Source organism: Symphalangus syndactylus, chromosome 19, assembly GCF_028878055.3.
Source record: "Symphalangus syndactylus isolate Jambi chromosome 19, NHGRI_mSymSyn1-v2.1_pri, whole genome shotgun sequence".
In the NCBI taxonomy this organism is placed as follows: domain Eukaryota; kingdom Metazoa; phylum Chordata; class Mammalia; order Primates; family Hylobatidae; genus Symphalangus; species Symphalangus syndactylus.
In genome coordinates this window covers 17,370,113-17,492,092 of record NC_072434.2, presented here as the reverse complement: position 1 = coordinate 17,492,092, position 121,980 = coordinate 17,370,113, and the positions used below count along the sequence as shown (strand labels likewise).

The 121,980-nt window shown below is 46.4% G+C and overlaps 2 protein-coding genes, 1 long non-coding RNA gene, 1 other non-coding gene and 2 pseudogenes across 6 annotated transcripts; 4 read left to right on the top strand and 2 right to left on the bottom strand.

Moving 5' to 3' along the window:
- Positions 1–18,270: 18,270 nt before the first annotated feature.
- Positions 18,271–35,386, bottom strand: LOC134731960 (uncharacterized). Of its 3 annotated transcripts, XR_010114713.1 has the most exons (6): positions 35,291–35,386; positions 33,868–33,977; positions 32,588–32,647; positions 24,759–24,858; positions 24,476–24,610; positions 18,271–19,523 (listed from the first exon to the last, which is right to left on the bottom strand). It is a non-coding gene; the product is annotated as an uncharacterized lncRNA (long non-coding RNA). The 3 variants fall into 3 exon arrangements; XR_010114712.1 differs by lacking the exon at positions 33,868–33,977 and having other exon boundaries at positions 35,291–35,361; XR_010114711.1 differs by lacking the exons at positions 18,271–19,523; positions 33,868–33,977 and adding an exon at positions 20,634–23,816 and having other exon boundaries at positions 35,291–35,361.
- LOC129459001 (uncharacterized) lies at positions 32,888–32,977 on the top strand (annotated as a pseudogene).
- MFSD4A (major facilitator superfamily domain containing 4A) lies at positions 35,001–69,455 on the top strand. Its single transcript, XM_055234768.2, has 10 exons — positions 35,001–35,461; positions 46,109–46,307; positions 47,009–47,269; positions 50,296–50,464; positions 51,207–51,322; positions 52,359–52,532; positions 58,374–58,521; positions 64,330–64,400; positions 65,679–65,799; positions 66,959–69,455. The coding sequence occupies exons 1-10, from the start codon at positions 35,232–35,234 to the stop codon at positions 67,012–67,014; spliced, it is 1,545 nt and encodes a 514-aa protein (XP_055090743.1). The 5' UTR covers positions 35,001–35,231; the 3' UTR covers positions 67,015–69,455.
- On the top strand, positions 61,295–61,401 carry LOC129459041 (U6 spliceosomal RNA). The gene has a single exon (XR_008649857.1). It is a non-coding gene; the product is annotated as a U6 spliceosomal RNA (small nuclear RNA).
- Positions 69,456–74,678: 5,223 nt separating the features above from the next.
- On the bottom strand, positions 74,679–98,507 carry ELK4 (ETS transcription factor ELK4). The gene is made up of 5 exons (XM_055234758.2): positions 98,369–98,507; positions 90,404–90,619; positions 86,649–87,518; positions 85,641–85,757; positions 74,679–83,327 (listed from the first exon to the last, which is right to left on the bottom strand). Exons 2-5 carry the CDS (start codon positions 90,608–90,610, stop codon positions 83,229–83,231), a joined length of 1,293 nt encoding a protein of 430 aa, XP_055090733.1. The 5' UTR covers positions 90,611–90,619; positions 98,369–98,507; the 3' UTR covers positions 74,679–83,228.
- On the top strand, positions 92,228–93,281 carry LOC129458679 (gamma-aminobutyric acid receptor-associated protein-like; annotated as a pseudogene).
- Positions 98,508–121,980: the final 23,473 nt, after the last annotated feature.

Here is a 121,980-nt window from a genome sequence, read left to right as displayed (position 1 = left end):
AAAGTGCTCAGAATCCTGCTGTTGTCCAATTCGGGGTCCAGGTTTGTTCTTCCCGAGACCACTCTGAGAATGCAGGCCCTGGACCCTGCCTCCTGACCTGTCCTCATGCCTGGCCTTAAGCACTTTGCAGTTTGCCGGCATGGTTTGCAGTTACTTAAGAGGGTGGCTGCTTTCCAGAGGAGGAAGCTGATGCTGAGGTTGGTGATGTCTCCTAAGGCTCTGGAAGTAAGGGGCGGGCCAGAGCTCCATTCTCAGCTCAGCACCAGTTCTACCGAATGAGACCTCCTCAGTTTGCTTGTAAGCAGCCAGACAGCAAAGTAGGATCGTAACTCAGACAATTAGTGCTTGAGGGGAGGAGAAGGGCTGGGAAATGCATTGGTAGGAATTGGAAACCAGACATTTATTAAGTTCCCTGTATCGCTTCTCGGCCTTTTGGCTAAGATCAAGTGTATTAAGTTCCCTGCTGGGTGCCGGGCAGCCCTGTGCCCAGGCATTTTCTCACTGAATCCTCATAGAAACCCCCCTTTCTCCCCACTTTGCAGATGAGGACATGAGCCTCCCAGGGGTAGCCTGGGGTCACATACCAAATTAGAATTCCAGGTGTCTGCCCCCCAGCCCTGTGGTCTTCAAGGAGTGGGAGGCATGGGGAGGTGAGGTGGAGACAGTGCAGAGGCCCTGGAGGGAGGAAAACACACAAGGAAGGACATGGGCAGATGCTGCCTTGAGGAGCACTTTGTAAGGCCACCCTTGTGGCAGGCAGAGGTGGCCCGGCGAGGCTCCGCATCTTTAGGAGTCGCTGGGGGCAGCCATTCTTGCTGCTGCAGCTGTGGCCCTGCTGAGGAGGCACACACCTAGGGGCTTCTGACATCAGGCACATTGAGCTTCTGCCCTAGAAAGCTGCCAGGGCTGGGAGCGCGGGCCAGCCTGGGGGTGTGGAACTCACCTGGACAGGCCCACACCAGGCTTTGGATATGATTGGTGCTCAAAAAGTGATGGTTCCAGAGAAGGAAGCTGGGTTCCGGCGTGAAGAGGGGCTGAGTGATTTTGGCCATGAGCTGCCACTGGGCTCCCAGGGACCAGGCTGAGCTACAACGCAACCCAGTGTCCTGGAGCCCTCGGTTTCCTGGGTACCCCTGCAATCATTTCCTTATGCCGGTGACTCTCAAAAACAGGAGCCTGCCCCATTCTGCTGGAATCCCCGGCCCAACGCAGCCTTTTGCAAGTCATTCCCCCTCTGGCCTCACTTTCACCATCTGCCTGCTTCTGGGACAGGTCAGGAATATCCAGGGTGCAGATGCCGTCCTCTCCACCATGGCCACTTGGCAGGGGCATTTGAGGCGTGTAGCAGCCCTGCGGCTTCAGACAAAATGTCCTATTTGCTGAACTCTACAGGGTGGGGGTGATATCAGCTCCTGTGCTTGTCACTGCCCACATCATCTTGCACCCCAGTGGGACCTGGAGCTGGCTCTCCCCTGCCCCACCCTCCTGTGGGCTCCCACTCACCCTGCCCCTACTCTCTGGGTCCAGTGGTCAGGGCTGATGTCTAATAGGCCACCACTCCTCTACCCTGCTAGGCCCCCTGGGCCAGCCAAGTGTCAGGCACTGTTGCAGGCCTGCTCCTTTCCTCCCTCCTTGAAGCATCCCAGCCTCCTTTGGGCCATCTCCCCACCTCTATCTCTGCTCAGACCCTTGCTTTTGGCCGTGACACTCTACAGCACCCCAGTGAGCCCCTCTATCTCCAGAGCAAATCATCAGCACCGTGAATTAGCCACAGCCTCCTCCATGCCTGGCCCTGTGCTAGATGCCAGGACACCAAGATGCATGACATTCCACTCCCACCTTCCAGAAGCTCAGACCTGCCGGCAGAGATGGCCTTGATTACAGTAGGTTTTCTCAAGAACACACTGTGCACCTGGTGCTGTGCTAGGCACTGAGGATACAGCCGTGAACAAGATGGCCAACCCCTATTCTCATAGAACTTATGTTCCAGTGGAGGGTATAAGACGTTATCCAAATCAACAGGCATATCAAGGGGTCATAAGTGTGATGAGACAAAATAAGGCAGGGGCAGGTTTGAGGGGGAAGAATGTGATGGCATAGTGTGGGGAACTGCCTGGTCAGGGAGGGACCTCTCCATCAAAAGTGAGCTATGGGCTGGGCGTGGTGGCTCACACCTGTAATTCTGGCACTTTGGGATGCCAAGGCAGGCAGATCGCTTGAGCCCAAGGGTTTGAGATCAGCCTGGGCAACATAGCGAGATCCCGTCTCTATTTAAAAAAAAAAATTAGCTGGGCGTGATGGCTCATGCCTATAGTCTCAGCTACTCAGGAGGCTGAGGTAGGAGGATCACTTGAACCCAGGTCGAGCCTCAGTGAGCAGTGATCGTGCCACTACCATCCAGCCTGGGCAATGGAGTGAGACCCTGTACCAAAAAAAAGTGAGCTGTGTTGTGTAAGGGGGCCACGTGGACAGCCAGGTACAGAGTATTCCAACAAAGGCCCTGAGGTAAACATGCTTGAGAATGAGTGAGAGGCAGTGAGGCCAGGGCAGAGTGAGCCAGGCAGCATGGCAGGAGGACTGGATCATGTGGGGCAGTGGCTCTGCCCATTAGATCCACCTGGGAAGTGTTTAAGATCCACTGCCATCCGGCCCCAGCTCAGATTGATTCAGATGACCCTAACATGTAGCCAGGGTTGAGAACCGCTCACTCGTGCGGGGTCTTGCGGGCTGTGGTAGGGGTTCTGGATTTTATTCTGAGATGGGAAGCCACTGGCCTCTGTTTTTAAAGGCTCAGAGGGTCAAATAGGAGATGTCAGCCCCTATGAGGAGGGTGCTGGGGCAGGGAGAGGAAGGATCCCCCAGGTGGTGGTAGAGCAGCAGCAGGTGTGGTGGGAAGGGAGAAGGGAAGCACCTGCTCTCCTGTGTTGCTGTGAGAGGGACTATCATCCTAATTCCAGGGAGGGCCACAGAGGCTCTAGGGTTAGGTAACCTGCATGGCCACACAGGGAGTAAGGTGGACTGTCAGTTCCAACCCAGGTCAGCCTACCTGAGCAGCTGCCTCTGGGCAGGTGGGGGTGCTGGCACGGACACTCCACCTCACTTGTTTGCATGGAGGATGGGCATCTGGTTTCCAGGGACTGGGAAATCCTTGCCTTCTGGTCACCTAAAAGCATTGTCTGACAGGCAGCCAGTAGGCACCTGGGGGTTGGGCAAAAGTCACTATCCCCCACCCCACCAAGTGCCCCCTGCCATCACTCAGCCCCTCTTCTGGACCCTCAGAACCTCCCACCATCTGCCAACTAAAGGCATCACTGGGCACCAGGGCCCTGCTCCCGCCCTAGCTGTGGAGGCCCAGTGGCTGGCATCATTGCTGATGGTCAGTGCCCAGACTCCAGGCGAGTGTGTGCCAATTCTCCTAGACAGGACGGGTGGGGCCAAGGGAAGCTCTAATGAGATTGCGGGTGCCACGTGGCCACTCCCACTTCCTCCCTTGTTTTCTCCTCTCCCTTCTTCCTGCTTCTTTTTACTTCTCTCAGTGCCCCTTATGGGCACTAGGTATTACTCAGTGGGCGGCCCTGAGTAACACTGAAACCCAGAGATCAATAATCTGACCCAGCCTCTTCTCTAAGGAAGGAGATTTTGCACCCTCTCCCTTGAATCAACTCAAGCCTCCAGTCCCTGAGATGTGTTCTCAATGCCAAGCATCAACCTTTGCTCCTGCACCCCCAGGCCCTTCCTGGTGATGTGACACAAACATGGAGAGCTGAAGCATGGACAGGGCGTGGCAGGGAGGATCCCCGCTGCCCTCCTGCATGTGGTCAGCACTCCTGCTTGCCCCTTTCTGGGCTAGAAACTTCTAGCCCAGTTCCTCATCTTCCTGTCTCCTCCAGAGCTCCTCTCTCCCTAATTTACTCATTATCCATCAGATAGTTCCAGACTCTGTGCCAGGCTCTGTTTTTAGTACCCAGGATACAAACTTGACCCTGACTTAGACCCCACTCCCAGGAGCTCAGCGTCTCAGAGGCGGCTAGGATGTAATCTTTTCTTCCTCTCAGCTTCTTAAGGTCTCAGCTACCTGGGGGAAAGACAGTTGTCCATTAGTCATTCTATTAAAATTTGCTAAGGTTTTTTTTTTTTTTTTTTTCAAGAACGATAAAATGTTTTAATGTCCTCATGTTTTCCCTGGAGGAGAGATTGGTTAAGTCCTAGGTTCCTAGGGAGAAGGAATCTTGCACAACCAGGGAAATAGCACACAGGCTCCAAAATCACACAGACTTGGATTCAAATCCCAGCTCTACGGCTTGCAAGCTGTGTCACCTTGGGAATGTTCCTTAACTGCTCTGTGCCTCAGTTTCCCTCTCTGTAAAATGGAGACAGTGATAACACCTATTTCACAAGGTTGTGAGGATGTAAGAATGAATATTCAGGCCGGGTGCGGTGGCTCATACCTGTAATCCCAGCCCTTTTGGAGGCCGAGGCGGGTGAAACACTTGAGGCCAGGAGTTTGAGACCAGCCTGGCCAACATGGTAAAGCCCCGTCTCCACTAAAAATACAAAAAGTAGCCAGGCGTGGTGGTGGACACCTGTAATCCCAGCTACTTGGGAGGCTGAGACAGGAGAATTGTTTGAACCCAGGAGGCGGAGGCTGCAGTGAGCCGAGATCGTGTCACTGCACTCCAGTCTGGGTGACAGAGTGAGACCCTGTCTCAAAAAAAAAAAAAAAAAAAAAAAAAAAAGAATGAATATTCAAGAGGGGCCTGACCCAGAGTGCTAGGTGAGTGAGCTTCACATCCTCACTCTGCACACTCGCACCCACTTCTCCACATGCAGGAATTCCAGCTTCCTCCCTCCTGGAAGTAAAGTGGAAGATCATATGCTTTTATTTCTTGCATTCTTCACTCTTGATAAGATCTCAATCAGCAAGAATGCATTAAGAACATCCTACTTAAAAGATTTTGCAAGACTTTTAAAATTACCTCAGCCCAGAGTTTTTTCTCCATGGGAGCTTTAAACGTAGCTGGGGAAGTAAACATGGAAAGAGAATTTATGATAAAAGGCACTGGGTCAGGTGTCACTCAAAGTGGATCCGCTGCCTCTTGAGGCAGTAAGCGCTTTGTCCCCTAGACTGGGAAACCACTTGGGAATTCCAGGGGCACCACTGCCTCCGGTACGTCTTTCCAGGTTCCTGAGGAGCCAGCAGCCAGATCTGCACCTGGCCTGACCCTATTCCTTGGGTCTTTCTTTTTTGCTGTGCGGAGTAGCAAGGTGTAACTGGCAGATGAGACACCTTCCTCAGAGAAGCCAGAGGAATGTAGCAAAGCATGATTCTGGGCTTGCAAACACCCTTCTCCTTGGATTCCAGGATGCCAGGGGTATCCTCTCAGCCCTGTCACTGGCTTTGAGGCCAGACTTGGCTTTTCAGGACCTGGGACTGATTCTGGGGTGTGGGAATGAAATAATCTGGGATTTTTTTTTTTTTTTTTTTTGAGACACAGTCTCACTCTGTTGCCTAGGCTGGAGTGCAGTGGCATGACCTTGGCTCATTACAACCTCTGCCTTCTGGGTTCAAGCGATTCTCATGCCTCAGCCTCCCAAGTAGCTGGGATTACAGGCGTGTGCCACCATGCCCAGTTAATTTTTGTATTTTTAGTGAAGATCGGGTTTCGCCATGTTGACCAGGTTGGTCTTGAACTCTTGGCCTCAAGTGATCCACCCACCTCGGCCTCCCAAAGTGCTGGGATCACAGGCATGAGCCACCGTGCCCAGCCCTCAATCTGGGATTCTTAAAGCTGGAGTTGATGAGAGTAGGAGAACCACCTCGGGAAAGGGGATGGGGCCAGGGGTTAGGGCTGAGTACTGTTTCCTGCCTTGGGCAGATGCCTTGAGTGGGTGCCTACAGCCACCTGTGATTCCACACCTCCAGCCAGTGTTCCACTTGGTAATGGAATTTACTGCCTGGCTTCTCTGTAGAAGAAGATGAGTGGGGGTGGGGTGAGGTTGACATTTACAAGCAATAGAGGCAGTGTTGTGCCGGGCTGCCTCAGCCTGAGTCCTGGCACCACCACATCCTAGTTGTATGACCTTAGCCACACAGCATGGCTTCTCTCTGCCTCAGTTTCCCCACCTGCAAAATGGGGTGATCATAGGATGAGTGTGGATTAAATGAATTAGTACATGAAAAGCACGCAGAGCCCAGGCACCGTGGCTCACGCCTGTAATCCTAGCACCTTGGGAGGCTGAGGCGAGCAGATCACGAGATCAGGAATTCGATACCAGCCTGGCCAACATAGTGAAACCCCGTCTCTACTAAAAATACAAAAAAATTAGCCAGGCATGGTGGTGCATGCCTGCAATCCCAGCTACCCAGGAGGCTGAGGCAGGAGAATTGCTTGAACCCAGGAGGTGGAGGTTGTGGTGAGCCGAGATCGCACCACGGCACCCCAGCTTAGGCAACAGAGCAAGACTCCATCTCAAACGAAAAAAAAAAAAAAAAACAAAAAAAGAAAGAAAAAAGAAGAAGAAGAAGAAAAGCATGTAGAATTTACTGGTCATGTAGAAAGCACTACACAGTGTAAGCTGTTGTTATGTCATCTTTCCCTGAGCGTAGAAGCAGGCATCACCCGCCTTCCCTCTTTCACTGTGAGGGCTGTGAAGGAGGAATGGTTCCGTGGGGCACACAAGTGAATAAAACCCTTTCTGTCTATGGAGAACTACCTGTCCTCCCAAAATGCCATTAGGGTTTGGGAATTCTGGTGTCACTTATTCTAACAGATATAGATGTTAGGCAAAAGGCTATGAACTTAACAAACATTACCTAAATTTTAAACTTTTTAAAAGTTGAGAGACAAATCTTTTTGGGGCCAGGCACAGTGGCTCACACCTGTAATCCCAGCACTTTGACAGGCCGAGGCAGGTGGATCACCTGAGGTCAGGAGTTCAGTCTGGCCAACATGGTAAAATCCTGTTTCTATTAAAAATACAAAAATTAGCTGGGCATGGTGGCACGTGCCTGTAATCCCAGCTACTCACGAGGCTGAGGCACGAGAATCGCTTGAACCTGGGAGGCAGAGGTTGCGGTGAGCTGAGATGGTGCCACTGCCCTCTAGCCTGGGCAACAGAGTGAGACTGTCTCAAAAAACAAAGAAAAAAAACTCCTTAGGTCCAGGTCCGGTACTCACACCTGTAATCCCAGTGCTTTGGAAGGCTAAAGCGGGAGGATTACTTGAGGCAAGGAGTTCGAGACCAGGCTGGGCAATATAGCAAGACCTTGTTTCTACAGAATATTTAAAAAGTAGCCAGGCATGGGGGTGCATGCCTGTAGTCCCAGCTACTCTGGAAGCTGAGGCAGGAAGAGCGCGTGAGCCCAGGAGTTTGGGCTGCAGTTAGCTCTAATTGCACCACTGCACTCGAGCCTGGGTGACAGGGCAAGACCTTGTCTCAAAAAAAAAAAAAAAAAAAAAAGTCTCCTTGGCTTAGACCACTCTGTGAAACACTAGAGATTCAGAAATAAACAAACAGTGTTCTATCCTCAAGGAATTCACAGCCTGGTAAAGGAGAGAGGCATCGGTTGCAGAAATAACAATAATGGCTTTGAAGTGGGCTTTGGTATCTGCATTTCGCAGATGTGGTAGGGATTATCCCAGATATTGTAAACAGCTGCCCAGATGACTTGCTCCTTCCACCTCCCTCCACTCCCCTTCCTCAGCCCCTGCAGTACCTACCTGGTTTGCAAGACTTGTAAACTGAGTTGGGCCTCACTGCTAGGCTCATAGCTGTGAATGACAATATGAATGAATATAAACATGAAATGTCTGCTGCATTAGGAACTTGCTGGAACCCACTCTTGCCTGGCCACCTCTCTCCCTTCCCTTCCATGCAGCAGCAGGCACCTCGGGCTATCCCTGCGGCCTTGAGCTTAGACTTTAGACTCGAGTGCCCATTTACAGTCATGGGGTACAGCCAATCTTGTTTCTAAGGTGTTTCCAAACTCTACTCCCCAACCTCCACTCCTAGGTGTTCCTGGGCTGCAGAGGGGCTCCAGAGAGGCTTCAGGACATTCCACTGACTGTCCCACTGTCACCACTAAGGGTTGAGCCTCCTCGCCAGCAAGGTGCCTAAGCCCCTTGTACCCTGGCTCTGACTTCTTTGCATACTCTGCAATCTTGCTACTAGACCAAGGACCCATTTTCCCCAAGGGCACCTCCTACCTCAAGCCCTTGTGCCTGAGTCTGTCCACGTTCCCTCTGTTTGGACTTCCTTCCTTCCAGCTCCCTGCAGCACCAGTTCCAGTTCAGTCACTGTGCCTTGAGCAAACTCCCTCACCTGGCTGAGACCTTGGTGCTTTTGTCCCTACAATGAAGGTGGGTCCTGGATGCCCTCAGAGTCTCATTCTTGCTCCTGGATTTTACATAAACCTGTCTGCTGTCACTCTCATGTTTTATAATCCCCCCTCTTCTTCTTTCAAACATGCCTCAAACTCCCTTCCTCCAGGAAGCCTTCCTTAATCAGCCCCGTGAATACTCCCATATGTGCTCAGTTCTCTTGGTAGCAAGTGGGCCTATGCCAGTGCTGGTGCCAAGGGGTCCACAGGGGCCTTAGCTCCCTCATAACCTCCATTGCCTGACAGGCCACCCGAATACCTACAACCTAAGTGAAAAACAGAGCTTAGCATAGAAACAGTGACCACTTCTCACTAAATCCCCTAAGCATTCTCCCAACCCCCAACCAGACCTACCCCAAGCCAGACAGTCTAGACATTCTAGTTGTCTATAGTCTACACTCTTTATTTTTTGGAGACGGAGTCTCGCTCTGTCACCCAGGCTGGAGTGCGGCGGCGTTTTCTTGGCTCACTGCAACCTGCACCTCCTGGATTGAAGCAATTCTTCTGCCTCGGCCTCCCAAGTAGCTGGGACTTACAGGCACATGCCACCATGCTTGGCTAATTTTTTGTATTTTAGTAGAGACGGGGTTTCACCATGTTGCCCAGGCTGGTCTTGAACTCCTTAGCTCAGGTAATCTGCCCACCTTGGCCTCCCAAAGTGGAAGGACTACAGGCATGAGCCACTGCGCCCAGCTTAGTCTACTCTCTTGTATCTAGGTTTTCAGTGTCTAAGTCTCTTTCTTGGGTTTAAGTTGTAAGCTGCCTGGGATGAAAAGGGCCATGCCTTCTAATTCCTGGCTATGACCTCCCCCAGTGGCTTTGTCAGAGTAATGACACCACTTGGTGACCAAGTAATTTTTTAAATAATTATTTGGGTTTTTCTTTGTTTTTATTTATTTTTTGAGATGGAGTTTCACTCTTGTTGCCTAGGCTGGAATGCAATGGCACAATCTCGGCTCACTGTAACCTCCGCCTCCCAGGTTCAAGCAATTCTCCTGCCTCAGCCTCCCAAGTAGCTGGGATTACAGGTGCGTGTCACCACGCCTGGCTAATTTTGCATTTTTAGTAGAAACGGGGTTTCACCATGTTGGTCAGCCTGGTCTCGAACTCCTAACCTCAAGTAATCCATCTGCCTCAACCTCCCAAAGTGCTGCGATTACAGGCGTGAGCCACCGCGCCTGGCTAATGTTTTTAATAATTATGAAAATGCTTTCACACCCAGTAGCCCTTGTTGCCTTACCTTCTGTGAGGGAGACAGAGCATGCACGATTTCCCCAATTCAGTGGATGGGGAAACTGAGGCTTTGGGATTTTGAACTCCTTGCACATGGGAGGTTAAGTGGCAACACTTGGCCTCCTACCAGGCACACCCCTGCTCCAACGCTGTGCACCATAGGTCAGTGACTCTGAACTGCTTTGTTTGCCAGCTCAGGTTTTAATCCGTTTCAGCGTCCGGCCGGCCGTGAGCAGTGGCCGCGGGGCTGGCAGGAGAGCCAGAATAAGCAGATTTGGCTTCTAATCTGACTCACCCAACTGGTTCAGACTGCAGCCAAACGGGGGAAATTTGGGTGAGCTCCTCCCCTTCTCCTCCCTCGCTTGCTCTCGCAGTTGTCCTCTAGCACCTCTCTCTACCCCTCCCTACCCCTCCCCCCCGCCCCCCCCACTCCCCCAGCTCTGGGAGCGCATGCGGGGGCGGGGTCCCAGGAGGATGTGAGCCCATGGACACGCTGGCGGGATGTTTTTCTCCTCGGCATTGTTCTCCCATGCCCATTGTGTGCGCTGAGAGCAGCACGTCACCAAGTCGCCTGGCAGGCTCTCAGCAGAGCTGGGGAATGTTTCCGGAGTGGACTAACCCATTATGAATGACTGAAACTTTTTAAAAGCTCTGGCATTTCTTTGGATGGCCAGACTGACTGAGAGAGCCAAAGACAAGGAAGGATTTGGAAACTCCTAGCTTTGAGGCTAAAGGTCCCAAGGACCTTGGCAGACCCGTGGTTTGCCAAGAGGGCCTTTCAGACTGGGCCTGCCACCCAGGGAGGGATCTAGGAATGTCACGTGGAGGGGAAATGGCAGGTGGGGCAGTGGATGGAGGGCTCAGCTGGAGGTATGGAGGGAGTCAAAATTGTATTACATTTTGTTTACAACACCTGACCCCAACTTGGGACTTGGGATGGCTCACACCTGAGTATGGGAAAGGACCTAGTCACCTTTGAAAGCTTCACTGAGCTCCCCCCAGAGGAAATGGAAAGTCAGAATTGTTTTGAAGCAGGTCAGTATTTGCCAGTGGGTGAGTAATGCTCAGCGCTCCCAGCTCTTTCCTCGCAGAGAAAGTATTCCTCTGTGCATCTCTCTCTTTACCACTAGGCTGGGAGTGCCATGTCTCCGAGGTGCCCAGTGCTTTGCGTACATTTCCTCATTGTTTGATTGGTCTTGTGAGGATCAACTCACAGCAAGACCAATAAGCTTGTGTAGTGACCTATTTCTTTGGATGAGGAAACTGAGTTCCACAGAGGCTGAGATTGCTCCAGACCACGCAGCTACTTTGTGGCAGAGCTGGGACTGGAACCCAGGTCTGTGACACTCCAAAGTCCGTGTTCTTGGACAGAATTTCTCAAGCATTCAGGTGCATAAGTGATGGCTGGGGTGCCAGCTGAGAGTGCAGATTTCTGGGCGCTGTCCCCTCTTCCTCATCCTAATTCAACAAATCAGAGTTGGGGGCAGGAATCTGCTTTTTTGACAAAGAACAGGTGATTCAGAAGCGGTTGGGGCACAGGTTGAGAAACACTGCCTTGGGGCTCTGTTGTTGTTGTGGTTGTGGTTGTTGTTGTTGTTGTTTGAGACAGAGTCTTGCTCTGTCGCTCAGGCTGGAGTGTAGTGGCACGATCTTGGCCCACTGCAACCTCCACCTCCCAGGTTCAAGCAGTTCTTCTGCCCCAGCCTCCCAGTTAGCTGGGATTACAGACGTGTGCTACCACACCTGGCTAATTTTTTTTTATTCTCCAATTTAAAGCTTTTAATTAAAAAGTAAACTTCAATGTCAAAAATGCAAACTTGGGGAGGGCAGAAGTATCACACACAAGGCTGTCACTTCACACTTGGAGGGTTGCCCAGCGGCCAGGCAGAGGCGCTCCTCACTTCCCAGACAGGGTGGCGGCCAGAGAGAGGCGCTCCTCACTTCCCAGACGGTGGGCAGCTGGGCAGAGGCACTCCTCACTTCCCAGACAGGGCGGCGGCCAGAAAGAGGCACTCCTCACTTCCCAGACAGTGGGCAGCCAGGCACAGGTGCTCCTCACTTCCCAGATGGTGCGCAGCCGGGCAGAGGCACTCCTCACTTCCCAGACAGGCGGTGGCCAGAGGGAGGTGCTCCTCACTTGACACCTGGCTAATTTTTGTATTTTTAGTAGAGATGGGGTTTCACCATGTTGACCAGGCTGGTCTTGAACTCCTGACCTCAGGTGATCCCGCTGCCTCAGCTTCCAAACTGCTAAGATTACAGGTGTGAGCCGCCACGCCCGCCCAGGGCTCTGTTTTATGACTTCAGCCAAAAGAGCAGCAACCTGGTCTGAAAACAGGCGCAGCCTAGGGCCCTGCTGAGCCCTCAAGGGGCGGCCCTCTCCCCTCACTCCGCCTTCACCTATAGAGTGAAACCCAGAAGTAGCCCCATCTCTCAGAAGGCAAAGGACCCATCTTCTGCCTAGAAAATCTCCCACTGCACTTTGTAACATTTTCAACCCCCAAAGAGAAACCTGAACCACACCGGAACATTTACTCATCCCTCAGAGGTTTATGGGCCCCTTGCCATGAGTAAGGGGTTGGGACAGATACCGCTCAGATGGGTGTAAAGCAGCTTTCTCAGAGATGGGTGCATCAGGACCCTCCTGCTTCAGAATTATCTGAGGATCTGCTAAGAATGCAGAGTCCTGGGCCCTACCCCAGACCTCCAAAGTCAGAATCCCCGGGGGATGGACTCTGGGAATCTGCATTTTGAATACTCTCCTCAAGCAATTCTGTAGCAAGTAGACGTTTGAGAAGTGGTTTCCTGAGAGTCTGGGAAGGAAAGGAACTGGAAACGCTGTAGCTTTGGGTCCTGCGGGTTAAAGACCACAGTAAGACCCCCAAACTACATTTGTCAGCCAGGAATCCCTGGGGTGCAGCTGTGGATTTGTGAAAGGAGAGCTGCACATGGCACGTGGAGGTCTGGGTTTGAATCCTGGCTTGGCTACTCTGTGATTCTGGGCCAGTGACTTAATCTCATGGAGCTCAATTCCTCACATGCCAAGTGGGATACTCTAGTCCACCTCCCAGCATCGCCATGAGGACCTAGTGAGCATGCCACAGCTCTGAATGAACAGGGCGGGCTTGTGCTGGAAGGAGCTCATTCTGCATGATATGGCTCTAGGCAATGCCATCAATGGGCTCCTAATAGCCTCAAGCTGGAGCAGACCCACTTCACTCTGCTGGGGAGCCAAGGGCTGGGGTGGGATGGCTGCTTAGAGTTCAAAATCAGACTCTGGACTCATGGGGTGGCCCAGGGTACCCAAAGAGGGTCAGGGGTCAGGCTGTGCCTCGCAAGACTCTGAAGAGGACAGTATAACCCTGGCAGGATAGCCTCGTGGTTAGGGGCATAGGCTGTAGAGCCAGAGGGCTCAAATCCTGGCTAGAGTACTTGCTAGCTGAGCGACCCTGGGTCACTTACTTCACCTCTCTGTGCCTCAGTTTTCTTACGTGTAATATGGAGATATAAAAAACATACCCACTTCCCTGACACAGGGGAAAAGCCCTCAAAATATGTCACACATATTAAGTACTAGGTAAATATTAGCCATTATTGACTATTAATGGAAGGATTTTATGCATGGGGAGTCTTTTAATAGTTGACTTCATAGTTGTCTGTGTCTGTGCAGGGCTGTGTGCCCTCCACGTCCAAGTTTCTCCCTGGCTGCCCTAATCTGGAGATGATGCTGAAAATGGAGCCAGATGTCCAAGTCTTCCAGCTGGGATTTATCCTCTTGGTAAATCTGCTAGGGTATAAGGATAAGGATGAGAGCAATGGCAGCCAGATTAGGAAGCATCTCTATTAGTATCTCTTAAACCAAGGCTGCTTAAGAGAAAGCACAGATGGACATGAAAGGAATTTGACACCTGCTCTTCTCTCTCTCTCTCTTTTTTTTTTTTTTTTTGGCAAAGCCTCACTCTGTTGCCTAGGTTGAAGTGCAGTAGTGCAATCCCAGCTCACTGCAGCCTTGCATCCCGGATGCAGCCAAGCCATCCTCCCACCCCAGCCTCCTGAGTAGTTACAACTACAGGTGTGCTCCAGCATGCCTGGCTAATTATTTTATTAATTGTAGAGACGGGATCTCGATGTATTGCTCAGGCTACTCTCTAACTCCTGGGCTCAAGGAATCCTCCTGCCTCGGCCTCCCACAGTGCTGGGATTACAGGTGTGAGCCACTGCACATGGCCTGCTCTTCTCTTCCATTTCCTTTAGGTTCAGCGAGGCATGGTGGCTCATGCCTATAATCCCAGCACTTTAGGAGGCCAAGGTGGGTGGATCACTTGAGGTCAGTTCAAGGCCAGCCTGGCCAACATGGCGAAACCCCATCTCTACTAAAAATACAAAAATTAGCCGAGCGTGGTGGTGCACGTTTGTAATCCCAGATACTCGGGAGGCTGAGGCATGGGAATCGCTTGAACCCAGGAGGTGGAGGTTGCAGTGAGCCAAGATCATGCCACTGCACTTCAGCCTGGGTGACAGAGCAAGATTCCATCTCAAAAAAAAAAAAAAAAAAAAACCAGCCAGGCACGGTAACTCACGCCTGTAATCCCAGCGCTTTGGGAAGCCAAGGAAGGCAGATCACCTGAGGTCAGAAGTTCAAGACCATCCTGGCCAATATGGTGAAACCCCGTCTCTATAAAAATACAAAAATTAGCTGGGCGTGGTGGCGCATGCCTGTAATCCCAACTACTCGGGAGGCTGCGGCAGGAGAATCCCTTGAAACAGGGAGTCAGAAGTTGCAGTGAGCCGATATGGCGCCACTGCACTGTCGCCTGGCGACAGAGCGAGACTCTGTCTCAAAAAACAAACAAACAAACAAAAAAACACAATATTTCCTTTAGATTCAATTTCCATGTGGACTGGGGGGCAGGGCTTGGGTAAGAGATGGGTGCAGGCAGTCTGTGAATTATGGGATCTTTGCACGCTGAGAAACTGGGAAGGAATGGGATTCTCTGCCAGCTATGCTCTTCTCCATGAATCTGCTAAAAGGCAAGGAACCATCTCAAATCCTCTGAGAGGAAAGGAGATAGATTGGGGTTGGGCCCTGCTTCAGTCACTCCCCTGCTCCTGTCTCCTCCCCTCCTGCCCAATTTTCTTCTGGATGGGTGCAGGCAAGAAGACTTGGAAGGTTCCCAGGAGGGAGTGGAAGTGTCAGGACAAATGTGTTACTTGGGCTCCCAGCCCCAGTTTCTCCAAGATTACTGACGGGATGTGAGAAAAAGCCCTCCTCTTGCCCCTCTCTTGAGGCCAACCAGCCGTCCCGAGAGCCCCTTCTCCTCCAGCTAGACCTCTGGGGGTTGGTCGGTACCCATCCTTGGTTTGGAAGATGCAGCTCTGTCTGAAGGATGCTGCTAAGTCGAGGGCCCCTCAGTGGGGAACGGAACAAGCACTGCAGCACGTCTGGCAGAACACCCCGGAAACAGTGATGCACAGAAAGGAGACACCACCGTGAAGAGAGGACTGTGGCCAACTCGGACTCTCGTAACCCAGCCGTCTCACAGAAGGAGGAAGCAACAAGGGCTTGTGGTCATTCAGTTTGCATTTGCTAGCACTCGGCCTGCCTCCTGAGTCAAGGCGGGGGCCATCCCGGGCGGCAAAGGGACAAGAAGACAAGGTCCACACCCACCAGGAATCCAGGCCAGTGGGAAACAGTTGGCTACATGGGCACAAAGGAAGGAGCCGCTGATTCTATCTGGAAGGGGGTGACACACGAGCTGCACAGTGGAGGCTGGGTCGCATTTCTGCAAGACAGGGGAGAACAACTAAGGGCCCATGTTCAGAAACCACCGATCTTGCTGTGCTGGGGAAGGTTGGGAAATGGTAGGGGAGGAGGATGGAAATGCATTGAAGACACTGAGCTTGGTCCTGTGCACCATATGGGGGAGGGCAGCATCCATTATTTTTTTGCTGATTATTAGAATTGATATGCTTATCATAAAAAAATTGAGGGAGAAACAGAACTAGGATAAAGATTAAAATCACTCATATGCCAACTACCTATAAATAACCACTGCTACTTAATATTTTAATGCTTTTGTAAACCAAGAATTTTCTGAGGCAGGTGTCAATTAATTTAGAGGTTTATTTTTCCAAGGTTAAGGATGCACGTCCAGAAGACAGGTCTGTGCCTGTCTCCAAGGATGATTCTGAGGGCTTCAATATTTAAAGAAGAAAGGGTGGATATTGGTGAAAGAGGAAGAAATTTTTAAAAGGCATGGGTAGATAAGAGGCAAATGGTTGCATTCTTTTGAGTCTTTGATCAGCCCTTCACATGTGAGAGGTGGGTAGAGGACTAGCACCTACGCATTCATCTAGCTCAGTGAATCTGCATTTTACATAAGATAAAATAAACACAGGGGCCAGCATGGTGGCTCAAGCCTGTAATCCTAGCACTTTGGGAGGCCAAGGCAGGTGGATCACTTGAGCTCAGGAGTTTGAGACCAGCCTGGGCAACATGGCAAAACCTAATTTCTACAAAATATACAAAAATTAGCTGGGCATAATGGCACATGCCTGTGGTCCCAGCTACTTGGGAGGCTGAGGTGGGAGGATCACCTGAGCCCAGGGAGGTAGAAGCTGCAGTGAGCTGTCATCACGCCACCACGCCCTCTCTATACTCTTTTGCTTTATTTATAAACAGTGCTGCAATAAATAACTTGGTACATATGTCATGTTTTACATGTACAACTCTGTATGCAGGATAACTTCCTGGAAGTGAAATTTCAGGTGAAAGGGCAGGTGCAGTTATAATTTTGGTGGATATCGCCAAATAGCTCTCCATAGAAGTGGTGTTAATTGCTTTAAAATGTCGTTCTTTTGCTGTAAATGAGGGACATAAGAAAGTCTGAATTTAGAGCCGGTAAGGCTGGATTAGGGGAGGGTCGGCAGGGACCAGCTAGGAGGCTGCTACAATCGTACAGGAGAAACTGCCTGGAACTGAACTATGGGCCAGAACCACTGGACTGAGGCAGTAGAAGAAGCTGGAGCCCTGAATTCAAGGAACATGCCAGACTTAGAACTGACAGGACACAGACATAATTGGCATTTGGAGGTGAGGAAGCAAAGGTCTCTGACAGGGATGAGTGGGAAGCTGCATCTGAAGTCAGAAACAAAAGCAGCCCAACAAGCTGGGCGTGGTGGCTCATGCCTGTAATCCCAGCACTTTGGGTGGCTAAGGCAGGAGGATCGCTTGGGCCTAGGAGTTCAAGACCAGCCTGGGCAAAAAAGGCGATACTCCGTCTCTATAAAAAATACAAAATTTAGCCAGGTGTGATGGTGCGGTGCCTGTGGTCCCAGCCACACAGGAGACTGAGAGTGGAGGATTGCCTGAGCCAGGGAGGTCGAGGGTGTAGTAAGCAGTGGTCACACCACTGCACCCCAGGCCAGGCAACAAAGCAAAATACTATCTCAAAAAAAAAAAAAAAAAGAGCCCAACAGAGAAGGAAGGAGCCTCTCAGATATCAGGAGCCTCTGTTTCACAGAGGGAGAGATATTCATTATGATGATGAAACTCTCAATTTGTTTCATTCTCCTATGTTAGGAGAATGACTATTCTGAAAAAGATAAAACAATATTAAGAGAGAATTGAAAATTTCCATTCATGGGCCAGGCACAGTGGCTCACGCCTGCAATCCCAGCACTTTGGGAGGCCAACGCAGGTGGATCACTTGAGGTCAGGGGTTCGAGACCAGCTTGGCCAACATGGCAAAACACCGTCTCTACAAAAAAAAAATACAAAAAATTAGCCAGGTGTGGTGGTGCACGCTTGTTAATCCCAGCTACTTGAGAGGCTGAGGCAGGAGAATCGCTTGAACCCAGAAGGCAGAGGTTGCAATGAGCCAAGATCGCACCACTGCATTCCAGCCTGGGCAACAGAGTGAGACTCTCAAAAAAAAAAAAAAATAGAAAGAAAGAAATGAAATGAAATGAAATCTGCCAGCTGACCAGGCTGGCTCACTGATGACAAAGATCATCAGACATTTGAAAAGTGACCTTAGCATAAAAAGAGACAAGGATAAATGGTGGTGGTCAGGGCAGTGCTCCATAAGAAAGAGAAGTAATTTAGGAAACAGAAGACAAAAGAACATTTTAAATATTTTAGGCATTCTCAGATAGATTGGAGGGGTGTTACATTCTAAACAAGGACAGGATGCTATGAAAAGGAGTAATCAGAGAATAAGTGTGAACCACTGGAAATTAAAGATAGGATCACAGAAATAAAGTCATTAGAAGGTGTTGGAAGGTAAGAGAATTAGTTTTATATCTAAATGATAGTATATCTAGATCCTAAAAATTTCCTTAGAGGTAAAAAAAGAAAGAAAGGTTACCTAAAAATTTCCTTAGAGGTAACAAAAGAAAGAAAAAAGAAAGAGTACCTCTAAAAATATAGGCATCAGAGGCTGGGTGTGGCAGCTGACACCTTTAATCCCAGCACTTTGGGAGGCCAAGGCGGGTGTGTCATCTGAGGTCAGGAGTTCGAGACCAGCCTGACCAACATGGAGAAACCCCATCTCTACTAAAAATACAGAATTATCCGAGCATGGTGGCACATGCCTATAGTCCCAGCTACTCAGGAGGCTGAGGCAGGAGAATTGCTTGAACCTGGGAGGCGGACATTGCGGTGAATTGAGATCTCACCATTGCACTCCAGCCTGGGCAACAAGAGCAAAACTCTGTCTCAAAAAAAAAAAAATATTTATATGTATATATTATATGTATATATATTTATATGTGTGTATATATATATTTGCACATATATATATATATATATATATGCGCATCAGACTGGCCTCAAAATTCTCACCAGCAAAGGCTAGAACTAGGCTTTCAATATTCAATGACCAAAGCAATTTTCAACCAAGAATTCTATATCTGTCCAAATTACCATTCAAGTGTAAGGGTGGAGCAATGATACTTTCAGACATGAGGGACTCAGAAAACCTACATACCACACACTCCTTGAGAAATTAAAGATGTGATGCAGCAAAATGAGAGCATAAACAAAGAAGAAACAAGTAGAAGAAAGGAAGAGAAGGAGGGAGGGAGAGAGGGCTGCCAGGCCCAGGGCATCAGTGAAAGGAAGAAGCCTCAGGCCAACACCTATGTGGCAGAAGGGCAGAGGGCTCTGTGTAACAGGTCCTGAGAAATAAGGCACCTCTACTCATTTGCTGGAGAGGCGGGAGCAGACTTGAGGAAATGACAAGGGCATTATTAAAGAATAAGCCTGGCATGGTGGCACATGTCTGTAATCCCAGCTACTTTGATGGCTTTAGTCCAGCCTGGGTGACACGGTGAGACCCTGTCTAAGAAAGAGAGAGACAGAGAGAGAGAAAAAAGAGAAGGGAAACGAGAAGAAAGAAGAAAGACAACTCGAAACTCTTATGAAAAACTAGAAGAAATAAAAGAAAGAAAATTCATCATAGGACATTGTGTCGCTCTGTAATAAACAATATTTACATTGTCACAAAATGTAAACACTATTTATTGGACTTAAACATTTAGAAACCTATAAGCAAAGCACAGAAGATTAGAACATAATCTAATGAGAAAATTAGAACATAAATGTTGTCAACATTGAACATTTAAAGTAAATGTGCCAGGTGCGGTGGCTCATTCCTGTAATCCCAGCACTTTGGGAGGCCTAGATGGGTGGATCGCTTGAGGTTAGGAGTTCGAGACCAGCCTGGCCAACATGGCCAAACCCTATCTCTACTAAAAATACAAAAATTACCTGGGCATGATCGTGCACGCTTGTAATCCCAGCTTGCTGGGAGGCTAAGGCAGAAGGATCACTTGAACCCAGGAGGCGGAGGTTGCAGTGAGCCAAGACCATGCCACAGCACTCCAGCCTGGGTGATAGAGCAAGACTCTGTTTCAAGAAAAAAAAAAAAAAAAGTAAATGTTCAGAAGACAGAAGTTGGGAAGGGCAGTCTAAAGGGAAAGGTAGGAGTGATGATATCTTTATCCTATAAACAGTGAGTCAAAACTACTATCAACAGCTAGTGGGATGAAAAATAAAGATGTAGTCACTTAAAGCAACAGAGGTAATTGACAGATTTATTTTCATTTTATTTAGAGGAATTAAATAAGAACAGTTATATAACTATACTGACAGTTGGGGGGAGAGGGTTGTTTGGATTAGATATGTGAACTAAATCCTCATTTTTGATAAATTATTATTATTATTATTATCATTGTTTTGTGTGTGTGAACAGGGTCTGGCTTTGTCACCCAGGCTGCAATCTCCACCTCCCGGGTCCAAGCGATTCTCCTGTCTCAGCCTCCCAAGTAGCTGGGATTACAGGCACGTGCCATCACACCCAGCTAATTTTTTGTATTTTTAGTAGAGACAGGGTTTCACCATGTTGCTCTGGCTGGTCTCAAACTCCTGAGCTCAAGCAATCTGCCTGCCTCACCCTCCCAAAGTGCTAGGATTACAGGCATGAGCCACCGTGCCCCGCCTCATTTTTGATAGTTATAAATTAATAGATGATGTTTAAACTTGAAAAACCAAGGAACAGTGGCATTAGCATATTATTTAGAGATATGGAAGTTACTCCCAGAATAAAGAGCTAAAAGAGTTAGAAGCAGTTGCCTCTGGGGAGCAAGACTAGAGGTGGGAGGGATGAGGTAGGGGACTGTAAGCTCTTCTGTTCTAGTTTATTTTTAACCATGTACATGAATTACTTTGATACAAAACATTTTAAGTGTGTCACAAGACAGATGAGAAGGTGGAGGGCAGAGCTTTTGTGGCTGTAGATGAGTTCTGGGGGCCCGATTCAGGTGAAACACCAGAGTCATGAAATCCCTTGCAGGTAGGACTGAAAAACAACCTAGATACTTGAGGACACTGGAGATGGGAAAATGTTCTGATTTTTACAAGGAGACAGAAGGTATTTCTGGAAACTATAGACCAAACGGCTCAATATAGAATCCTGGCAACATTCTAGCACAGATTATTAAACAGATGGCTTGGGAGTGCTTTGTGACTTTTTATTTATTTATTTATATGCCACCTCATTCCAAAAAGAGGAATCTGTAGTGACTTACAGAGATACATACTATACTGTAAGATAAAAACATTTCTTTAAATGAGGAAAGGGTCTCAAAAAGTTAAACACAGAGTTACTATCTGACACAGCAAACCACCCCTCTAGTATGTACCCAAGAGAACTAAAGCATATTCACATAAAAACTTGTGCATGAATATTCTCAGCAGCATAATTCATAATAGCCAAAAAGTAGAAACCCAAATGTCCAACAGCTGATGAATGTATAAACAAAATGTGGTATGTCCATACAATAGAATACTATTCAGCCATAAAAAAGGAATAAAGTACCGATACCATGGATGAACCTTGAAAACATTATGCTAAGCACAGGAAACCAGACACAGAAAGCCACATATTGTATGATTCCATTTATATGAACTATCTGGATATGAAATATCTAGAACAGGCAAATCCACAAAAACAGAAAGTAAGTCGAGGGGAAGAGAGAATGAGAATTGACTGCTAATGGGTATGGAGTTTCTTTTTGGGGTGATGGAAATGGTCTAGAATTAGTAGTGATGGTCACACAATCTTGTAAATACACTAAAAACCACTGGATTATACACTTTAAAAGGGTGAATATTATGATATGTGAATTATCTCAATTAAAAAGCTTTATTATAGAAAAAGTTAAGGAAAGAAGGGTGTATTTGTACATTCTCACACTGATATAAGGACATACCTGAGACTGGGTAATTTATAAAGAAAAGAGGTTTAATTGACCCACAGTTCTGTGGGCTATACAGGCTTCTGCTTCTGGGGAGGCCTCAGAAAACTTACAATCATGGTGGAAGGCGAAGGGGAAGCAGGCACATCTTTGTATGGCCAGTAGGAAAAACAGAGCAAAGGAGGAGGTGCTACACACTTTCAAACAACCAGATCTCATAAAAACTCATTATTGAGAGAACAGCAAGGGGGATGTCTGCCCCCATGATCCAATCACCTCCCACCAGGCGCCTCCTCCAACATTGAGAATTATAATTTGACATGAGATTTGGGTAGGGACACAGACCCAAACCATATCAGAGGGTGAAGAGAAAAAGACAAAATATAAAGTGGAACCAAGTCAATATGTAACACATATACCACAAAATTCTTTACAGGTGATAAAGATGGACCATGACTTTGATCTTGAGCTTTGCAGCAGCTACTACAAACCTGGAAAACAGTGTTAATTAAATGATTCCTGGAATCCGTAAGACAAACATGAACTGGTTGCTCAGGAGGATCATGGGCTTTTTTTGGTGCTGATGCCCAATAGGCATCTCTCTGGTGTGTCTTCATAAAGAGGATCCATTGACAACAACATCTCCCCGTATCTCCGGTGACAAGAGTCACACAGTTATATCCTAGAGTCAGTCAGATTGGACACAAAGCCCAAGTATAATTCAATAAAGGCACTTTAGTGCAGGGCCTAAATGGTACAGGATATGCAGGCAGTTCTTCAGTGGTAAAATGTGGATTTTCTGGAGCAAGGGTTTCCAACCCTAGCTGCAAATTAGAAAGCCCTGGGAACTTTTCAAAATACCAACACAGGACTCCACTAACCAGAGATTCTGATTTTTTCTATGTTTCCAGGGGATTTTAATATATAGCCAAATCTGAGAACTGATGAGATCGATACATTGTACATTTTTCATGAAATCCTCTATAAATACTATTTCTTGCCTCAGAGTTTCATCAACTCAAGGTTATAATACTTAAACACATTTTTGTGTAGCTAATATTTTCTGAATGCCAGCTATGTACCAGGCAGGTGCTGTGCTCTAAGATATGAGGATAATTGTGTGACCCAATCTCTATCCTCAAGGAGCTGATCCAGTATTGATTCGGGTTACAGACACCTCAGCTGCTTGTCACAAAGGAAGGTGGTGAGGGGATGCAGAGAACACCAGGCAGGCACTCAGGGCAGCTCTGGGTGGGCAGAGCACTCCCAGCAGAGTCCCAAAGGAAAGATTAATTAGGGAAAAGTGGGGTAGGAGAGTGGTACATTGTGGTCAATATTTTTCTCAATAATTTGGATGACTATTAGTAGCCATTCTATATGAATATGAGGTGCCATGCTAACTCAAGAACAGCTGGAGGAATAGCCCCTTGCTACATGACTGAATGGGGGACCAAAGTGCACTGGTGGGCAAGAGGAACTCAAACCAAGATTAATTGACACTCTGGATCAGGGGAAGGCAACTAAGAAGCATGAGCAGTGCTGCCCTGAGTGTTCTACCAGAGGCTTCGCATGTGTTATCATGTAATCCTACATCGACATTTTACAGTTGAAGAAAATCAGCCTTATAATGTCAAGGTAGCTGCCTTGAGTTGGCACAGCCAAGTGTATAGCCAGAACTCAAGTCTAAGCCTGTCTCACTCCAAGGTCCAGGTTCTTTCTGTTATTCTCCACATGTATCAAGTCCTGTATCAATTATTTAGATGCAAAGAATCAGCTGCTCATAGACAAGATAGGAAGGCTTGATTCAATTGCATTTTCTGTGGGGGAAAATGTTAACAGCTATCAGCTTATGCACTAGTCTTAGATGTGTGTATTGGAGTTGAATGTGAGAGGCAGATATTCTCATGGGAAGGATCCAGACTTTGGAGTCAGGCAACGCAGGCTCAAAACTCAGTTTTGCTACTTATGCTGTGTGACTTTAGGCAAGTTACTCTGCCTTCCTGAGCCTCAGTTTTCTTATCCATAAAATAGGGATAATAATGCCTACCTCACAGGACCATTGTGAAGATTAAAGTTAATGTATATGCATGGAACATTTTCCAAGATAGAGCATATGTTAGGCCACAAAATAAATCCCAACAAATATTAAAAAATCAGGCTGGCTAGGTTGGGCATGGTGGTTCACACCTGTAATTCCAGCACTTTGGGAGGCCAAGGCGGGTGGATCACTTGAGGTCTGGAGTTCAGACCAGCCTGGCCAACATGGTGAAACCCCATCTGTACTAAAAATACAAAAATTAGCCGGGCGTGGTGGTGCACATATGTAATCCCAGCTACTCAGGAGGCTGAGGCAGAAGAATCGCTTGAACCTGGGAGACAGAGGTTGCAGTGAACCAAGATCGTGCCACTGCACCCTAGCCTGGGCAACAGAGAGAGACTCCATCTAAAAAAAAAAAAAAAAATTAGGCTGGCTATGGTGGCTCATGTCTGTAATCCCAACACTTCGAGGGGCAGGAGGATTGCCTAAGCCCAGGGCAACATAGAGTGAGACCCCATCTCTATGAAAAAAAAAAAAAAAAATCAAAACCATACCTAGTATTTTGTCAAACTACAATGGACTAAAACTAGAAATCAATAACAAAAGGAGCCCTGGAAACTATACAAATACATGGAAATTAAATAATACATACCTGAACAACAAGTGGGTCAATGAAGAAATTAAAAAGGAAATTAAAAAATGTCTTGAAACATGAAAATGGAAACACAACATACCAATATCCACAGGATACAGTAAAAGCAATACTAGGAGAGATGTTTATAGCAATAAATACTTATATCTAAAAAGTAGAAAGATTTCAAATAAACAACCTCATGGAACCAGAAAAGCAAAAACAAATCGAACCCAAAATTAGTAGAAGCAAAGAAATCATAAAGATCAGGGGAGAGCTAAACAAAATAGAGACTAAAAATAGTACCAAAAGATGAAAAAAGTGAAAACTTGTTTTTTCTAAAAATAAACAAAATTGACAAATCATCAGCTAGACTAAGAAAAAGAGAACACCCAAATAAATAAAATCAGAAGCTAGGCACGGTGGCACATACCTAGAGTTCCAGCAACTTTGTAGGCTGAGACAGGAAAATCGCTTGAGGCCAGGAGTTCGAGGCTACAGTGTGTGATGATCGTGCCTGTGAATAGCCACTGCACTCCAGCCTGGGCAACAAAACGAGCCTCCATCTCTTAAAAAAAAAATCAGAAATGAAAAGGGAGACATAATTAACACCACAGAAATACAAAGAATCATTAGCAACTATTATGAACATCTATATGCCAACAAATTGGAAAACCTAGAGGAAATAGATAAGTTCCCGAATATATATAACTTACCAAGATTGGGCCAAAAAGAAAACCTGAAGAGACCAATAATAGGTAACAAGATTGCACCAATCATGCCACTGCATTCAAGCCTGGGTTACAGAGCCAGACCCTGTCAAAAGAGGAGAGGAGAGGAGAGGAGAGAAGGGAAGAGGGGAGGGGAGAGGAGGGGAGGGGAGTCTAACACCAATTCTTCTCAAATTATTCCAAAATAATTAAAGGGGAAGAAATTCTTCCAAACTCATTCTACGAGGACAGCATTTGATACCTGATATCAAAAAACAGACAAGGATAAAACAGAAAAAGACAACTACAGGCCAATATTTCTGATGAACATAGATGCAAAAATCCTCAACAAAATATTAGCAAACAGAATCCAACAACACATCATAAAGGTAATAATACACCATGATCATGTGAGATTTATTCCAGGAATGCAAGAATGGTTCAACATTTGCAATTCAATAAACATGATACATCACTTCAACAGAATAAAGGACAAAAACCATATGATCATCTCAATAGGTGCAGAAACAGGATTTAATAAAACTCTACATATTTTCATGATAACTCTCAACAAATTAGGTTTAGAAGAAACATACCTCAATACAATAAAGGCCATATATGACAAACCCACAGCTCACATCATACTGAATGAAGAAAAGCTGACACCCTTTCCTCTAAGAACTAGAACAACATAAAGATGCCTACCCTCATCACTCTTATTCAACTAGTACTGGAAGTCCTAGCCAGAGCAGTTAGGCAAGAGAAAGGAACAAAGGGTATCCAAATTGAAAAACAGGAGTCAAATTGTCCCTTTGCAGACAACAGGATTTTACATATAGAAAAATCTAGAAGATTACACACACACACACACACACACACACACACACAAACCTCTTGGAACTGATAGACAAATTGAGTAAAGTTGCAGATACAAAATCGACATACAAAAATCAGTAGCATTTCTATATGCCAATAATGAACTAGCTGAAAAAGAAATCAAGAAAGCAATCTCACTTATATTAGCTACAATAAAATAAAATACCTAGAAATAAATTTAACCAAGGAGGTGAAAGATCTCTACAATGAAAACTATAAAACTGCTGAAAGAAATTAGAGATACAAAAAAAGAAGCCATCTTATGCTCATGGATTAGAAGAATTAATATTGTAAAATGAACATACTACCCAAAGCAATCTACAAACCCAATACAATCTGTGTCAAAATACCAATGACATTCTTAACTGAAATAGAAAAACAATCCTAAAATTCATATGGAACCACAAAAGACCCTGAATAGCCAAAGCAATCCTGAGCAAAAAAAAAAAAAAAAAAGAAAGCTGGAGGCATCATGCTGACTTCAAAATATACTACAGAGCTATAGTAACCAAAACAGCATGGTATTGGTATAAAAATAGACACATAGACCAATGGAACAGAATAGAAAACCCAGAAATAAATCCATGTATTTTCAGCCAACTGATTTTCAACAAAGTTGCCAAAAACATACCCTGGGAAAGGATGGTCTCTTGAATAAATGGTGCTGGGAAAATTAGATATTCATATGCAGAACAATGAAATTAGACCCTCATCTTGCACCATGTATAAATGTCAACTCAATGGATTACAGACTCAAACATAAGACCCAAAACTACTAGAAGGAAACGTAGGGGAAATGCTTCAGGACATTGGTCTAGGCAATGATTTTATCCATAAGATTTCAAAAGCACAGGGAACAAAGACAAAAATAGATAAATGGGACTACATAAAATGAAAAAGCTTCTGCACAGTGAAAGAAACAATCAACAGAGTGAAGAGACAACCTGTAAAAAGGGGGGAAACATTTGCAAAGTATTCACCAACAAGGGACTAATATCCAGAATGTATAAGAAACTCAACTCGACAGCAAAAAAAAAAAAAAATTAAAAAGTGGGCAAAGGATAAAAAAAATAGACATTTCTCAGAAGGATACATACAAATGGCCAAACAAATATCGAGAAAAATGCTCAGCATCACTAATCATCAAGGAAATGTAAATCAAAACTTCAGTAAGATATAATCTCACCCCAACTAGAATGGCTGTCATTAAAATGATAAAAAAAGCTAGTAAGGATGCAGAAAAAAGGGAACTCTTATGCACTATGGGTGAGAGTGCAAATTAGTAAAACCATTATAGAACACAGTATGAAGGTTCCTTAAAAAACTAAAAATAGATCTAGCTACCATACAATCCAGCAATCTCACTACTATTTATACAAAGAAAAGAAAATCAGTACATCAAAGAGTTATCTGAATCCTCATGTTTATTGAAGCTGTATTCACAACAGCCAAGATATGGATTCAACCTAAATGGACATCAACAGATGAATGGATAAAGAAAATGTGGTTTATATACGAAATGGAATACTATTCAGACATGAAGAATAATGAAATTCTGTCATTCACAGAAACATGATGAGCCTGGAAGGCATTCTATTAAATGAAATAAGTTCAGGCACAGAAACATAAATGTAGCATGATTACATTCATATGTGGGAGCTTAAAAAATTTGAGCTCATAGAAGTAGAGATAGGATTGTGGTTATTAGAGATTTATAAGGGTGGGGGGACAAGGAGGATAGGGTGAGGATGCTTAATAGTTACGAAGTTACAGCTCGATGGGAGGAATAGGTTCTAGTGTTCTGTAGCACTGTAGGGTGAACATGGCTTACAATAATTTGGTGTATATCTTTGAATAGTTAGAAGAGAGGATTTTGAATGTTTATAACACAAAAAAATGATAAATATTTGAGGTGATAGATATGCTAATTGCCCTGATTTGATCATTACATACATTACGTACATTATACCTGTATCACAACATCACTCCCTGTCCTCAGACTGTGCAGATAAAAAAAATTCTGTACACCATAAGTATGTACAATTATTCTGTGTCAACCAAAGATAAAAGGAAAAAATAATGTATGTGCAGACAAGGAAAAGGTATTTACAATACATGTAACTGACAAAGAATTCATATCCAGCATATATCAAGAACTCCTAAATAAATTTCAAAGAGATAGACAACCCAATTTTAAAAGTAAGCTGAAGACTCAAAGGGGTATTTCACAAAAGAGGATATGCAAATTGCCAATAAGCATATGATGAGATACTGAACCGTATTTGTCATGAGGGAAATGCAAATCAAAACCTTTAAGATACTAGTACCCCTACAGGGGAGGGGAGGGGAGGGGAGGACTGACAATGCCAAGTGTTGACAAGGATGAGGAACTAAAACTCTAGTAGGAGTGTACACTGGACCAACCACTTTGAAAAACTGTCTTGCAGCATCTGCTAAAACCAAACCTATCTGTGACATAGCAATTTCACTTCTGGACATAAACTGAATAGAATGGGAGCTTCTGTCCACCAAAAAATAAGCATACAAATGTTTAGAGTAGCTTTATTGTAGCTACAAACTGAAAACAATCTGAATGTCCATCAATAGTAGATGAGAAAAATATATTGTGGTATATCTATGTAATGGAATACTACATAGCAAGGAAAATAATGAACTGCTGCTCTCACATACATAATGGGGAGCAAGTACACTACTGTTTCTGGCATGGGTGCTGGAAATGTTCTATATCTTGATGTGGATCGTGGTCACATAGATGTGTACACATATAAAAATCATCAAGCTATTTAAGACTTGTGCACTTTAATATATGTAAGTTTAACCTCAATCAAAACAGTAAACTTAAAAATACTGTATGTTATGTGCTTGGCACGGAGTGGGCACTGAATAAATAGTTGTCAGAATTTCTAGAGAAGAGGAGGCAGCAAGCCCATTGCACTGTGCATGGCTCAGACCACCAGGAGCCCTGGGTGCAGTGCTGGGAGCCACCCTTTTTGAGAGGGTCACTGACCATGACAGCATGGCATGATGGTGCGATAAGAATAGCAAGGGAGTACTTGGTAAATGAGAGATGGCTGAAGGAAGCAGAGGCGATGATGTCAGGAATAAGATTTCGAAAGAACATAGAGTGTATTCCAATAGTGAATGGCTCTCTGTAGAATGGGAATTAGATTTCTGCTTTGTGGCTCTAAAGTAGTGATTCTCAAACTGTAGCTGCATCTCAATCCCCTGGAGGGCTTGTTAAAACACAGATCATTGCTGGGCGCGGTGGCTCACACCTGTAATCCCAGCACTTTGGGAGGCCAAGGCGGGTGGATCACTTGAAGTCAGGAGTTTGAGACCAGCCTGGCCAACATGATGAAAACCCATCTCTACTAAAAATAGAAAAGTTAGCCAGGCGTGGTGGCGCGCACCTGTAATGCCAGCTACTCAGGAGGCTGAGGAAGGAGAATCGCTTGAACCCAGGAGGCGGAGGCTGCAGTGAACCAAGATCACACCACTGCACTCCAGCCTGGGCGATAGAGCTAGACTCTGTCTCAGACAAAAACAAAAACAAAACAGGTTACTGAGCCTCACCCCTAGAGTTTCTAATTCGGTTAGTCTTGGGCAAGACCAAGAGTCTGAATTTCTAACAAGTTCCCCAGACATGCTGCTGCTGGTGGTCGAGGGACAGACACGCTTTGCCAGCCACTGTTCTAGTGCACAAAATGAGGATGGCAGTTTGTGTTGTTGTTAATAATAATAATAACCGTGAGAATTTATTGGGAACCTGGTGTACCAGCTCCTGTGTTACATACTGTCTACATTTTCTTACAGTAAGGGAGTTCTTATTCACCCCATTTAAAAAACGAGGAAACCGAGGGTCAGTTTCTCACTGATTTCACAGCCTGGGCTAGATCCTCTGATTCCTGAGCCTAGGCGTGCTCAAGCTGAGGCCAGGTGGCTACCTGCAGGGATGCTGGATGCTGTAAGTGGAATCCCTTTTCTGAGTGGGAGGTTGCACTAATTTCTTTCTTTTTTTTTGAGACAGAGTTTTACTCTTGTTGCCCAGGCTGGAGTGCAATGGCACAATCTCGGCTCACTGCAACCTCTGCCTCCCGGGTTCAAGTGATTCTCCTGCCTCAGACTCCCGAGTAGCTGGGATTACAGGAGCACGCCTACATGCCTAGCTAATTTTGTATTTTCAGTAGAGACGGGGTTTCTCCATGTTGGTCAGGCTGGTCTCAAACTCCTGACCTCAGGTGATCTGCCCTCCTCGGCCTCCCAAAGTGCTGGGATTACAGGCGTGAGCCACCATGCCCGGCTGGTTGCACTAATTTCAGAGAGTCCTTCCAACTGTCCGTTAGACTAGTTTCAACTAGCACTTTTAAGCACTAGCACCTAGTAAGCACCAACTAAATGCCAGATGCTAGGCAACACCTCTCCAGGGTGTTTATGGCAACTGGGCTAACTCTAAGGTGATTCCGGGTCATCTCACCTCGTCTCTCTCGTCCCTCTTCTTGGCACTTGTGTGACCACTCCCCTTACCCTCCAGGCAGGCTAGCACTAAGTAGCCCAACCGGATATTTGGTAAAGGAGGCTTTTTATACACACACCTGCCTCTGCTGTATTTGCATTCATGTGCCTTAGGATGGCTGGGCCATCCAGGTATAGTCCTTGGCACCAAACTCTCTGCCATCCGCCCCATGCCAACCTCAGACAGAGCCTTCCAATCCACCCCCACACTCTGGCCAGCAGAACAACCATATAGGGAGTGACAAGAAAAAATCCGGAGATGGGGGAGGGGTGGCTTCATGACCCAGAATGGCCAGAGGAACTGCAGGATGTGCTTAATGACCTTGAGCTGGAGACTTCACTCTACTGCTCCTGCCTGGCCTCTGCAGAATCTGCGAAGCAGAGACCAGAAGGCCCTGGGGACAGAGGGCAGCCCCAGGTCACTAAGAGGATCCTGCTAAGCATGAAATCAAGCCCAAGTCCCAGTGACTCCCCACTAGGCTGGTGAGAATCAGGCCTCTTCTCTTTATATCAAGTTTAAATATTTAAGGTTTTCAATTCTAACAGAAACAGTAACAAAAACAAAATACACAACATGGGTTTATACACTAAGGAATTTCTGCAGCTGTAATGCATGTAAAAGGATAGTGGTAAGGGTATCTAACTCTTATTTCATTGTTTGTTTACTTTCTTCTGTGTGTTTCCATGACATAGATTACCTATACATGGTCCAAGATCTGCAGGTGATTTATTGCTTCTCAACTTCCAAGTATAAAGCATAGGAGTTCAGCTGAGTGCAGTGGCTCACGCCTGTAATCCCAGCACTTTAGGAGGCTGAGATGGGCAGATCACCACGGGCCAGCATGGTGAAACCCTGTCTGTACTAAAAATACAAAAATTAGCCAGGTGTGGTGGCGTGCACCTGTAATCCCAGCTACTTGGAAGGCTGAGGCAAGAGAATCACTTTAAACTGGGAGGCAGAGGTTGCAGTGAGCTGAGATTGCACCATTGCACTCCAGCCTGGGTGACAGAACTACATTCCATTTAAAATAATAATAATAATAATAATAATAATAATAATAATAGTAAAATAAAAATAAATGAATAAATAAAAGGCCGGGCGCGGTGGCTCACACCTGTAATCCCAGCACTTTGGGAGGTCGAGGCAGGTGGATCATGAGGTCAGGAGATCGAGACCATCCTAGCTAACATAGTGAAACCCTGTCTCTACTAAAAATACACAAAAATTAGCCGAGCGTGGTGGTGGGTGCCTGTAGTCCTAGCTACTCGGGAAGCTGAGGCAAGAGAATGGCGTGAACCCGGGAGGCGGAGCCTGTAGTGAGCCAAGATCATGCCACTGCACTCCAGCCTGGGCAAGAGAGCAAGACTCCATCTCAAAAAAAAAAAAAAAAAAAAAATGCACAAGAGTTCAGTGTAGTATAAACACCTCTCACCAAGGAGTCAGAAATCCAGGCACCCAGTGATGAACCAATCCTGTGGTCCTTGCCTTGGAAGGGCAGCACTAAACACAGAATCAGCACTAGGATAGTTTGGGAGCCCCAAGGAGAGAGCCTAGGAAGGTCAGTAAAAGGCTTCTGGAGAGCCAACCCTTGAGGCAATTAATAGATTTCAGGCTCCAAGAGCTTGAGAACCCTTTACTCCCACAGATCCTTTATTCCAATTAATGCAACCTTTCCGTATTGGGGAGTCTCAGATCACTTTCCATGGCTTGTGAGGGTGGGGGATAATTCCCTTCTAATTTATAAGGGGGGAAATCAGAGAGTAGTTAAAGAAGGATCCAAGGTTTTGCCCTTCAAATTTAAGAATAACCACAAGGTGCCCAACTAAGAATGGACATGTGAATACACAGCACAAAGGAAAGACTGGATAGCCTCTGCCCTTGGGGAACTTGTAAGTGGGAGATAAGACATGTAAATGTAAAGCCAAAAGTAATTGTATAATTTTTGTGCAAACAATTCACCTCACCAGCTATTTATCCAGGACTTGCTATCTGCAAGGCATTCTTTTATGTGAGGCACATGAGAAGGGGTGGAGTTAGAACACAGGTTAATATACTCCCAGCCCTTAGGAACTCATGATTTAACTGGCTCCTGTAAGGGGCTGGAGGAACAGTCCGTGGAATGTAACACCTGGCCTTGTGAAGATGGGGTAGCAGTACAGGAGTGGATAAGAGTCTTGCTGGAAATTAGAATTTAATAGAATTAATTCATCTGGGAAAGATGCCTAGAGGAGGTGGACAGTGTGTGATGCTGGAAAATAGAAGAGACAGAGAAAGGGATGAAGAAAGCAAAAATAAGCAAAACCTTTTCACATATAGACTTGTCTTTCAGACCCCACTCAAAAGTCACCTCTTCAACGAAGCCTTCCCAGGCAGAATTAGACACTTAGCTCTCCAGGCCCTCAAACCACCCCATTACAGAACATACCTCGCTGCTGCACAGTTGGCCCCCTGTCTCTGTTGGTTCTGCATCCGTAAATTCAACCAACTGCAAATCAAAAATATTTGGGAAAAAAATTCATCTGTACTGAACATGTACAGACTTTTTTCTTGTCATTATTCCCTAAACAATACAGTATAACAACGATTTACATAGCATTTACAGTGTATTAGGTATTATAAGTAATCCAGAGATGATTTAAAGTATACAGGCCTATGGATGTAGGTTATATGCAAATACTATGCCATTTTATATCAGGGACTTGAGCATCTTCAGATATTGGTATCTATCACTTCTCAGCCTTTTGGCTAAGACCAAGTGTAGTATCTGTTCTTATCAGATATTGGTATCTGCAGGCACTCCTGGAACCAATCCCCCCACGGGATATGGGATATGGAGAGACAACTGTACTTGTTTCCATATCTGCTTATCTCAACCAGAAGAGCTTGTACAGTACCAGAACCCAATAGGTCTGTGACTATAAAGGGGCCGAGTACTGTATTCACGGTGGAATGCCTCCCTTTATTTTTACTTATTTAATTTTTACTTTTTACTATTTTAATGAAGTATAACTTACACACAAAAAATGCACAAATCTTAAATCTACAGACCAATAAATTTTTACATATATTTACACCTGTGTAACTACCACCTAGATCAAGCTTCAGAATGCTTCCAGCATCCCAGGCACTGGGGGCTATGTCATTGTTACTGTGGCTAGAGGAGCTGAGCCAGCAAGATTCTGTAGTTGGGGAACACCATTTAGGGAAATTATGGAAGGATTTCAGGTGTTTGGGCTACAGAAGCAAAATCACTAGGGCAAGGTCATTTTGGGTGTGAAGGACTTACATGACAGAGCAATTAGATTTGTTCTGTGTGGGGCCATGGGGAGCAGTTACAGGGCAAAGCATTTCAATTTTGCTTAAGACACTTTCTACAATCAGAGCTCATCCACACTGCAAGCAGAGCCCCTGGGATTATGCAAGGTCCCCAGCACTAGAGGTGTCAGTCAAGAACAGGACTGGCAAGCGTTCAAAGGCAGTTATGGGGAGGGGATAGGGGACTCAATTGGAGGCTATTCCTTCCAACTCTGAGCTTCTGTGGTTCCTGGAGTTCTGTGATAGTGGCAGAGAAGACTCAGTCAAAAAGTTGTGGTTATGATTTGTTTGGTGTTTTGTTTTTTGTTTCCCCAGAGGGTAGCTTTTTAGTTTATTACAATTACTGTGCAGGCCCCCCATCATCACTATCGAATAAGTACTTGTCATTACCCACAGAGTGATGAGCCAGAGGGACCCTGGGACTCCCCCTTCTCTGGGGCTCACTGTCCAAGAAGGGATAGGGCAGATGCAGGGGTGCCGCTATGAGATGGGACCAGCACCTGCAAGAGAAATCGGTTGCCTCACCTCATGCCAAGTTGTCTTGGGGACACCTGCCCACATACCTCCTCAGTCTTTTCAGCCTGGTCCCCCTGGTGGGCCAGTGGACATGATGTCATGGCTCCTGTCATTACTAGAACACCTGGGCAGAGGGGACACCTCAGGGCCTTACTGTTCTGCCTCCAGGGGCCAGATCCTGGCTCCCTTAGGAGCGGGAACACACAGAACCCACCAGCCAGCCCGAGGCCACCTGATGAAGGGACAGCCTAGGTCAGCTGCAGGCTCCTCGAAGGACACCCAGTCTAGAGAATAATCAACTCCTACCCACTGCCAGGGCTTTATCCATCGAAGAAAGAATTTTCCCCAGAACTCTTTTTAATTTTTTTTTTCTAGGAGATTATTTCAGAATTCCTCCCGGGGTTCCTCCAGGAGGCGGCCCTTCCCTCTCTGCCCTCCTCCAACTAGTTAGAAGGAGAGAGAGAGAGTCAGCATAGACCAGCGTCATCCTCCTCCTTCCTGCACCTGACCAGGTGGGGAGGAGGGCCCCAACTCAGGCCCTTTCAGGGAGCTTAGTGTGAGGAAGATGTTGAGTTTCTAGGGTTCTCCTTCTAAAGGGCAATGTGATTAACCTCTTAGGGTTCTAATGAAAGCCATGCACGAATACTCTCCCAAGAAGAAACATATGTACAACAAGATTTTGCCTTCTGTTCTGGGGGAAAGGAGGGTGCCGTTAGACCCTCGAAGTCCATCTGTGAAGCGCCTAGGTTTAAAGGGGTCCGGGTTTCCTCCACTGCCACAGCCCGGGTGCGGGGAGAGGGCCCGTAGCCTTATCCGGAGATACAGGATGTCTCGGGCTCTCCATCTGCCGGGCTCTAAAATGGGCGCTCGGGCCCCTCGATCCCTGGGGGCTGCATCCGGAGGCTGGTGGGACTGGTCGAGGGAGAGCGGGCGGGGGGCAGCGCGGCTCCTGGTTGGTCTCCGCAGCCGGAGGAGGGCGAGCATGTGCGCTCGGGTAGGAGGGGGAGGCCGGCGCCTGGCACCGCACGGGGAAGGCGCGGGAGCGGACGCACTGCCCACCCGCCGCAGAGGCGCCCCCGCCGCCGCCCGGGCCCGAGGGCGGGGCCCCTCGCTGGGGCGGCCCCTCCCCGCCCCTCCCTCCCCGCCGCGGGCCTCCCCAGCCCGGCCGGCCCTCCCGCGGGCGGCACTCGGGCACCGGGCTCGCCAGGACCAGATCCGCGAGCCCGCCAGCCTGCGCCATGGGCTGCGACGGCCGCGTGTCGGGGCTGCTCCGCCGCAACCTGCAGCCCACGCTCACCTACTGGAGCGTCTTCTTCAGCTTCGGCCTGTGCATCGCCTTCCTGGGGCCCACGCTGCTGGACCTGCGCTGCCAGACGCACAGCTCGCTGCCCCAGATCTCCTGGGTCTTCTTCTCGCAGCAGCTCTGCCTCCTGCTGGGCAGCGCCCTCGGGGGCGTCTTCAAGAGGACGTGAGTGCCGCGCCCGTGCGCCCCCGCCCCGCGGCCCCCGGCACCCACCCTCGCCGGGCCGACCCTTCCCTCCCGCCCCGCGACCCGGCCTCTGCCCCAGCCCCGTGGGGCTGCCCGTCGCCCCCGCCTCCCGGCCGCGACCACCCCTCCCAGCTCCGCCTTGGCCAAAGAGCTGCCTCCCTCCCTCCCTCCCCCGCAGCTCTCCCTGGAAAACTCTCTCCAGAGACCGAAGGTGACTTCTGGCTTATTTGTCATCACTCATCCTTGTGAGAGGATAAAACCAGTTCCCACCTGCTTCCCCCACCCACCGCCCCGTGGGGAGAGGAGTGATAGAGTTTGCAGAGCTGGGGAGGGTGCCCCTCTTACACAGCTCCTCTGGGGTTTGTCAGTAGCCCTGGCTGCTGGCTTCCGGGGGCAGGATTGGCAGTGAGGTGGAAGGACCGTGAGAGGGCCAGCTCTGTGGCGGTGCAGGGTGCTGGAGGTGGCCTGCGACTTGACTGATTCCCAGGGCCAGGCTCCACTGTAGGCAGCTCCACATCAGCTAACACAGGCTGTCCCTTCCCCCGGGTAGCCACGGGGTTTAGTGGGTCCTGTGTAGCCCTCCTTCTGAGGCAGCCAGAACATGGTTCCTGCATTGGCCCCCGAGACACACAGGACCTCACCGTTAAGGCCAGGTTGGGAGGGGCAGGGCACTTTACCCATAGCTTGGTAAGGTGACTCTCCAGCCCTGGTACCAAGGTTCCCCTCCACTCCCCACCCACCTCATCCTACTCCTGCTTGGCCTCTGCCCCACGACAGGGCTCTGGACTCTCCCTGGCACCACCCCCAGAAATCCCCATTTGACACCATTGCAGAGCCTTATTCTCTCGGCTTAAATTGGACAGGGCCACCTCCGGGGGCCCTTGTGGAAAGACAGCAAGATTCACTCTCCCAGTGCAGCATGGAAAACAGAGACCCATAATAGAATAGGGAATAGATGACTTGCAAGCCAGAGGCTGCTGCTTGATTTCCCCAGTCCCAGCTCCTGGCTGAGTGGTTTCCTAGATCCCATGGACTCAGTCGAGCAAGCAGCCGGCCTGGAGACAAAACCGCAGTTGGGCTACCCCAGAGAAACCTCTGGAGGGACCGTTCTGGGCTGTGGTCATGCCCTTTGGCTCACGCCTAGAGGTGTTTGTGAGGGCAGGTGTTTCCACCTTGCTTCCAGAGCTGGTGGAGGGAGCACAGGTGTCAGTACAGATGGACCCCACTTTAAGCCTTAAAAACATGACCAATTTTGGAAGTGATTATCCCCATTTTCCCCAAATCCTCTTGTAAACCAAATTATTCTTCTCTTAAAAACCAAGTCTCGTTGTGTACACCAGTGTTTTGTGGGTGTGGTACAGGATTGGAATATACAGGAGATTCAGAAAATCTTAAGAACAAGCTCAAGATTCATTCTGCCTAGAGGTTTAATTAGAAACTAAGATAAAGTATCTGTGGCTAGCAGAGGTTTTTTTGGTTTTAAGTACTTTGACTTACAAAAGCTCCTTTACCTGGAACTTTTAAAGAACATACGTAGTGCAAAGAACACGGAGGGGAAGGAGGATAATTTGAAATGACAGGTTGGCAGGGCAGGGTTTGTGAAGCCAGCAGAGATGCACACCCACCCAGCTGGGCCATCTCTTCCTGGGTAGTTTTGTGTCTCCCTCAGCACTGCTTACCCAACAGGGGGCTCTGAACAGGCAGCAGAGAGAACCCTGCAGCAGGAACTGGCTCACAGAAGAGAAAAAAAATCATGGTAACAATGATAACTAACTTTATTCTGCACTTACTGCGTGCCAGGCACTATTCATAGTACTTCACTTGTATCAGCCCATTTAATCTTCACAACCACCTTGCAAAGTAGTACTGTTATCTCCATTTTATGCATAAGGAAGTGGAGGCACAGAGAGGTTAAGAAACTTGGCCCACATCATATGGTTGTTAAGAAGAGGCCTAGCCAGAATTTGAACCCAGGTGTTGTCTCTAAGACAGATACTTAGGCAATGCCTCTTGCTTTGTGAGTCATCAGTGTAAACGCTGCAGATCAGGCACAGGTTTGGGATGAGTAGCCCTAAGGATGCTCATGGGCTGGGTATTCCTGAGCTCTGACAACTTCTGGGAATGTAATGGTGGCCCTCTGGGGCTTCCTGCTAGGATCTTTGGGGGGTGGGGTAGATCCTATCAGTGGTTGAGGTTTAAATTCTGAACCTCAGTCCTCCCACCCCCAAGACAAAATGCCACGAAGAACTCTTTCCTTTGGTTAAGAGCAAAGCAGATATACAGTGGAAACCGAGGGATGTCCAGGGGTGGCCTTGAGTGTAGGCGACAGTCTCCCACCACCTTGCTGACTCTGGGCAGCTCTCATCACAGTCTCCCATCCCCCCAGCCAGAAGCTCCACCAGCCCTGCAACAAAGCTTTAAAGCTGGATTCCGTGGGACTATGTCTCAGTTAAAATGCAATACCCCTGCAAGTAAGTGCTTTGCAGCTTAAGCGATTACCAGCTAACACTCTCACTTGGTTTATACTTTTGAGTGGGAGATTGCTTTAACAAATCTCCTGTGTCCTGTGAACCATGGCCCGTGGGACCTTGTCTGAGTCCTGTGGGACCATGGTCCGTGGGACCATACTGAGTCCTGGTCCGTGGGACCATGTCTCAGTTAAAATGCAATACCCCTGCAAGCAAGTGCTTTGCAGCTTAAGTGATTACCAGCTAACACTCTCACTTGGTTTATACTTGTGAGTGGGGGATTGCTTTAACAAATCTGTGAGAGCCAGCTGTTGCGGGGGAGTGGGGGAAAGTTTAGGATGACACATGGGAGAGGAGAGTTGGGGGCAGTGTCTTTCTCGTGGGTTCCTACTCAGGTCCTGCCTACTGCTGGGCCCAGACTGAGGGCGCAGGCAGAATGGGGCTTGTGGATGCCTCCATAGGGATGTGCTTTGGGAGGACTATGTGTGGAAGGTGGAGAGCCTTGGCTATTGGAGTGGGTGCAGGGGAAGACTTGAGCTCAGGGCAGCACCAGCTTGCTCACTCTCTCAGAGAAAAACAAAAAGCCACCTGGTTGGCAAGGGTGTGTAGGTATGTGCTTTGTCAGGCAGGAAAGGGGAAGGGGTATTTAGATTAAAGGTTAGGATTTTTCCTGGTTTCTTGGGGACCTGTCTAACCGCCCTAGGCAGTTGGGAGACCCCTTTATCTCGGAGGCGTCAGCATAGGTAAACAACTTTCAGAGCTTCCCCAGGCTTCTCCCAGCCTCACCTTGGCCTCTCCCCTGCCCATGCTCTTAACAGAGGGTTTGTCAGAGGATCTGTTGAGTTCTTCCTCTCTTTGCCCTATTCACTTGCTCTTTTTCTCCCTTTTTTCCCCCTCAAATTCCTTCTAATCTGCAAGTCCTACCCTGCCCCAGACCTAGCTATGACTCCCTCCTGGCTATTGCACCAAACCCTGTCTTCCATACAAGAGTTGCCCAGGCCACCCCCAGACGTGCTGGCCCCCTCCAGTCCCTGGAACACAGGACAAACCAGCTTCTCCCCTTGAGCTGGGCTCTGGTTGGTCTCCCATCCAGAAAGCCTCTGCCTGTCCCTCCAGCACCTTGTCTACCAATCAGCATGCAACACACCTGTGGCAAAAGCCTACTGAGCATCCGGTACCAGACATTGTCCTTGATTTAAAAATCGGTCTCAACATGGGGCTATCATAGGGTCCCAGCTCTCAGGTATGATCCACAAAGAACTGATAATGTGTGTCCACACACTAAACCTGTACGTGGATGTTCATAGCAGCATTATTCATCCCAGTCAAAAAGTAGAAACAAACCAAATGTTCATCAGTGGATGCGTGGACAAACAAAAACGTGGTCTATCCAGCCAGGTGTGGTGGTGGATGCCTTGTTGTTCCAGCTACCTGAGAGGCTGCGGTGGGACGCTCACTTGAGCCCAGGAGTTCAAAGACAACCTGGGCAGCATAGTGAGACTCCAGTGTCAAAACAAAACAAAAATGTGGTATATTGGCCGGGCACATTGGCTCACTCCTATGATCCCGGCACTTTGGGAGGCTGAGGCGGGTGGATCACCTGAGGTCAGGAGTCCAAGACCAGCCTGGCCAACATGGTGAAACCCCGTCTCTACTAAAAAAAAACAAAAACAAAAATTAGCTAAGCATAGTGGTGCGTGCCTATAATCCCAGCTACTCAGGAGGCTGAGGCAGGAGAATCGCTTGAACCCAGGAGGCGGAGGTTGCAGTTAGCCGAGATTGGGCCACTGCACTCCAGCTTGGGTGACAAGAGCGAAACTCTGGCTCAAAGAAAGAAAAAAAAAGTGGTATATCCATGCAACGGAATATCACTCAGCCATAAAAAGGAATGAGATACTGACACATGCTATACCATGGATGATCTGGAAAACATTATGCTAAGTGAAAGAAGACAGACACAAGAGATCACATATTATATCATTTTATTTATGTAAAAGTTCAGAATAAGGAAATCTGCAGATACAGAAACTAAATTAGTAGTTGCCTAGGGCTAAAGGTAAGGTGTGGAGATGAATGGGGAGTGACTACTAATGAATATAAGATTTCTTTTTTATTTTTATTTTTTGAGACATAGTCTTGTTCTTTTGCCCAAGCTGAAGTGAGGTAGCGCGATCTCGGCTCACTGCAAACTCCGCCTCCCGGGTTCAAGCAATTCTCATGCCTCAGGCCTCCCTAGAAGCTGAGATTACAGGCATGCACTGCCACACCCAGCTGATTTTTGTATTTTTAGTGGAGACAGGTTTCACTGTGTTGGCCAGGCTGCTCTCGAACTCCTGACCTCAAGCAGTCCACCTACCTTGGCCACCCAAAGTGCTGGGATTACAGGTGTGAGACACTGCGCCTGGCCTGGATATAAGATTTCTTTTTGGGGTGACAGAAATGCTCTAAAGGTAGATTGTAGTGATGGTTTTACAACTCCAGATATTCTAAAAACCATTGAATTGTACGCTTAAATATGTGAATTTTATAGTATGTAATTTATGCATCAATCTTTTTTGACTTAAAAAAACCTCAAAGCCAGGTTTGGTGGCTCACATCTGTAATTCCAGCACTTTGGGAGGCCAAGGTGGGAGGATCACTTTAGGGCAGGAGTTCAAGACCAGCCTGGGCAACAAAGTGAGACCTTGTCTCTAAAAAATTTTTTAAGTTAGCTGGGCATGGTGGTGCACACCTATAGTCCCAGCTACTCAGGAGGCGGAAGTGGGAGGGTCACTTGAGCCTGGAGGTTGAGGCTGCAGTGAGCCAGGATTGCATCACTGCACTCCCTCCTGAGCAACAGAGCAAGACCCTATCTCAAAAACCAAAACAAAAATCTCAAAACTTATACCACCCATTAATTCACTCATTCAACAAATACCTCTTGAGCCGGATCCTGTTTTAAGGGTGAATACAACAGACAAAGTAAAAGTCGCTGCACTCATGGAACCCACAGTCTGGAGAATTTTATATTATGAAATGAAGGAAATCAAACAGGGTAGCATGGAGAGTGGCACATTTTGGGGGCTGCTTAGCTAGGTGATCAAGGAAGCCCTTTCTGGGGAGATGATATTAAAGCTGACTCTTGCGCGACAAGAGAGAGCCAGGCATGCAAAGAATTGAGGGTGAGGTGTTCCAAGTGAACAGACTATAAGTTCAAGCTCAACCAACATCTAAGGAGCACGCCCTGTGTGCCCAGCACCACGGTGGGCCCCAGGGGACGCCATCATGCACAAGTTTCAGCTCCCAACCTCCGAGTCTAACAGGGTGGTCCTGCCGTAGCTTGGAATCTCCCCAAAGACCAGTTTGTCTGCCCCCTCTTTGGATCTCTCCAGCTTTAACATGGGGCCCTGAACAAATGAGGTATCAGTGTGAAGGCTGGGGTGACCAAGTTAGAGGGGGGCCTTTTTACCCCTAGCCTTGCCCTCAGTCTCAGCTGCCCCTTCCCCATCAGCCTGGCCTGAGATAGAGTCACCAGCCTGCCCTAGCTCCCAGGGGGTCCCTTGTCTCCTGGTTTCTTGTCCCAGGTCCCCAAATCATCTCTTTCTGGGCTGCTGCCCCTTTTGGGGTGGATAGGGGCTAGGGACACTTCCATCTGTGACTCTTCCACAGTTCTGCTCTCTGCCTGTCTCCCCTGGTCCTTCGAGGAAGGAGATTATCCAGGCTGGGAGGGGAGAGGTGGGAGGAGGATGTCCTAAGCATCTCTGCTGGGCAGAGGGATCACCTGGGGCAAACATGTGAAGAGAATGTCAATGCCATCAGGCCCTACCCAGGGTGGCATGGGGGCTGGGCCTCAGCAGCATTCTTCCCCACCCCTGGGGTGGCAGGCAGGAGTGGGCTGCCTGGCATCTTACTGCTCAGGCCTTTCCCCTGTTTCAGAGCCAACTATTCCCTCCTCTTTTCACAGAACCAGGAAGGCAAGAACAGGTGCCCAAGGCAAAGCCAGGTCAAAGTGATCATGTGTCCGCTGTGGGTAAGGCAGAGCATGGGGCTGAAGGGGGCAGCAGCAGCTCAAGGTCACCCAGCAAGAGGGGCTGGGCAGGCAGTTCCAGCAGAGCCACAGCTCACCTGGGGGAGAACTCTAGCTCCCTCCTCTTCCCTCTCCCACTTAGACCTTCTGTGTGGAGCCATTAATAAGTAACTTGGTCATTTCTGAGACTTCCCGAAGTAGGTTTTCCAGACTGTCCAAGCTATTTCTTGGGTCTCTCTGGGCCTTGGGGAAAGTGAGGCTCTTTCTCTAATTGGCCTGAATTAACCTGTGAGCCCAGGACCAGGGGAGGGAAGATCAATGCCACTCTGCCACTCTGCTGGCTTTGCCTGGGTTGGGAGCCAAGACTTTGGATCCTGGCTCAGTTCTACTCCTCTCTTTTCCCCTATCTGGGCCTCAGTTTCCTGGTCTGTAAAATGAGGGACAGGACTCACGTCATTGCTGCCACCTTAGCTAGGATGCTGCCGAGGGTGGGGAGTGAGTGGGGCAGGGGACAAGGGGCAGGAGCAGGGGTACCTCCCTCCAACAGTTCCTGGGCCAGCCTCCCAGGGTCACCCCAAAGGGCATTGCAACAGGAATAGGGGCAGGCCTGGGAGGGTAGAATCTGGGAGCTGGCACTGGTCTCTGTACCCTGTCAGCTCAGTGCAGTTCTCTGGGCCCAACATTGCTCTTAGGGGAAGCCAGGGCCAGCAGGGAGGCAGTGAGCACCTGGGAGGGGTGGCAGGTGGCCAGGGGAAGATCCCAGAGAGTGAGCAAAGGAGGATGAAATGTCACATCACGTGGACTCCTCATGGCAGCCTCAACCTCATGCAGAGCTTGTTATCCCCATTTTACAGCGGAGGAAACTGAGGCTCAGAGGGGCTAAGCATAAGTGGCTTGCCCAAGCCACATCACTGGGAAGTGGCCGAGGTGGGCCTAGAGCCCAGTATTCTGATTCCAGATCGCACTCCATCCTGGATGCCAAAACTGTTTTGACATGGTTATTCCATAATTTTTAATTATCCACATTTCTAGAAGGGGCTATTGACCAAGCCGTTTAAAACAGGCAATAAACGTATTTCACTCTGGCTCTGGGATGTGTCTGGGACTTCCTTTTCCTTGGCAACAGCATATCATTCTAAAGAAATTTGTTCAGGCTGATGTTTGGAATGCCCAGGCACAGCCCTATGGAAGCAACTGGGGAGAGTGGGCAGCCTGGGATCTACAGACAAGATTTCCTGTGATACAGATGTCCCCATTTATTGGGAACAGGTCTCCATCGCCCTAACCTCCAGGCCTATCAAACTAAAATCACAGCCCAGGGAGATGCAGGGAGGGGATTTCCCAGGCGTGGTTCTCTCCAGCCTTCCTTTTCCGTCTTTTCTCTCTTTATCCCTCCCTCCTGCCTGTGGCTGAGCCTGGGACAAACCATACCCCCAGTGGGCACCTAGTGTCCTTCTCAAGAATGACAGGTGAGAGGAGACAAAGAGCAGTGAACAGGACAGAGATGAGACCTGGACAGGCCTTCCTGACCCCTTCCAGCCCTTACTGACCGCTTCTCCTTTTCCCGATCCCCCACTGTGCACCGGGCACCTTCCTGGCAACCCATCCCTAAATGATTCTTTCTCTGCCTCTATCTCTGTCACCCCATCAGATAAACTAGCAAAACTCCCACATCGGCCTCTCAGCAGTGCCCAGTCCCTTCTACCAGGCCATCCCGTGTGGGCTGGCAAGACAAGCGTTCCCCAAGCACTGTGCCGGTCACTAGCCACGTCCAGGAACCTGGGTTGAGAGTCTCTGCAGAGCCGAACATGGGGCCAGGCATGGCTTCCACAATGAACAGGCAGAGGCAGATGCCTGGGGAAGGTGGTGTTGGAGCCAGCAGTGATGCTCGTGAGCATGTGGATCTCTGCTAACCCCCGCAGAGGGGTGTTAGAGGCGCATGTTCTAGAGACTGCAGCTGCTCTCCAGGGCTTCCTAGCCCTGCCATTCAACGCTCTGCAGAATCTGGCCTCCTATTCTTGGCTGGCACTCCCCTCTCCAGCCTGGCTGGGTCCGTGGCTCCTTCCTCTCCCCTCCTGCATTTGCACCTTCTGAGTGGAGCCATTAGCGAGTAACTCGGTCACATACCCATACACATGCACCCACATGTGCACGTACACACGCTCCTCCCTGGAAAAGCAGCATAGCATAGGGACTATCAAGCCAGAAGACCTTGGTTAGAGTTCAGGCTCTGTCTGCTGCTATCTTAGCCCTTCTCAGCCCGAGTTTACTCACAGGTCAAATGGGCACAACAACAAAGCCTGCCTCATAGCCTTGTCATATGCACCAAATGACAAACGTTAGCAGTTGTCAGCAGACCGTAGTAGCACTCGCTATTATCCTGGTTTCCTCTCCCATACCTCTGCGCAGTCCCTGCCCATGTCAGTTTACCGATCCCAGGTCCCGTTCCCCTCAGGACTTTGCTGCAGGATGGATGACTTCACTTTCCTGCAGGATTGAAAGGCAATAATGATAATGAGCTAGTTCTTCAAGAGAGTTTTTGCACTTGCCTCGGGGCATCCCTGCTTACCGCAAAGTGGTGAGTGAGGTGGTGGAAATGTCATGTCCTGGTACCCGTGTCAGTGGGGGGGACCTCTGAGAGTGCAGACAGGGGACCCTCTGGCTATCCCTGAAGTCAGGCCACCCAGGAGGCTGCCTAGTCTGTCTTGTCAGGGGAAAGAGAGAGAACTATGATGAGCAGCCTGCTGTTTCATCAGCCCATGGTGTGTGTTAGCATTGCCTCCCCATGACGCACTCTCCCTCCATCTCCTTCTAACAGCTGGCCTTGAGGTTGGTCCCCCTTCCCTCCCCCATGAGTTCTGAGCTGGGAACACGCTGGGGTCCTGACTATCATGATCGGTCATCTCCCCAGCAGATCAGCCTGGAAACAAGAAAGGAGAAAATAACCAACTGCTCTATCAGCAGAGCCGTTCCGATAGAGGATTTAATCAAAGATGGGGCAAGATGACATGGCTGAGGGCCAAGGCCAAGACCCAAGGGGGTCAGGGGCAGAAGCTCTGGGAAGACAGCCTGAGGGATCGCTGGGGCCCTCCCCTTTTTTTTCAGTGTGAAACTCAGAGAGGCCTTTCCCCCTCTCCTCTCTCAGCTCCCACCTTTCCAGGTCCAGCAGCCACACTGGAGGCTGATGGGGTGGGGGGCTCTCTCCCTTTTCATAATCTGAGAAAGTTCCTCTACAACCTCCAGAACCTTCCTGCTGCCCAATCTCTCCTCTCTGACATTAGACTTTCAGACTGGTCTCAGAAAATACAAGTCTTTATCCTTTCTCTGAGAGTCTGGTTATTAGGCAGAGTGTCCCAAAAAAGACCTTGACAGAGCCTTAGACACTCCATCCATTTATTCATTCATTCACTGGTAGGGTAGCAGGCCCTCCCCCTGCCTGCTGTGGGCTTTTCTATTATCTGAAGAAGGGGAAGATCAACACGGTCACCTTTCAGTGTGTATGGCCACAGCCCCTCCTTTCCCCACTTCTGCACATTTGCCAGGCACAGAGCCTGCGACCTCTGCCTGCTACAGGGGTCACCAAATCACCTGAATACCTGGGCTGTGGGCACTGGCATGGGCGGCTCAGGCCGGGTGCCTATGAAGCAATGGCTGCCTCACCATTCCTGTGTGGGGAGGGCACAGGGCAGCCAGCACCAATTCCTGGGCAGGAAGAAATGCCCAGCTCTGGGACTTCTGGGCTCAGGTTCCATCCGGGTGGGTCCCACCTGCGGTTTGCATGCCTATGACACATGCCTCTTGAGACGCTCAAAACAGGTTCCCTGAAAAGAGTGGGAAATATTTTTGCATTTAATTGCTTTTAAGTAAACAATTTAGGGTTTAAGGAAATAACATACAATTGTTTGTAAGTAGAATACTGGTGGCTAGGCTTTGTGAAGTGTCCTGCAGCCACCTTGTGAGGTAGATTGTTATCTGAGCAGACATTGACGACTTGCCTACAGCTAATAAGTGAGCAGCTGCTTCCTCAGCTCTCTTCCTTTTCTGCCAAAGGAGGAGAAATGTCTTGGCTGCCCAGACCACCCAGTGAATGGAGGAGAAGGGGGAGGGCATGCTTCCAGCCCCCTCCCCTGACGTCACCCTTCCCTCCTGCAGCCTGGCCCAGTCACTGTGGGCCCTGTTCACCTCCTCTCTGGCCATCTCCCTGGTGTTTGCCGTCATCCCCTTCTGCCACGATGTGAAGGTGCTGGCCTCAGTCATGGCACTGGCGGGCTTGGCCATGGGCTGCATCGACACTGTGGCCAACATGCAGCTGGTGAGGATGTACCAGAAGGACTCAGCCGTCTTCCTCCAGGTAAGCCCGGCCAGCAGGCACAGGGCTGGGAGCTGGGGAGGGCATGGGAGCTCCCTAGGCCCCCTCAGTCTCTCCCAGCCTCCTCCCCCAGGGGGCCACTTACCAGCTGGGTTCGTAAGTTCTGGACTCGGTTTTCCCATCTCTGAAGCAGAGCAGTGACCCCTGCCCTCACTGCAGGGTGTCCCAGGAGCCTAAGCGCTCAGGAAAGAAAGCTCTTTGCGAACTGGAAAGGGGGTGTGACTCAGGGCTTGCCTCCCCTCTCCTTCCCCTCCTTCCCTCTGTTTCCTTTCTTCGTTCTCCCCCTGGGATTCAGCCAGCCCTTTCCTTTTGTGCCCAGGATTCAGCCAGCCCTTCCCTTTTTGTGCCCCCTTCCCTTTAGGGTGTTAGCTGGTGGATGCTAACATGGGGATCAGTCCCAGCTGGGGATTAACAGAGATGGGGAGGGAATTGGGCACTGTCACCCAAGTCATCCCAGGCTGGCAGGGTGGTTGAGAAAGGAGTGTCACTCCTCACCTCCCCTCACCTCTCCTGCTTCCTACCCCCATGGCTCCCCATTCCAGGGCTGAGCAGCAGCCCCCAGATGGGGCAGAGGGTGGGGGAGGGGGCTCAGTGTGGGTACTCTGGGCTGGAGGCCAGGCCACTGGTTCCCTGGGCTGAAGACTGAGCCACACCCCCACCCGCCACCTCTCCTCTGTCCCCAGGTGCTCCATTTCTTCGTGGGCTTTGGCGCTCTGCTGAGTCCCCTTATTGCTGACCCTTTCCTGTCTGAGGCCAACTGCTTGCCTGCCAATAGCACAGCCAACGTCACCTCCCGAGGCCACCTGTTCCATGTCTCCAGGGTGCTGGGCCAGCACCACATAGATGCCAAGCCTTGGTCCAACCAGACGTTCCCGGGGCTGACTCCAAAGGACGGGGCAGGGACCCGAGTGTCCTATGCCTTCTGGATCATGGCCCTCATCAATGTGAGTGTCCCTGGGGCGGGCCAGGTAGGGAGCTAGTAGACAGTCCACACATTCCAGTCCACCCCACACCCAGTGCAGATTCTTCAGATGCTGAGAAACGTGCTGGGGCTGAGGTGTGCATCCCAGAGGCGGGAGGATGGGAGGACAAACCCTCCCTGGGATCCCCCGCACTACTCCACCGTCCTTCAGCGACCTGTGATTGCAGTTCTCCAGGAAGGTAAAACAATGAGCTGAGCGCAGTGAAAATCAGGGTCAACTTTAGAATTATCTGAGGTTCTGTGGGAAACCAGTTTTTTCCTCCAAGGCCAGATGAAGTGGGCCCTGGACAGACCCCGGCAGGAAGTGGCAGGTTTTTTTCTTGGTCCCTTCATCAATGGTGGGATTCTCCTGTGCCCTGCTGTCAGGGGCTCCTGTGGAGACTAGGAGACAGACAAGATGACCTCTGAAGGGCCCTGCCTGCCAAGGCAGCGTATGGTGGGAACAGCGAGAGACCACTTCACCCCGTGACTGCGTCAGATACCGAGGCCCACTTTGTACACCCCTGCCAAGTCAGCACTGACTCTGGCCTCTGGCTGGAAACCTCCTCTGGTGCTCTGCAAACCCAAGTTGGGATCTCCCACGTTAGCCCAGACTGGAGCCAGAGCGTCAGGTGGGGAGACCCCCTACCCCCATCCGCCTGGCTTGGGGAGGACTGTCGGGAACACCAGAGCATCCCTGGATCCTGGGCTGGGGGTGGGGAGCATTCCAGTGGCCACTGTCTTGGCTGTGGGATGGAGGCACCATGCTGCTTGTCATGGTGGCTTAGAGCCTCTCTTTGCAGTGGGTGGACTTATCAGCTCTCCTGGGGCAGGTGGGCTGGACTCAGGCATTAGAGCAGCTGCCCAGCTGCTGCTGAGCCTCAGAATATGCCACACACATAGCACTGAAAGGAGCCTTTGAGACCACCATTCCAGTGAGCAGCAGGGCAGGGGTGGGGGTGTCATGCCATCACCAGCTCAAAGCCCTGACAAGGGACTGATAGGAGGCTGAGCCCGGCTGGAAGCCCTGACCCTCAGCATAGACCATCTACCTGCTGCCCCCTCATCACCGGTCCTTTTCCTTCCTTTCCTTTGTAGATTTCCTTTCCCTGGTCCGAATCTCCTCTCGGGGCTCTCATAAACGCACCCTCTCCGTCTGCTCCTTCCCTTTTCAGCCCATACCCACCCATTGTTTTGGAAAGAATGCGGCTTTGGGCCTGTTCCTTCCAGGAGGGACCTGCGAAGGGAAGGAGCAGTGTCAGTAGAACCTCTAGACTGGGACTCCCAGACCAGGAAGCCGGAAGTTCCGGCTTAAGCCCGAGGTTTGTTCTCTCCTGCCCCATGAAGTGCAGACTGGAGCGACTTTGTTTGCTGCAGGATTTCCAGACTTTTTCTATTGGTTTGTGTCTGAAAATAAACAGTCCAGCACAGAGGAAGATGGGGCTGTGTGTGTACTCATGTGGGTGCACACACACACACATGCACACCCCACCTGCCCTTCTCTTTTAAGGTGGGGCTGCCTTCCCTGAATGGAATTATAAAATCGGGCGTGTTCCTGCCAGCAATGCTAGCCAGTCCTCTGTGAAGCCCTTCCCAGCACCCACCTCCCTGGAAAGCCCCACCTGAGCGATCACGCCTCTTGTACAGCTGTTTCCCCTTGGCCTTCACTCAGGCATTCTGCCACTACAGGCCTCTGTGGGTGGGTTTCCTGTTTCCCCCCTCACACTGGAGGGAGGGCTGTGTCTCCCCCATTGGGGCTCAGCAGGGGCTGTTCTCTCCCCACTCAGGCCTGACTACCAGGGGCCATGTCTGACCTTGACTTCTTTTTGAGTAGGCAGAAAGGCTCCCAAGGTCACCATAGGGAGGTGCCAACACAGGGGTGGTTTTTGTCTTTCACTCCTGTTAGGTGACTTGAGGAAATACTGGGGAGAGCCAGCCTGCCTCCAGGGGCAGGGAAGGGCTCCCCCAGAACAGCACCAGGCAGGGCTGGCAGTCTGCCGGCCTTCCATCTCTACCCTGCCGGCCTCTCCCACGGGGCCGGGAAGAGCCCAATAGCTGGGCGCTCTCACCAGCCTCTGGGAGACATCTGCAGCTCCCTGGGATTCCTGTCTTTCCTAAGCAAAAGGAACTAGGCTGAAGTTGCAGCAGGAAGGGCAATAGTTAGACTTGATGCGGTACTTCCTGGCAACCAGGTGGTGAGACACAAGCCGGGGCCCCTGAGGGAGGTGGTGGAGGCTTCCCCAAGCAACCTCAGAAGTAGCAGCCATTTCCCACTGCTCTGAAGGAGTTCCGATTTAGCATAAATAGCAGCAAACCGAACGTTGGGCTTATGTGTACGGGCTGCTCGTAAACATGCATTTTTTAATCAAAAGGAGATCACGTTTTTGTTTTCAAGCCCCTGAGGAGAGCTTCTGTGCCCTGCTAGGATCAACATCACCAAGGCAGCTCCTTAGGTGGAGACAGCGCTGAAAGAATCAGGATGCCAGGCTCCATTCCGGCTTTGCCCTGAGTCCGCTGTGTGACCAGGGCAGTCTCTCGGTCTCTAGTTTACCCCTCAGATCTCTTCCAGTTCTAACAGGTTATGACTAAGTGGTAACATCCCCCAGCATATTTTGTAGAGATGTGATGCCCAAAAGCAAAGCTGCTTTGTAAAGCACCACGTGACCTACCAGCATGAAGGAGTGTGAGGTGTAACACTCCAGCAAGCTTACCCCCAGCACCTCTCCTGGGCCAGCAGAGAGTTTGAGTCTAAGCTTCGCATGTGACAAATATCTGTCTTTTCAGGGAAGCGAGTATGGTGATCAGGCAGCAGTTACAGCAGGCCTCCCCACTCCTACCTTGGTCAAGGCACCCGGCTTCTTAGGTTGGGATGGCTCAGCTTTTAGCTGGGCACCCTTGGAAAAGAGCTGTCTTCTCCCAGGACTATGCACATGCAGTGTGTGCAGAGGCCAGGTGTGGGAAAGGGGAGCTTCAGGGCAGGGCTCTCCTGACCCTCTGCCTGCTCCCCAGCTTCCAGTGCCCATGGCTGTGCTGATGCTGCTGTCCAAGGAGCGGCTGCTGACCTGCTGTCCCCAGAGGAGGCCCCTGCTTCTGTCTGCTGATGAGCTTGCCTTGGAGACACAGCCTCCTGAGAAGGAAGATGCCTCCTCACTGCCCCCAAAGTTTCAGTCACACCCAGGTAGGGGCTCTAATGAATCTGCATCCTCACAGCCTCATGTTGAGGCTTCCTTGGTAACCCCTCTCCCAGAGAGAGTGAACCTAGATCACAGGTGTTTTTTTTTTTTGAGACAGAGTTTCACTCTCGTCGCCCAGGCTGGAGTGCAGTGGTGCGATCTTGGCTCATTGCAACCTCCGCCTCCCAGGTTCAAGCGATTCTCCTGCCTCAGCCTCCCAAGTTGCGGGGATTACAGTCGCACACCACCACACCTAGCTAATTTTTGTATTTTTAAAGTAGAGAAGGGGTTTCGCCACGTTGGCCAGGCTGGTCTCAAACTCCTGATCTCAGGTGATCCATCTGCCTCGGCCTCCCAAAGTGCTGGGATTATAGGCGTGAGCCACCATGCCCGGCCACAGGTGACGGTCTTTTTTTTTTTTTTTTTTTTAAAAAAAAAAGAAAACCTTGGCCCTGATGGTGCAACATGACCAAGAGAATGAGGAAGGCAGACTTCTGACTTCACCCTCCATTCTGCTCAGCCTTGCCTTTTGTTACCTTGGGCGAGTCACCTGACCTCTCTGAGCCTTGGTTCCACCAAGACTGGGAGATGGACAGGGGTTGTTCTTAACAGAAAGATAGTGAAAGTAGAGGCAGTAAGTGGGCCCCATCCTGCAGGGCTCTTCTGACTGCCAGCCACGGCCCTGGGACATGCAGAGGGAGGGAGCAGAAGCTGAGACTCACCCCTGTTCTTCTGTGCCTCCTGCAGGGCATGAGGACCTGTTCAGCTGCTGCCAAAGGAAGAACCTCAGAGGAGCCCCTTATTCCTTCTTTGCCATCCACATCACGGCCGCCCTGGTGCTGTTCATGACGGATGGGTTGACGGTGAGCCTGCCTCAGAGGGCGCCCCCTATTAGGGGACCCTTCACCCCGAGACTCCAGTCTGAGAAAGGCAAGAGAGAGAGGAGCATGAAGTTTCCTGGAGACCTCTCCTGGTGTACAGTTGATTCAAAAATTTAATCTAAAGTACTAGGGAGACTGTCTCCAGAATCAGTCACAGCATGTTGGTACTATGGGCTTCTGTCTTGGACAATTGTTTTTTATTTTTGTTTTATTTTTGTTAGTGCTATAGGTAGGGGCCTAACTGGTTTGTTGTCAAGGACAGGCTACCTGCATTTTTTAAAGGGGTGGTGCCCTATTCCCCAATTAGAGGTCATGCTATATAAACAGGGCACTTTGCTTCCTGGAATACATTACAAACCTGGGTGTCTCGAGCCAGTGTTGTAAACAAGCTTCAGGTGGAATTTAGGCCCAGCTGTTCATGCTACTAGTGACCTCTGTTACATTAGTTAGCACCTTTTTCCAGAAACTTCTTAGGATTATATTAGGGCAGTCGTGAATGGCTGATCAACTGATTGCCATACGATGACCTCTCCAGAGAAAAAGCCCTAAAAACTTAAATGACCTGGTGGAAAGTACTTGTGACAGTACTGGTTGACTTCCAGCACTTGTTGTGACCTTGGGCAAGTCACTTCTGTCTGTCTTCTCATCTGTAAAACGAGATGCTTGCACACACCTTTCTTTTTTTTAAGTCGTGTTCTACTCTGGTTGAAGTGGGGAGCAGTGCCTGTCCGCCCAGGCCCTGTGGGCACTCCCATGGAGATCCAGAGCCACCTCTCTGGAACCCCTAGGTCTCCACGGTGCAGTCTGTAAGCTAAGGCACCCCAGGTTCTGTCCTCAGCTTGAGCCAAGTGTGTTGTGTGGCCTTGACTCCAAGCCCAGCCCTGGCTGAGCCTCTGGGAGCGGGAACAGGCAGTCCTCCCTCTGCCCTCACCACACCTGCCCAGCCTGGGCTCCCTTTGTGAGGTTCGTTGTCTGGCTGGGCTGCGGGTGTGCTCAGCGGCACCCGGTCTCTCCACAGGGTGCCTATTCTGCCTTCGTGTACAGCTATGCCGTGGAGAAGCCCCTGTCTGTGGGACACAAGGTGGCTGGCTACCTCCCCAGCCTCTTCTGGGGCTTCATCACACTGGGCCGGCTCCTCTCCATTCCCATCTCCTCAAGAATGAAGCCGGCCACCATGGTTTTCATCAACGTGGTAAGCAGCTGAATAGCGTCCTCTCTCTTCTGAGAGACCCAGGAGAAGCCTTCTCCTCCTGGCCCTACCCCAGGACGTTTGCCCAGGCCTGCACTCTGCCAGCCGGATGGGAACTCAGGAGTAGAGGGAAGAGAGGAGAGAGAGGATGACGAGGAAGGGGTGGGAGCCTGGGAGGTGAAACCTACCTGTGTGACCATGAAAAGTCCCTTCCCCTCTCTGGGCCACTGATCTTATACCCTTAAAACGTAAAAGGAAAGGTCTGTAGGAGGTGCTGGCTGCAGTGTGTGGAGCCCATCCCAGCCAACAACCGGCCATGAGCGTGAGGAAAGCCAGTGCTGGCCCTGGTCCTCCTGTGTTTACCTTGGTGCCCAGCCGCTCAGAGCCCTCCAGTCAGTGGAAAGCTGTGGAGGCCAGGGATCCCGCAACCTTCGGAATCACCGCCTCTGGGCTGGGGCCTGGGGATTTGCGTTTTGTAGCTCCCCTAGGTGATTTTTTTTTTTTTTTTTTGAGATAGGGTCTCCCTCTGTCACCCAGGATGGAGCACAGTGGTGTAATCTCAGCTCACTGCAACCTCTGTCTCCCAGGTTCAAGTGATTCTCCTGCCTCAGCCTCCCAAGTAACTGGGATTACAGGTGCCTACGACCATGCCTGGCTAATTTTTGTATTTTTAATGGTGGTGGGGTTTCACCACGTTGGCCAGGCTGGTCTTGAACTCCTGACCTCTCAGGTGATCCACCCGCCTCGGCCTCCCAAAGTGCTGGGATTACAGGAGTAAGCCACTCTGCCTAGCCCTAGGTGATTGCTAAGTAGGCAGGACATGGAGGATGACCTTCAAGGAACTGATCTGCCTAGGAGGCAGGAGGTCTGGGCCTGAGCAGTGGGTTAAGACTCTTGCCTTGGTGTCCATCCACGTCACCATCCATGACACAGGGGTCCACATTACAGACTCCTGCCAAATCGTCTAGTCCAACCTCCCATCAGGCTTGAGCCACCTCTATAACATCCCTTCCAAGGGGTTCACTGTCTGCTTAAATACCTCTAGTAACTGCAACTCACTACCTTTCCAAGTAGCCCAGTGAGGGTACTAAGCCCAGGTAAGAAAGCATTTCCTTGGTTGAATTTCCAGCAGAGAGGGGGTTTGGACATAATGTTGCAGTTTCAGAGACAAAAATCATGATCCCCAAGAAAGGCCTTTGGATTTGACCTTGTGCCAGTTGACCCTCAAGAAAGAAATTTCAGTTCAATGTAGATGGGAGGTAGATGGTAAACCCAAACTCAAGAGGTTGAGTGTGAGAGGGAGATGAGCAGTGGAGGAATTTGCATTTCTCTTTGTAAATATTTTTGAGTTGAAGGGAGTTGTGTTCTGCAGGACTCGGGGCGGTATGGGCCTGTTTATAGTAGAGGATAAAGGGAGGACACCTATTAGGAGGAGGAGTCTGTGAAAATACCATTGTGAGAGAGTAACTGAGTGAGGAAGGCCCTGACAGAGGGGAGGTGGGATGGAGAGCGGAAGTGGAGGAAGCTCTAAGCTCAGCAAGAAGGAAGGCCCCTGTCCACGGAGCTGGGGCAAAACGATGTCAAAGGGGAAAGGCTCCAGAAGAGGAAGGGCACAGACATGGTTGCCAGCCCTGGCTTCCTTGTCTAGGTCAGATACAAGGCCAATTGCTAAGACAGAGGAGAGTGGGTGGAAATCTGGGTTTGGGAAAATAAAGGTCTGAAGCATCCATATGTGTTAGGCATTGCCCATAGACACTCACCTGGAGTGCTGGGTTTTAAAAAGGAAAATCAGGTTCCTGGGCCCAACCCAGACTGAGTGAATCCGAATGTCCAGGAGGAGGCATAGCAATCTATATATTAAACAAATGCCCCAGGGGAATTACATCATCCAGCAAGCTTAGGAAAACACTGTCCTAGAACAAGTGACTCCCAAATACATTAGATTCACTGGAGCTGCTTTTTGAAAATAGGATCATGAAAAGGCCAGGCGCGGTGGCTCACACCTGTAATCCCAGAACTTTGGGAGGCCGAGGCGGGTGGATCACGAGGTCAGGAGTTCGAGACCAGCCTGACCAACATGGTGATACCCCATCTCTACTAAAAATACAAAAATTAGCTGGGCGTGGTGGCGCCTGTCTGTAATCCCAGCTACTCAGGAGGGTGAGGCAGGAGAATCGCTTGAACCTAGCAGGCAGAGGTTGCAGTGAGCTGAGATGGCGCCACTGCCCTCCAGCCTAAGTGACAGAGCAAGACTTAATCTCAAAAAAAAAAGAGAGAGAGAAAATAGGATCATGGACCCCTACCCCAGAGATTCTAATTTAGGAGGTGTGGAGAGAAGCCTGGGCCTCTGGGTTGTTTTGGAAGCTTTCCAGGTGCTTTTGTGGGCACCCTGTTTGGGAACTGCAGCTGAGTGGCCCTGAGCAAGCCTCTCCTGTGTAGATGAGAAGTGCCTGTGTCATATTCACTGTGACTACTTCCGAGTGTTCCTTTCTAGGTTAAATTAATGGCCACCCTGTTCTCAGCATTCTCCTGGAGCTCAACAGCTACTTCCTGACTTAGTATGTTTGTGCTGTGTGCAAAGCCCTGCTGCAAACTGCAGGCCGCCAAGTTCTGGAAGACAAGGTTCTTGCTTTCAGGGAGCTTACAGCCGGCCAGAGGAGGGCAGTGTGCCCCGGCACAGATGGAGGGTGAGGGGGTGTAGGCAGTGGGGATGCAGGCTCAGTACCAGACTGAGTCACTGGCTGAGGCAGGGGCCACACTGCGTGGGAAGAGAGTTGGTGGAGCTGATAGTTCGCCCTGGTTAGTCTTCTATCACCAAGGCTAAAATAAGACTTGGGTGTCTTTCAAACTTCCCCAAATCTAGGGATTTTCAGGGTGACAGTCTTTGAGGCATGGCTGGAAATGCATGTGGTTTGTACGGGGTAGCCAGGTGGAAGAAGAGGAGCAGGAGTGGCGGCTTCCAAACCCCAGCATCTGTCCCAAGCTCCTAAGTTGAACACTGAATATCAAGAAGGTGCCAGCCCCTGAAGGCAGGAGGTGAGCAGGCCTGGCTGAAGTTAAAAGGCCCGTGTTCAAAGGCCTGGGTTAGCGGGTAGGAGGCTAACTTGGGGGGAGCACAGTAGGCAGGGTGGGGGATGGGGAGCAGAGAGAGATGAGGATGGGGAAATAAACAGGGGCTACATCCTCAGGGTTTTGTAAGCCGGGCTTTGAATTTTATTCTAAGTGGGCAGGAAGCCAGTAGGTTTTAAGCAGGTCTGCATTGCATTTTCTTTTTTTCTTTTTATTTTTTTGCATCTCACAGATACATTTATTCATGCTATGAGGTAAACGGCACTTATACAGGTGTCCCATGATGTTTCACATTTCCATCTAACATAGCTTGCATTGCATTTTTTAAATTTATTATTTTTTTTTTTAGAGAGACGGGGTCTCACTATGTTGCCCAGGCTGGTCTCGAACTCCTGGGCCCAAGCGATCCTTCCTGCCTCAGCCTACCAAAGTGGTAGAATTAGACAGGAGCCACCATCTCCAGCCACTTGCACTGCATTTTAAAAGTGCACTCCAGTGTGGAAGAACAGACTGTAGCTGGCAAGAGTCAAACACGGACTGTCTGTTATTGTAGTCCAGGCGCAAGAGGGAGGCGGCTGGGATGGGGTGGTCTGGATGGATCTGGAGCAGTACAAGGATCGAACATGTTTTTTGAGATGGTGTGGACAGGACGTGTTGCTGACCCAGGTGTGGGACGTAAGGAAAGGAGGAATCAAGGACCTTAGACACAGGACTTGAGCAACTGCATGACTGGGATGCCCTCACTTGATGTGAGCAGGAGTAGGATTGGCAGAGGAAATTAAAAGTCCAGTTTGGGCCACATGGTTAGTCATCCAGGGACTGACTATATCCAAGGGGCAGCTTTAGGTGCAAGTCCAGAGTCCTGGACACAGTTCATGGCTAGAGGGATAGATATAAGCGTGCCTGCTGTAGAGGCAGGTGAAATGTGGAGCAGGGCACTGCGGATATGAAAGAGCCAGAATAGAATCCTGGGCCACCCCAACATTGAGAGAGTGAACAGAGGGGAAAGCAAGAACAAATGGATCTCAGGGACCATGTTCCATGCCAAAGAAAGACATGACCTTTGGAACCATAGTTATGCTATGACTTTCATATTTTTACTGCATGAAAGAAGTCTTTTGTCTTTCCATTTCCATTGTGAAGGGAATGTGTTTCTCTCCTTCAGCCACTGTTTTGTGGCTGATCCCTCCAGGGCTGCTAGAGGAGCGCAAAGGCCTCAAGGATCAGGAGCATTGGCTTTGATTTTCCAATCGGAGCAACTCTCCCAGGATCAGCTCCCAACTCTGAAAGTCTTTTCCTTTCTGCATGCCCAGAAGTGGCGGGTTTGGGAGCTGGATGAGATTTCTTGCCTGGCTCTATAGTCTGTACTTACTGTTTTAAGAAACAGATGTCTTCGTCCAGGAGATTTTTACCTCAAAGCCATAGGCTGCTATAGAAGATCCTTATCTCCTGAGACGTCTAAGAAAAGCCCAGAGAGAAACACTAGGACTCATATTTGTCTGAAGCACCACAGTTTACAGAGCCCCTTCATTTGTATGATTTCACCACCACTCTTTAGTGTGGCTTTTGTAACTATTCCTATTTTGCAGATTAGGAAGTTAAGAATCAGAGCAATCAACTACTTCCGGGTTCCACAGCTGGTAAAAAACACATCGGGACTTCCACCTGGGTCTTCTGACCCCAAATCTTATGCTGCCTGGGTTTATTCCCAGATACATCTTGCATAGAAGTGACTCAATGCAGACATAAAAATGTGTTTAAAGAACTTAGAAATATGGTTATATTAACAAAAATATGCCTGTGTCACGGAGACCTTTACTGAACTAGAAAGATTTGGCCGGGCATGGGGGCTCATGCCTGTAATCCCAACCCTTTGGGAAGCTGAGGCAGATGGATTGCTTGAGCCCAGGAGTTCAAGACCAGCCTGGGCAACATGGTGAACCCTTTCTCTACTAAAAATACAGAAAATTAGCAGGCGTGGTGGCACATGCCTGTAGTCCCAGCTACTCAGGAGGCTGAGGTGGGAGGAATGCTTGAGCCCTGTAGGTCGAGGCTGCAGTGAGCTGAGATCGCACCACTGCACTGCAACTTGGGCAACAGAGTGAGACCCTCTCTCTCAAAAAAAAAAAAAAAAAAAGGAAAGAAGAGAAAGATTTCTGGGTCTCCAACCATAGGTTAGCATCTGCCCATGGGAATCTGAGCCAAATCTGAGGGTGCCAAGCTGATTGCCACAGCCACTGACCCTCTCCCTGGGTGGCTGGCTAGGATTCCCAGAGGATGGGGCCCTGCCGCCACCACCCCTCTTCCCCTGTTATCTGATGGCTTCCTGTCTGTGCACTCTTGGCTTTCAGGAGAAGAGAAGCAACTTCTCACAAAGAAACAGAGGACTCTCCTACCCGCAGGGCTGGCAGGGCAGAGAGAGCTGATGAAATTGGCTTGGGTGGAGTTCCCGCGGTTACAGATAAGACCTTGGGGACAGGTAGTCCTCAGTCCCCAAACGCTTACGCAGCGTGTACCGTAGCTGTTAGGGGAGATGTCTAGGTGGGAAGATGTCTAGACGGGTGTCTCCTTTCCACGCTTCCTTCCGGATGTCAGAACGGTCCCTGGAACACTGCGGTTCCCGCCTGGTCCACGGGGTGGCGCGCGGGTCACACAGCTGGGCTCCTTGGGCTAGAGAGGAAACGCCAAATCAGGAGACGCCGACTCCTGGCTGTTCCTCACCAGCGATGCTCAGCTTTTCGCAATTCCTAACCGCCTCCACCTCTGCCGCGACAGGTTGGCGTGGTGGTGACGTTCCTGGTGCTGCTTATTTTCTCCTACAACGTCGTCTTTCTGTTCGTGGGGACGGCAAGCCTGGGCCTGTTTCTCAGCAGCACCTTCCCCAGCATGCTGGCCTACACCGAGGACTCCCTGCAGTACAAAGGTGAGGGCCGGGCCCGAGCCAGGAGGCGCGCTCTAGCTGGGCGCCGCCGCCTCGCTCTGCCCTGTCTCTCTGTGCTCTTTTTTAATTTTTTAAATTTTATTATTATTATACTGTAAGTTTTAGGGTACATGTGCACAACGTGCAGGTTTGTTACATAGGTATACATGTGCCATGTTGGTGTGCTGCACCCATTAACTCGTCATTTAGCATTAGGTATATCTCCTAATGCTATCTCTCCCCCATCCCCCCACCCCACAACAGTCCCTGGTGTGTGATGTTCCCCTGTGCTCTTCTAGGCCAGCACCATCTCCCAGCGAGAACGCTGCCCTAGCTGCCTGGAGAAATGAACGCCTCCCTCCTGACTTTGGCGGGAGCAGGCCCACGGCGGGGGTGGTTGTGACCCGCTGGGCTCCCTCCGTACAGAATGATCCCCGTAATGATGGGATTGCAGGCCACAGAGAAATAGTTAAGCTTCTTTTTTCCATCTGCTTTGTCCCCGTCGTTACGTCTGCTGACCTGCAGGTGACATTTTGTGTGATATGCACGTGCTGGAAATGCCAAGTTCAAAGAAAAGCAAAGATGCACAGGAGAAGTTATGGCATAGGAAAGGCATTTTGTAACCTAATTTTCAGTAACAGCACGTGCCTGCCTTGTGGCTGTGGTGGATGCTGTTAGAAACGTGGAGGATTAGAACACTGACTCCACATCTGGTTTCAGGAGTGACACAGCTTCTTTGATGTCAGAAATCTCTAATTCTCTTGACTAATCTCCCTCCCCTTTCCGTAGCCTCCCAACTGCCTATAGCAAAGAGCTCTTTTTTCAATGAGTTAATTAAAAATAATTATGTTTTGAACATCACCAGAGACGCACTAGATGCTGGAAAACCAACATGAAGATGAGCGATTTCTGGCCCGGCGCGGTGGCTCAGGCCGGTAATCCCAGCACTTTGGGAGGCTGAGGCAGGCGGATCACGAGGTCAGGAGATTGAGACCACCCTGGCTAACACGGTGAAACCCTGTCTCTACTAAAAATACAAAAAAATTAGCCGGGCGTGGTGGCAGGCGCCTGTAGTCCCAGCTACTCGGGAGGCTGAGGCAGGAGAATGGCGTGAACCCGGGAGGTGGAGCTTGCAGTGAGCCGAGATCGCGCCACTGCACTCCAGCCTGGGCGACAGAGCAAGACTCTGTCTCAAAAAAAAAAAAAAAAAAAAAAAGATGAGCGATTTCTTTAGAGAGGAGTGGGGGAAGTTGGTGTACAGGGAGAGTCAGGGCAGTTAGAGCTGCACCCAGCAGTTATCCACAGCCTGGATCCTTGAAATCGAAGGATAAGCCCCAGACAATTTTAGCACATAACATCACCATCAGTCGTTAGGAATAAAATCTTTTCTACGATAAACCTGCACACTTTTTGTTTTGTTTTCAAAATTGAATTTTTTTTTTATTATATAAGTCGTATGTGCTCACTGCAAAAACCTCAAACCATAGAAGCATAGTTTAAAGCAGTAAGTGAAAGTAGCTGAAAATAACCCTCTTAGCAGTTCATTTCCTCCCAGATCCCTTCTGAGCTTGTGAGACCATTCTCTGCGCTGTTTAATATTTGTAGTTTAGAAGACAATTCCTGTGAGAGAATGAATTAGAGAATCAAGTGTATCTGAGTTTCTTTGGCTTCTGGATCCTCTGAGTGGGGGCACTACACATCATCTGAGAAACACCCCCAAATCAGGGCATACCTGGTATAAATTCCATTGAATCATGACTCTGAAGAGATCCTGGCCATGGTGAAAACTGAGGGCAGAAAATGCATCAGCCAGTCATCATCCAGGCAGCCCATCACTCACCCATCTTTCTGCTACTCAGGACATCATGCTGGGTCCCACAGGACGTGGCCAAGGAAACACAGCCTCTCCCTGCAGCTTGTCCTAACAACAGGACAGCCACGCACCCAGCTTCCACGGGCGAGGGCCCAGGAGCCCTCAGACTCCTCCCTCACCCATCAGTCTCCAAGCCTCAAGGGAATAAATGAAGTAATGAAATGAGGTAGCTATCACATGTCACACAGTACAACTCAAGAGTTTTAAGTGACCAACAAATGTTAGAGTTTAATAATGATAAGTGAGGCCGCATGCAGTGGCTCACGCCTGTAATCCCAGCACTTTGGGAGGCTGAGGCGGGTGGATCACTTGAAGTCAGGAATTTGGGACCAGCCTGGCCAACACGGTGAAACCCCGTTTCTACTAAAAATACAGAAATTAGCTAGGCGTGGCGGGTGCCTGTAATCCCAGCTACTTGGGAGGCTGAGGCAGGAGAATCGCTTGAACCCAGGAGGCGGAGGTTGCAGTGAGCTGAGATTGCACTCCAGCCTGGGTGACGGAGCAAGACTCCGTCTCAAAAAAAAAAAGTGATATTGATTGATTCTGCCTGCAAATGATCACTCAAATCCATCCTCTTCATTTCTTACTGTCCCTGCCTAATTTAAGGTCTTTATCTTCATTGACCTGCTTGGACTAGTTAATGGTACCCAGGTTTTTCCAAGTTCTAATCACCTCCATCCCTTCTTTGATGGGTCTTGGCTTGTCTGCTTGTCTTCAGTCTTGCCTCCATCTAACTCAGCTGGCCGAACATTAAAATCACCTGGAGCTCTGGTACCAAAACCCAGTGACTGGGCCTTACCTCTGAGTCTGATGCAACTTGTCCAGAGCTGCTGGGTGATTCTAATGTGCAGCTAGAGGTGAGGACCATGTACTAAGCCACCCTCCACACGGTAAAACAGGGCTGTGCTTACTTCAGCAGCACATGTACTAAAATTGGACCAACACGGAGATGATGAGCATGGCCCTTGTTCAAGGATGACATGCAAATGTGTGAAGTGTTCCCCCAAAAAAACCAGAAAACAGAGCTGATCACAACCTCCAGATCTACCTATGGAGCATCTTTCTCTCCAGACTTCTCTCTCCCTGCTTCCCCTCCAAACCTGCATTCTAGCCACGAATTACATGCTATTCCCTGATGGCACAAAAACTATTCTGTACCTCCCTACTTTGGCACGTGGTGAACCCTCTGCCTAGAATGTCCTCCCTGCTCCATCTCGCCCCTTTATCTTCCTGCTGTTCCTTCCAGACCCAACTCCAGGAAGTGTCCCCCTCCAGGAAGCTCCTCTGATCCCCACTGGAAAGGTGTGCCTCCCCTTTGTGCCCTTTGATGTTGCCCCTGTCTCTCATGTTTGACCCATCTCAAGACTTTCGTACCTATGTTATCTGCTTCTTCTCCTAGACAACATGACCCTACCAAGGGACAAGGGTAAGAGCATGGGCTGTGCAGGCAATAGCACACCTGGCAGTCCTGCCTCCAGAGTTACTGGCTTTATGACCTTGTACAGTTTCATTTCCTTCCCCTCTCTGAGCCTCAATTTTCTCATCTGTAAAATGGGAATGCAAATACCTGCCTTGTAGGATTGTTTTGTGCATCAGAAAAAATGTAAAGCTTTTGACTTAGCATCAAAGCTGGCTCACAGGCACTCAATGTCTTGTTAACTCTTTTTTTTTTTTTTTTTTTTTTTGAGACGGAGTCCCGCTGTCTCGCCCAGGCTGGAGTGCAGTGGCGCGATCTCGGCTCACTGCAAGCTCCGCCTCCTGGGTTCACGCCATTCTCCTCCTGTCTCAGCTTCCCCAGTAGCTGGGACTACAGGCGCCCGCCAGCACGCCCGGCTAATTTTTTTGTATTTTTAGTAGAGACGGGGTTTCACCGTGTTAGCCAGGATGGTCTCGATCTCCTGACCTCGTGATCTGCCCATCTCGGCCTCCCAAAGTGCTGGGATTACAGGCGTGAGCCACTGCGCCCGGCCTGTCTTGTTAACTCTTAGTATTCACCTGAGCATCCTCAGTGGTTAGCATAGAACTCAGTGGTCCTCAGTTTTTAAACAAATGAGTGGAACAGACAGATGGGTGCTACTGGAATTCAGGGAAGGGAGTGAGGGGGCAGTGTTGATTTTAACAAAAGTAGCTTCATAGAGGGGATGGGATGTGAGCTGGCCCAGAATCTAGAAAAGCAGAGAGGAAAATGGAAAGGCCTTCCTGGGCAGGGTGGGGCAGTGAACAGAATGAGAGCAAAGGCACAGAGACAAGTCTGAACATAAGCGAGACTGAACGAGCTAGAAGGAATGTGAAGTCCAGAGTAGACAATGATGACAACCATTTTATTAAAAAAAATAGTGTCTACTATGTGTTAGCTGCTGTGCTACTAACAGGCACTGGTTTTTGCCAGTGATCTATATGACAAGGCATGGCCATCCTTTCCTGGGCTTCCAGCCTAGTGGGGAGAGCTAGCTGGTCAACAGTGTGGTGAGAGCAGGTGCAGGGTGATATCACAGCACAGAGAAGCAACCCATCCAGGCATGGGGACCAGGGAGGAACATTACTGATGGAAGTCTAAACTAGGACCTAAAAGATGAATGGGAACCAGCTGGCCAACATGGTGGAACCCCATCTCTACTAAAAATACAAAAATTAGCCAGGTGTGGTGGTGCATGCCTATTATCCCAGCTTCTTGGGAGGCTGAGGCACTCCAGCCTGGGCGACAGAGCAAGACTCTGTCTCAAAAAAAAAAAAAAAAAGATGAATGATAATTTACCAGAAAAGAAGAGGAGGAGGAATGTTTAGTGGGGAGTGAAGGTGTGTGTTGGAGCCTGGAGGTAAGAGTATGGAGGGTGGAGGGGGAGAGAGAAGCCTGAGCCGTTAGCAGGGGCAGAGTCTAAAGGGCCCTGCAAACCACTTGAAAGTCCTTGGCCTTCATCCTGAAGGCAGCGCCGAAGGGCTTGCGCAGAGAGTTGGGCTGGTTTTGAGTTTACTGTGTGCCAGTCCTATGCCAGGCTTTTGGCATGTCTTACATCAGAGTTACCCACACGGTAACTCTGTGAAGGAGGTGTGATGCTCATCTTACAGAGAAGGAAACCAAGGCCTAGAGAAGTTAGAGAACTTGTCTAAGGTCACAGAGCTAGTAGGTGACAACCTGGGCTTGGAACCCAAGTCTGACTCTGAAGCTTGGGCTCTGAAGGTCTGCGCCACACTGCCAGACTCATCAGGGTGTGTGGCTGGTCAGTGCAATGCCAGGACAGCAGAGACACTAGTCTGCCCGCACCAGAGGGCTAGCCTCAGGATATCAGGAAATCTTTCTAGAAAGGTAGGTAGCAGTCAGAATGGGAATGGCGCTGAATGCCAGGGCTAAGCAAGATGGGATTTACCCTGAGATAGTGATGAGCAATTGAAGGTTTCAGAACAAGGAAAGGACAAAATGACAGTAAGACCTAGGCATTCCCAAAGCAAAGTTACAGGCTCATGTCTGAGAAATCCAAAGTAGTCCTTTCCACCATGCCATCTCCAGAGGTTTCCCAGAAGCAACCTAGGTTTTTTTTTTTTTTTTTTTTTTTTTTTTTTTCGTTTTTTGACAGGGTCTCACTTTGTCATCCAGGCTGGAGTGCAGTGGTGCGATCATGGCTCACTGCAGCCTCCAACTCATGGGCTCAAGGGATCCTCCTACCTTAGCCTCCCAAGTAGCTGGGACTACAGGTGCACACCACCATGCCCAGTTAATTTTTTAAAATTTTACTTTTTGTAGAGACCAAGTCTTGTGATATTGCCCAGACTGGTCTTGAACTCCTGGCCTCAAGAGATCCTCCCACTTCTGACTCCTAAAGTACTGGGATGTGCCTTCCAAAATGCATATGCCACTGTGCCTGGCCAGCAACCTGGATTGTAATGCTGACTTCTATCTCCTTAACTTGCTTTTACCAAACCAAACCTTCTCTTTTTGTTAGGCTGTGCAACCACAGTGCTGGTGACAGGGGCAGGAGTTGGCGAGATGGTGCTACAGATGCTGGTTGGTTCGGTATGTGGGGACCTGTAAGGGAGAGGGGAGCATTTGGGAAGCACTCCTCTGACAGGTGAGAAGATGCAGATAGCCACCTTCTGAACTTAAACTGTCCCTTTCCTGAGTCTCCAGCAAAGCCAGCAGGGCCCCCTGTGTCGTTGTTACCTGTTTCCGTTTCCAAGCCAGCCCTGAGAGCTTAGCCTCCATATGTGGGATCTGGAGATGTGAACGGATGCATGGAAAAGTCCAAAGCAAACACAAGCCATGTCTGGGAGCAGGGCCAGAGGGGGCCCGTGGGAATGCTGTTTAGCTCTCAGAGCCTGAGATGGGTTGGAACTGCAGTCAGTTCTTTTTCCATCCCTTCGGAACCCACCACTCCCTACCCCACCTCTCACAGCCTCTGGCCGCCCTACAGAGGGCCCAGCTTCCTGCTCAACTCCTGCCCTGACCGAGAGGGCCAACTCTTCCAGTTCTATTCAAATCTACCCGTTTCATTTATTTACCAGGAAAAAATAAAACCTAACATCTACTTTTTATTGAATACTATAATGTAGATATTACTCCCCTTTTTACAACAGAGGATACGGAAACTCAGATGAATTTAGCAACTTGCCCTAGGTCAGTCACACTTCTAGAAACTGACAGGACCTCATATCTAGATCTTTCAGCCTCCAAAATCTCCCTCATTGTGACTCCATTCTCCTTTCCTCCTCTTTTGCCCTGCTGGAGGGAGGGGAAGAGCTGCATCTCACCATTCCCTCCTCATTGAAATGACGTCACGTCTGGGACTTGCTTTAGCGTAACCTAGTGCAGAAAAGAAGTGCAAGACCACTGATGAAACCGGTGCTGACTGCTAAAGTTGAGTGATGGGTTCATTGGAGCTCCATATACTACTTTAACATGTTTTAAATTCTCATAATAAAAGATTAAAACAATATATCCTCAGCAAAGTTGTGGTTTCTATACCCAAAGTTCTTATGGGTATAGAAACACTTAGTATGACTGGAGTTTCAGTGATGATAGAGATTGTCAGAAGGTTCCAGAACACAGAGCTGCAAGGGACTGCAGGGGGTCACCAGGTCCAGTCCCTGCCTTAGAGCAGGACTTCTGCCTTCTCCAGACACATCAACTTGAAACAAGGCCAAAGCCTCCCTCCTCCCCATGATTCCATCTCTTGGTGTGACGGGCCTCAACTTAGCTGAAAAACCAGCCAAGGATGGAGAAGGCTGCTTCCTCCGATACACCTTCCACATGAAGTTTTAATGGTCTGTCTCTCTGTGTTTTCCCCTTTGGCAGATATTCCAGGCTCAGGGCAGCTATAGTTTCCTGGTCTGTGGCGTGATCTTTGGTTGTCTGGCTTTTACCTTCTATATCTTGCTCCTGTTTTTCCACAGGATGCACCCTGGACTCCCATCAGGTAAGGAAAGAATCTGTTTCTACACAAGAGGAGGAAAACAGAGCCAGGGTCGGGGGGCGGGGGAGCGGGAGATGCTATGGATCTTAATGTGCCAGAAACGCTGCTCTGTTCCAAGTAAAATGCAAGGAAATGTTTATTTTTCTACAGCTTCCTTTTCCTCTCTTCCTGCTTTCCATACGATTGTCTGCGCTGGACTCTTAAGATAGGCGAGAGCTGGGTCGGCTGACTCATGGTTTCTCCATTAGCAGAGGGGCATGGATTGTGAACTTGGCTTCCTGCATCCCACCATGCCATGGAACCATGAGCCAAGAATCTCTTTCCAGCCTGTTCAGGGAACTGAAAGGCAGAGCCCGACTCCTTGGCTGGAACTCAGCCCAACGGCCTAATTGGCCATCTCTTTGCAGTTCAGGATTTTGATTCTAGTCCAAATCTTTTTTTCAAAAAGAAGTCCTTCAGGCCAAGTAGCAAAGAAAGGCTCCTTCAGGGCAGAGACACCTCCTAAGAATAGTCTCCCTTCTAGAGACCCCAGGCAGGGGGAGTGCCAAAGCTATTTTCATAACCCTGAGCCCTTACCTGCCCTTTTGCCCACTGCTTTCAAAGTGCCCAGGGACTACATCGGCTGTGTGCAAAGCCAGTTCTTAAGAGAAGGTGCCCAGGCGGAGACTTTGTCCTCTCTATAAAAAGCAAAATCATCACAAAAAGACTAAAGGAACAGGCATTCACCATCCGCTCTCAGTGGGTGAACATATCTACGCTCTAAACACTCAGTACAAAGGCCCAGAAGGAAAGGCGGCCCCCAAAACAGCACTAACTATAGCTTCACTTCTGAGACAGCAGTACTGGTTGCACACAGTGCAGAGTTTCGTTTAAGACCTACATTCAATTAATATTTGCTGAATATTAAATGAATAACACTTAATGGGCTCCTTATTCGTGGGAGACAGACACATTCCCCAAGCCCTAGACAGCAGTCTCAGGAAACTGCCTCTACCAACTGTTCGCCAGAACTAGGGGGTCTGACTTTTCACTTTGCTCCCTCTAGAGCCACAGAATGGCAGAGAAACAAACAGCCTGGGTAAGCTCTCAGAATGAATCATCGCTGCAACTCATCAGAGCTGCTGAAACATGCTACCTGTTTTTTTTTGTTTTTTTTTTGTAGTTCCTACCCAAGACAGATCAATTGGAATGGAAAACCCTGAGTGCTACCAGAGGTAAAACTGGGTGAAGGAGGCAAGAGAAGACTTTCAGCCTCTTGATCACCAGCACGACCACACTGTTTCAGAAAGCTGGGTGGTGGTGGAGGCACTCTCTCAATGACTATTCAAGTCTTCTCCACTAAAACTTGGTTGGGTAGAGGAAATTAAATTGAGTCCTGGTACCTGGTCAAAATCATTAGAAGTTTACCTGGCTTCTCAAGTTATCTTCTTCCCTGGTTCAGACTGTTGGTAAGAGCTGTCCAGATACCCAGATGGGAAGGATGGAGACAGCCACGCACTTCACTCCATTTGTCACCTCATGCATGGACCATACTCTGGGTTTGAGATGATTCTTCATTGAAGTTTGTAAAAATAGGTTGAAATTGTAAAGCTCCATGATCATTGCTATATGTAGATATATTTCAATTTAAGCAAAACAAGCTGCAAGTTATTCCCTGGCATGCTCAAGGGGTTTTTGTGCTTTTCACTTAATAATCCAAAGTCCCTTAAATTCCTGCTGCAGACATCAATAGCTTATCTATATTCTCAAACACCAAAAGGGAAAGTTGAATCTTGCTCTCTTTGGTATACTAATGTAGTGGTATGCTAAGCTAGCTCATACCAGCTTAGAAAAGCTGATTGTAAAATTTTCATTTTGACAGCTGGTTATTAAATGCAGCCATTATTAAAAATCAAATCATACAAACTTTAAATCAATTACATTTAAAACAAAGGTAATAAATATTCAAAGCATATCACTTCCTAATTTTATCTTGATGCTCTTGAGGTAATTTACGTCCATAGTACCTGTGTGGTGGAATTACTATGTATGATGGTGTGCTACTGTGCACCTTGTCCCAACCCCACTCTTGGTGATAGCATGTTGGTAGCTTGAAATCAGCCAGGTAGGAGTATTACCATGGACACTGGCAAAAGCTACAGATCCCAGAAAGCCAGTGGTTAAACATTTACCAGCATACCACTGCTAGTAATCAAGGCTAACTAGTCCAGAAATCGCCTGGGAGAATGAAATGGATGTTCCATTTTTCTCTACTGACATTGACTAGCATATAAAAGGTATAGAAACAGCACGAAGACTTTCTGAAAATACCTAATGAAAATTTTACATCTTTTTTTTGTTTTTGTTTTTGAGACGGAGTCTCACTCTGTTGCCAGGCTGGAATGCAGTGGCGTGATCTCGGCTCACTGCAACCTCCGCCTCCCAGTTTCAAGCGATTCTCCTGCCTGAGCCTCCCAAGTACCTGGGACTACAGGCGCATGCCATCACACACAGCTAATTTTTTGTATTTTTAGTAGAGACGGGATTTCACCATGTTAGCCAGGATGGTCTTGATCTCCTGACCTCATGATCTGCCCGCCTCGGCCTCCCAAAGTGCTGGGATTACAGGCGTGAGCCACTGCACCCAGCCAAAAATTTTACATCTTTTATAGAGGGAAAAAACTCTTTATACCATGGCAAGGCCTTTTCTTTCACAAAAAGGTGGGCCTACTGAACAATTCAAGCTGTGCAGTAGTAGACTGAAATAGGATTTGTTGAGGAGTTACAGCTCCTGTCCAGAGCAAATCCTATAGTGATACAATGAGAATGTAAACTTGCCAGCTTAGACAGGGATCAGTCCTGAGACTGCTGGCAGTAGCAAATGGCTATCCGAGTAACTGTATAATGGTTTCGCCTGCACTTTCTCTATGTATATACAAATGTACATGTATAAATATAAAAATTAAGTGATCATGGTTCTCGGTAACTTGTCCCAAGTGCTGTGATTCACACGCCTGACACTAAAAGGTTCTTCCTGGTCCAGTCAGCCAGCTGTGACCACCAGCAGCACAGCTGAGTGCTGAGAATCTGGCTGGAAAGAGAAACGTGGTTCAAGCGCTGGCTCACCTTCGAGCTGTGTGGCCCTGGGCAGGTTACTGAGGCTCTTCCAACCTCACTTTTCACATGCAAAATGGCATTTCTAAAAGTACCTACCCTACCTCAAAGGAATTCTGAAAAAATTAAGTGAATTTGTATAAAGCACTCACAATATGCCTGACACAGAAACTGCTTAATAAATGTTAGTAATTTTTAAAACCTCCTCATAAGCAGCTTAGAAATTATTCATGTTTGGTACGTATTTATTGCCAAGTCAAGCAGATCCAACTTTTTTGAAAACTGGTGGTCTAGGAGTATAGTTTTAATTATGTTTGTAAATACTCAAAAGTATTAGATGCCGGTCTAATTTAAATACAGTCTGACTGTTGCGAGTAACTGACCTGGGCAATGAAAAAGCAGTGGAATTTTTCTTGTGGTTTTTCAAGAAAATATCCTTTTTATACAGACTTAGAAAGAAGAATCAATGGCTATATCGAAGGTGATTGTGACTAATTTGTTAATACAGAAAACAACATTAACACAAATCTAAGAGTACCTTTCCTAAAATAAAATATTTAAACTTATTAAGTGTGTTATCCATTATGAAGAACAATTGATCCTCTTGTATAAACTCAGAAACAAGTGGCCTGATGTTCCCCAGAGGCAGGTCTCTCTCATACTATAAGTTAATATGGCTTGTATTTTAGAAGAAAGAAAACTGTCTCACAAGGGAAACTGAATTTTTTTTAAAAAGAAAAATAAATAAATAAAGAAAGAACCTCTCATAGCAGGGCTGAGTGCCACTATTCCCTATTACATAAAATCAGAATAAGGAAAAGGCAGATCGATTCTTACACCACACGCTTCTCAGTTACACAAGTAGGCCTTTCTTCCTCATCTTCCTTTCAGGAATTTGGACATTTCAGAATCCTGTGGAATCACCCTGTTCCCAGATTTTCCTCTGCTACTTGTATATGGAAATCTAACCCATTGGGCACATCTGATTCACTAAAAGAACACAGTGACATAGAGTTCTTTTAGAGTGAATTTCATTTATTCCGTCAAAAAGGATTTGTTAAGCACCTGCTATGTTCAAGGCACTAATCTAGGTACAGACATACAGTGGTGACTGAGACAGAAGTCCCTGCCTCACAGGGATTATGCCGCAGGTGAAGACATACATACAGACAGCAAACAAATAGTACACATAACATGCCACAGGGTGAGGGGTAATATAGCACCATAAAGAAACATACAGCAGGGAAGGGGGATGGGAATAGGGAATGTCAAGAGATGCTCTGGGGCCAGGCACAGTGGCTCACGCCTGTAATCCCAACACTTTGGGAGGCTGAGGCAGGCGGATCACCTGAGATCAGGAGTTCAAGACCAGCCTGGCCAACATGGCAAAACCCTGTCTCTACTAAAAATACAAAGTTTTTAGCTGGGCGTGGTGGTGCACACCTGTAATCTGTAATCCCAGCTACTGGGGAGGCTGAGGTGGGAGAATTGCTTGAACCCGGGAGGTGGAGGTTACAGTAAACTGCGATTGTGCCACTGCACTCCAGCCTAGGTGACAGGGTGAGGCTCTGTCTCAAAAAAAAAAAAAAAAAAAGATGCTCTGGAAGGCCTTTCGAAGGAGGTCCTATTTTGTGTAGAAAACTAAATGAAATGTGGGACCAAGCTATCCAAGTACGTGAAAACATCCCATCAGGCAGGGGGCACAGCAAGTACAAGAGCCTTAGGCTGGAATATGCTTATGGTATTGAAAGAACAGCAAGTAGGCTAGTGTGGCTCAACTGCAGTGGGGAAGAGTCACACGGAACAAGTGGGAGTGGTTGCTAGAGGTCGGATCATACAAGCCATGGTATGTGTAGAGGTTTTTTTGAGTGATGATGTAAGATGACCGGGAGAGTTGTGAGCAGACAAGCGACACGATCTGATTTACATATCTAAAGTATCACTGGTTACTATGGAAAAGAGACTGTGGGGCAAGCATGGAATTGGGAAGACCACCTGGGTACTACTGCAATAGACTGAAGAAATAATGGTGGCTTGGAAACGTAGATAGCAACGGAAGTGGTGAAAGTGATTGGATGCAAGCAACATTTTGAAGGTGAAACTGACAGAATTTGCTGATGGATTGGGTGTAGGGTGAGAAAGATAAGAATCAAGGATGGGCTGGGAACGGTGGCTCACGCCTGTAATCCCAGCACTTTGGGAGGCCAAGGCAGATGGATCACCTGAGGTCAGGAGTTCGAGACCAGACTGGCTAACATGGCAAAACCCTGTCTCTACTAAAAATACAAAAATTAGCTGGGTGTGGTGGCAGGTGCCTGTAATCCCAACTACTCGGGAGGCTGAAGCAGGAGAATTGGTTGAACCTGGGAGGCAGAGGTTGCAGTGAAGCGAGATCACGCCATTGCACACCAGCCTGGGTGACAAGAGTGAAACTCTGTCTCAAAAAAACAAACAAAAAAAGAATCAAGGATGACCTGAAGGAATCTGACCTAAGTAACTGGGTATTGATGAAGTCATTTAACTCTGGAAGGCCATGGGGAGACATTCAGAGTTCTATTTTGGACATGATCATCTTATGATGCAATCTTGGATGTCAAGAAGGCTGTTAGATATAGAAGTCTAGAGTTTAAAAGAGAAGTCAAGGCTGAAGATACAAATTTTGTGGTCACATAAAGTATTTAAAGTCATGGGACTAAAATGACACAAGCTAGGGAGTGAATGTAGAGATGGTCAGATTGAGCCCTGGGATTCTTCAACATCTAGAGTTTTAGAAAAAGAACAGGCCGGGCGCGGTGGCTCACGCTTGTAATCCCAGCACTTTGGGAGGCCGAGGCAGGCGGATCACGAGGTCAGGAGATCGAGACCACGGTGAAACCCCGTCTCTACTAAAAATACAAAAAAATTAGCCGGGCGTGGTGGCGGGCGCCTGTAGTCCCAGCTACTCGGAGAGGCTGAGGCAGGAGAATGGCGTGAACCCAGGAGGCGGAGCTTGCAAGTGAGCCGAGATCGCGCCACTGCACTCCAGCCTGGGCAACAGAGCGAGACTCCGTCTCAAAAAAAAAAAAAAAAAAAAGAAAAAGAACAAGTCCCAGCAGAGCACATGAGAGAAGCCAGGGAAATAGGAAGTTCAGGAGAAAATGTGGTTTCCTGGAGGGCACATGAAGTGTATCTCAAGAAGGCGTAAGTAATCAGTGCTGCCAAGAGGTCCAATGAACACCGAATGTCAACCACCAGATGTGGCAACATGTAAGGTAATATGACCTTGAAGAAGGTAGTTTTGGTTAATTATGGTGACATATTCAAAATATATGGTGGTGGCTCATGCCTGTAATCTCAGTGCTTTGGGAGGCCAAGGTGGGAGGATCATTTAAGCCCTGAAGTTTGAGGCTGCAGTGAGCCACGACTGTGCCACTGCACTTCAGCCTGGGTGACATCAGCAAGGCTGACCCCAAAACAAAAGGGAACCATCCAATGGACTCCTTAACACCAATGCTTGTCAGTTGACTGGCACAGCTGTTTGAGTTTGCTTTTTTTTTTTTCTGAGATGGAGTTTCACTCTCATTGCCCAGGCTGGAGTGCAATGGCGCGATCTTGGCTCACTGCAACCTCCGCCTCCCGGGTTCGAGTGGTTCTCCTGTTTCAGCCTCCCGAGTAGCTGGGATTACAGGCACGTGCCACCACGCCCAGCTAATTTTGTATTTTTAGTAGAGACAGGGTTTCACCTGTTGGTCAGGCTAGTCTCCAACTCCTGACCTCCGGTGATCTGCCTGCCTCGGCCTCCCAAAGTGCTGGGATTACAGGTGTGAGCCACTGCGCCTGGCCCACTCCTGTTTCATTTAATAAAATGAAGTCACTTTCATAGACTCCCTGCAGTTACAGGGGGTCGGTTGTCCAGTTAGTACAGTGTTTTGTAGCGACAATCAATGTGAAATCATATAACTGTTAATTATTATCTCCTACCTGATAATGCCAACCCTGGAAAATTACCCAATATTAGGGGTATTAGTTTGTCATTAAATGCACCTATAAAACACAGAAAGTGCTTGCAAAACAGCTAGGCTTCTCAAAAGAAGTGTCAACAGTCAGAAAGGCTAGAAAACGGTGGTGACCTAAACAGGCTTTTTTTTGTTTGTCTGAGACGGAGTCTCGCTCATATTGCCCAGGCTGGAGTACAGTGGCACGATCTTGGCTCACTGCAAGCTCCACCTCCTGGGTTCACGCCATTCTCCTGCCTTAGCCTCCCAAGGAGCTGGGACTCCAGGCACCCGCCACCACGCCCGGCTAATTTTTTGTATTTTTAGTAGAGATGGGGTTTCACCGTGTTAGCCAGGATGGTCTCGATCTCCTGATGTCGTGGATCCACCTGCCTCGACCTCCCAAAGTGCTGGGATTACAGGCATGAGCCACCGCGCCCGGCCTAAACAGGCTTTTTAACTGAAGGACTTGGCATTTTTTATATTCTGAAATCCCTTTTGAATTTCCGTGAAAAACCCATTTCCCAAACTCATTTTGCCTCGTGGGACTACCGTCGCAGGTGATACTCTGAGAGCAGTGTGTTAGGAGCATGCAGTAGTCCTTGCTGTGCTCCACATGCTGGCTGACCCACCAACCACAGTGACATTTCACCAGGGTAGTGAACTGCCCCCTTTGCCCCAGAACAATCTGTCACTCTATCCTCCTGTGATTTTCATTTAGAGATACGAAACAGCTCTCTGCTGTCATTTTGCCACCTATAAACCCCACTTTTGGGCTGGGTGCAGTGGCTCACGCCCGTAATCCCAGCACTTTGCGAGGCCAAAGCAGGCGGACCACCTGAGGTCAGGAGTTCCAGACCAGCCTGACCAACATGGAGAAAACCCTGTCTCTACTAAAAATACAAAATTAGCTGGGTGTGGTGGTGCATGCCTGTAATCCCAGCTACTCAGGAGGCTGAGGCAGGAGAATCGCTTGAACCCAGGAGGCAGAGGTTGCAGTGAGCCGAGATCGCGCCATTGCACTCCAGCCTGGGCAATAAGCAAAACTCTGTCTCAAAACAAAACAACCCACTTTCCCTTATGTATATTATTTTGACCCAATTCTGAAAAAGCCTAATTTCATTTGCTAAGTGAAGTCTAAATTGCTTTTTACAAGGGCTAGATAAAAGCCTCGAATTTTTTTTTTTGAGATAAGATCTTGCTCTGTCACCCATGATCACACCAGTCCAGTGGTGTGATCTCAGCTCACTGCAACCTCTGCCTCCCGGATTCAAGCGATTCTTCTGCTTCAGCCTCCTGAGTAGCTGGGACTACAGGCACCCCCCAGCACGTCCAGCTAATTTTGGGAGGATTTTCAGTAGAAACAGGGTTTCACCATGTTGGCCAGGCTGGTCTCAAACTCCTGACCTCAGGTGATCCACCTGCCTTGGCTTCCCAAGAAGTGCTAGCATTACAGGTGTGAGCCACTGCACCCAGCTGATTAAATTTTTAAAAACCCTTTTTGAATGTAAATAAATTTTTCAAGTAAAACAAAAAGAGATTTCACATGGTGAATATTTTTTCTAGCCACTCAGTTCTCTCTTAATTCCTTTTATGTCAACAATCATTTTACAATCTCTCCTGTTCACCACCTATCTGAATCTAGACTTTAAATATTTTAATGTAGATACATATCAAATTGTTGAAGGCCAGATTTTAATGATAACCATTGGGAAAACAACTCTTTCCTGACCCAGTTAGCATGGATGAAAATGTAATAGAGACTGTAAAGAGACCACCTCAATGAATGTGAGAGAAGGGAAATAATTCAGAAAATCATTTTGTTAAAAATATTTATTTAAAAAAATACAATTGCTGTCCATATCTAGTTGCACATATATCTATTAACATATCTGTATACTTTTAGACTTGTAGTAAATTTGCTACAGTGCTTTTGTAAAGCCAGCTTGCATTATACAAAGCAAATTCCTCTGTCAGTTCTTACATAAAATAGATTTTTAAAAATGTATATCTTTCCTAAAAGATGCATATCACCATCATAGAATTTAACAAAATTTTTGCATAAAACCTGGGAAGTGATAGAAAAAATGATCACCTGATTGGTCAGAGCAACCCCTTACTATGTCTGGAAATGCACTGAGTATCAACTACACATTTTTTTTTTCAAGCAGCATATTATTATAAAGCCCTCAAAGTGCTTTCGCATCCTTTTGCTCACCTCTCTACACTCTCTATAAAGTTTCTCTGCCGCATACAGGTAGAATTCAAGACTCTACCTACAATCATCCTAATCAATCTTAGAGCAATATCCCTTTGTTTCCCAGCAGGTAAGTCAGACTGCTTAGCTAGGTGATGTGGCAGCTTCCCTCCAGCTGTTTCATCAACTAACATGAATTTTAATAAATGTTAGCAGTGACCATTTTAATCGCTTTTTTAGGAAAAAGAAAAAATAAAGGTGCTTTTAATACTTTGAAGGTGCTTTTTAGGTCTCCCTAATGTAAATTATGCTGAAATCAACTAAGACGAGCTATTATTAACACTTTAACAGTTATCCATTCCTCTGGGTAGGTGTACACTTACATTATATGTAAGTATCTCTACAAAGTGTTAGATACTGGATATGAGATACAGATTTCAATAAAACAAGGGAAAAAATAAGCAATGAAGTAACTGTCTTCTCAGTTGAGCTGACAGGTTTGAAGAAAGCACTCTTGACATGTTCTTACTACCACATATCCCAAACTAAGACATACACATAAAATAACACATCTCTCCTGTGTTAACACTGACGGAGATGCACTGCAATAGTGCCATGGCAGACATATGCTTTTCTTCTGAATTACAGATTGGCTTAATGAAAATTAAGAGTTTATTATTAAGCATCTTTTAATTTTTAAGTGATGTTCATACTTGACGGTTCAGAAACTGCCACTGCCACTGTGGTTAAGTCACTTGGTGTATGGAATTTAAAATAATCTAACCTAGAGTTATTTCCCATTAATCAAACTCATCCCTAATTGTCTCTTAGGAAGGTCTTCTTTAAAGAAGATCGAGTAGGGCTCATGAAAAATTATTGGTTTGTTCTTCAAAATGCAAAGTTATATACCCTTATTTTTTAGCCAATTTGATTATTTGGTAAAGCAAAGGCATAATTTTAAGAAACTAATTTTAATCAAAAATTTTTACTTGCCTCAAACTAAAGCTAACCAGTAGCAAAATGACTGGACTGAATTTCATATTTAATCTTCCCTGCCCACAAAGATAAATGAAACTTCTCAAAGGCAAAAGTAAAGAAATATAATTGTGATTAGAAAAGATCCAGGGCCAAAACAAATAGATAGGCCTCAAGGAATAAAAAATTAATTGTATTCATTTCTTTTCTATCTTTACATATACGCATCTGTTAATTTCACTAATACTGAACAGGGAAGTTCATAAAAATGCTACTCTACCACATAAACAATAAATGTAAGCAATGAATGTACATACAAAGGCCACTGGTTAATACTGCCCCAAGAAACAAAACAATGAAATGTCAGGATTGTGTCCCCTACACAATAGACAATAAGCAACAATGACCAAACAGAAAAGAAACTTAAAGTTGGATACTTTACAAATTTAAGTGTCATCTATCAATTGCAAATTATTTTTAAAAATCGTAAATTTCTACAAAGCACAATATTAAAAGCTTACAAATTATTTAAAAATATCCTAGCCAAAAGGGCATACCTTACAGAGCCTAGAAGAATGGCTCATTAGGTAACCCATTTATCCCTTCTACAAACACCCTATAAATTCCAGAAAACATAAACAAGAAATAAACCTTACTTCCCTGACCCTCAATATCCTTAAGTTGAAATTAAACAAACAAAATAATCATTAAGTGCTTCCAGTTATTAAAAATGAAACAGTGCTAATATTGGTGCCCAAGAAAGTGCCAAGTGATTAACACCAATATATGGCATTCCCACCCCTGAACTTCAGGCATTCTTGAATGATTCCATTGGCTAGAACTCTGGGCCAGCCACAGGCAACCCCCACCTCCTCCCCGACCCCATCCAGAAGATCCCAGACCTATGTGAGCATGACTCACAATCCTTGGAAGGGAAAACAACCAGAAGGAGCCTTTATGAGATGGGAAACAAGGCAAAGTTGAGAAGATCACTCAGCCCAAGACACTCCACTCTGAGGTTTTGGCTAATACTAATGACATACAGTTTAAAAGAATAAATTAGGCCACAATGCCAGCATTCCTCCACCACTGTATTCAATCTATGGTCGAATCTCTGTACTTTAGAAATACTGCTTCCAGTATAAACCTCCTCTTTGAGAAACTTACACACAAACTAATAAAGATTTTACACAAAAGCAAACATAAATGTAGAAATTTTAAGAAAGGACATCCTTATTTGCTCAATAATACATGAACCTAAGAGAACAGTTTACTATGACTTTGTTTAGAGTATGTCACATGTAAGCAGTGTATTTCTAAAACGTTGGTGAGCAATTCGTCTTTAAGGCCTACTGAAATGTGCAAAGCATTAATCTTTTAAAAAGTGGCAACTGCAAAGTGCAGCAAATTTTTTTAAGTTTTAGTATAAAATAGACTAGGAGCCATCAATGTATGTTCCCTGTGAAAACAGATTTACACACACACACACACACACACACACACACATTAGTCGATACATCAGTATATACGCATACACATACATTTACTAGGACAATAAATCAGAATGACTTGGAAAGAAATGGTCTAGTCTCCCAATTAAATATTTCAAAGTAAAGTTTTCAACCTCATAAAACTTCCTGATGTGGACTATACTCAAATGATTAGCACTCAAGAGATTAACTATGTTTGATTGTATCCCTCATGAATTTTCTTGTTAAAAGTTTCCTTTAAAATTATGTCAACAACAGCATGAATTTCCTGTTTTCTGTAGAAAGCTTAGAGCCAGTATTTCCCCTCTCATACAAACCACTCTGGATTTTCATATTTCACAATGAGTAAGTGTGGACGGCAGCACCTTAGAAACTGCTATTTTCTGGCAGGCTATCAATCTATCACAATTTTTTTCAGAGAAGTGACTTGAAGAAACTGACAACTTCAAATGAAACAATTATACTACCATTAACGATTCACCTTTCAGATTTGCTCGGCTTACAGGTCAAAACATGACTCCTATAGTAACAGGTTCCACCAAGTACAAGAAATAAAATCAAACCACCTTCTTTTCTTAATACACGACCAGCCACAAGAATTCTAGATTCTAAGATTAAAACTTCAACTTCAGTAAGCAGAGTTCTGATGACATAAGAGGAATAACAGGGCACTTTGTTTCAGGCAATGCCAGCAACATTAAAACAGTAACAAAACATTTGTTGATCCCAAACCAAGAATATAATTCTATTTTCCATAGAACCCAGTCTCTGGTCAGAGTACCTGCTGAAGAAAGACAATTATGGCTGACCTCCACACTTCACTTACACTACTATGGACTGAACAATTAACTTCTCAATACTATTTTAGAAATAATATATTCTATCATAGCTTCAGATGACACACTACATGATGAGTAGTCTTTTTAACTTTCCTATTGGTTTGGTAATTCATTTGGAGCCCCAGATTTCTGCACCTAAGAATGGCACCTAAGCACGATTCTAGACTCCTGGCACGGGTAAATAAAACATATACAGTCAATGAGGTTAAAAACAGAACAGACCTACAAAGAAAAGTATTCGTTTAGTTGCTGAAATATCAGAATTTAAAAATCAAAAACTTATTAATGCAGCAAGAAAATGTAACTTGTTATATATTTGAACATAAAGCAACTTGAAATAATTCTAAATTTGTTGGTAAAATATAAGTCCCAAAGAAGTCTGTGAGCAGACTAGTAAAATAAAAATAGAGTCATACCTAACATGAAGATAAGGGACAATAGGCTGACGAAAGTAATAGGAATAAAGCTGTGGAAAATGTGGTAATGGATTATTATTTGGGAATTTATCAAAAATAATGTGAAATTTCCAAAGTTGACAATAAGCTCTCCTGAAAAACTCCAAATCTCTAGGATTTCTCCATATATCGTAAGACGAGCATCATATATGTTTGGAGATTAGAATGAGAATATCCTGAGTCAGCAGTCTTTAGGAAAAGCGTGTGCTTCTGGGGGGTGCACAAGACAACGAACTGGGGTGTGGGAAGAAAATACTATAACTGCTACTCAAGATTTACTTTTTATGCCATCCTTCATTTCACTTTTTGTATTTTTTTTATAACACACATATTACTTTGGTATAGCGGTATATAATTTAACATATACCCATATGAATTTTTAATAGGGAAAGTTTTTATGTTCAATAACTCTTACTGATCAATTTGTGTGTTCAAAAAGGCTGGACACTCCTTTTCTGAACCACTGCTTCAGAGGTATTGAGAAGTGGTACTGAGTGGCTCTAAATGTGCTTACATTCACCAAAAACATAAAGGGACACCTTTAAGAACTTGAGAATCATGGTAGAAAGTCAGATCAGGATGAAACAATGTTGTCAGACTGGACGTCACACAATGCAGGGGTGAATGGAACTGAAGTGATACTATCAAAAGCCTGGAGTTACAGCTCCAGAATTCCAAACCTGATTTACTTAAGTCAGTCTTGACTTTTAAAATCTGTAATATAGTATGTAAATCTTCAAGGAATTTTCCAATTAAAAAAAATCCAGTCCGTAATAGAGGCTCATAGGTTTACTGTCCCTATCAAAATTTCAACTGTCAAAATGTGGGAAAAAATTAAACTCATATTTTAACTCTAAGAAGCTTACAGTTGACCTTTTAAGGGCCTCTAATTCTTTTTTTTCCTTACTGTAGTCCTCAAAATCCAGATTCTTTGTGCATAAATTTAAAAAAAAAATCAATGGAAATTTCCACCTCTGTTCGAACACATAAAGTATGCCATGAGCAATATAACATCACAAAAACGTACTGTGACAAACCATTAATAAAGAAGGATTACTAAGCCAGGTGTGGTGGTGCATGCCTGTAGCCCAGCTATGCAGGAGGCTGAGGCAGGAGGATCACTTGAGCCCGGGAGTTTGAGTCCACCCTGGGTAACACACCAAGACTCCATCTCTAAAAAATTAAAGGATTGCTGAAAGATCTCATTTCTAAAAAAAGAAAAATAAAAAGATCACTGAAGTCAGACATGAGATTTTAATTTTGTATTTTGAAAAGTCAGTATATAAAAAAGAAAAAATTATTTTAGAAATTATGTGAAAATCCACTCTTGGGTGGAATAAATGCAATGGTTTGCCAGCACTGGTTCCGAGCCAACTGTGCACATCCCTTCTCAACTCTAAGGTAGTAGCTTGAAATCAGCCACGGGAGGAGTAATTAATTTATATCAAAGAAATCAGCAAATGCTACAAATTCAGTGCTACCCCCCACCCCCACCCCAGAGATCCTGGTTGTTAAACATTTTCTAGCACACAACTGAGTGGACAGCTGCCAGAGCAGAAGGAAAGCTAAGGTTATCAGAGATGTCTCAAAACCCCATTCGATCTGCTCCCCTTCCATAACTTAGGCTACTGCTGCCAAACAGCATTCATCCTGGCAAAGTGACTAGGGATGGATATGAGCTACAGCTACCAATTACAAGTCTCTCCAGTGAAAACTGATCTGAAGTGGTACATCACCTTTCACACTAAGAATTCTGCGGATATTCAACAGAATATGAAGCTGAGACTTTTCCAGGAAGGAGGTAGTCTATAAACAGAACTGTCTGCCTCATACACCTGCAGTAAGGTTGTAAACTTTGACTTAAAAAAGGATACGCACACACACACTTCTCCAAATTAGTTGATCTCAAAGACATAGCAGATCACCAATCTGTGACAGCCTCACACCTCTGAGAGGCTATAGGTTTATGCAAAAAGGACTCACTAAAATGGTTTACTAGAAGTTGCTTCAACTGAGTTTCAATGGTGCCCTTGGTTCCAAGGTACCTCTGTGCTGAGACAGTTAATTATTAAAAATACCGTCTGTGAAAACAAATCAATGGCTTTTCTCCTTTAATTCAAAAAGATAAAATACCTTTGTGCTTTCAGAATTTAACACATCTAGTTAAATCAACCATCTATATCTATGTATTTAATGTACAAAATGTTAACCTAATTAAAATTATTCCAAAGTGCTGCTGAGAGGTCCAATTTCAAACAGGCATGCAAACTAAATAATTTAATATGGAAAAAAAGTCCAATATGTCTGTTCCCCATCACTATTAAACAATACCTTTCAACACTACTATTGCACATCTCAGGAACAGAACCTTCAACTGATAACCACAAATGAACCAGTAACAAGTCTCCGACACTACAGATATAAAGGCAGCTCACTGAATATGTTCCCTCTACTACTACTAAGTTAGCTAGCATAGACGTCTTCTTATACAAGAGCTTCTCTACACTGTATATAAGCACATTTAAAGTAAATACCAGGCATCTCAAGATGCTAGTTTGTAACAGTCTCAGTCTGAGCCTTCAAGTCCTTACTTCTTCATTTAGTTCGTGTGATTCTACAAGATTAGAAGACGAGTTTAACCGGTGGGAGAGACTGGTGGGGGAGGGTAGTAGTGGTGGTGAATGGTGACAACATATAATTTAATCCTGGACTTTAGTGCCAAATTTTTCAAAAGACTCCACTGTGATACTGATATCAATTCAGTTTGGGGAACCAACAAATCTGTACCTGGCATTGATTACCATATGGTAATATTTTAAAAATTTGGTAGTGTAGAGAAGAAGGCCTACATTTTTTATTACTAATATGAACAATCCAATCCCTATGTATAAGCACTCCCAAATGAACTCTGCTCTTTCCCATTTAAAAAAAAAAAAAGTTGAAAGAAATAAGCACATCTGAGCCAGGCGCGGTGGCTCATGCCTGTAATCCCAGCACTTTGGGAGGCTGAGGTGGGCAGATCACGAGGTCAAGAGATCAAGACCATCTGGCCAACATGGTGAAACCCCGTCTCTACTAAAAATACAAAAATTAGCCAGGTGTGGAGGCGCATGCCTGTAGTCCCAGCTACTCAGGAGGCTGAGGCAGGAGAATTGCTTGAACCCGGGAGGCGGAGCTTACAGTGAGCTGAGATTGTGCCACTGCACTCCACCCCGGGTGACAGAGCAAGACTCCGTCTCAAAAAAATAAAAAAGAAAGAAAGAAATAAGCACATCTTTACTTCGCTCCTGACTGGGGAGGCTTCACTTTGAATTCTACCTTCCTAATTGCATCTCTAAAACTATCATAACCTCTAACAACCTTAAACATGAAGGAAAGGTGATAAATATATAGTAGAAAATGAGGTAAAATGAACAGGAAAAAGACAGGGTCCTTCACTTGGTTATCTTCTAATTGAGAAAACCCCTACATGTTGTTTCAAGTTATTTGATCGAATCTTTTACTCAGAGATGTTTCAAATATTCAAAATCCAAGTTCATCCTCCTAAAAGTGATCATTGCCCATGCTGTATTCCATGGGCATACAATGATACCACCCAGAGGGCAAATAGCATTTCTGTGCTAGATGTGAGGTCCCATATTCTTACTAGGTGTTCCAAAAACTGTCTTAAACCCCAGGTCTAAAAATCTTTCTACAGTGAAATAGACTAGCTCCATGCTCTGTTGACAGGTTCAGACAGGATCATACATATGGCTAAGAGACCCACCCTGAATAAAGGTAAACAAGACCTTGCCTTTTCATGGAGTTGCTTACACATGTCATAGTTCACACAAAACAATCTCCCCAGTATGACTGCTCCAATCTTAGTTTGTATGAATAGGAATGATTCTTCTTCTTCCACTGCTTAGGAACAGCTCACTTTAAGCCATTCAACAGAGCACACTTAGTCCTAAAGATGCCAATTCATTTCCCAAATATTTCTTTAAATAATAGATTCTAAGCATAATTTTTCCTGGCCAAAGGGTCCCAATAGCCAGTAGGAGTAACTTTGTTCTTAATTGCTCTTGCAAAGCACAGCCACTAAACCCCACCAAGAATTTCTTTAGCACAAAGCTCAAAATATTTTGAAAGGAGAAAAGAAAAGGAAGGAAGGAAGGAAAGAAAGGAAAAGAAAAGGAAAAGACAGAGGGAGGTGGAGTTTAGACTCCAATTAAGGCATTTTTATACATATAGTCCAACTTGAGTCCTATTCAAAGAGAATCCTAAAAAGATGTTTTCAATGGGGAATGGCAAAAATCACAATAGTCTATTATCAGCATTGTAGAACCATCAATTGCTCACTTCAAATGCAATCACATTGAATGTCTGTTTCTTTGTTCCTCGGTTCTCTCATTCCACAAGTGCATAGGTTATGTCTTCTGTAGGTCTGGGGAAAATGGGCCAGGGGTGGAAGGTCCATCCAGCCCAGACAGAGTGAATGGCCCATGACTGTTCAGTACAGAAGGAAACTGAGAAAGAAAACAAAACATGTTATCATCCTATTACTCAACCCCAACTTTTACTTTCTGTCCTACTCTATTACTTGAGGCAAAACACAACAGCCTTCTGCAATGGCTCACAGGACAAAGGCAATGGCTCTTTATCACGAAAGAATATGATGTCATAACAAAAACTAGAAACAAAAATCTTTTGTCCTAACATATTAACATTCTCCAACTTACCTCAATGGAGTAGAAACAAAGAACAATCTGCACCTTCCTTCATATCCTAAGGTACACAGGTTTACAATTAACCTCATATGAAGGTTTTAGAAAGTTCAAGTAAATGACAATATGCACTACAGAGTATAATTCAATTATGGAGCAAATCATAAACCATCAAAAAGAGATCCAGAAAGGTATAAATAGTTAGAGGGCACTCATCCTAGAAAAGCGTCCCCCATCAAGTATTCTGCGGCCAGCTCTACAGGGAGATTCCGGGCAGAAGCTATAGGAGCACTATGACTTTGTTTAAGGTCTCCGCTGACTCTATAACTCAATCATCTGCTCATGAGTGGCAATGAAAAAAAATATGAAAAATTCTCAGCTTTTTTTCTATTCAATAATTTTAAATGTTTGCAAAAAAACAAAGTAGAAAGATTTTTAATTTTCTTCTTTTTCCCTACCATTTCATTTCTAAAAGAATGAGAAGTTAAATTACAAAATATAAGAAAATCAGAGATAGTCAACTGTGAATAAGTAAATAAATTGACTCCAAGAAAGTCTTTAAGTTATAACATCTAGGTGTTTTGGGCAAAATAATGGCTAAACCTATTAGGAATGGCAAGAACTTTCCTAACATCTTGGTGAAGAGATAATATTCATTTTTTGAAAAATGTACAAATAAAATGTTGATAAATTATCAATTCTGAGTGAGGGAGAAATGGGACTGTTTGATATATCATTTTCAAGACCTTTCTCTATTAAAAAAAAAAAATGCTTGGGCCGGGCGCAGTGGCTCATGCCTGTAATCCCAGCACTTCGGGAGGCTGAGGCTGGAGGATCACCTGAGGTCAGGAGTTCGAGACCAGCCTGATCAACATGAAGAAACCTCGTCTCTACTAAAAATACAAAATTAGCCTAGCGTGGTGGCACATGCCTATAATTCTGGCTACTCAGGAGGCTGAGGCAGGAGAATCGCTTGAATCCAGGAGGCAGAGGTTGCGGTGAGCTGAGATCGCGCCATTGCATTCCAGCCTGGGCAACAAGAGCAAAACTCCGCCTCAAAAAAATTTTTTTTAAATCCTTAATTAAAAGAGGGAACCTATGTGCAGAGATCCCCCGTGTGTGTGTGTGTGTGTGTGTGTGTGTGTGTGTGTGTGTGTGTGAGAGAGAGAGAGAGAATGTATGTGTGGGTGGATTTCGTTTTTTTGAGACAAAGTCTCACTGTGTCACCCAGGCCGGAGTGCAGTGGTGCCATTATAGCTCACTGCAGCCTTGATCAGTTGGGCTCAAGCGGTCCTCCCACCTCAGCCTCCCAAGTAGTTCTAGGGACAGGCACGTGCTACCATGCCTAACTTAATTTTATTTCTAGTACAGACAAGGTCTCCTTAGGTTGTCCAGGCTGGTCTCAAACTCCTGAGCTCAAGCAATCTTCCTGCCTCGGCCTACCAAAGTGCTGGGATGACAGGCATGAGCCACACAGTGCCTGGCCCATTTTTTTTTTTTTTTTAAATAGAGAATTTCTATTGACAAAAACTTGGGGTAGGCTCTAAATCTCCTACAGTATTGAACAATTCTTGGTCTAACTCAAATGTATGTAATAGTAAATAATGAAAATGAAACTTTGCTATATTTATCCAAGCTGTTTGCCAGCTAGAAAATTAACATTTGAAAATTCAAAAATAAATCTAAAGAGTATTTATTGGGCAGGGCACAATGGCTCACGCCTGTAATCCCAACACTTTGGGAGGCCAAGGTGGGCAGATCACCTGAGGTCAGGAGTTGGAGACCAGTCTGGACAACATGGTCAAACCCTGTCTCTGCTAAAAACACAAAAATTAGCCAGGCGTGGTGGTGCACACCTGTAATCTTAGCTACTCCGGAGGCTGAGGCAGGAGAATCACTTGAACCTGGGAGGTGCAGGTTGCAGTGAGCTGAGATTATGCCACTGCACTCCAGCCTGCGCGACATGTTGAGGACTCCATCTCAAAAAAATAAAAAAAGAATATTCATTAAATAGAAGTTTTATAATGATTAAACTGAATAGTGGGACCCTGCCTTTTTGCCTCTTTCTTCATTTAACATGCTCCAACTACAGAAGACAGATTTTTATAAAATTACCTGGAAAAGTGTGTTAGCACCTTGCAGTCTGGCTGGACTTAGGGGAGCAACAGGACTGAGAGTACTCCAGAAGTGGATACTGGAGAGCAAGGGGCTTGGAGTCAGTATGATGGGTGTCTGCAATACACAAAGCAAAAATATTCACTGAATGACTTACCAGGATGTTTTATCCTTGCAATAGCACACAAATAACCCAAACCTAAATATTGCCCTATCCTCCACTCCCAATATCTCCAAGTCTGAAATTTTATCATGACAAAACTAAAAAATTATTTTTACAAGCTAAGAAAGATAAAGGTGATAATAACTACTTAAAATTTTTAAAATTTTTATTTCAATAGTTTTTGGGGGTACAAGTGGTTTTTGGTTACATGGATGAGTTCTTTGGTGGTAAATTCTGAGATTCTGGGGCTTAACCTCTTTTTAAGCCAACATTTATAGTCTTTTCCAAATAGAAAAACCAACCCGAATTCAGGTACAGAGGAATAATGGGTAACGAAGACACCAACATGTTTGTTTTTTTTTTAATAATGAGGTCTGGGAAAAATCTATTAAAATGTTCTATGAGATGAGCAAGTTAATAAACAGCTAAAGTAACTGTACCAACTTGTTACTCAACATCACACCAGTCATTTTTCTTACGGTTCTCAGGACCTACTGTTTTCTAACTTGAGATTATCACTATTTGTTTTATAAGACACCAACGAGTTTTATAAGACTGAGAGAGATCGAGAGAGCGTGTGTACTTTCTTTAGGAGGAAATAGAAAAATCAAAATATTTATTTACTTGTAGAACAATAAATTTTTTAAGAAAATACTCCAAACTTTCTATTTTAGCAATCCTAATTAAGATGAGAAATGGGGTAACTTTCACATGACAGTCACACATAACCTTTCTAAGACAAACCTAAGTAACAGAAAGCAAACTTGAGTGTATAAATTCTGGATTTGCTTAAAAGGGCAAATAAATGAAAGCAATGGTGACACCATAAAGAGCGAGTGAGCTACCTGTGAAAAAAATGCTGGTGTAAGAGAGGCTGTAGGGAGAGATGGGCTCAGTATTCCCAGTGGACTTGGATCACTGCTTGTGATCACAAGGGTGGGTGCCAGTTCTAACCCTTTGGGTTTCTTGGATCTTGATGAATTATTTGCTTTGTCCTTTTCTGGCAAGACTGAATCCTGGTCTTTAGGCTCCAGTGACAAGTTCTCTGGAAGTTCCATTGGCTGAGAAGCCACTGAATCAATGTCTGTGTCGACGTCTGGGTGAGAACTCAGTGGTGGTGAAGGTGTTCTGGGAGGTTCCTGCAAAGGGGGTATGGACGAAACGGGTGGTGTGGTGGCAAAAGCAGTCATTATGTTAGAAGCGGAGGTTGGGGCTTCCAGGGAAGGCAGTTTTGGGGAAACCAATGTTTCCAAAGCTTGGATAGTTTCTTCTGAAGATGGAGAAATACTGGGGCCGGTTGAAATGGTGGCAGCAACAGGTTCAACCGGTGGCTTTTTGGAAGGTGTCGTGACAAATTTGATGACGGATGGTGTGGGCTCCTGAGATTTTTTCTCTGCCATTTTCTCGGCTGGATTTTCAGCCTTTATCAATTTGAAAAGCTTTACATTGGAGGAGTTCAAAGAGTTGAGAGTAAAGGAAGAATATAAGCCAGAGTGTATGTAGTCATTGCGGCTGGAGGTCTTGGCACCAGGCTGAGGTGGTTTCTCTTTCCCTCCATTCTCCACATCTTTGGAACTGCTGCTGACTTCACTGAAGTTTAAACTTTCACAGTCACCCTCAATCCTGCCCACTGTCATTGGATCCATGTTCAGAATCTCTGGATAAGAGACAAACTTGTACACAAACTTCTGACCATTCACTTTTTTGATGATATTCTGTAGGTTAAAAAAAAAAAAAAAGCATTCTTATCCTTTCTTATAAACTTATATCCCATAGTTCATGAAAAAGCTGGCATCGGCCAGGCACAGTGGCTCACGCCTGTAATCCCAGCACTTTGGGAGGCCGAGGTAGGTGGATCACGAGGTCAGGAGATTGAGACCGGCCTGGCCAACATGGTGAAACCCCGTCTCCACTAAAACAGAAAAAATTTGCAGGGCGTGGTTGTGTGTGCCTGTAGTCCCAGCTACTCGGGAGGCTGAGGCAGGTGAATCCCTTGAACCTGGGAGGCGGAGGTTGCAGTGAGCCAAGATCACGCCACTGCACTCCAGCCTGGTGACAGAGCAAGACTCTGTCTAAAAAAAAAAAAAGAAAGAAAGAAAGAAAGAAAGAAAGAAAGAAAGAAAGAAAGAAAGAAAGAAAAAGCTGGCGTAATGAGGTTCTCCATTTTAGAAGTAGACATCACTTACTTAAAACTTTCAAAATCACCTAAATTCATCTAGCCATACCAAACACAGTCCCTACTATTATGGAGAAGTTAAGGCAAGAACACTTAAATGTCTTATTAACAACTGAACTAATAAGTTACATAAAAACGGAAGGATTTTAATTGCTTACCACTCTCAACCAAGTATCTGTACGGGTTAGAACTCCCTGAACTGCAAACTCAAACAATTCCAAAGGTATAAGCCATACACATCCTGAGTAAGCAAAAAGGAATTTATTTACTTATTTTTTTGAGATGGAGTCTCACTCTGTCACCCAGGCTGGAGTGTAGTGGTGTGATCTCAGCTCACTGCAACCTCTGCCTCCTGGGTTCAAGCAATTCTCCTGCCTCAGCCTCCCAAGTAGATGGGATTATAGGCACACATCACCATGCCCAGCTAATTTTGTATTTTTAGTAGAGATGGGGTTTTGCCATGCTGGCCAGGCTGGTCTTGAACTCCTGACCTCAACTGATCCACCCACCCTGGCCTCCCAAAGTGTTGGGATTACAGGCGTGAGCCACCGCACCCGGCTGCAAAAAAGGAATTTAGAACATAGTATCTGTTAAGGTTCTTACTTCCTTCAGAAATTCCAGTTTATCTCCAGACAGGAAAGCTGATAAGATCAACCACTTAATGGTGAAAGAGCCCTGCACAGTGGCTCATGCCTGTAATCCCAGCACTCTGGGAGGCCAAGGCAGGTGGATTGCCTGAGGTCAGGAGTTCAAGACCAGCCTCCCATAGAGATGGTGAAACCCCATCTCTACTAAAAATACAAAAATTAGCCAGGTGTGGTGGTGCATGTCTGTAATCCCAGCTACTCAGGAGGCTGAGGCAGGAGAATCACTTGAGCCTGGGAGGCAGAAGTTGCAGTGAGCTGAGATCACGCCACTGTGCTCCAGCCTGGGCAACAGCGCAAGACTCCGTCTCAAAAAAAAAAAGGGTGAAAGAAATTAAGATCTCAGCAATTTTAACTAAAAAACCAACTCTGTGTATAAACAGCTACTATTTAAGGTATAAGGTTTTAATTAGTGTTCCCTGGGTTAAACTAAACTAAAACTAAAAATTAAGACATAAAACAAGTATATATATGTAGACATATGTGTGTATATGTACATATATGACTTTTCCCCCCACAAGACAGGGTTCTCGTGGAGTGCAGTGGTGTGTGATCATGGCTCACTGCAGCCTCGACCACTTGAGCTTAACTGATCCTCCTGCCTCAGCCTCCTGGGCACTGGGACTATGGGTGTACATCACCACGCCAGACTGTTTTTTGTAGAGACAGGGTCTCCCTGTGTTGCCCAGTCTGGTCTCAAATTTCTGGGCTCAAGTGATCCTCCTGCTGCAGCCTCCCAAAGTGCTGGCATTACAAGCATAAGCCACTACTCCAGGCTTCACAATTTTTAAAGTAAATTATGATCCACATGAGAATACTTATCCTCAAGAATCTCAAATTGCCTTTGTCATATTCCAATTCTGTACATACTTTTTCTTTTAAAGACAACTGTAATTAGGAATAAAATATGTGTAACGGGAGTAAGTTAATAAATAAAATCTGGGGCAGCCGGTTGTGGTGGCTCACGCCTGTAATCCCAGCACTTTGGGAGGCCAGGGCAGGTGGATCACCTCAAGTCAGGAGTTCAAGACCAGCTTGGCCAACATGGTGAAACTCTACCTCTATTAAAAAATAAATAAATAATAAACAATTAGCCGGGCGTGGTGGTGGCCACCTGTAATCCCAGCTACTTGGGAGGCTGAGACAGGAGAATAGCTTGAACCCTGGAGGCAGAGGTTGCAGTAAGCCAAGATCACACCACTGCACTCTAGCCTGGGCGACAGAGTAAGACTCTGTCTCAAATAAAAAAAAAAAAAAAAAAAAAAGAAGAAGAAGAAGAAGAAGAAGATTTGATAGAGATACAGCTGGAACATTTATACCTTGTATCCTAATTCCAAACTGCTGAAGCTACAAAATACACTGGATTAAAATAAACTAGGATATTGGTATCTATAACCTCAACAGAAAAGAAGGAATCTTTTTTTTTTTTTTTTTTGAGACAGAGTCTCACTGTCACCCAGGCTGGAGTGCAATGGCACGATCTTGGTTCACTACAACCTCCGCCTCCCAGGTTCAAACGATTCTCCTGCCTCAGCCTCCTGAGTAGCTGGGATTACAGGCGCCCGCCACCACACCCAGCTAACTTTTTTTTGTGTTTTTGGTAGAGACAGGGTTTCACCATGTCGGTCAGGCTGGTCTTGAACTCCTGACCTCAGGTGATCCACCCTCCTTGGCCTCCTAAAGTGCTGGGATTACAGGCGTGAGCCACTGCGCCCAGCCAAGAAGCAATTGTTCTTGTCTTGAGGTTCTCTGTATAGTATAAGATCAGGATGTGTACTACCTTTACATAATAGTATCTGAGGGCTCGGCTGAGTTTGTCATAATTCATGTTAGGCTTGTTCTTGCGAATCCCCCAGAGACGAGCCACCTCTTCTGCCTGCAAAAGCTTAAACTGCCCATCATTAGAGGTCCAACAGATCATGTGCTTGTTCTGAGGCTTCTGCAGGAGCTGAAGAAGGAACTGCCACAGGGTGATAGCACTGTCCATAGCAATGAGCTGAAAGAATATAGATAAGATATGTGACAATATTAACAGCCCACATCTATTTAACACCGTATGTCAAGCACTGTTTTAAGGGCTCTAAATGTATTAATTCAACCCCACATTTCTATAAGGTAGATACTACCGCATCCTCATTTTACATAAGAAAAAACTGATTCATAAGAGGGTTAAGGAACTCGTACAACATCACACAAGTAAACGGTGAAGCTAAGATCTAAGCCCAGGCAATCTGGACCCAGAATCCAAACTCTTAAGGATGCCACGCTGCTTAAGAAATGCCTTAAGCAACAAGCAACTTGCAAGGAGGATAAAGCTAGTTCCCTAAATTATAGGAAAAAAACAATGATTGTCAATCACTAGTGATTGTCAATCACTGTTGTTAAATTTGAATCCTAAAATCTCATTGCTGTATTCTCTCAGGAGACCACCATTGCAGCATCTGTCTAAATCAACCCGGTTTGGTTATCTGCCTGTGAGTGTATGTGTTTGTGTCTATCTCAGGGTGGCCCAGGGACTGAGGTGTAGGGAATAATCTACTTTTGCTCCAACTGGTTTCCATCACCATAAATGTCATTTACATACAAATTGGCAGCATTCTGAATTCACCAAAGTGTTCTCTTAATTTTTCTGTCACTGTTCTGTCCACAGGGATTCCATCTGCAAAGATTCTCCTTTGATTAGCAACCTTTATGTGATTATCAAGACATGGATTGAAGAAAAATATTTTAATATCTTAAGTTTCAGGATCTCACTGCTTAGGCCAGAGTTTCTCAATTTTAGCATTATTGGTTTTGGGGGCCGGATAATTCTTTGTTGTGGGAAGCTGTCTTGTATGCTGCAGTTTGTCTAATAGCATACCTGGCCTCTACCCACTAGATGCCAGTAGCACCGCCTGCCCCATTGAGACCATCAAAAATATCTCCAGACATTGCCAAATATTCCCCCAGGGGTCAAAGTCATCCCGGTAGATAACCATTGGTTTAGGCAAAGGAGCAGCAAGGAATGCTCTCTCATAAAGGTATTTTCCTCATAGAATTTCAAAACACCTTTCTATTAGGAAGAATTCTTTAGGGCAGAAACTCTGGCCAAATCCATATAAGTGTGTCCTAAGAATCTTATGATTGAATACTTCACACACACACACACAAAAAAACAAAAACAAAAAACCTTCCTTTCTCTAGTAATGAGATCTCAATGGGTTAGAACAGAGTTTGAAAACAAATTAAATCAATACCATTGAAACACTACAAGAACAGATCAAAACTGGACTACATCAAAATTTAAAACTGTTGTGCTGCAAATAATGCCATCAAGTGAGAAGACAATCCCCCAAATGGGAGAATATTTTCAAACCATGTATCACAAAAGGAGCCTGTATCCAAGATATATAAAAAACGCCTACAACTTAAAAAAAAAAAAAAAAAAAGCAAAGAATTTGAAAACACATCATGGCAAAGAAGATATACAAATAGCCAATAAACACACGAAAAAATGCTCTACATCGGCTGAATCTACCTACATGTCACCACTATCACTGCCACCCCCGTCCCGGCTCCCCCAGGTTCCCTCAGCCCAGCCTAGTTCAGCCCGGTTCCCAGGAGGATGAAGTTTGTGTACAAAGAAGAGCATCCGTTCAAGAAACGCGCAGCTCCAAGAGCAAGAAGACTGGAAAGAAACACCCAGACCGGGTGCCGGTGATAGTAGAAAAGGCTCCCAAAGCTCGGATAGGAGACCTGGACCAAAAGAAATACCTGGTGCCTTCTGATCTCACAGTTGGTCAGTTCTACTTCTTCTTTTTTTTTTTTTGATTTTTGAGATGCAGTCCCACTCTGTCATGCAGGCTGGAGTGCAGTGGCGCAATCTCGGCTCACTGCAACCTCTGCCTCCTGGGTTCAAGCGATTCTCCTGTCTCAGCCTCCCGAGTAGCTGGGATTACAGGCGCATGCCACCGCACTCAGCTAATTATTGCATTTTTAGTAGAGGCGGGGTTTCAACATGTTGGTCAGGCTGGTCTTGAACTCCTGACCTCATGATCTGCCTGCCTCAGCCTCCCAAAGAGCTGGGATTACAAGCATAAGCCACCGTGCCCAGCCCAGTTCTACTTCTTGATCCAGAAGCAAATTCATCTCCGAGCTGAGGATGCCTTGTTTTTCTTTGTCAACAATGTCATTCTGCCCACCAGTGCCACAATGGGTCAGCTCTACCAGGAACACCATGAAGACTTCTTTCTCTACGTTGCCTACAGTGACGAAAGTGTCTACGGTCTGTGATGCTGCTGCCCCTGAGCTGGAAGGGGGTCTCATTCTACAGAGAGGTGGCCTCCCTTTCTTGACCTCCTCCTCCAAGCTCAAACACCACCTCCCTTACGCAGGACCGGCACTTCTTAATGTTTGAGGCTTTCTCTCCAGCCTCTCTTAGGAGGGGTAATGGTGCAGTTGGCATCTCGTACCTCTCCTTTCTCCTTCTCTGCCCGCCTTTCCCATTCTGCTTTAGACTTCTTGATTGTCAGTCTCTGTCACATCCAGTGATTGTTTTAGTTTCTGTTCCCTTTCTGACTGCCCAAGAGGCTCAGAACTCCAGCAATCCCTTCCTTTTACTACCTTCTTTTTGGGGGGTAGTTGGAAGGGACCGAAATTGCAGGGGGAAGGAGGAGGCACATCAATAAAGAAGAAACCACCAAAAAAAAAAAATGCTCTACATAATTAGTTATTAGGGAACTAAAAATCAAAACCACCTAAGAAACCACTTCGTGCCTATTTGGAAGGCTATAATCAAGAAGACAGACAGTAACAAATATTGGCAAGGATGTAGAGAAATTGAAGGCCTTGAACATTTCTGGTGGGAATGTAAAATGGTGTAGCCACTTTGGACAAGTTTAACACATGACTTAACAATTCTGCTCCTAGGTATATACCCAAAAGAAATGAAAACATACATCCATACAAAAACTTACACAGGACTGTTCATAGCAGAATTATTCATAACATCTAAAAAGTAGAAACAAACTAAATGTCTATCAACTGATGAATGGATAAATAATATGTGGCACATTCATAATGGGGTATCATCCAGCCACAGAAAGGAATGAGGTACAAACACACACACAAGGACAAACCTTGAAAACATTATGCAAGTGACTAATAGAAGCCAGTCCACAAAAGACCACATATTGTATGTTTCCACTTATATGAAATGTCCAGAATAGGAAAATCCATAGACACAGAAAATATATTAGTAATTATTTAGGACTGGGGGCTAAAATGGGGGGAAGAGAAGTGGGGAATGATAGAAAATGGGTACAGGGTTTCTTTTGGGGGTGATGAAAATATTATAAACAGGCTGGGCGCAGTGGCTCATGCCTGTAATCCCAGCACTTTGGGAGGCCGAGGCGGGCAGATCACAAGGTCAGGAGATGGAGACCATCCTGGCTAACACAGTGAAACCCAGTCTCCACTAAAAATACAAAAAATTAGCTGGACGTGGTGGTGGGCGCCTGTAATCCCAGCTACTCAGGAGGCTGAAGGAGGAGAATGGCGTGAACCTGGGAGGCAGAGCTTGCAGTGAGCTGAGACTGCGCCACTGCACTCCAGCCTGGGTGACAAAGCGAGACTCCGCCTCAAAAAAAAAAAAAAAAAGAAAATATTATAAACTTAGATTGTGTTGATGCTTGCACAAAACCCACAGCATATTACACTTAAGGAGGTGAATTTTATGGTATGTGAATTATATCTCAATAAAGATTTTTAAAACAACACAACAAACATTACAAAAGTTAGGTCTGGGAAGACTAATTCTAACATTTAACTCACAGAAGATAGGATCCTTAAGGGTCAACTATGCCTACTTCCAAAAAGGGCAGAGATAAGAAACTGCAGTAGAAAATAGTTGGGTTTCTATAACTTTTCTGAAACACTCAAAGTGTCCTCCAGTAATCCTCATGATTATCACTTTGAAGCTGGTTGTACAGAGCCGGTCACCTACAAGTAATGATGGGAAAATAATAAAGGATAGAAAGGGAGAGATACTGCCCACAGTCAGAATTCATGGAAAAGCTGAGGTCATGAGTCCCAAGTCTCCTTCATCACAGTCATGTACTCTGTCCATTAGGGAAACCACTTTCCCAATGAATAAAAGCACTCATATCACTAATTGTAAAAAAGCATTACATATTAGATACCGATAATAATCCACAAATATGAAGTGCTATCTTAATGCCAAATAACCATGCCTGCTAGAAATCAGTTCCCCACAGCCTCACTTAAGCGGGGCTAAAATAGTGGTTTTATACTATAGCCATTAAGTATGGTGGACGCAGGCAGGGGTTCCCTGTTATGTCTCTTGAGTTTACCTGATAGGCCTTTCTTCTGATAATGCCTAATGATGGCAAGTTACTGTTCTACTACACAGTTTTCCCACTTAAACAATTATTTCTAATCTAATCCTGTTAAAACTACTCTCTAGTAAATGTTATCTTAAGCCAAGAACTCAATTTCCACATTTCCAGACATCACCTTCATATAAGACTGCTTATAGGGGTGGAGTATGAATCCATTTGTGAGATGATGAAGGAAAGACAGAGAATGGGAGTCTCCAGCCTACACAAATGTGGTGCCTATTATTCCATTTGTTTTTGAAAAAATTCCAACACCCGGATCCTAGAGTCTTAATACCTATCATGTATGTAACATTTGAGCCCTACACAAGTTTAAAGCCTCAGCTATACATCTAAAAAGACAAAAACAACAAATTAACGTCTCCATAATGAGCACCCAAGGAGATTCCCCAAAATAACAGGTGTTCCCCAGATGGTACAGGTTTAACTTGCACCTTCCCTGTTGGTTATCAGTGGAGCATGTATTTAGTCAAACACTGGTGAGCTGTTGGCTGCTTTAAGGTAGAACCGAGCTGTTGTGGAAAATGCTGATGCTTATTTAGCATCTACAGTGTGTCTACGATAGAAGGTTGTGGACAGTAAAAAAAAAAAAAAAATGGCTTTGGCCAGGTGCAGTGGCTCACGCCTATAATCCCAACACTTTGGGAGGCCGAGGCAAGTAGATCACGAGGTCAGGAGATGGAGACCATCCTGGCTAACAAGGTGAAACCCTATGTCTATTAAAAATACAAAAAATTAGCCAGGCGTGGTGGTGGGTGCCTGTAGTTCCAGCTACTCGGCAGGCTGAAGCAGAATGGTGTGAACCCGGGAGGCAGAGCTTGCAGTGAGCCGAGATCGTGCCACTGCACTCCAGCCTGGGCAACAGAGCGAGACTATGTCTCAAAAAAAAAAAAAAAAAAAAAAAGAAAAGAAAAGAAAAGAAAAAATGGCTTTGAGGTTTTAGACTGAAGCATTAGAAATGAATTTTGAGAAAAAGATATAAAGTGGACATTTTCAATGGGTACTTTAAAGGAATATTTTATTAATTCAATTATGATATCGTTATTCTTTTGATTGAAAAGCAGCCAACGTCTTCGTATATAGTTAAGTCAAAACTCTTCACTTTAGTTTCAAAAAGTGTGGTATTAACAATGATCTTCAATGATTTCATCAGATATAAAAGAGAGCTGGCCAGGCACAGTGGCATACGCCTACCATCTCAGCACTTTGGGATGCCAAGGAGGGCAGATCACTTGAGGTCAGGGGTTCTAGACCAGCCTGGCCAACATGGTAAAACCCTGTTTCTACTAAAAATACAAAAATTAGCTGGGCGTGGTGGTAGGTACCTGTAATCCCAGCTACTAGGGAGGCTGAGGCAGAAGAATCATTTGAACCCGGGAGGTGGAGGTCACAGTGAGCTGAAATCACACCACTGCACTCCAGCCTGGACGACACAGCAAGACCCTGTCTCAAAAAATAAATAAATAAAATAAAAGCTAAAGAAAAAAATCCGCTAAGACAGTTATTAAAAATTATGTGGTTGCTTCACGCCTGTAATCCCAGCACTTTGGGAGGCCAAGGCAGGAGCTTGAGCTCGGAGTTCGCGACCGTCCTAGGCAACATGTTGAAACCCTGTCTTTACCAGAAATACAAAAAATTAGCCAGGTATGGTGGTGCGTGACTACATGGGAGGCTGAGGTGGGAGAATGGCTGGGAGATGGAGGTTGCAGTGAGCAGAGACCACATCACTGCACTCCAGCCTGAGCAACAGAGTGAGACCTTGTCTCAAACAAAAACAAAAACACAACAAAACAAAACCAAACAAAACCTTTTATTCTTGTTACCTATCAAAAAAAAAAAAAGAGGTTAACTACTTGATTTTCCTTTTCACAAGAATCCCGAGTTTTCCACAATTGCAATTTTTAAAGTTTAAAGTTGTAACAAAGGAAGAAAACACTTAACTGGTCCAAATGAAGGTATTTGATTTTTGAGGGGGTAAAGGCTGAAAACATAATTGATTCTATTTTAACACTTCAAAGATAGACCAATCCCTGTGTTAAACTGAAAAGGAGCATGTTGAAGTAATGTATTAAGGAAAGGAAGTCTCTATTAAATAAAACCTTTTCCACCCTAAACATGTTTATAATACACACAGTTCAGTTGCTGTGGTGACCCATAGCCCAACTATTTTTCAGAGACAGTAGCTAAGACCCAAAAAAACACAAAGTCTCCAAATTTTCTTCAGCCTGCTACTTAAAAAAAAAACCAAGTTATGAATGTATCAAGCCTAGTTTCGAATCAAAATACTCACCGTTGTCAAAAAGTAACCAAAAGTAACCAGACGTTTTTAACTACACAGGCTCCTAAAAAATATTCTCTTCGTATAGGATCCTGCACAGTTCTTACAATAAAACTTGAAGACACTATTTCACTAGGAATGAACAGATTCCACTTATGCAGTTTTAATGTTTAAGTAAAATCAAAGAGTGTTCCTGAAGGGAAAATACTGAATCATACCACATTTTAATGAAAACACCGCTGCCAAGCCTAAATATTGAAGCACCAAGTTTTCCAAGCCAGGGGGTGTAGAGGGTGGGAAAAGAGGACAGAGGATCTGATCTATAAACCAAAGAGATGGGCAAACCATTCTGATGAGGCATAAAACTCCAGAATCTTTATTTAAATTCCCCAAATTTCAAATAGCAATAGCTGGAGAAAAAGTGAAGTGTGTACTTTTGACTACTTCAGTCAACAACATCCCTGTTTCCTTCCAAGGCCAGTTACTATCCCGCCCCGAAAGATGTTTCCAATTGATCTTCCCAGGAATGAAGTTACCAGCCTCGATGCAGCTGTGCACAAGGCGGAACGTAAAGAGGGGCGGGGGGCCGCTGGAACGAAATAGAAAAAGAAATGAAACTCGACACCGGATGACTAGCGAGCTAGGGGAAAGGAAGAAACACGGACCGCCGCGTGTGCCCTACAGGAGATCAAAGTCCAGGGGAAGAGGGGCAACCTCACCAGGCCTTGGTAAGCACTGAATTACTGTACTTTCATTTTCCAACTTCCTGTCACTACAGAAAGTCAGAATTGCTCCCCTCCTCCCCATCCACGCCAAAAAAATCGCCACCACCTTTCGCCCACGGGACTTCGGGGGACCCAATAAGAGGCGACAAGAGCTGAGCGGTGCGCTGCGGCATCCACCTGCGCGCCGCGGTGCCCGGCGGGCCGGGGGCGGACCCAAGGGGAGCGCGCGCCCGGCCCCCGCCCCCACTTCCTGTTGTGCCGCGCGCCCCTCGGCCCCCGCCCCGGCTCCCGGCCGGTGGGGCTGTGGCCGCGAGATCCCGAGGGGGCGCGCGGGGCTGGCCGCTCACCGACGCCGCGCGCGGGGCTCCCCCTCGGTCTCCGTCTCAACACGATGCGCCTCTCCGCCCTCAGCCTCCTCCTCACGCTGGAAACTCGAGGACGGCGCGGCAGCCGCTGCGACCCCCGCGGCGGAGCCGTAGAAGGCGGCGGCGGCCGAGCCGAGCCCGCCGGGTGCCCGCAGCCGCCCGCATCTCCCGCCGCCGCAGCTCCTCGCGCCCCGCCCTCCCCGCCCCCGCACGCGGCAGCGGCGGCGCGGGTCTTGGGGCCGCTACACGCCGGGCGCGCGCGTTCGGGGCGTTCCTTGCAGCGGCGGGGCCTGCCAGGCGCTCCGCGGCCGCCGCCACTCTCAAACCCCCCGGCTGCTCCTGGGTCCCTCCCAGACGCCGTAGTCGCTACACGTCACTTCCGGGGGAGGGGCCGCGACCCTAAGGGGCGTTGTGAGCCGCGTTTGCCCGCAAACCGGGGTTTGGTGTGGCCGGGGGATGTAGCTAGGGCGCCTCCTGGAGTCGTCTCGCCGCTCTCCGCCGTGTTCGGTGCAGTTGCTTCCAGTTCCCTTAGGTGCCCGTCCGGAACCCGCCAGGACCCAAGCTCCCGCCTGGGCCAGGACCTCGGACTCCTCAGGGGCGCGCCACGTTCTCCTCGGTTGGCGGGAAGAGGTGGCGCTGGAGGAGCAACCAGCTGGGGACCACTTCTGTTGGTGCTAAGCTCTGGCGAGAGGCTCCTCCCTCCTGTGTCCCTCGTCCACCTTACCACTCGGTGTTAGAAGTTGGGGCCGCCACAGCTTTCTCGTCGAAGTGCCAGATCCCAGGACACTACAAACGCTTGATAAATACTAAATTAGCACTGTGGCTTTCTAGCCTGGGGACTGGCAAATGGAAGCGCTGGAGTCGTGGGAAAAGCTTTCTCTGGAGATGGAGGCAGCGACCAGAAATCCATTCGTGGCTCTACCCCTCACTAACTCACCAATTTTAAGCAACTCTCTAAAACACAGTTATCATCTATAAGATGGAGAGAACCCAGTATCTTAGAGTTGTTGTAATGATTAAAGAAGATAAGGTGCATGAAACACCTAGCAAGAGTTTCTAGCTTAGAGGTTCTCATTAAGTAAAATTCTTAAGGAATCAGGTCACACTTGATACAAGAAGCTATTTGAGCAGTTTAGCACCAGAAGGAATGTAAAGCCATAAATTAGGACAGCTGAACAAAACCTCCAAGAAATAGATTACATGTTTGTTTAACAAGAAACCAAAGACGGGTCAGTGTCTGAGTTACTGGTTATTCGTGGCCATTTAGTAGCTGTGTGACCTGTAGTGAGTTGCTTAACCTTTCTGGACCTCAGTTTCCTCATGTAAAATGACGATAATAAGCAGCATTGCTGAGAGGATTAAATGAAGTATAGAGCATAATGTGCTTAGTGCATTACCTAGCACATAGTTGATACCCAGTAAATAGTGGTGTCATTTATTTTTGCCCCCACAATTGAATGTATAGTTAATTGAACTCACTGAGTGAAATGTGATTCTGTCATCCTTTTGTAGGCTTTTGGAAGAGAATCATCACTTCCTTGATTTCCAGCCTCCTCTTCCATAATACAGAGTAATTATAATCCACAAAGATAGCTATTCCTGTAAAAACAACTCTACCAAAAGATGTTAGCTTTACAAAATTAGTTTTACCAAAGCATGCAAACATATTAAGACATATGTTTTATAAGGAACATGCGGTATCTGAAAAGCACTAGCAGTCTTGGCCCCTAACATAAAATTTTCCTTGCAACAAGTTCCATCTTGGAAACCAAGAAAAAAAAAGTATTAAGGTAGGCTGTTTTTAAGAACACACCTATTGGAAACATTTGTTTATAGAAAGATTTCATTTTAAAGCCCCCTACCAAGAACAGTTAAAGGTTGTAGAGATCTGCACACTACCCTGCTGTGTTCAAACTGGCAGTAAACATCTGATTCAGCCTTAGGGCCAGTAGTTGTGTCATATCCCTTTTAGACTGAGCTTACAGCATTGTCAATTGCAGTGTATTTTTGGAAAACAGCCTGCTTTGGGAGTTCTTAAATTAGTCATAGCAAATCTGTCTGCTTTTAAATTGACTTTTTTTCTTTTTTTTAAGGCGGTACATATTGACAGAAGAGAAAGGAAGAAAAGTGGATTTCTAATTAGAGAACTTGAGGGGAAAAGTTAATTAATGTGCCTGGTTTTCCCACTCAAGATTCTATAAATACGCAATCTCTCTCCATGGTTCCTCACACAACAGATGGTTCTGTTTGTGCAAACTCCATGGTAGTTACGTTGGTCAACCAAAAATACTGCTTTTTCGTTATCTTGTTTGGTCACTTTCCCACCAGATAGATGGATTCCTGATCTTAGCCTTAGTTACTCAGGGCCATCCCAAAGAAAATTTGTAGATTTTATTAAAATGTTTATTTATTTATTTTTTTGAGACAGAGTTTCGCTCTTCTTGCCCAGGCTGGAGTGCAATGGCGCCATCTCGGCTCACCACAACCTCCACCTCCTGGGTTCAAGCGAGCCTCCTGCCTCAGCCTCCCAAGTAGGTGGGATAACAGGCATGCGCCACCATGCCCAGCTAAATTTTTTTGTATTTTTAGTAGAAACGGAGTTTCTCCGTGTTGGTCAGGCTGGTCTCAAACTCCCGACCTCAGGTGATCCGCCCACCTCGGCCTCCCAAAGTGCTGGGATTACAGGCGTGAGCCATCACACCTGGCTTAAAATGTTTAAATATGTATTTTCTACCTGGTCTTCCCTAAATTTTTTTTTTTTTTGAGACAGAATCTCACACAGTCACCCAGGCTAGAGTACAATGGCACAATCTCGGCTCACTGCAACCTCCGCCTCCCAGGTTCAAGCGATTCTTCTGCCTCAGCCTCCTGAGTAGCTGGGACTACAGGCATGCACCACCACGCCCGGCTAATTTTAGTATTTTTAGTAAAGACGGGGTTTCACCATGTTGGCCAGGCTGGTCTCAAACTCCTAACCTCGTGATCCGCCTGCCTTGGCCTCCCAAAGTGTTGGGATTACAGACGTGAGCCACCGTGCCCGGCCTAGATTTTTTTTCTTAATCATGAAGTTATCTCAGCTCTGCAACCCCTTGCCCCTAATTTCATTACATTTCCTATCCCAATAACACCTAGTTATGATCATTACTTCTCAAGGCAACTTCCTCTTCCCTCTCTTTTATTTCACTGCTTCATCATTACTCCCAGTCACTATCCGTTTTTCCTAAAGAAGCGTTTCACGGGTTTTGACTGACTTAAGCAAGCATAGAGCCATCCAGTTGCCTGTTACGTCTTTCAAGCAATGTCTTGTAGCATGTGACGTTAAGAAGAGATATCTTTTAAGTCAAAGAGAGCACCCACAACCCCAGGTGGGGACAAGTGTGGAGCAAATTGCAACATGACTGAGAAGAAAGAATAAAAATCTGGGATATCTGGGTTCTAGCCTTTGGGTCTCCCTAAACTCAAAGCTTGAACCTCCTGAGAAAATCCTTGTGACTTACCCTTTCTGGATTTAACTTTCAACATCTTTAGAAATAAAAGAGACATACCTTTCACTTCATGTCTGTAATGGATAGACTAAAAGAAAAAGGCAGTAGGCCGGTTGCAGTGGCTCATGCCTGTAATCCCAGCAGTTTGGGGGGCTGAGGCAGGTAGATCACCTGAGGTCAGTAGTTCAAGACCAGCCTGGCCAACATGGTGAAACCCGTCTCTGTTAAAATACCAAAAAAATTAGCCAGGTGTGGTGGCAGGCACCTGTAATCCCAGCTACTCGGGAGGCTGAGGCAGGAGAATGGCTTGAACACGGGAGGTGAGGATTTCAGTGAGCTGATACCGTGCCACTGCACTGCAGCCTGGGTGACAGGAGCGAAACGGCGTCTCAAAAAAAAAAAAAAAAGCGGTTGATCAAACGATGCTTTGAACTCTTGGTAAATAGCCCTATTGCTGTTACATTTGCGTGGACTGAGAGATAGAGGTAAAGTTATCTTTGAAAAGAAAACTCTGGGCCGGGCGCGGTGGCTCAAGCCTGTAATCCCAGCACTTTGGGAGGCCGAGGTGGGCGGATCACGAGGTCAGGAGATCGAGACCATCCTGGCTAACACGGTGAAACCCCGTCTCTACTAAAAATACAAAAAATTAGCCGGGCATGTTGGCGGGCGCCTGTAGTCCCAGCTACTCGGGAGGCTGAGGCAGGAGAATGGCGTGAACCCGGGAGGCGGAGCTTGCAGTGTGCCAAGATCGCGCCACTGCACTCCAGCCTGGGGGGTGACAGAGCAAGACTCCGTCTCAAAAAAAAAAAAAAAAAAAAAAAGAAAACTCTGGCTAGCTGTATATTGAATCTGGCAGCACTGGCAACCCCTACTACCTGTTAAGGTCCTAAACTTTACCAAATATAACCAGTAAATGTTTCATCCCCAATAATAAGGTTTTTAATCAGAGGGTATTAAGGGTCTGGAGAAAACCCAATCTGAAGGTCTTTGAACAACGTACTTGTGGCCTCTAGACTGTGATGTAAACTCATGGCAACATCTTTCAGGACTAGCTGTAATCTCCACACAATACATTGTTTTTTCAGAGGACATGACGAGACATGAGTTATTGCAATTACTGCCTGAGGCATAGCAACTGTCTAATATGTTTGATGACCTGTCACAAACACAGGTCAGAAAATGGCTTCATATAATTTTCATTCTTGATCTCTACACCCAGTCTACTTATTTTCTTTTAATATTTTTAACCTCAAGTACTTTTATTGGTCTTTGATAAATGTATTATTTCTAGACTTATAAAAATTGATATGGAATATGTAATAGAGAAAGAAGAAAGAATATATCATTTTTTTTTTGAGACAAAATCTCACTCTGTCACCCAGGCTGGAGTGCAGTGATGTGATCTCGACTCACTGCAACCTCTGCCTGCCGGGTTCAAGCGATTCTCCTGCCTCAGGCACCTGAGTAGCTGGGATTACAGGCGTGTGCCACCACGCCTTGCTAATCTTTGTGTTTTTAGTAGAGACGGGGTTTCGCTATGTTGGCCAGGCTGGTCTCGAACTCCTGACCTCAGGTGATCCGCCCACCTTGACCTCCCAAAGTGTTGGGATTACAGGCGTGAGCCACCTTTGGAAAAGGTGTTCCTTAATTGATAAAAGCTCATGAAATCCGCCTTTTGTATAATTGTTTAAGATTCTGGTGTTTGGACCAACTCCTTGCAAAATACATATTGCTCTGAATTTTTTTTTTTTTTTGAGACGGAGTCTTGCTGTGTCACCCAGGCTGGAGTGCAGTGGCGCGATCTCGGCTCACTGCAAGCTCCGCCTCCCGGGTTCAGGCCATTCTCCTGCCTCAGCCTCCCGAGGAGCTGGGACTACAGGCGCCCGCCAACACGCCCGGCTAATTTTTTGTATTTTTAGTAGAGACAGGGTTTCACCGTGTTAGCCAGGATGGTCTCGATCTCCTGACCTCGTGATCCGCCCGCCTCGGCCTCCCAAAGTGCTGGGATTACAGGCTTGAGCCACCGCGCCCGGCCTATTGCTCTGAATTTTAAGCCAAAATAATTTTTCCTCTCTGGTGTATTTTATAATAACTGTCTGGAAAAAAATTCTTCTTCAATTAAAATTAAGGAACCACCAATATTTGATACTATGCTGTTATTACAGAAGAAACTCAAAGAGCATTTGCTCTTCTAGGAATTTTGAGTCTTGAATTGGCAACACTGACACCCTTAGCGACCATCATTGCTGTCCACGACTTCCAGCATTTTCAGAATTCTTTTGCTATCCCGTTGACATGAACAAAGAATTCAGCTAAGGATTCAGAAATGATGGGAGAGGCAGTCAGGCTGACAAACGAAGATATAAGTGCAGCTCTGAGCAGGGTTTTGTGTTGCTGTGAGGGAAGTAAAGTGAGGGTTTGGAGAGAGTAAAATTACCACCTCCCACTGCATTAAAGAACATTTCCTGGAAAGGGTGGAGCTTGAAAGACTTGGTGCTAATTCAAAAAGGTGGAATGCCATCTTTTTTTTTCCTTGCTTTATATATCCAGCAGCAAAACAAAATTGTTCTGCTGTGCTAGAAAATTTGGCTTGTGAGTTGTGTACACAACTCAGGAGTGTGACACAGCTACCAGCTTTCCTCCTAACTCTGAAGGAAAGAAAATTCAAGTTCTGTCTAGGCTCACTCTGTAAAGTGGGAAACTTGCTGGTTTTGTAGGCTTTTTTTCCCTTCTTTCCCTCTCTCAGCTTCTCCCTGCTTCTCAGAAGATGGAGTTGTGATGCCTGCAACTTATCAAATTTATCTATGAATCAGATTCCAATGGGAGACCCCTAAAGCAGAGGGAGAATAAGGAGTTCTCTCCATGATGGAAAATATCCAAAGACAAGGTTTCATGGAGCAAAGAATTCTGGCTAGATTTGGTTTGTAAGTGGATCCCTCCTCACTGTGTGTACACTTTTATCTTTGTCTCTTTGCTTCTTCCCCACCCCCTTTCCCAGCTCCCCCCCACCTCTCTCTCTTTCTCTCTCTGTCTCTCTCTCGTTCTCTGAACCTTTTTTCTTCCTATGCATACTTTTTCCTTTCCCTTTTTAATCTCTATATCTTAATCCTACCAATGGCCCTCTGAGAATTTATTAGCCATGATAGGGATTCTTAGGCCTGAGATTTCTTTTCAAAAAATATTTTTAAAGCATTAACCGTGTGCTGAGCTCTGTGCTGGATACTTTAGGAGATTCAAAAATAAGACCAGTCTCTTCTCTTCAGAAGTTTCCAGTAGATAAAGGGGTAAAATCACTATAATATAGGAAAGAGTATTTAGTGGAGGTAAAAACTACGAATGTTGAGAGTGTTGAGAGTAGGGAGGAGAAGATCAGGAGAATCTTCGTGTTCCCACCAGAGAACAAACCTGACCGCTCCAGGGTATGGTATTCCGGCATTCGGCCTGAAATGTCTTCTTCTTTACTCTCTCCCACCTGACTGTCTCCTACTTCAGGTCTCAGCTTAGATGTCCCCGATTCCAGGAAGTCCCCCAACACCCTAAACTGGGTTTGGGACTTTCCAGTGTCTCCCATCATGTCCAGTACTGGTCCTTCTTGCAGCACTCTTCACACTGACTTGAAGTTTCTTACTTGTCTCTTCAAGTGTTGGAAATGAGTTCTGGAGAAGAGCGCCCAGGTTGTTTACCTTTTGCAGCACAGCTGCACAATAATCCCTGCCCCAGGAGTGGCTCAGTTAAGGTTTATTGAAGAGATCATCCAGGCGAAGGGAATGGCATGGCAGAGCTCAGAGGCACAAACTGCCTGGCATAGAGAATTGCAGCGTGGCTTGTGCTGGAGTCCGTTTCCTCTGCCTCTCCACGGCCTTTGCTTCACCCACTATTGCCTCTCTTACCTTTGGTTGCTCACCTCCTTCTCCTGCTAGTAAACATGCTCAAGTCCCACCCATTCAGAAAACTTCCCCCTTCAAGTATTAGCTTTTCCTTCTCTTTAGTATCAAACTTCAAAAAATAATGGTTTCTATCTCCTGTCTACCCATCCTCACCTTCTGCTTACTCTTCAGCCCGCTGAATCTGTCTGCTGTCTCCACCACTGACTTTTCCGTAGTAAAGGCTACAGCTATCCTGACTGCCAAATCTCACGTCCCCTTTTCAGGAACTGTCCCGTTCGCCATCTTCGGCTGTTCCTCAAGACCAGTTTAGATGTTGCCTCCTTAGGTACACATCCCTGACCTCCAGAGCAGACTTAGCTGTCCCTTCCTGGCACCCTCTTGGAAACACTCTCTTCTCTTGGCCTCCGTGATTCTTCTATCTCCCTGACCAGTTTTTGTCTCTCTTTTGGGACTTCTCTTATACCAGCTCTGAAAGAAGGTTCTGTCCTTGCTTCAGGTTTCTATCTTCGGCCTGTTGTCCTTCAACACACTCCCCATAAGGGACCCCATTCTCTCCAAGCCTTCATTCATCACCCAGATGCTAATGAGCCCTAACCTTTATCCTGACTTCTCCTTGTGAACTCTGAATCCGTTTCCAGTGTCCTACAGGATTTCTCCACCTGAGCGTCCTCATGACACCTCCATCTCAGAATATACAAGTTGAACTCATTACCTGTACATGCCGCACCAAACCAGATCCCCTTTCCCAGTTTCAGTTGAAAGCGTTACCCAGACACCTCAGTCGTCCTCAACAATTCCTTCTGCCTCACCCTCCACAGACAATTGATCACCATGGCCTGATGCATGTACCTCTAGAATATCTCACATTGATCTGTTCCTCATGCCTGTCCCCAAGGCTCTCATCATCATCTCTCTTTTTTTTTGAGACAGAGTCTCCCTCTTTTTGCCCAGGCTGGAGTGCAGTGGTGCTATCCTGGCTCACTGCAACCTCTGCCTCCCAGGTTCAAGTAAGTCTCATGCTTCAGCCTCCAAGTAGTTGGGATTACAGGTGTGTGCCACCACTCCAAGCTAATTTTTGCTTTTTTTTTTTTTTTTTTTTTTTTTTGGTAGAGACAGGGTTTCACCATGTTGGCCAGGCTGGTCTTGAACTCCTGGCCTCAAGCAATTTACCCACCTTAGCTTCCCAAAGTGTTGGGATTACAGGTGTGAGCCACCATGCCCAGCCTCTCATCATCTCTTGCTAGGACTATTGCAGTAGCCTTCTAACTTGTCTCCCAATAACAAGGCAATCCAGCCCATCCTCCACATTGCCACATGGGAAATTTCTGAAGTACACATTTGATTGTGTCACTCAGCTGTTTAAGAGTAGCCAGTGATTGATTTCTCTGCTGCTTCCAGGGTCAAATTCAAACTGTAACCTGAAAGACCTGTAAGCAGCAAAATTTAAAGGCCATATCACCTTCCACAGCTCCCTACTTTCACCTTTCACTGTCTAGCTCTTTTTAAGCCTAATCCCCTCCCTCATAAACTATATTCCCCGCAAACACATCAAGCATTTTCAGGACTCCAGCCTTTTGTTTATATAGTGCTGTCAGCCTGGATTGTCTCCTCTATCCCATGAGATTCCGAAAAACTAAATGCTGTGTCAGTCATCTCTGTATATCCAGTGGGTCCTTGCCCAATGCCTGGCATAAAATAGGGACTTAGTAAATATTGAATGATTAATTCCCTCTTCAAAGAAGACTCAGCTCTCAAATGTTATTTCTTCCCTGCTTCCCCTGACCACCTCCCACCTCTACCCCATTAGATGTGATTGTTCTTCCTGTGCGAATGTTCCTGTTTATTTAACAAATATGTCGTGAGTTCCTGCTGTACACCAGGCACCGTGCTAAGAAAGAGGAATATAAGATGCTTTCAGGGCCAGGCACAATGGCTCATACTGGTAATCCCAACACTTTGGGAGGCCGAGGTGAGCAGATCAGTTGAGCCCAGGAGTTTGAGACCAGCCTGGGCAACATGGCAAAACCCCATTTCTTAGCTGGGCATGGTGGCACGTGACTGTAGTCCCAGCTACTTGAGAGGCTGAGGTAAGAGGATCACCTGAGCCCAGGAGGTGGAGGCTGCAGTGAGCTATGATAGTACCACTGCACTCCAGCCTCGGTGACAGAGCGAGACCCTGACTCAAAAAAAAAAAAAAAAAAAAAAGAAGATGACATTTTCAGTTAAGGGTAATAGACTGATAAGTAATTAATTATAGCACTGTATGAATTTGACTTCTCTAGGAAACTCATATAAGTGGAATCATTAGTATTTGTCTTTTTGTGACTGGTTTATTTCACTTGGCATAAATGTCCTCAAGGTCCATCCATGTTATAGCAGGTATCAGAATTTCCTGATTAATACTAGAGACTCACTTTTATAGCATACCCATTTGTTTTGCCTAATTTCTTTTTAATGGAGTCTCACTCTGTCGCCCCAGCTGGTGTGCAGTGGCACAATCTCAGCTCACTGCAACCTCTGCCTCCCGGGCTCAAGCAATTCTTCTACCTCAGCCTCCCACGTCGCTGGGATTACAGGTGCCCACCACCACGCCTACCTAATTTTTGTATTTTTAGTAGAGACGGGGTTTCGCCATGTTGGCCAAGCTGGTCTTGAACTCCTGACCTCAGGTGATCCGCCTGCCTCGGCCTCCCAAAGTGCTAGGATTACAGGCATGAGCCACTGCACCCAGCCTGTTCTGCCTAAATTTTTTTAAACTATGCATTAATGATGAAATAGTCACCTCTTTCATGACAGCTTTCCTTGCTCTCCAAACTGTGTATTATTACCATCTCTTCTGTACTCTAGCAGAGGAGGACGAGAGGTGTATATGCCTCTTTATAGCCTATGTAACATTGTTTTGTATTACAGCCACGTGTGTACTTGGGATGGGGACCTTAGGATCTCTTGTTGAACAGAGTGCTTTATACACAACAACAGACCAACACGTTTGGTTGGATGAACGGTCATATTCAGCCTCTTCAGATGCCACTATTCAAGGCAATTGACCATTGTCCACAGCCTCATATCAGAGAATCTCAAGGTTAAAAGGTACTTAAAAATAATGTAGCCCAAGCATCCCTTAATGCTTCAATCTCCTTCACAACCCTGCACCAAGCACTTATCCAGCCCATGTTCCAAAACCTCCAAGGCAGAGCCCTTCACCCTTTGCATACCAAAACCTGTATTCCTGTAACCTCTCCTGGCCCCATTCTGATCTCTGGAGAACATAGAACAACTCCATCCCTTCCTCCTCAGAGCAGCCTTTTCAATAGCTGAAGACTGCTCACAAGTCTCCTGAGGAATCTCTTTGCCAAGCTAAATATATCTCCATCCTCTAGTGAGAGGATTTCAAGAACCTTTACTATCTTGCCCATTGCCCTTGCTCTAAATAGGAGGTAAAATGACAATAATGGCCATATTCGGCACAGCATGGTTTTCTGTTGCAAGCTATCGGCCCCAGATTGAACAGTTACAAGCTTTATATAAGCAAAAAGAAAAAAGTTTTACATCAGGTTTGAAAATAGGCTGCCAGTTGCCTCACTGCTCCAAACACCCTGCTGCCCACTTTGCCACCAGCTAGCAGGTGAGATTAGTGGATTGTGCAGTGGGAAGAGCCTTCCTCGTTGGGCCTGTTTCCTTTTCTGTAAACTGAGGGAGTGGTTTGATCCCCACTTCCACAACACAACCAGGAAAGGGGTAGCATGCCTAAAAATGTCATTGTAAAGAAGATGCGATGCAGTGCTACTGCTAGAAGACTATTTGCAGAAATTTTCTACCAGCTCACTGAAATTAAGCATTGGGCCAGCTCTAGCCATTCATCCCTCTGGATGTGTACTGTTGATTTAGTTTCCCAGCGTAACATAGACTACAGTGGTCTGGGCCAGCTCCCAACAGAGTAACAAGGAGGCAAGGTCTTTGGGCCTGCCCTGCCCCTCCTGTACCCCGTCTCTCATTGTCCTGAATGCTCACTTCCAAGAACCAAACCATGCTCACTGTGGATAGTTTGCTTCTGTGCATCTTTGAAACTCATTGATCAGGGATCTCCAAGAGGATAGGGACTGTATCTGTCTTTTCACTCTGTGCCCCTGCCTTCCCCCATTGCACCTTGTTCTTTAGAAAAAAAAAAAAATTCATCCAACGGTTTATATTTTCGTGTGAATTTATGTCTGCATTATTTTCCCATTTTAAGTCTTATTTCTAATTATGGTCTCCAATTAAGGGGATTCCATCCTCAGCTAACAGGTAAGATTAGTGGATTGTGCAGTGGAAAGAACCTTCCTCATTGGGCCTCAGTTTCCTCATCTGTAAACTGAGGGAGTGCTTTGATCCCCAGCTCTGGTATCTAAGGATTGATGATTTATTTGGTGTTAGTAAATAAACCTAGGGGCCCTCTGTGCACTCCCAAACCCCTGGGCCCCCATCACAACACTGTCACCTTGTATTAGTCAGGGTCTCCAGATAAATAGGACCAATAGGGTGTGTGTGTGTGTGTGTGTGTGTGTGTGTGGTGTGTGTGTAAAGAAGAACTGGCTCACGCTTATTGAAGGCTGACAAGTCCCAAGTCCCAAGATCTGCAGGGTAAGTCAGCAAGCTAGAGACCCAGGAGAGCCCATGGTATAGTTCCAGTCCAAAGGCCAGCAGTTACAGACCCAGGAAGAGCCAATATTTTAAGTCCATAGGCAGGAAAAAGTCAATATCCCAGTTTAAATGCAGCCAGGCAAGAGGAATTCTCTCTTAGTCAGAGCAAGGATCTGTTTTGTTCTGTTCAGGCCTTTACTGATTGGATGAGGCCCACCTACATTATGGAAGGCAAACTGCTTTACTCAGTCTACCGATTTAAATGTTCATCCCATCCAAAAACATCCAGAATAATGTCTGACCAAACATCTAAACATCCTGTGGCCCAGTCAAATTGACACATAAAATTCATCATCATACCCTTAGAGGTAGGTAACAGCCACTCAAAAGGCCTGGCCCTGTCGTGAACAAGAGAGGTATCAGACAGGCAAGTTCTTTGAACTCCTGGATATAAAGGCAAGGCCCATCCTTGGTCTCCGACTCTATCTCTTCCCCTAACACCCCTGCCCACCATTCCTACAATTTCTTTCCACTGCCATTCACATCTTTTTTTTAAGATGGAGTTTCACTCTTGTCACCCAGGCTGGAGTGCAATGGTATGGTCTCGGCTCACTGCAACCTCCACCTCCCAAGTTCAAGCGATTCTCTTGCCTCAGTTTCCTGACTAGCTGGGATAACAGGCACCTGCCACCGCACCCAGCTAATTTTTGTATTTTTAGTAGAGACGGGGTTTCACCATTGTTGGCCAGGCTGGTCTCGAACTCCTGAACTCAGGTGATCCGCCTGCTTCGGCCTCCCAAAGTACTGGGATTACAGGCATGAGCCACTGTGCCAGCTATTTTTTTTTTTTTTTTTTTTTTTACATTAAGAAAATTTTAAGCCAGGCGCGGTGGCTCACGCCTATAATCCCAGCACTTTGGGAGGCCAAGGCAGGCAGATCACTTCAGGTCAGGAGTTCAAGACAAGCCTGAACAACTTGGTGAAACCCTGTGTCTACTAAAAATACAAAAATTAGCTGGGCATTGTGGTGCATGCCTGTAATTCCAGCTATTCGGGAGGCTGAGGCTGGAGAATGGCTTGAACCCAGGAGGCAGAGATTGCAGTGAGCCCAGATCACACCACTGCATTCCAGCCTGGGTGACAAAGTGAAAACTCTGTCTCAAAAAAATAAAGGAAGAAAAAGAAAATTTAAAAGGATTTTTAGGAAAATATCACTCATAAAATTACTAGATATTCATAAATTAAACTATTCTTTTTATAGCACACTGAAACAAAAGCCACAAACTCATCTGAAAAACTGTGAAACCACTCATCATTCATAAGAGTATTACTAAACTGAATCTAAAGGTCAAAAAAAAGTACTGCAGTAAACCACATGATACGCAAAAGTAAAACACAACTTTTATCTTAGGCCCAGCCACCTGATATTAGAAGCTGGAGCGCTAAGCTGAGGTTGTCCACTTGCTCAAAAGTAATACAGTTTTCATTTGCCCATTCATTTTGTTTGCCCGATAATTCATTTAAACAAACAAGCAAATGTAATGAGCACCTACTATGTGTAAATACAGAGCTAGAGTGGGGGCAACACAACAACGAATAAGATGCAGCTGTTCCCTGGAAGATCTTGGTGGAGGACCAGATTGCAGATTCTTGCCTGGGCTTAAGAAATCAATTTAGTATCATGGCCGGGCGCAGCGGCTCACACCTGTAATCCTAGCACTTCGGGAGGCCGAGGTAGGCAGATCACCTGAGGTCAGAAGTTTGAGACCAGTCTGGCCAACATGGTGAAACCCCATCTCTACTAAAAAAAATACAAAAATTAGCTGGGCGTGGTGGCACATGCCTATAATCCCAGGTACTGGGGAGGCTGAGGCAGGAGAATTGCTTCAACCCGGGGTGGGGAGCTGAGGCTGCAGTGAGCTGAGATCGAGTCACTTCACTGCAGCCCGGGCGAAAGAGCAAGACTCTGTCTAAAAAAAAAAAAAAAAAAAAAAGCATCGTTTCTCCTGGGAAGCCCTCTCTGATCCCCCAGGGCCCCTCTGAGACTGGGCCCCTCCAGGCACACCCCCATCACAGCACTGTGACACATTCTATAATTGCTTCTGCATATCTCCAGCCCCCTCACTGCTTGGGGACATCCAAGAGGACAAGGACTGTATCTGTCTCTTCACCCTGTCGCAGCCCCAGCATGTGGTAGTTGCTTAATAAATGTGGAAAGACTTAGCAGATGATGAAGTCAAACAAATTTCTGCCCAGTGAACATGAGGACCACAGTAGCAGTAGGCTATAAGGAGACTGAGGCGGGAGTGATTAACTTCAGAGGCCATAGAAAGAAATGTTTAAGCTGAGTGCTGGAGAATAAATACAAATTCAGTAGGCAGAGAGCTCTCCATGAAGAGAATGCAGCCAACAGCAAAGGCACTGAGGCTCAAAAGAGCAAAGTTTGCTTGAATGAAGGGAAGCAGGTCATCATGGCTGAAGCAAGATTTGAGGGGCTGGGAGAGCTGGGGCGGTGGGCAAAGGGGATAAAGAGGTGTACAAAGCCACACGTGAAGGGGCTTGTTTGCCGCATGCAGAAACGTGAGTCTCCTGAGGGTCCTCCACCAGCCCAAGGATGATGATGTCAGCTCAGTGCTCTGGCCAGATAATGCAGGCTGTAGTACAGGCATGGACCCAGCGGAGGGACAGGTGGGACTGGAGAAAGGAAGACGGATGGGTTCATGTGTGAGTCCAGAAAGAGTTGCTAAGGGCCCAACCATGACAGTAGCAGTGAGGATGGCAATGAGAAAATCAATGTGAGGGATATGTAGGAGATAAAATCAATAAGGCTTGGTGGGTTTTTTTAATGACTAATGCATGAAGGCTAGGAAAATATATGTACGATCAATCGAAGTGCTCACGTCTTTCAAGAGTTCATTACGTCAAAAACATACTGCAGCTGTTTCATACAAGGAAATCTTTTTTTTTTTTTTTTTGAGACAGTCTTGCTCTGTTACCCAGGCTGAAGTGCGGTGGTGCCATCATAGCTCACTGCAACCTCTGCCTTCCAGGTTCAAGCCATTCTCCTGCTTCAGCCTCCTGAGTAGCTGGGATTATAGGTGCCTGCCACCACCCCAGCTAATTTTTTTGTGTGTGTGTATTTTTTGTAGAGACAGGGTTTCACCATGTTGGCCAGGCTGGTCTTGAACTCCTGACCCCAGGTGATCCACCTGCCTCAGCCTCCCAAAGTGCTGGGATTACAGGCATGAGCCACTGTGCCCAGCCAGGAAATCATTTTTATCCCTATTTTAAAAACAACCTTCTAGTGGTCATTTCTCTCCACTTCCCCCAACTTTGTGCCTCAGTACCTATTGGCACCTATCAAACAGTCTTGTGCTGTTAGAAATACCTTTTTTGGCCAGGCTCGGTGGCTCACGCCTGTAATCCCAAAACCCTGGCAGGCCGAGGCCAGAGGATGACTCGAGGCCAGGAGTTTGAGACCAGCCTGGGCAACATAGTGAGACCACATCTCTAATAAATAAAAGAAGAATAATCATAAAATAAAAATTACCAAAAAAAAGGACTTTTCACTTGAACATGTCTTATTTTCCCACAGGGAAAACTGAGAACTCAAAGAAAGCAAGGACAGCATTTTAGACATCTTCATACCCACCCCATAGTTGTACGTACCATGGTGCCGTATACCTACCAGGTGTCCAGTAAACAGCAATGGCTGGTTGACTGGTTGGTTGGTGTGTATCAGAAGGTGATGAGATGGGTCAAAAGTCCTCCACTTAAAAAAAAAACCTTTTTATTTTAGAATATTAGATGTACAGGACAGCTGTAAAGATAATGCAAAGGTTTCCTATACAGCCTCACCTCCACCTTTGAAAATTGGTGATGGTAGAAGAAAAATAACCCTGGACCAGTGTGCCCTTGGGAAGGTCACACCACCTTAGCAGGCCCCAGTTTTATCACTGAAAGCAAGATAACAGGGTTTGCCTCACTGGTCAGCTTGAACTGCTATAACAAAATACCATAGCTGGGCATGGTGGCTCATGCCTGTAATCCCAGCACTTTGGGAGGCCAAGGCAGGCGGATCATGAGGTCAGGAGATCGAGACCATCCTGGCTAACATGGTGAAACCCCATCACTACTAAAAAAAATACACAAAAAAATTAGCCGGGAGTGGTGGCGGGCACCTGTAGTCCCAGCTACTTAGGAGGCTGAGGCAGGAGAATGGTGTGAACCCGGGAGGCGGAGCTTGCAGTGAGCCGAGATCGCGCCACTGCACTCCAGCCTGGGTGACAGAGCAAGACTCTGTCTAAAAAAAAAGAAAGAAAAATTCCATAGACTAGGTGGCTAATAAACAATGGGTATTTATTCCTCACAGTCCTGGGGCCTGGGAAGTCCAAGGTCAAGGCTGTGGCAGATTGAATGTCTGGTGAGGGCCTGCTTCCTGGCTCATAGAGGCCATCTTCTCACTGTGTCCTCATATGGCAGAAGGGGCAAGGGAACTCTTTTAAAAGGGCACCAATCGTATTGATGAGGGCTTCCACCCTCATGACCTAATTGCCTCACAAAGGCTCCAACTCCAATGCCATCACACTGGGGGTTAGGTTTCAGCATAGTCTGGGGAGGAGCACAGTCTGTAGCAGCCGCCTCCACACTCTTCACCCATCATTGTAATAAAATCACTGAGGTCAGCCAGTGCCGTGTTCTCTGGGTCTAGAGCCTCTCCAGGATCAGATCCCTCAGCAGGTAGGCAGCTGCTCCGTCTGCCTCCTCGGTGCCGAATCTGGGCTGCCAGTGTGTCTTTCATTGCCACAGCCCCAGAACTAACATGAGGCTCAGCATACAGGAAGGTAGACAGATATTACTTGATGGAAAGAAGGAGAGTGCATTAACTAGGGACTGTAAAATGCTAAACAGTCAGTTGGGGGAGGGGGGTACAGAGTGAGGTCCTGGAATTCTAGAGTTGGGTCTGTAATCCCAGCACTTTGGGAGGCCGAGGTGGGTGGATCATGAGGTCAGGAGATCGAGACCATCCTGGCTAACACAGTGAAACCCCGTCTCTACTAAAAATATAAAAAATTAGCCAGGCATGGCGGCAGGCGCTTGTGGTCCCAGCTACTCCGGAGGCAGGAGAATGGCGTGAACCCGGGAGGCGGAGCTTGCAGTGAGCCGAGATTGCACCACTAGACTCCAGCCTGGGCGACAGAGGGAGACTCCGTCTCAGAAAAATAAAATGAAATGAAATAAATGAAATGAAATGAAATAAAATAATAAAATAAAATAAAATAAAATAAAATAAAATAGATCTGCTAACACCCTCACTTGTTCACACAGTAGGAGAGTAACTTGTCCGAGGTCAAATGCTAGTAGGGGGCAGAATGGGGCCAACTGCTTCTGTCACAGGGCAAGCTGCCCCTAATGTGCATGGAGATCTAGTGACAGTGTTGGGTGCCAGAAAGTCCCAGCTCTAAACAGCCCTTCTGCCAAGGGTGATAAAACCGTCAGGCTGCTGTAATCAGATCTGACCCTGGAAACCAAGGGCTTTTTCCCCAGCAGCACCAGGAGTAACCTGAGATCCAAGCTCCCTGGGAGATATTCCCCACCCCTACACTGGCTGCCCACTGCCCCATCTCTCTGTAACTGGCTCTGCAGGGAGGGATACCCCAGGCCAGAAGGGAAAACCCACGAAATGTGCGAAGGATGGGGCATTGCTCATCCAGTACCCCCCCAGCCCCCTTCTCTCCAATTCCCAGCCTCAAATGCAGGCCAGAACCCAGGGCTCCACCCACCTCTGGGAGATGGGGAGGACCCAGCATGATGGGGCAGTGAGGGCTGCTCCCTCCTCCTCTCCCATCAGGAGTAATCATGGACCTCCCTCCTCTAAACTCTATTTGTGGCTCATGTTCTGCGTTTTCTGCTTTCATCCTCCCTGACACATCTATGCATGTTTGACTCACACATGCTTTTTCTTTTCCACCTAAATTAAGTGGTCCTTAAGGGCAAGGGCCAGATTGCACTTGTCTTAGACCCCAGGTGGAGAGACCTCAGTAACATGACATTTCTGAGGCTACTTGCAGTTTCTCACTTGCTTTCTAGAGTCTCTCTTCTTTTGGATTCTCTCCTCGCTTCTGTACTTCTTAGCAAGTTGATGTTTCTAAGAGGAATGTGATTTAAAATGAAGAAACTACCAATACAAGGCCCCAGTTGCCTGTGAGCTGGTTTAGTGGTCCCAGATATTTATTTATTTATTTGAGATGAAGTTTTGCTCTGTCATCCAGGCTGGAGTATAGTGGCGTGATCCCGGCTCACTGCAACCCCCACCTCCTGGGCTGTGATTCTCCTGCCTCAGCCTCCCGAGTGGCTGGGACCACAGGTGCACACCACCAAGCCCAGCTAATTTTTTGTATTTTTTTGTAGACACAGGGTTTCGCCATGTTGCCTAGGCTGGTCTCGAACTCCGGAGCTCAAGCAGTCTGCCCACCTTGGCCTCCAAAAGTGCCAGGATTACAGGTGTGAACCACCGTGCTTGACTTTGGTCCCAGTTGTTTAAAACGTGTGCTAGAAACACTCCTCTGTGCCCCTGAGCTTCCTGTTCCTTAAGAACTTCCAGGCTCCTTTTGTGTGCCCTGTTGAGTGTCAGGACTGAAACCGTTCACACATGTGAGGAGGACAGCTCCTGTTCCCAGGGAGAAAGGATGAATGCGCCTGTGGGCCAGATTCTAGGTGTTGGTACCACAGACAGGCTGACACTGATGATTGACTGGTGGTTCTTTTTACTTCTCACATCATCCTTAACACCCATCTGCAAACCAAAAGCCTCTGGGCCAGGCCTTTAACTCTGTTTCAATGTGGGAGAGATTAGAGAAGATGCATGTATATACAAGATATACAGTTCTGAACTTGCATTGGAAATATCAATATAAACTCACAATGTAGTTACATTTTTCAGCCTTGCACTGTGGCTGGAGCCTATAATCCCAGCACTTTGGGAGGCCGAAGTAGGAGGATCGCTTAAGCCCAGGATTGGAGACCAGCCTGGGCAATGTAGTGAAAGACCCCACCTCTATTTAAAAAAAAAAAGAAAGAAAGAAAAAAGAAAATAAAAAACATTTCCTGGGCACATGTTCTCAGGGCCTCCTGAGCCTGTGTCACAGGATGTGATCCTTACACACAAAATCACACATTTCCTAGCTTGGTCAACGGAAAAAGCCTAAAACCAGTGACCAACTCAGTAACAACAAACACTTCTGATGGCCACGGTATTTATGGTCTCTCAATCCCATTTCCACAAGAAGCAACCAAAGACCCAGAGAAGAAATAGCTCATTCCAGGTCTGTGGCAGCAAAAATACAAGCTAATCCTGCACATCCAGTCATGCCAGAAAGCAAAGAAGCTTTGAAAGATCACTTAGTCAAGACTGCAGTGAGCCATGAACGCACCACTGCACTCCCGTCTGGGCAACAGAGCAAGACTGACTTCAAAACACAACAAAACAAAGACCATTTAGGATTGTGTCAAAGGACTCAGAAATCAACTTGAAGAGGCTCCCACTGGCCAAAGATGGGGACAATTTGAACATGAATAAGGATAACAACTGCAAATGATTTAAACAAACCAAATATGTTTAAATCCATGAATACATCATGAAACTAAGGAAGAAAACTCTGCCATCATCAGGGGATGCTAGGGAATCCATTATTTTGAAAACTGGTGCGTGGCTGGGCGCAGTGGCTCATGCCTGCAATCCCAGCATTTTGGGAGGCCAAAGTGGGTGGATCACCTCAGGTCAGGTGTTGGAGACCAGCTTGGCCAACATGGTGAAACCTCGTCTCTACTAAAAAATGCAAAAATTGGCCGGGTATAGTGGTAGGCACCTGTAATCCCAGCTTCTTGGGATGCTGAGGCAGTACAATTGCTTGAACCTGGGAGGCGGAGGTTGCAGTGAACCGAGACAGCACCACTGCATTCCAGCCTGGGCGACAGAGCAAGACTCCGTCTCAAAAAAAAACGAAAACTGGTGCGTACAAGGAAGGAAGTATGCACTTGTTGAAGAAACGATAGAATATCCTATGATACATAGATAGAAAGGATAGAATATCCTATGATAGATAGAAATGATAGAATGTCCTATCATATATAGAAATGATAGAATGTCCTATGATAGATAGGAATGACAGAATATCCTATGATAGATAGAAATGACAGAATATCCTATGGTAGATAGAAATGATAGAATATCCTATGGTAGATAGAAATGATAGAATATCCTATGACAGACAGAAATGATAGAATATCCTATGACAGATAGAAATAATAGAATATCCTATGATAAGATAGAAATGATAGAATATCCTGATAGATAGAAATGATAGAATATCCTGATAGAAATGATAGAATATCCTATGATAGATAGATAGAAGTGATAGAATATCCTATGATAGATAGATAGAAATGATAGAATATCCTATGATAGAAATGATAGAATGTCCTATGATAGATAGAAATGATAGAATATCCTATGATAGAAATGATAGAATATCCTATGATAGATAGAAATGATAGAATATCGTGTGATAGAAATGATAGAATGTCCTATGATAGATAGATAGAAATGATAGAATATCCTATGATAGATATACATGATATAATATCATTTTACAACCCCTATGAAATAATGGATCTAAGTAAAGCTATCAATGACTGCAGACACCACAAATGGAAGACAACCACTGGCCTGGGCTATTTTGTGAGACCTCGTCTCTACAAAAAAACACAAAAATTAGCCAAGCAGGCGGGGTGTGGTGGCTCAGGCCTGTAATCTCAGCACTCTGGGAGGCCGAGGTGGGCAGATCACCTGAGGTCAGGAGTTCTAGATCAGCCTCACCAACATGATGAAACACTGTCTCTCTCTATCAAAAATACAAAAATTAGCTGGGCATGGTGGTGAGCGTTTGAACCTGGGAGGTGGAGGTTGCAGTGAGCCTAGATCACGCCACGGCACTCCAGCCTGGGTGACAAGAGCGAAACTTCGTCTAAAAAAAATTAGCCAAGAGTGGTGGTGTGCACCTGCAGTCCCACCTGCTCAGAAGGCTGAGATGGGAGGATCACCTGACCCCAGGAGGTGTCGTGGCTGCATTGAGCCACCACTCCAGCCTGGGTGACAGAGCGAGACCCTGTCTCAATAAAAGAAAAAAAAAAAAGCCCAACAGTATATGCTCCCTTACATGGAAGTACAAATCTATTAAGTATTCTTGCAAAAACAAACAAACCAAATCTGTTGTCTCTGACTTTAATTACCAGTTTACAGGAAATACAGGGGCAGTAAAAAAAATTTACCATGGGAATACAGATGGTCTAACAGAAACTCCCAGTTTAACAAATAAAGAAAAAATAATCGAGGACATACCTTTGGATTACAAGATTACAAGAGAAATGGGTGCGGTGGCTGAGGCCTGTAATCCCAGCACTTTGGGAGGCTGAGGCAGGTGGATCATATGAGGCCAGGAGTTCGAGACCAGCCTGTCCACAACATGGTGAAACCCCTGTCTCTACTAAAAATACAAAACAATTAGCTGGGCGTGCTGGCAGGCACCTGTAATCCCAGCTACTTGGGAGGCTGAAGCAGGAGAATTGCTTGAACCCAGGAGACGGAGATTGCAGTGACCGAGACAGTGATCGAGTCACTGCACTCCAGCCTGGGTGACAGAGTGAGACTCCTTCTCAAAACAAACAAAAAAAGATTACAAGAGGATTTAATAACAAGATTACAAGAAGATTTAAGAGACATATCAGCCCATTGCAATGTATGGAATTTATTTAGATTCCAATTTGAAAAAAACTATACCCCCAAACATTTATGAGGCTGGGAAATGTAAACAGTGACTGGATATTTGCTTATCTTAAAGAATTACTATTCTTAGGTATGATCATGGTAGTGTGACTACTAAAAAAAAAAAGTCCTGGCCAGGCACGGTGGCTCATGCATGTAATCCCAGCACTTTGGGAGGCCGAGGTGGGCAGATTACCTGAGGTTAGGAATTCCAGACCAGCCTGGCCAGCATGGTAAAACCCCATCTCTACTAAAAATACAATAATTAGCCAGACATGGTGGCTTATGCCTGTAATCCCAGCTACTTGGGAGGCTGAGACAGGAGAATCGCTTGAACCCAGGAGGCAGAGGTTGCAGTGAGCAGAGATCGCACCATTGCACCCCAGCCTGGGCAACAAGAGTGAAACTATGTCTCAAAAAAAGAAAAGAAAAGAAAAGAAAAAAAAGTCCTTATCTTTTAGAGATATATTCTGAAATATTTCCTAATGAAATATGATCTCTGAGATTTGCTTCAATGTTATGTAAGAGGAATGTACGGAAGTATTGATGAAACAATGTTGACCATGAGCTGGTAATTGCTGAAGCTGAATGATGGGTACACTGGCATTCTTTATACTCTTCTCTCTGCTTTTGTAGGTATTTAACATCTTCCATGATAAAAAGTTTAAAACAGGCCAGGCGCGATGGCTCATGCCTGTAATCCCAGCACTTTGGGAGGCTGAGGCAGGCAGATCACTTAAGGTGGGGAGTTTGAGACCAGCCTGGCCAACATGGCAAAACCTTATCTCTACTAAAACTACAAAAAAAAAAAAAAAAAAAATTAGCCAGGCATGGTGGCATGTGCCTGTAGTCACAGCTACTTAGGAGACTGAGGTGGGAGAATTGCTTGAACCTGGGAAGTGGAGGTTGCAGTGAGCTGAGATGGCGCCACTGCACTCCAGCCTGGGCAACACAGCGAGACTCCAACTCAAAAAAAAAAAAAGTTTAAAACAGCATTTTGGATATATGTCCCTAACTGGATATATCCCAAGGACTAAAACAACCACAAAGAAATCTTAAATTTCATTTAGTAGTGTTATTGTCAGCAATATATTACTATTGTCACTTTGGAAACTTATGTAGACTGAATGATAAAGCATATAAGTAATTATGTTAATATGACTAGGAACCCAAAATTTCAGGTCACTGCAACCTCCGCCTCCCGGGTTCAAGCGATTCTCCTGCCTCAGGCATCCGAGTAGCTGGGACTACAGGCGCATGCCACCACGCCCAGCTAATTTTTGTATTTTTAGTAGAGATGGGGTTTCTCCATGTTGGCCAGGATGGTCTTGACCTCGTGATCTGCCCACCTCGGCCTCCCAAAATGCTGGGATTATAGGCGTGAGCCACAGCACCCACCCCCTGCAAAATATATGTATTTTTGAGACGGAGTTTTGCTCTTGTCGCCCAGGCTGGAGTTCAATGATGCGATCTCGGCTCACTGCAACCTCCACCTTCCGGGTTCAAGCGATTCTCCTGCCTCAACCTCCCAAGTAGCTGGGATTACAGGCATGCACCACCACGTCCAGGTAATTTTTGTACTTTTAGTAGAGATGGGGTTTCTCCATGTTGGTCAGGCTGGTCTCAAACTCCCGACCTCAGGTGATCCACCCGCCTCAGCCTCCCAATGTGCTGGAATCACAGGTGTGAGCCACCATGCCCAGCCACCCTGCAATATTTAATTTGACTTGGAACATCAGTATTAACTTACTTTTTGTTGTTTCTGAAAGATAAACATCT

Bases quoted from the DNA above. Each gene is read 5' to 3' on its own strand.
- MFSD4A (XM_055234768.2), top strand. From the start codon at position 35,232: ATGGGCTGCGACGGCCGCGTGTCGGGGCTGCTCCGCCGCAACCTGCAG. The intron at 46,308-47,008 runs GTAAGCCCGGCC...CTCTGTCCCCAG, and splicing joins ACTCAGCCGTCTTCCTCCAG to GTGCTCCATTTCTTCGTGGG. The intron at 51,323-52,358 runs GTGAGCCTGCCT...GTCTCTCCACAG, and splicing joins TCATGACGGATGGGTTGACG to GGTGCCTATTCTGCCTTCGT.
- ELK4 (XM_055234758.2), bottom strand. From the start codon at position 90,610: ATGGACAGTGCTATCACCCTGTGGCAGTTCCTTCTTCAGCTCCTGCAG. The intron at 87,519-90,403 runs GTAGTACACATC...TTTAACCTACAG, and splicing joins TCAGATACTATTATGTAAAG to AATATCATCAAAAAAGTGAA. The intron at 83,328-85,640 runs GTAATTTTATAA...TTTCTTTCTCAG, and splicing joins GTGCTAACACACTTTTCCAG to TTTCCTTCTGTACTGAACAG.